The sequence below is a fragment of the Lactuca serriola genome, chromosome 8 (assembly GCF_051521515.1).
Source record: "Lactuca serriola cultivar US96UC23 chromosome 8, Lser_US96UC23_V15, whole genome shotgun sequence".
NCBI lineage: Eukaryota > Viridiplantae > Streptophyta > Magnoliopsida > Asterales > Asteraceae > Lactuca > Lactuca serriola.
In genome coordinates, this window is record NC_136415.1 from 306815388 (window position 1) to 306959566 (window position 144179).

Consider the following 144179-nt stretch of genomic DNA (forward strand, 5'->3'; position numbering starts at 1 on the left):
CACACTGCCATTGTGGGGCTGTTTGTGTATTATCTAGCCGGAAACCAAGGGAAAGCCGCTGCCACCACCTTAGGGTGGTGGCTGCTACCGTTTTCTGCCACCATTTCGCCACCACCAGCCACCGATTGGTGGTGGTTGTGTGTATAGGATATGGTGTGGGAATGTTTTAGTAGGAAATGGAACTAGTCAAAGCTTTTGGCGGAAAACCACCACCACCACCGCCGTGAGCCACCACCGACCATCGTTGCCCGAGGTGGCAGTGGGTGGTGCTTGACAGAGTAGAACCCTATCTGGCCCAATTGTTTGATATTGGACTGGGTTGGCTCGTGATTGGGCTAGAAACCCTAATTAGGGTTTAGAAAACCCTAATTGTAAATTTGTTGGTTTGGGCCTAGTGGGACCCTCGTTTGGACTAGTGGACTTTGGTTATGACTCATGCCAATCCTATTGTACGATAACCTAATGGAATAATGCATTTAATGGGTTAAGTCCTTAATGGGTTAAGTGAGAATACTTAACCCTAGTCATCATTTCATGTGAAACTTTAGTTTTGTTGGGTTTTGAGTTGGGCCTCTTGTTGGGCCTAGTTGTTATGGGCTATTGATGGACCATCCATGAACAAGTATGGACTTAAATATCGAATTGGGCTTCAGGATAAGGGCCACTGGAAAGGTTTGGGCCTAATTTGGAAAATTGGGCCAGAGTCGGGCCTTGGTTGATTATTTGACTTTTTGGGCTTTTAGGGTATGAGTTTGGGCCTTAATCTTGGACCAAACTAGGTTAGGGGTAAAATGGTCCTTTTACCTTAAGTATGGACTATAGAGTTATGCATTTGAAACCCAAATGGTTAATTAGGTTTTATATTGATGTTGACAGTCTAGGGATCTATCGGCTAGTAGCTAGAGATTTATTCACGAGGCTTCAACAGTGCGAGGTGAGTCCTCTTTTAGTATGAACGGGTCTAAGGCCAAAATTCTAACAAGTTTAGATGTTAGTAGTATCGGGCGGGGCCCAATGTCGTGGTTTAGCTTAATTGTTTTATGTTTTGTGTTCCGGACTTCGGTCCGATGCAGTGGGTGGGGCCCGATGTAGTGGTTTAGTGTACATGTCATATGGTATGTTTTCTGGACTTTGGTCCAATACCGAGGCAATCCCGAGAAGTAGTTATGTATGCTTGATGTTTTTATGATTCATGCATGTTTATGTTATGTGTTATAGGTTCCGGGCTTTGGTCCGATGTCGGGTAAGCCCGATGTAGTATATGTGATTATGTTATATGTTTATGTTTATGTTATGTTCAGTTATACCAGGCTTTATGTGATTATGTTATATGTTATGTTCTGATGCCGGGTGTGGCCCGATGCAGTGGGTGGGGCCCAATTTATGTCGGACTTCGGTCTGATGTCGGGCGGGGCCCGATGCAGTCGGCGGGGCCCAATTTATGCCGGACTTCGGTCCCTTGTTGGGGGGGGGGGCCGATGCAGTGGGCGGGGCCCAAGTTATGCCGGACTTCGGTCCGATGTCGAGCGGGGCCCGATATAGTGGGCTAGGCCCAATATGTGATTTTGTGTATGGTATGTGGTAGCTTGGGGAGAGTCACTAAGTTTCGTGCTTACAGTTTTCAGTTTTGGTTTCAGGTATTCAGTTTTCAAAAGAGAAGCTCCGGAAGATTGCAGTGCACACGCCATTTGTTAGCCTGGGTTGTTTATACTCTAATATGTTTGATCGATGTTATGATACTTTTGAGATACATTGTTTATTATTTTCCCATGATGTATGATGACTATGGTTTTTACTATTAAATTAAAACGAAATTTTTAGACCGTGTTATTGTGACGTTACAAGTTGGTATCAGAGCTTTGGTTTGAGGGATTCAAGCACACTTCCGAGTGTGACTGAACTCAAACTAAGGAAGTGGTATAAAGTTTTCAAAAGAAAAGAGTTTTAGAAAAAGGAAAAGAACATTTAGAAAGAAAAGAACTTTGAAAAGAGAAAAAGGGTGTGGTGCATGCAATCATCCGAGCTCAAGTAAGTACTCCCAAATTATCCATACATGTTCATTGTTATGATATGAGTATCAGCTTTATGAGAACTGCATGCTAGATTAGGACTAAGGATCTAGGAAGGATGCCTTATGTGCCTATTGTATGTGTATCAGCTTTATGAGAACAACATGCTAGTTTAGGGCTAAGGATCTACGAAGGTTGCCTTATGTGCCTGTCATATGTGTACCAGGTTATTGAGAACCGCATGTTAGTATAGATTAGTCAGTATGATGGCCAGAGTAGTATATGCTTGATTATGTATATTCAACACCCAAATGCTGCTTGCTTTGTGCTTTTAGGAGTTCTAGTTGTCTTTCACTAACTAGTAAACAAATATGTTAAGTTACGTATTGCAAGGACTAAATAGTTTTAGAAGGTTAGGTCTAGCTCTATTTCGCAGCTCTTGTTTGAGTCCAACCGTTGTAGGGTAGGATCTCTCATTCAAAGAATTATCTATTCTGAGTAATATGTGATAGTATTCGCGAGCTAGTTAGAGGAATAAAGCAAGGACTTCTTATGTAGCTAATGGCGGAGAGTGGGTTGGTGATTAGCCTAGGGCAAGCCTAGGATGAGATTAGCAAGAGATCAGCAGTAGTAGTAGAAGGGACTTGGTGGAGTCGAGTCAGTACTTAAGGAAAGTATGGATAGATGTGGAAGGTAGTATGGGCCCATACTACTGAAAGCAGAGGATTCGTACTCGAATCAAGGAAGGCTGAGATAAGACCAGGGAACTTGTAGTGTGTGAGATTCCTCGAGTTTTGATGAGTATTGTGATGTTAGTGATGGTATGTTGCCGATTATAGTGACGCTACGCGGTAGACCAAATGGTAGTTCTAGTGTCGATGAGGGATCAGGCTCGGACTCTGGAGCTGGGCAGATTTCGCGTAATATCATTGACCAGACTCTGTGGTCTTCAGTGTGATCAAGGAGGGCATTATAGAGATTTATGATGAGAGGCCGAATGCATTATGAACTGAGATAGCAGTCATGATAGAGAACCGTTCATTGATGTTTCAGGAATTCAGATTTTGTGAATCTTCAGATTGTCATGGGGATTAGGGACCCCATTGTTAGCAGCAGATGGTTGGCAGATGTCGCCAACACTTTTGTGCCAGACATTGTCTTGAAAGGAGACAAGATCCGACTTGCTTCCTGTCTCCTGAGGGACAGAGAACGATATTGATAGGAAGAGTTTGGTAGAAGGTTGAGTGATGTTGAGGTTCGATGTTATGTCATGGGATGACTTTAACACCAGATTTTGGGCAGAGTGTGCCCAGGAGATTGAGGCGCAAAAGTTGGTGCAAGAGTTGTTAGATCTCCACTAGACAACTGAGACTGTGGCAGAGCTCACTGCCAAGTCTCGGGAAAGAGCTCATATGGTACCACAGTATGAAACAAATGAGAAAATGAAGAAGGTAAGTTATCAAAACATACTATAGAGTGATAGCAGGGAGATCGTGAGTGTCTCGGGGTGCAAGACCCTGAATGATATGACTTCTAGAGCTGAGAACAGGTTATGGACTTGGGGCACATTGTGTCACACCCCCAAACCAGAATGGCGGAAACATTCGAGGGTGGATTACTTCACGTAGTATCCCAACAATTAAATATTGTAAAGAAAGTAACACAACCATCATATATATAATGAAAACGTATATTGTTGCGTTATACATATTAGCAAAAGAATATTACAATATGATGATATAAATGTTTAATAATAAACGTCCTTAGCGTTCCTTCTTCAAAAGCTGATGGTTACCTGTATTACTGGTTCCCTGAGAAATACAAGTGGTTTTGAAAAAGTGTCAACAATTAAGTTGGTGAGTTCATGAGTGTTTTATGTTGAAAAGTATATCCTTTTTGGTAGCAAATCGGTACATGAGGTTTTCAGAAAATCCAATATTTTCTATAAATGGTTCAAAAAGTTTCCAGAGTTGGAGTGCATTAGTATTTTCGTACTTTGAATGATAAAGATAACTTGGTATGAAAAGTAATGTAGAGAACTGTATGCATATATGAATCTCGTAAATCGAACTTGTTTTTATACTTTTTATGTGATTTTTATAACCATACTATTGACACTGACTGCCTGTAACAACATTCTTCAGGTGTTGTAGTGTTATGACATTTGTCACCCCAGACCTGCCGGTCTAACTATAGCTAATAGTTTAGGTGCGGGGTTGTCAATCCTATATAGATCTATACACAAGTATCACGCTCTTCCTCCAAGAGATTATGGTATATAATATAGGACTTGAAATGCATACATAAGAGTACGTTGAAGTTTGAATCTCTCACATTGCTTAGTATAAATAGATTTACAATAAGAATGACTTTACTTCTTTTGAAAGCATTTCGTTTTTCAAGATGTATATGTAAAAAAGTACGATTGACTTACTAACTATACCCATTATAGTTTTTCAGAAAGTATGTTCCATTTGTTGAGAATAAGTTGGTGATATAATAGCCCTTTATACATAAATATGTTCGTATCGATACTCAATAAGATAAATATTATATTTTTGTTTATAAAATGATACTTTGACTTGTAATGTACTTGTATTTCCCCCCTAAAACATGAAAAGAATTGAAAGGTAGGGGTATGAACTCACTCGTTTGGTTTGAAGAGAGAGAGGCTTGAGTTGAGCAGAACTTCGACCGCGGAAAGTTGCGCCTTCGGGCTCTTCGGGGATCTCGGTAGCGTAGATCTTTCGTCGGGGGCTCGGGTACGGAAACCGAGGGCTTCGGGATGGTCTCTGGAGCTCTAGGGTGTGTGAAAGTGAGAGAGGATATGAGAGATTTGTGTCAAAACCCGTAGCTCAAACCCTCTATTTATAGTGCTGGAGGATCGCGTACGCGGGGCGTACCACCGGAGTACGCTGGGCGTACTTCGGTTACACGGGGCGTAAAAATGCGTCACGGCTTACGACTCCGGTCTGGCTAGCGTAGAGCACTCGAGCCGATGGGACTTGACAATGGGTCTAGTACGCTGGGCATAATCTTGGATTACGTTGGGCGTAATCCAGTCTCCCATCTTCTAAATTCCGTAAGTTTCACGTACGGGCTCCATTTTTCGCGTTCTTTATATCCACACGTAGGTGAGATTATGCTCTACAACTTTCATTTAGACTCCGTCGGCTAGTTTTGACTTTATTTTTAATGATATATTTTTAATAGGCCGGGACTGCTAAAGTCCGTTATAAATTCATAGTTTCTTTATTCGACGTCGGTTTTCGTTTGTCTTTTTATCATTTTTCTCCTATTGTGGAGATCTTCAACTTTTGTTTAGGTGGCAATAGCTAACTAACACTCGATCTTCAATTCAAGTTTTTAGCCCTCTACTACTGTTACGAAACTTAGGAAAATCGTAACTTCTTCATACGAGGTCCAATTTGGGCGATCTTTTTATGTACGTTTACAGTTTAACGAACTCTACAACTTTTGTTTAGATCCTTAAGGCTAAAATGCATTTTATTGTAATTTCACTTTTTACGTTAAATAGTGTTTTAACTGTGTGTCGCAATCATTTGCATGGTATTAATTTCTTCAATATAACTCGGTTTCAAATGTACTTTATGTTTTTGGAAACCTTGGCACGATATCTAATATTTGATGCATCCCAACTTAGATATTTAAACACTTTTATTTTTGAGGTTAATTTCGTTGACTCTAAATAGTTTTCGTTGTATTTCACTTTTGAGCGTTACATTGCTATTGGAAAAATATAGGGTTGTTACACATTGGTGAAAGGGAACCAGATTAGTTGATTATATTGAAGGGTCCCTAGATTTTGGATTAGCTTTTGAGAGACCATCAGGGTTAGATTCGGTGTAGCACTTGCAGGAAACTAAACAAGGGAGCCTTTCATTCAAAGGGTTTGAGTAAGTGTGCCTCTGGGTTATCCTCTGTTTGTGTTTGAATTATACTTCCAAGAAATGGCATATGCCAATTTCATACCGAGAATTATTAGCGGATAGCAAAAGATCATTTCCCAAATTGTGGGATTGGGATAGTACAACATCATCTTGGTTTATTCCAAGACTGAGGAGCAGCACGAGAAGCACCTAGGGGAGGTGCTAGAAACTTTGAGGAGGGAGAGACCTTTTTGCAAGGTACTCCAAATGTAAGTTCTGGTTGCACGAGGTGCAATTTCTTGGGCACCTTGTCAATCAGAAGGGTATTCTAGTCGATCCGACCAAGATAGAGGCCGGGATACAGTGGGAGATTCCGATGTCTCCAATTGAGATTCGAAGCTTCCTGGGTCTAGCAGGTTATTACCAGAGATTTATTTGGGTTCTTGGACGTGGTGTAATCTTTTGGACTGATTAGTATTCAAACACTAGCTATGGTAAACGAGGTTTTCAGCAGATTGGGCATAGAATTGTAAGAAGGATTGAGAATCCTTCTAGTATCATGTGTCATAAGACGTTAGTTGAATCAAAGTGGGGGTGAATCATCCGAGGATTCAGAAGCAGAATCAGTTTGATACTGGGATAAGTTTCACATCCTTTTCATGAAGGAAGGTAGCCCAAGTGGTTCTTTGCTTTGAGAATAGTGTGAGTTGGAAGTTCGGAAAAAACTTGCCAACAATGAGATCGCGACCTCGGAATGTTGATAGCCGACCTTAGGGAATCAGGTTAGGTATTCCAGTCAGGACATGAGTTCAGTAGAGTATGAGATCAAGTGCGCGTTCGACCCAGATAGTGTTAGAGTGTTGTAAGTCAGCAGGTGTTGCCGTAGCATTCACTAGCAGCCAGATAGTACCAGAGTGTTGTAAATTTGTGGGTGTAGCCATAACATTCACTAGGTTGGTAGATAGCATTAGTGCGTTCCTAGGACGCGGAAAGAACAGTAGTACCACCAGTTCGGGTGTAGAAGTGAGGATATAAAAATCCACATATTGGATTTCGGAATTACGCAGACAGATTAGACCTGGTTAAGCCAGTGATAAGACTGTAGGAGCTCCACTACGGCTATGAGAGCAAGGTAGCAGTGGACTGTTTAGGGTCATTCATAACATAAGGCTACCAATGGTCATGTAGCAATCACTTTTAGCCTTGGGTTTGGTAACATCAAGATTTGACGCATGGAACCAATCAGTTAGATTAGAAGGACGTTAGGGCCACAATGACAAGATAATTAGTACCAACTAGTCTAGAGAAGGATTCCGTTCAGAACTCGCGAGAGGCGACTAAGTAGGGAGTCCTTTGGCTCCATAGTCGGGTTGGAACCCGGTATTTCAAATGATTGGCGAAAAATTGAGACTAGGTAAGGCTCGGTAGATGTTGGGAAGTATCCATGTGGCAGCATACAGTTTCAGGCAGTTCAGTGTTTTCAGGAAGATCAGTGTTTCAAACAGTTTTAGGTCTCCAGTAGTAATGGTATTTGAGGACCTCATGTAGGATAAGCAAAACAGATTGTTGAGTAGTGCTTAGTCACCCCCGCAGGGTTCAGCTATAATGATTCAGTATGAGTGGTCTGTCAGGGAACCAGACCATCTCAAGGCTAAAAATTTCAAAGTGAATAATGGGGTTGTAATGCAAGAAATTCGCTCATCTTAGGGTTCTTGAACCCTGTGTGGCATAACTTTGGTTGCCTAGGAAGGCCAGGGTGTGCCTAAGATGGTAACTATGATACTAGAATGGTTGAGCATGTAAGGATTGGAAAGAAATGATTTCAAGGACAAAATCTCATTTAAGTGGGGGAGAGTTGTAGCGCCCTATTTATTTAACTAAATTAATAATCGTAAGTCCCGGACTAATTTGTGAGGAATTTAGAAGTTGGAGGTTAAATGTGTAAAATCCGGATTTAATTTATAAGTATTATGGAAGGCAGGGACTAAATGGTAATTATTGGGACTTCATTGAAAATATTTTGCAGGCCTAGGGGCTGTTTGGTAAATCGGGTATCAAATTTGAAGGGAATTTCCGAAGCTGGGGTAGAAAAGGTAAATTAGGGGCCTTGGTTTGAAAAGAAATGGTAGGGAGGGATTAGAAGTGAATAATGGAGCATAAGTTGAAATGGAAACGACATTAAACCCGTTCTTCCCTCTCGCTGCCTCATGAATCCCTAACCCACGCATTACAGCCGCCATGCGTGAGTTTAGCCACCACCCCTCCTTCTTGTTCTTTTTCCGATCAGACGAAGCCGCCAGCGACCACCTTGCCACTGAAACGCCACCACAACCCTGCTGCCGGCCGAAGATGTCCTGGGCAGCTCGAAGAACCACTGTGGTCGAAGTTGGAACTAGTTCGTTATGCTTTCTTGCATCATGCGCGACTAGGAAGCCGTCGGTAAGGTTAGTTGTCTCTCTCTTCCCCTCTCCATCGCCCCTCTCGTTGTTTGATGTCGTGAGCGCCATTGCCGCCGTCGGTGGCTATTTGTTTGTTGTGGTTATCACTTCCCGCGATGCCAACCGTATAGGAAGTTGTCGGATGTATGTGTTCGAGTACTTACACACTGCAATTGTGGGGTTGTTTGTGTATTATCTAGCCAGAAACCAAGTGAAAGCCGCTGCCACCACCTCAAGGTGATCGCTGCCACCGTTTTCTGCCACCATTTCGTCACCACCAGCCGCCGCTTGGTGGTGGTTGTGCATGTAGGATGTGGTGTGGGAATGTTTTAGTAGGAAATGGAGCTAGTCATAGCTTTTGGCGGAAAACGACCACCACCACCGTGAGCCGCCACCTACCATCGTTGCCCGAAGTGGCAGTGGGTGGTGCCTGATAGAGTAGAACCCTATCTGGCCCAATTGTTTGATATTGGACTGGTTTGGTTCGTGATTGGGCTAGAAACCCTAATTAGGGTTTAGAAAACCCTAATTGTAAATTTGTTGGTATGGGACTAATGGGACCCACGTTTGGACTAGTGGACTATAGTTATGACTCATGCCAATCATATTGTATGATAACCTAATGGAATAATGGACTTAATGGGTTAAGTGAGAATACTTAACCCTAGTCATCATTTCATGTGAAAACCCTAATTTTGTTGTGTTTGGAGTAGGGCCTCTTGTTGTGCCTAGATGTTATGGGCTATTGATGCACCATCCGGGAACAAGCATGGACTAGAATATCGAATTGGGCTTCAGGATAAGGCCCAGTGGAAAGGTTTGGGCGTAATTTGGAAAATTGGGCCATAGTTGGGCCTTGGTTGATTATTTCACTTTTTGGGCTTTTAGGGTATGAGTTTGGGCCTCAGTCTTGGACCAAACTAGGTTAAGGGTAAAATGGTCCTTTTACCCTAAGTGTGGACTATAGAGTTATGCATTTGAAACCCAAATGGTTAATTGGGTTTTATATTGATGTTGACAGTCTAGGGATCTGTCAGCTAGCAGCTAGAGATTTATTCGCGGGGCTTCAGCAGTGCGAGGTGAGTCCTCTTCTAGTAGGAACGAGTCAAAGGCCACAATGCCGACATGTTTAGATGTTAGTAGTATCTGGCGGGCCCGATGTCGTGGTTTAGCTTAAATGTTATATGTTTTGTGTTCCGGACTTCGGTCCAATGCAGTGGTCGGGGCACGATGCAGTGGTTTAGTTTGCATGTTATATGGTATGTTTTCTGGACTTAGGTCCGATGTCGGGGCAATCCCAAGAACTAGTTATGTATGCTTGATGTCTTTGTGATTCATGCATGTTTATGTTATGTGTTATATGTTCCGGGCTTTGGTACTATGTCGGGTAAGCCCGATGCAGTATATGTGATTATGTCATATGTTTATATTTATGTTATGTTCAGTTATACCGGGCTTTGGTCCGATGCCGGGCGGGGCCCGTTGCAGTGGGCGGGGCCAATTTATGTCGGACGGGGCCCGATGTAGTGGGTGGGTCCCAAGTTATGCTAGACTGCGGTCCGTGGTCGGGCGGGGTCCGATACAGTGGGCTAGGCCCAATATGTGATTCTGTGTATGGTATGTGGTAGCTTGGGGAGACTCACTAAGCTTCGTGATTACCGTTTTTGGTTTTGGTTTCAAGTATTCAGTTTTCAAAAGAGGAGCTCGGGAAGATTCCAGTGCACACGCCATTTGTTAGCCTGGGATGTTTATACTCTAATATGTTTAATCGATATTATGATACTTTTGAGATACATTGTTTATGATTTTCCCATGACGTATGATGACTATTGGTTTTATTATTAAATTAAAACGAAATTTTTAGACCGTGTTATTGGGACGTTACACATATGGTTTTCAACCCAGCAGAATTAAGTTCTTTTAACTATGTAATTCATATCAATTAATTTACGCGATCACCCATGCTTGTTATTCTCACATACCGATCCTAAAATACAGGCCTCAAGGGACCTATCCTAAGGATCATCATCATCAATGGGTAGTCAATACTGCTTTGGGGATTCCTATAGCAATATGTGTTAATACTGCTTCAGGGATTCCTATAGAATAGTCTGTGGTGGTCATATATACTCTACTAGATGATTGGTTCATCAAAAGTCATGGCTTCTCATCATAATCTCATCATTTTCATCACCCTTCACTATCCAATATATTTTATATAAATATACGAAAATATGTATATGATTAAATCAAGTAAAATCATATAACTCGTTTAACAGAGATATCAAGTAATACAAATAATAGGCATACATAGCATTTAATCATCTAGATACTTTATATCTATGTGTAAGCTGAAAGTAACTATGGACTCACTTGATAATGTGGAATGACTGGAAATTTGGATAGCGGTTCGCTTCAACACTTGGCTTTCCATTTGATGTGACCTAGGTTGAATTGTCACTATGCCTTAGTTTACTATTTCTTATGATTAAGTAATAGTCTAGATTCCTCAAGAATCCCAATGTCTACATCAAGATTTATCAAGTAAGGAGCAACCAAATTACATCATATCGGAGGTAGGGTCCGTTTGGTATACAAAGTATACTGTTGGAAATCCCACTTTAAACACCTAACTAAATTTTGCCTTCCAATCACCCTCGTAACTAGATCAATCAATAACGACATGTACTTACTAATAAATATTATATATAAATTCATAACAACGACTATGGACATAAATCTAAGTTACACTTAAAATAATATAGAATGTAATTTAACTTACATAGATTCCTTAGAAAAAAAAGTCTGGAAATTGCACTGATAGAGCTCCTACTCGATGGCTACTACTTGTCGGGCACTCAAGAATCGCATGGCTTCACCTGAATACTAATTTTAAGGAAATTTTGGGTCAATGCTACTAGAAATTCGATTTTTGTGCTAACAAAGTTATGCTGAAATATTAAAAAAATCATAACTTCCGCTCATGAAGTCTTATTTAGACGTTCTCTATAAGCACGCTCTCGTTTTTATGATTAGTACGACTTTCGTTTAGATCACTTCGGCTAATAAGCGATCTATCTTTGGTTCACTATGTTTGGTCAATATTATGGTTTATACTTTTCTTTTCTGGGAAAATGTATTTTTATGTAATATTATATAGGTGTTTATGGCCGTAAACCCTGTTTACGGCCCAATGGGTGTTTATGGCCGTAAACCCATTTACGGCCCATGTTTCTCATGTATATATATAGGGGTGAGGGGTGTGAGGAATAGAATGATAAACACTAGAGGAGCTTAAGTGTGTGCATTTGAAGGTGTTCTAGAGAGAGAGAAAAGAGAGTGTGTGTTAGTGTGTGTGAATCTTGTATCCGGATCTTCATTCATATCAATACATACAAGATTCATCATCATCTTCTTCTCCTTCTCTTCTATTTGATCTGACATCATCCGTTTGATTGGGACTTACAAGCGGATTAGGGACTTACAAGTGGTATCAGAGCTTGGATTGTATCACTAATCTTTGTCAAATCTGGAGTCGATTTGATCTTATTTAGGAAAGATTCTTGCATTTTTGGATAGATCTCCGAAAATTAGCGGGGTTTGTTCTTCGCGTTTTTCATAAAACGAGTTTTTAATCGAGTTTTGGAGCAAAAATGGTGAAAAACGTCGCTTTTTTCGCGATCTGAAGTTGTGTTTACGGTTCTTGAAGAGTTTACGATCTTTGAAGATTTTACGGTCCGGAGTTTACGGACGGAAACGTGTTGCGGTCATCGGAGATTACGGCAGGAAACGTTTTAGCGGTCGCCAGAGTTTACGGCCGGAAACGTGTTCACGGTCGCCGGAGTTTGCGGCCTCGGCTCAGTCAGCAGCAGTTTCTGGTTCGGATGCCTTCTCGGTCCAGCATCGCATTGGCTCGCGCCTCGGATCCTCGGCCTCACTTCATCCTCACATAGGAGCTCAACTTCACATCAGCGATTCATTAAATATCCACGCGAATTGAGGTTGTCGGGGATCGAACCCGGGACCTCAAAGTGTTCAACCAAGCGCCTAACCATCTCAACTAGCCAAGCCCTTGTGCATTCCTTTTGAAAATTTAAACTTAACCTCTGCCCATCGCTTCCAAGTTTCACAATTTGACAAAATCAGCCCAAAAATTCAAAATTTTATTTTTTAAAATCCTTTTTCAACCCAAAAATTTTAGTTTTTATTTTTAACTTTTGACTTTTATTTTTGACTTTTTACTTAATTTTTGACTTTGACTTTTAAAATTTGACCTTTGACCTTAAGCTTTGACTTTCTCATTTAACTTTTAAATTTTCAAATTTAGCTTTTCGATTTGACTTTTAAGTTTGTTGACTTTTGAGTTTGACTTTTTAAATTTGACTTTTAAGGTAGACTTTTGAGGTTTATAGTGAAAGGACATTTTTAAATTTAATGTTTGACTTTTAAGTTTGATTTTGGCTTCCAGTTGTGTTTTTAAATGGTTTTTGAGGTCTACAAAGGAATTGAAGACATGAAAGAGAGTCGTCAGGATATGTTAAGACAAAATTTCGACATGTTCGATTATATTCCTGGAGAAACCCTGGAAGCTCAGTTGCAGCGATTTACCACACTCACTACTAATATGAATATAGCTGGGATCTTCTTGGCCAAATCTGAGATAAACAAAAAGCTGCTAAATGCACTTCCGAAATCATGGGATATGAGCGTGGCTGACATCAAGAAGACAAAATATCTCAATCGTCTTCGTCTTGCTGATATAATTGAAGAACTTGACGCTTTGAATTGTCGAAAAACAATGGCTGACATCAAGAAGACAAAATATCTCAATCGTCTTCGTCTTGCTGATATAATTGAAGAACTTGACGCTTTGAATTGTCGAAAAACAATGAGTTCCGCAAACATTCTGGTCATTGAAGTTTCATGTTCTCAATCATGTGAAGTTTCATGTTCTCAATCATGTGAATCTACAATTAAACTTCTTTGTGAACATAATGATTTATTAAAAAGGGAAGTTGAGGACCTGAGATATGAAGGATATCAACTCAGGAAAGGACAGAAACCCTTGAAGGCTGAATTAGAAACAAAAATAAAGGATTTTAGAAGAATTCAATTAGAATACAGTGAAAAATGTGAATTGTATGATTATGTTAAGAGACAAAATGATGAGTTAATTATGGAGCTTGATACATTAAAAAGACAATTTGAAACCGCAAATTTTGATTTTAGAAAATTTGATGGATCAAGGGAGGTATTTGCCAACATGATTGATCACTACATGCAGTTCAAACGAAATCAGTCAAAAGGTTTAGGATATGATAGTGTACCTCCTCCTTATAATCATACATATCAATATCAACCCCTATCCAAAGAGGAGATTGCCAACGAACCATTCATGGTTTATGGCAAGCCATCTGGTTTTGTTTCAGGATGATTTATTAATGTTGAAAGTATTAACGTTTCTACTTCCCCTGCAGATCAATCCTTAGATCAGTCAAAACACAAAGTTGAAGGATCTGTTTCTGATAACAAAACCGAGCCTGAACCTAATGCTTCTGTTTCCAATGAACAACCTTCTGTTTCTGATATTAAAGTTGACAATACGTCTTGTGATGCTTTTGATGCTTTTGCATCGGATCATGTTGAGTTAATTTTTTTTGACATATTTGATTATTTGTTTGAACATACTGATGTTCATGTTTCTAGCGCATCTACTTCATGTGTAGGTAAAGTAGCAGAGGATGAGAACAAGGAGAACACCTCTGAACAAACCAACATATCCTTGAGCTCTGAATCTGTTGCTTCGAACTCAGCTGCTTCTAATCAACATGCTGTTGAGAAATACAGGCCACCAATTCCAGTGAAACAGAGTGCCTGTTTTAACTGTGCGTGTGGGAAAAGCAAGAGAGGCAAAGAAACGCCACCAGGGGCAGGAAGAAGCAATTTCCCAGTGAAGAAAAAGACTTGTTTTCACAGTGGAACACCTGGACACATTGCCAGAAACTATCCAAATCGCATACGTTCCTTACTATGTACAAGGCTGGCTGAACGCGCCAAGAGGGAGATACTCCAAATGAAATCCCTCAAGGTCACGTTCATACCATGATCACTGGAACACGCAGAAGGCCAAGAATCAAATCCACAAGGTCAAGAATCCGAATCCCAAGGGCAAGAAGGGAATGCCGGCCAAGAAGCCCAATCCAAGAGATGCTCCAACGAAACCAAGACCGACTAGGTCAAAGTCATCTCGAAGATCGGCTTCAAGTTCCAAAGAAAGTGCTGAGCCACCTATCAGATCGAAAAAGAAATGGGTTAAACCCAACTACAAATGGGTTCCAAAGGCTCACTCTCCCAAATCTTCTAACGATTATAATATTTCTTCATCTTCTGTTTGTGATAAGCAGGATATGTCATGGGAGAGAGTACCGTGCAAGAATGAAAATGGTCAACCCAGTTTCAAAATGGACTGGGTTCCAAAGACTAACTAATCCCGCTCTGTGTCGGAGCAGCTATGGAGGCATATCGTCAGACTTCGGTTTGTTGGTAGTAGCTATGACATCCCCATTTTTCACGGCCAGAAAAGACCGGTTTTGTTTATTCTTTGTAAAATCAGAGTACTTCTTTTCATAAAAATGTTGCGAAATTTGTTCCTAGAAAAAAAAACACGATAAATACGTTATCAAAAAAATTTCGAAGAGACATATTTTATTCATTGTAAAACGTTTGGGATGTCATCGCCAATACAAAAACATAAGCATAAACGGAACTTACATTTATTTACACTAGTGATCTACATCTCTTTAATCTCTCAGTATAATGTGACTTCATATCAACACCTGTGATATAAATAACTGAGTGGATCAGGTTGGGAAACCTGGTGAGTACATAGGGTTTTCAAGGCACAATAATATAATTGTGTTTAATCTTCAAACATTTAATCAACCCAATTACCCATCCCCATTATCTTCTTTACTCTTAAGGATCTACCCTAAGAATCAGTTACTCCTCGTTCATCTATTCCTAAGGATTATCCTAAGGAATAGGTAAAAGTCCATCGTTATCAAGGTTTATAGATTACAACAGGTGAACACGTAGTCCAAAACATCTGGTAAACATTTTGTTCAAAAATACCTAGTGAACACACTAAGTTCAAATACCTAGTGAACACACTTAGTTCAAAAATATATAGTGAACACACTTAGTTCAAAAATACCTACTGAACACACTCAGTTCAAAAATACCTAATGAGCACCTAGTTCGAAAACACCTACAGATTACGAGCCTACTAGCATTCCACTGGACTGTCTAGTATCGTCCGTGGTCGTCATCTATACTCCAATAGATGACTGGATCACTATTAACATTGATGTCTTTCACCGTGTTATCACACAACAACTATTTCATCTACCCATGTTTTACCCAACACATTTTGTAGATATAAAATACATATACAGTTTAAATAATTTAAAACATGTATAAAAATATTTCACCCAACATAGACAGCAAGTATTCAGACAATATGCACACATAGCTCGTAATTTATATAAAATACTTCATATCTATGTTTAAGCTGAAACTAACTATGCACTCACTTGATTAGGTGGTGACTCGGCACTTGGATAACATTTCGTTACTCTTAAAATAATTTTCCTCGACAAAACCTACTATCAATATCACTAGGGTTTAGTCTAACGTTAACCGCGACTAATTAATAGTCTAACTATTGTTAATATTATATAAGCGTTAACCAATACTTATATAACCCATAATAATAGCCAAATGTTTATTATAAGTTCTTAATAACATTACTATGATTAAATAAAAGCTATATTAAAAATAGTGTATGCGTAGCTTATTTACAGCAGGTTTTTCTCAAAACCGGGCGCCGCTGGCGTAGCGCTCCCGAGCCGAAAGTCTCTTCTTCTCAGAGCGGTCGAGCACTCTGGGGCTTCCGCCTCGTGCTAAGGAGGTTCCCTAGGCTTTTCAGGGGGTTTCGGGGCTAGAGAGAAGTTCTGGAGAGAGAGGGAAGTGAGGGGAGGTGTGAGGAATGAATGGAGGCCTCACCACTTATTTATAGGGGCTGGAGGAAGGTTCATGTATGGAATTTTTAATATTCACGTCATGAGCCAGGCTGGCTACAGCCAGGCACAACCTGGTGCTGACACATGACATCGCACACAGGGTGGAAATCAGCCGATTTTCAAAAATTCATAACTTTCGCATACGAGCTCCGTTTTCGACGTTCTTTATATACACACGTAGGTAAAAACAAGACTACAACTTTCATTTAGACACCGTCGTAGAATTCTCGACCGCTCTTAAATTTAGCAGTACGAGGAGATTAGACTGCTAAATGACCGCGAAAAATTTGTAACTCTTTCATACTGACTCTGTTTTCGTCTGTCTTTTGACTGTTGAGTTCCTATTGATGAGATCTTCAACTCTCATTTAGGTCGCGTAAGCCAAAAACCGCTCGAACTAAAATTCGAGTTTCGGGCCATGCACTGCTATGCCAAATCATAGAAAAATCATAACTTCCTCATACGAATTTAGATTTGGGCGTTCTTTTTTTGTAGGTTATCGGTTTAACATATACTACAACTTTTGTTAAGATCACTAAGGCAAAAAAGTCCTCTATCTTATATTCACTATTTACGTCTCCCAGTGTCATGCCGGTTTTGCCAAAAAACATCGACGAGCCATAATTTCTTCGTTATAACTCGGATTTCGGCGTACTTTATATGTACGGAACCCTTGAGACATATTATACAACTTGGTTATGTTTATTTATTCTAAATAATATTTTGTCAAGATGTCGTTTTCGACCCCTATTATCTCTAAATTAACTAGCCCGGATCTGCGGGCGTTACAATTATCTCCCCCTTAGGATGATTACATCCCGGAATCAACAACGAAACAGGGCAGTATAATGACTCCATACATTATCTCTTCATCCGAGGTAATAACCCTAACTTCTATGTTTCTTTGAACGAGTATCTAACTCTAAGACTTCCTGACTGCATGCGGTGCTTGATCTTGCACCAGCTCCCTATCTCAGGTTGGACTCCAAATTATGACCTTCAAGTCACAATATTGATCCTTACTGGAGACTCCTTCTTCTTCTTAACAACTTAAGATAAGTTGTCTGATTTCCACAATAGACCGATGGATCATGTTCCAATGAATTCTCATCGTGTGTTGCAACGCTTAGACTCAGGTCTCTTAGAGTATAATTCCGGAATGGAATACACTTTCCTTCATGTTCTAATGTGATATAATCAGATTCTAGCATGTAGTATTTCTAGCTACAAGCTTCTTTAACAAATATCGTGATACTTCTATTGATCGCTTTGATTATCTTTTATTTCAATCTTCCAGCTTATGTCAGATGCTACATCGAAATTGGCTCTCTGAACCACGTAACATACTCATTGTAGTCGAACTCAATTTGATATGACCACTAGGGTCGGAATAAAAATCATCTTCTTAGTGTTTACCGAAACAATGGTAACAACATACTTGAATAAAATGAATTCAATCACTAGCTCTTTGGTAACCTTGTGACTTTCCTTGATCCAAGTGTGAGTCCTGTGCTTCCGGTAGTATAGGCCTCTACTACCATTCCCACCTACTCATACTCGTCCCAAGTATTGTCTCATAGTTTTCCAAATCACCATACAAGAAAATCACATAACAGTTTAACACGCCAGATAAAAAAGGAAGGTTTTATTATTTCTTGAAACTATTACATAGGTGTTGAAGTTCACCCTAGACTATGCCTCTAATAGGCTACATCATATGATTCTATCCCCTTGGCTACTTCATAATTCGATATTTGGGTATGAATTCCTTATCCTCGATTCGTTGCACTTTTTCTGCTTCGTCGAGGATCATGTGGAATGCCCTTGGCCTTTGTGGTGTGTTTGGCCTTGCTGTTTCATTTTTCTTTGGGCAATTCTTTGAAAGATGCCCTCCTTCTTTACATGCATAACACACCCTCTTGTTGGATGTACAACCATTGGCATAATGCCCAGACTTTCCACACTTGAAACACGTCACCTCCTCGCCGCATTTTCCAAAGTGTTTCTTCTTGCATTTATCACACCATCTTGCTTCACCTCCTCCTCTTCCAGACTTCGGGAATTTTCTCTCCTTGTTGGACCTAGAATAACCTTGATGCTTCCTTTTCTCGCCAACTTCAGCTCTCTCCAGACCCTTCTCTCTTATCTGGGTCTCAACATTCATGGCTTCTATAACGGCCATTTTCAAGGTAGTTGCCATTTTGACTGTTGGGCCAAAGTCTGTGGGCAGTCCGTTAGCAAACCTATCGATCTAGGAGAGTTCAGTAGGAACCAAGTAGGGGAATAGCTTCATCCTCTCGGTGAATGCGGTGGCATACTCATCCACACTCATCTTTCCTTTCTTTAGGTTCTGAAATTCGTTGTTTAGGTCTATCAGATCTATCTCTGAGCAGTACTGCATTTTTAGCTGCTCCACGAATGCTTCCCAAGACATTCGTATGGCTTCTCCTAGTGGCATTGTGTCTGCCAACAACTTCCACCAACTTAGCACTCCAGTCTTTAGTTGTCTGACTGCAAAGACAGTCTTTTTCCTATCGCTACAGTCACAGCTGTCAAACACCATCTCCATTTCTTAGATCCAGTCCATAATCTCAACTGGATTCTGGCGGGCTTCCGGAAAGGCTTGGTGGCTTGGCACCCAATAAGTTCTTATACATTCGACCATCCTTGTTGTTTCCCCTCTCCGGGCCATTCCTTCATTCTACTTGAGTCCCAACTTGACTTACAGGGCGGCTATAGTTCCCTTCCTCTGATTGCTCGGGAATCAGCTCAGGTTGCTCAATGGGCATGGTAGGTTCGTCCCTATTTTCATGCAACATACTCCTCATTTCTTCCTTTTGTTCACCTAACAAAGCCCGAATCATGTCTTGTACTCCAACCATGCTGATTGGTTCAGGTGCAGCTTCTACTACAACAGGTATTTGTTCAATCACTAGGGGCTGTTGATTCCTATTTCCATTTGTGTTCTCAACTCCACTTTGGGTTTTTGCCATTTCGATCTATACACCAATTCAGATGTTCGGTGTGTAATGACGAGAATTAAGATAGGAAAAGATTTTATTTACGATTGACGTGTAAATCTCCATATTACTCTGAAAAGTTACATGCCAATTCTAATACCGTAATTAAACGTTTAGAAATCTGAACACATAAAGTTTCTAGATCCGGTCGGCAATAGACCATAGATCCGATTATACATTCAGCATTATAAATCATTTTTCACATAAAAGCATGTTAGACATTTTCCCTATAAGCTAGTGTATGTCTCTATTTAGGTGTATTACCTAAGATATATTGGACACACTCCTCACGATCATCACTTAGTATTCTAAGTTTATGTATGGAAATAAATCCTTATTCCTAGTTCGCTTAAACTAATGCTCTGATACCAACTGTGACATCCCCATTTTTCACAGCCAGAAAAACTAGTTTTGTTTATGCTTTGTAAAAATCAGAGTACTTCTTTTCATAAAAATGTTGCGGAATTTGTTCCCAGAAAAAAAACCGATAAATACGTTATCAAAACATTTTCGAAGAAACGTATTTTATTCATTTTAAAACGTTTGAGATGTCATCGTCATTGCAAAAACATAAGCATAAACGGAACTTACATTTATTTACACTAGTGATCTACATCTCTATAATCTCTCAGTGTAATGTGACTTCATATCAACACTTGTGATATAAATAACTGAGTGGGTCAGATTGGGAAACCTGGTGAGTACATAGGGTTTTCAAGCCACAATAATATAATTATGTTTAATCGTCAAACAATTAATCAACCCAATTACCCATCCCCATTATCTTCTTTACTCTTAAGGATCTTCCCTAAGAATCAGTTACTCCTCGTTCATCTATTCCTAAGGATTATCCTAAGGAATAGGTACAAAGTACATCATTACCAAGGTTTATAGATTACAACAGGTGAACACGTAGTCCAAAACATCTGGTAAACATTTAGTTCAAAATTAACTAGTAAACAAACTTAGTTCAAAAATACCTAGTGAACACACTAAGTTCAAATACCTAGTGAACACACTTAGTTTAAAAATATATAGTGAACACACTTAGTTCAAAAATATCTACTGAACACACTCAGTTCAAAAATACCTAATGAGCACCTAGTTCGAAAACACCTACAGATTACGAGCCTACTAGCATTCCACTGGACTATCTAGTATCGTCCGTGGTCGTCATCTATACTCCACTAGATGACTGGATCACTGTCAACATTGATGTCTTTCATCGTGTTATCACACAACAATTATTTCATATACCCATGTTTTACCCAACACATTTTGTAGATATAAAATACATATACAGTTTAAATCATTTAGAACATGTATAAAAATATTTCACCCAACATAGACAGCAAGTATTCAGAAAATATGCACACATAGCATGTAATTTATATAAAATACTTCATATCTATGTTTAAGCTGAAACTAACTATGCACTCACTTGATTAGGTGGTGACTCGACACTTGGATAGCACTTCGTTACTCTTAAAATAATTTTCCTCGACAAAACCTAGTATCAATATCACTAGGGTTTAGTCTAACGTTAACCGCGACTAATTAATAGTCTAGCTATTATTAATATTAGATAAGAGTTAACCAATACTTATATAACCCATAATAATAGCCAAATGTTTATTATAAGTTCCTAATAACGTTACTATAAATAAATAAAAGCTATATTAAAAATAGCGTATGCGTAGCTTATTTACATCAGGTTTTTCTCAAAACCGGGCGCCGCTGGCGTAGCGCTCCCGAGCCGAAAGTCTCTTCTTCTCAGAGCAGTCGAGCACTCCGGGGCTTCCGCCTCGTGCTAGGGAGGTTCCCTAGGCTTTTCAGGGGGTCTCGGGGCTAGAGAGAAGTTCTAGAGAGAGAGGGAAGTGAGGGGAGGTGTGAGGAATGAATGGAGGCCTCACCAGTTATTTATAGGGGCTGGAGGAAGGTTCACGTATGGAATTTTTAATATTCACGTCATGAGCCAGGCTGGCTACAGCCAGGCACAACCTGGTGCTGACACGTGACATCGCACACAGGGTGGAAATCAGCCGATTTTCAAAAATTCATAACTTTCACATACGAGCTCTGATTTCGACATTATATATATCCACACGTAGGTAAAAACAAGATCTACAACTTTCATTTAGACGCCATCAGCAAATTCTTGACCGATCTTAAATTTAGCAGTACGAGGAGGTTAGACTGCTAAATGACCGCGAAAAATTCGTAACTCTTTCATACCGACTCCGTTTTCGTCTGTCTTTTTACCGTTGAGTTCCTATTGATGAGATCTTCAACTCTCATTTAGGTCGCGTAAGCTAAAAACCTCTCGAACTAAAATTTAAGTTTCGGGCCATTCACTGTTATGCCAAATCTTAGAAAAATCATAACTTCCTCATACGAAGTCAGATTTGGGCGTTCTTTTTTTGTATGTTATCTACTTAATGCATACTAAAAGTTTTGTTAAGATCACTAAGGCTAAAAAGTCATCTATCTTAAATTCACTATTTACGTCTCCCGGTGTCGTGTCGGTTTTGCCGAAAAACTTCGACGGGCCATAACTTCTTCATTATAATTCGGATTTCGGCGTTCTTTATATGTACGGAACCCTTGAGACATATTATACAACTTGGTTAAGATTATTTATTCTAAATAATCTTTTATCAAAATGTCGTTTTCGACCCCTATTATCTCTAAATTAACTAGCTCGAATCTGCAGGCATTACAATTATCTCACCCTTAGGATGATTACGTCCCGGAATCAACAACAAAACAGGGCAGTATAATGACTCCATACGTTATCTCATCATCCTAGGTAATAATCGTAACTTCTATGTTTCTTCGAACGAGTATCTAACTCTAAGACTTCCTGACTATAGGTGGTGCTTGATCTTGAACCTGCTCCCTATCTCAAGTTAGACTCCAAATTATGACCTTCAAGTCACAATATCGATCCTTACTGGAGACTCCTTCTTCTTCTTAACAACTTAAGATAAGTTGTTTGATTTCCACAATAGACCGATGGATCATGTTCCAATGACTTCTCATTGTGTGTCGCAATGCTTAGACTAAGGTCTCTTAGAGTAAAATTCCGGAATGGAATACACTTTCCTTCATGTTCTAATGTGAAATAATCAGATTATAGCATGTAGTATTTCTAGCTACAAGCTTCTTTAACAACTATCGCGATACTTCTACCGATCGCTTTGATTATCTTTTATTTCAATCATCCAGCTTATGTCAGATGCTACATCGAAATTGGCTCTCTGAACCACGTAACATACTCATTGTAGTCGGACTCAATTTGATATGACCACTAGGATCAGAATAACAATCATCTTCTTAGTCTTTACCGAAACAATGGTAACGACATACTTGAATAAAATGAATTCAATTACTAGCTCTTTGGTAACCTTGTGACTTTCCTTGATCCAAGTGTGAGTCCTGTGCTTCCGGTAGTATAGGCATCTACTACCATTCACACCTACTCATACTCGTCCCAAGTATTGTCTCATAGTTTTCCAAATCAACATACAAGAAAATCACATAACAGTTTAACACGCCAGATAAAAAAGGAAGGTTTTATTATTTCTTGAAACTATTACATATGTGTTCAGGGTCACCCTAGACTATGCCTCTAATAGGCTACATCATATGATTCTATCCCCTTGGCTACTTCATAACTCGATCTTTGGGTATGAATTCCTTATCCTCGATTCCTTGCGTTGTATTCTGCTTCGTCGAGGATCATGTAGAATGCCCTTGGCCTTGGTGGTGTGTTTGGCCTTGTTGTTTCATTATTCTTTGGGCAATTCTTTGAAAGATTCCCTCCTTCTTTACATGCATAACACACCCTCTTGTTGGATGTACACTCATTGGCGTAATGCCCAGACTTTCCACAGTTGAAACCTGCCACCTCCTCATCGCATTTTCCAAAGTGTTTCTTCTTGCATTTATCACACCATATTGCTTCACCTCCTCCTCTTCTAGACTTTGGGAATTTTCTCTCCTTGTTGGACCTAGAAGAACATTCATGCTTCCTTTTCTTGCCAACTTCAGCTCTCTCCAGACCCTTCTCTCTTATCTGGGTCTCAACATTCCTGGCTTTTCTAACGGCCATTTTCAAGGTAGTTGCCCTTTTGACTGTTGGGCCAAAGTTTGTGGGCAGTCCATTAGCAAACCTATCGATCTTGGAGACTTCAGTAGGCACCAAGTAGGGGAATAGCTTCATCCTCTCGGTGAATTCGGTGGCATACTCATCCACACTCATCTTTCCTTTCTTTAGGTTCTGAAATTCGTTGTTTAGGTCTATCAGATCTATCTCTGAGCAGTATTGCATTTTCAGATGCTCCATGAATGCTTCCCAAGACATTCGCATGGCTTCTCCTAGTGGCATTGTGTCTGCCAACAACTTCCACCAACTTAGCACTCCAGTCTTTAGTTTTCTGACTGCAAAGACGGTCTTTTTCCTGTCGCTACAGTCACAACTCTCAAACACCATCTCCATTTCGGAGATCCAGTCCATAATCTCAACCGGATTCAGATGGGCTTCCGGAAAGGCTTGGTGGCTTGGCACCCAATAAGTTCTTATACATTCGTCCATCCTTGTCATTTCACCTCTCCGGGCCATTCCTTCATTCTACTTGACTCCCAACTGGACTCACAGGACGGCTATAGTTCCCTTCCTCCGGTTGCTCGGGAATCAGCTCAGGTTGCTCAATGGGCATCATAGGTTCGTCCCTATTTCCATGCAACACACTCCATATTTCTTCCCTTTATTCAGCTAACATAGCCCGAATCATGGCTTGTACTCCAGCCATGGTGATTGGTTCTGGTGCAGCTTCTACTACAACAGGTATTTGTTCAATCACTAGGGGATGTTGATTTCTATTTCCATTTGCTTTCCGGACTCCACTTCAGGTTCTTGCCATTTCGATCTATACACCAATTCAGAAGTTCGGTGTGTAACGATGAGAATTTAGATAGGAAAATATTTTATTTACGATCGACATGAAAATCTCCTTATTACTCCGAAAAGTTACATGCCAACTCTAATACCGTAATTAAACGTTTAGAAATCTGAACACATAAAGCTACCAGATCCGATCGGCAACAGACCATAGATCCGATTATACATTTAGCATTATAAATCATTTTTCACATAAAAGCATGTTAGACATTCTTCCTAAATAAGCTAGTGTCTGTGTCTATTCAGGTGTATTACCTAAGATATATTGGATACACTCCTCACGATCATCACTGAGCATTCTAAGTTTAACTCTAGAAATAAATCCTTATTCCTAGTTCGCTTAAACTAATGCTCTGATACTAAGTGTGACATCCCCATTTTTCACGGCCAGAAAAGACCAGTTTTGTTTATGCTTTGTAAAAATCATAGTACTTCTTTTCATAAAAATGTTGCGGAATTTGTTCCCAGAAAAAAACACGATAAACACATTACCAAAAACATTTTCGAAGAACCGTATTTTATTCATTTTAAAACGTTTGGGATGTCATCGTCAATGCAGAAACATAAGCATAAACGGAACTTACATTTATTTACACTATTGATCTACATCTCTTTAATCTCTCAGTGTAATGTGACTTCATATCAACACCTGTGATATAAATAACTGAGTGGGCCAGGTTGGGAAACCTGGTGAGTACATAGGGTTTTCAACCCACGATAATCTAATTATCTTTAACCTTCAAACAACAAATCAACCCAATTCCCCATCCCTATTATCTTCATTACTCTTAAGGATCTACCCTAAGAATCAGCTATTCCTCGTTCATTTATTCCTAAGGATTATCCTAAGGAATAGGTACAAAGTCCATCGTTACCAAGGTTTATAGACTACAATATGTGAACACGTAGTCCAAAACATCTGGTAAACATTTAGTTCAAAATTAACTAGTGAACACACTTAGTTCAAAAATACCTAGTGAACACACTCAGTTCAAATACCTAGTGAACACACTTAGTTCAAAAATATATAGTGAACACACTTAGATCAAAAATACATAGTGAACACACTCAGTTCAAAAATACCTAATGAGCACCTAGTTCAAAAACACCGACAGATTACGAGCCTGCTAGCGTTCCACTGGACTGTCAAAGATCGTCTGTGGTCATCATCTATACTCCACTAGATGACTGGATCGTTGTCAACATGGATGTCTTTCATCGTGTTATTACACAACAACTATTTCATATACCCATGTTTTACCCAACACATTTTGTAGATATAAAATACATATACAGTTTAAATCATTTAAAACATGTATAAAAATATTTCACCCAACATAGACAGCAAGTATTCAGACAATATGCACACATAGCATGTAATTTATATAAAATACTTCATATCTATGTGTAAGCTAAAAGTAACTATACACTCACTTGATTAGGTGGTGACTCGGCACTTGGATAGCACTTCGTTACTCTTAAAATAATTTTCCTTAACAAAACTTACTATCAATATCACTAGGGTTTAGTCTAACGTTAACCGCGACTAATTAATAGCCTAGCTATTATTAATATTATATAAGCGTTAACCAATACTTATATAACCCATAATAATAGCCAAATATTTATTATAAGTTCCTAATAACGTTACAATAATTAAATAAAAGCTATATTAAAAATAGCGTATGCGTAGCTTACTTACAACGGGTTTTTCTCAAAACCGGGCGCCGCTGGAGTAGCGTTCCCGAGCCGAAAGGCTCTTCTTCTCGGAGCCGTCGGGCACTCTGGGGCTTCCGCCTCGTTCTAGGGAGGTTTGTAACAACGTAAAAATTAGAACAATTTTTAATTTTTCAAAACACATTTATTGACAAAATCTCATTGTATCATGTCTTTGTTTCATAAAATCCTTTCCCAAGATCAGTACATAAAAATCCCATGTGTGTGTACAAATCATGTTGGCGTCTTCCCGCGATTATCGTTGGTACCTGAAACACATAACACATAACACTATAAGCATAAAGCTTAGTGAGTTCCCCAAAATACCACTCTAACACATCTATTATCCACTCAAGGATATAGCTCTGGTGACCCTCAGGTCAGTGTGTCTTAGTGGGACCCACTAGTCCCAACTCTCTGTGGGCTCTCTAGCCCTAACTCTATGGACCCACTAGTCCTATCTCTGGAAACTCTGAATCGTGCATATCACATATCACAATAACACACATAAATAGCATACAATTACACTGGCACATAACTCAGTTGTATACTAGCACATAACTCTGTTACCACTCTAGGTAAGTATATTGAGAAAACTCACCTTAGATGTCTCGATAAATCTCTGACTCTGTAGCAATACGGTCTAGCCTCCGCCTAATCAAATACAGTAAATTCTCTTATAAATATAACTCTCGAGACTAGACTCAACCCTCTGTTGGCATCCTCAGACGGGTAGAAGACCATTATACCCTTCTCTAGACACAAAGACCCCATTGCTGACCAAACCCTCAAAGTCAACAGTCAAACTTTGACCCGACTCGCCGAGTGCACTTGGGTGACTCGGTGAGTCTACGCGTGTCCACTAACCCTCTAGACTCGCATGTCACGTCGATTCTTTCCCCCAGCTCGATGAGTTACACCTGACATGAATCGCTGGGCCACCCCTACTCAACTTGCCGAGTCCCATTATGAACTCAGTGAGTTCCGCCTTGAACTAAAGTCCTCTAATTCCCTATGAATCTCTGAGTCATTCTCCCAACTCGGCAAGCACTCACTAAGTGAACTATGGGGAAACCCTAACCCTACTCGCCGAGTCTGCTCTTGGTACTCGGTGAGTTCATGCCATGCTCGAGCTCAAATGAGCTCCTAAGGTCAGATCCATTCCTCAAACTCATAGATATGGCCTCCTAAAGCAATATAAACACGTAAAGTTTGGATCTTGATGCCCATGCAACGATCCAATGGCTCTATTTGAAGAAATGGCCTCAATATGCCACCCTAAGCTCATAACTTTCCATGACACCCATAAAGATCAAGAAGTCAAGGTCTTGGACCTCTTTGGATCCAGATTCGAAGCCTCAACACAAGAAGGGACCAATTGCTTCACAAATATTACTCAAAAAGGGCCTAAAAACCCTAACTCTCAAAATTTACACCAAAACTAAAAGGGGATCAAATATATACCTCAAGATGAAGTCCCTAAGCTTTGAAATCCACAGATTAGCACCCTCTTCAGATTCCTCTTGCCTTGGTCACCTTCTTCTTGCAAAATCACCCACATAAGGATCAAAAATGGCTTCCTTTCTCTCTCAAAACGCCCACACACTCTGGGGTCTCTCTCTATCAACTGGTAGCCGCAAATGAACGCCATAAGGGCCTTTAAATAGGTCTCAAACCCCGAAAATTAGGGTTTCATTAAACAGCATGGACTCTCCGAGTCCACTAGTCGACTCGTCGAGTCCGGTCATTACCCCGGATGGAAAATCACGACACTACTCGGCGAGTCTAAGCATCAACTCGCCGAGTCCCTCCCAAAATCTCCAAAAATGAATGAATAAATAATGTACCTAAAAATCCGGATGTTACAATTCTCTTGCACTAGAATCAGACTTCGCCCTCGAAGTCTCTTTCCACAAATAACTCTGGATGCTGCTCGCGCATCTCCAACTCCGGCACCCAGGTCATCTCGGAACCCTTCCGATGTTGCCACTGGACATGAACCAATGGCACCTCCTTGTTTCTCAAAGTCTTGATCCTTCTATCCCGAATCGCGATCGGCCTCTCAACATAGTTCAAGCTTGCATCCACCTGAATGTCCTCTAATGGAACCACTGCCGACTCATCAGCGATGCACTTTCTCAGCTGAGACATGTGGAAGGTATCGTGAATCTGACTCAACTCCGCAGGTAACTCCAAACGGTATGCTACCCTGCCCACCCTGGCGGTCACCCTGAAAGAACCAATATTCCGAGGCCCCAACTTGCGTCTCTTCTTGAGTTGGATCACTCCTTTCCAACGAGATACCTTCAGGAGTACGAAGTCACCAACTTGGAACTCGAGCTTCGAGCGACGGTTGTCTGCGTAGCTCTTCTGACGACTCTGAGCCGTTAGTAACCTTTGCCGGACCTGCTGAATCTGCTCAGTCGTCTGAAGTACTATCTCTGTACTACCCATCACACGCTGACCGACCTCACCCCAGCAAATGTTAGTCCGACACCTCCTCCCATACAACAACTCAAAGGGTGGCATACTAATGCTCGAATGATGGTTGTTGTTATAGGAAAACTCAGCCAAAGGCAAAAATGTGTCCCAACTCCCTCCGAAGTCCATTACACATGCTCGAAGCATGTCCTCGAGCGTCTGAATCGTCCGCTCGCTCTGCCCATCCGTCTGTGGGTGGTATGCGGTGCTAAAATGCAGCCTCGTACCCAAATCCTCATGAAATTTCTTCCAGAACCTGGAAGTGAAACGCACATCTCGATCTTTGACAATCGAGATCGGCACCCCATGCCGTGATACCGCCTCTTTCATGTACAAATTTGCTAACCTCTCAGCGGAAGAGCTCTCACTAATAGCAAGGATATGAGCGCTCTTCGTCAACCTGTCCATAATCACCCAAATTACATCGACGCCCCTAGCAGTCCTCGGCAATTTGGTGATAAAATCCATGGTAATTTGTTCCTACTTCCACTCGGGAACCTCCAACGGCTGCAACTTACCATGCGGTCTCTGGTGCTCGGCCTTAACCCTGCGACAGGTCAAACACTTCTCAACGAACCATGCAACATCCATCTTCATACAGGGCCACCAATACTCTTTCTTCAGGTCCAAATACATCTTAGTGGCCCCGGGATGGATCGAAAACTTCGATCTATGTGCCTCCACCATCAAGATGGTACGCGTTCCGCCCACAAACGGCACCCAAATCCGACCCTGAAAGGTCATAAGCCCTCGACTATCGGTGAGAAATTCTGATATCTGCCCGATAACCCGCTCCATCTTACGGTTCTCTGGTCTCACAGCCTCAGTCTGGGCCCCTCGAATGGCATCAAATACTGGGGTCATCACTGTCAGCCTCATACAAACATCTCGTATCGGGGCGTCGTCCGCCCTACGACTTAGGGCGTCGGCTACAACGTTAGCCTTGCCCGGGTGGTACAGGATCTCACAATTGTAATCCTTCACCACATCCAACCATCTCCTCTGTCGCATGTTCTGGTTGGGATGATCCATCAAATACTTCAGGCTCTTGTGGTCCGTATATATGGTATATCGAACCCCATACAAATAGTGACGCTAGATCTTGAGGGCGAATACCACTGCCCCCAACTCCAGATCGTGGGTGGGATACCTCATCTCATGACGTTTCAGCTGCCTCGATGCGTATGCTATCAAATGCCCCCTCTGCATAAGCACCGCTCCCAACCCTGATATCGACGCGTCACAATACACTACGAAGTCCTCCATCCTTCCGGAAGGGCTAACACCGGGGCTTCGCATAGTCTCTGGCAAAGTGTCTCGAAGGAGGCCTGCTGCTCTGGGCCCCATGTAAAAGCAACACCCTTCTGGGTCAACTTGGTGAGTGGCACGATGATCTTGGAGAAATCCCTGATGAATCTCCTATAATATCCAGCCAACCCTAGGAAACTCCTGATCTCGGTGGGGGACCTCGGCACCTCCCAACTCATCACAGCCTCAATATTGGCCGGATCGCCCAATATCCCATTCTAGTTAACGAGGTGTCCAAGGAACTGGACCTCCCGTAACTAGAAATCACACTTGGAGAATTTGGCGTAAAGCCTCTCCGATCTTAGAACTCCAGGGATCTCCCTCAAGTGCTCCTCATGATGCGCTCTAAATTTCGAATACACCAATATATCGTCGATGAACATGATCACCAAGCGGTCCAACATCAGCCTGCACACTCTATTCATGAGATCCATGAATGCCGCCGGTGCATTGGTGAGCCTGAAAGGCATCACCACAAACTCGTAATGCCCGTAACGAGTCCTGAATGTTGTCTTCTGGATATCCTCATCTCGCATCCTCATCTGATGATATCCAAGCCTCAAGTCAATCTTGGAGAACCAAGATGCTCCCTGCAATTGATCGAATAAATTGTCGATCCTCGGCAACGGGTAACGGTTCTTGACCATCAACTTCTTTAACTCCCGGTAATCAATGCACATCCGGTGTGAACCATCCTTTTTCTTGAAAAAGAGAATAGGTGCTACCCACGGCGAACTGCTCGGCTGAATAAACCCCTTCCCCAACAGCTCCTGAAGCTGCGAGGATAACTCTTGCATCTCTGGAGGTGCAAGGCGATAGGGCGCCTTGGCTATAGGTGCCACCCTCGAAACCAAATCGATACGAAACTCTACCTGTCTCTCAGGAGGCACACCTGGCAACTCCTCCGGGAAAACATCTGGGAACTCACGCACTATCGGAACCTCATCAACTGCCCTCGGCCTCCCTGAATCAACCCTCGTATCTAACACATACGCCACATACCCACTACAACCCTGCTGTAGACTCTGTCTTGCTCTAGCGGCCGAACAAAATGCTGACCTAGATCATGTACCCTCGTCGTACACTATAAGAACTCCCTCACTGGGGTCTCGTATAGTCACCAGCTGCCTCTCGCAGTCGATGAGCGCTCCAACTAAACTCAACCAGTCAATGCCCACGATGACATAGAAATCTCCCATCGCAATAGGAACTAAATCAATCGGAAACTCAACTCCGAAAATCTCGAGTACACACCCTCAAATCAGTTCTGTGGCATACACTGTCCTCTCGTCAGCTATGGAAACTCTCAAAGGTCGACTCAACGCCTCTCGGCTAATACTGATGTGCTGACTAAAAGCCAAATATACAAAAGACCGACTCGCACCCGAGTTAAATAACACCAAGGCAGGTACAGAACTCACAAGAAAAGTACCTACGCATAACATAAAATAAACACAATATCCCAAACATCAAAATAAATACAAGAAAGGATACATACCAGCCACGACATCGGGTGCTGCACGGACCTCTTCCGCAGTTAACTGAAAGGCTCTCCCTTGTGCCTTCGGTACCTCGGCCTTCACAGACCGGCTCTCAGTAGCTCTGATAGAAGCAGGGGCAGATCCCTGAGATGCTCCCTGAGCCGTCCCTCACAACTGTGGACACTCTGCCTTGCGGTGTCCAGTCTGGATGCAGTGAAAGAAAACTGTAAACCCCTTGGGGCAATCCTTGTCCATATGCCCCTCCTTGCCACATTTGTAGCAAGACCACGCTCTGCACATCCCATCGTGGCTCTTTCCGCACTTGCCATAAGTTCGGACCTTCTGACTCCCAGATCTCGAATCAGCGGGCTTGGCCCGCTTGGCTGCCGCTTGAGAATGCGCCGGTCGTCGATCCCTCCCCTAAGACTCAGCCTCCTCCCTAGCCTGGGTCTGCAGCTCTATCTTCCTCTTCCGGGCATTTGCCTGAAGCTCAGCAAATGTCCGGTACGTCGAGTTCGCCACGAACTCTCGTATATCCCTCCTCAAAATGCTCAGATATTGGCTCATACGTGCCTACTCGGAGGACACATGCTCTGGGCAGAACATTGCGTGCTCATGGAACATCCTCGTAATTACTTTGACAGACTGAGTACCCTGGTTGAGGTTAAGAAACTCCTGGGCCAAACGCTCCCTCTCCACCTGCGGAACATACTCATCTCAGAACATAGCAGTGAACCTCTCCCAAGTCCCTGCAACAAGCTCAGCAGGCAAATAATGCGCTGTTACAAACTTCCACCATTCCTTCGCTCCCAAGCGAAGCTGGTTCAACGCGAACCGGACTCTCAAATTCTCTGGAGATGAGCAGGTGAAGAAATGCCCCTCGATGTCTGAAATTGACCTCATCGCTGCAATCGGGTCCTGGGTCCCATCAAACTCCGGTGGTTTTGTGTTGCTGAACTCCCGGAACAGGAACGCATCACCACCCTGCGGTCTAGCCGCAGCTACAGCTGCAGTAGCCGCAGCAACAGTAGCATCAGAAAGAGCAGCGTATCTCTCATGAAATGTCTCTATTAGGGTAGTCTTGATAGACCCGAACATCTCTGGAATCTCAGCGCGGATGGCAGCAACCACCTCATCATGAATCATCTGGCGGAACTCCTCGTCGCTCACACCCCTCACTAGTCCCTGGCCTGTGGCGTGTCCCCACCATGATGTCTCTCTGAAATACAACACAGGATATCAGAGACTTGCTCAGGTGTACACACACTCGATATCCCAATCCTACTTGATCTCTGGTACCCTATGGATTCTTACTTGGGCTGCGCGCTGACTCGGTGCCTTCGGTAGTACGGGCCCAATACTACCGACCACACTCCCTAAGCATTCATCCCAAGTCCTCCTCCCAGAGTCCCAAATTTCAAGAACTCTACTCTCTTAAATCATATGCTACTCATTAGATGATCTCTCATAAGCTCCTCGCTGCTATCTAAAGACTCTCAAATATCCCCAGCAGCAAAACTCTTAGACTAAGGCATCATATATCAGGCCACTCTAGTCCTAATAAGGATACCTAGTCTACTCTAGCATGCATAATATAGCTCATCATATAACATAATATATCTTGTAACACTTATTACAAGGGTATTTTGGGAAATCACCATTCGGGCGCTAGCTGATCGTACACATGGCTCCGCTCTGTTTGTCTCAAAACTCCTTTTTACTCTTTAAAAATTGTTTTGTTAATAAAATTTTTCTCAATCCTCGGTTTGAGTTCAGATACACCCGAAGATGCATTTGAATCCCTCAAACCAAGGCTCTGATACCAACTTGTAACAGCGTAAAAAATAGAACAATTTTTAGTTTTTCAAAACACATTTTCCAAACACATTTATTAAGAAAATCTCATTGTATCATGTCTTTGTTTCACAAAATCATTTCCCAAGATCAGTACATAAAAATCCCATGTGTGCGCACGAAACATGTTGGTGCCTTCTCGCGATCATCACTGGTACCTGAAACACATAACACATAACACTATAAGCAAAAAGCTTAATGAGTCCCCCAAAATACCACTCTAACACATATATTAGCCACTCAAGGCAGTAGCTCTGTTGACCCTCAGGTGAGTGTGTCTCAGTGGGACCCACCAGTCCCAACTCTCCGTGGGCTCTCTAGGCCTAACTTTATGGACCCACTGGTCCTATATCTGGAAACTCTGAATCGTGCATATCACATATCACAATAACACACATAAATAGCATACAATTACACTGGCACATAACTCAGCTGTATACTAGCACATAACTCTGTTACCACTCTAGGTAAGTATATTGACAAAATTCACCTTAGATGTCTCGATAAATCTCTGACTCTGTAGCAATACGGTCTAGCCTCCGCCTAATCACATACAGTAAATACTCTTATAAATATAACTCTCGAGACTAGATTCAACCCTCTCTTGGCATCCTCAGAAGGGTAGAAGACCATTATACCCTTCTCTAGGCACAAAGACCCCATTGTTGACCAAACCCTCAAAGTCAACGGTCAAACTTTGACCCGACTCGCCAAGTGCACATGGGTGACTCGGCGAGTCTACTCGTGTCCACTAACCCTCTGGACTCGCATGACACGTCGAGTCTTTCTCCTGCTCGACGGGTTACACCTAGCATGAATCGCGGGGCCACCCCAACTCAACTCGCTGAGTCCCATTATGAACTCGGCGAGTTCCACCTTGAACTTTAGTCCTCTAATTCCCTCTGACTCACTGAGTCATTCCCCCAACTCGACAAGTACTCACTGAGTGAACTATGGGGAAACCCTAAGCCTACTCGCCGAGTCTTCTCTTGGTACTCGGCGAGTTCATGACATGCTCAAGCTCAAATGAGCTCCTGAGGTCAGATCCGTTCCTCTAACTCATAGATTTGGCCTCCTAAAGCAATATAAACATGTAAAGTTTGGATCTTGATGCCCATGCAACGATCCAATGGCTCTATTTGAAGAAATGGCCTCAATATGCCACCCTACCTCATAACTCTCCATGACACCCATAAAGATCAAGAAGTCAAGGTCTTTGGACCTCTTTGGATACATATTCGAAGCCTCAACACATGAAGGGACCAATTGCTTCACAAATCTTACTCAAAAAGGGGCTAAAAACCCTAATTCTCAAAATTTGCACCAAACCTGAAATGGGATCGAATATATACCTGAAGATGAAGTCCCTAAGCTCTAAAATCAACATATTAGCACCATCTTCAGATTCCTCTTGCCTTGGTCACCTTCTTCTTGCAAAATCACCCACACAAGGATCAAAAATGGCTTCCTTTCTCTGTCAAAACGCTCACACACTCTGGGGTCTCTCTCTATCAACTGGTAGCCGCAAATAAAGGCCATAAGGGCCTTTAAATAGGTCTCAAACCCCGAAAATTAGGGTTTCATTAAACAACGTGGACTCGCCGAGTCCACTAGTCGACTCGCCGAGTCCGGTCATTACCCCGGGTGGAAAATTCCGACACTATGGGCGAGTCTAAGCATCAACTTCCCGAGTCCCTCCCAAAATCTCCAAAAATAAATGAATAAATAATGTACCTGAAAATCCGGATGTTACAAGGTTCCCTAGGATTTTCGGGGGGTTTCGGGGCTAGAGAGAAGTTCTAGAGAGAGAGACGGAAGTGAGGGGAGCTGTGAGTAATGCATGGAGGCCTCACCACTTATTTATAGGCGTTGGAGGAAGGTTCACGTCGTGAATTTTTAATATTCACATCGTGAGCCAAGCTGGAAATCAGTCGATTTTCAAAAATTCATAACTTTTGCATACGAGCTTCGTTTTCAAAATTTTTTATATCCACATGTAGGTAAAAATGAGATCTACAACTTTCATTTAGATTCTGTCGGCTAATTCTCGACCGATCTTAAATTTAGCAGTACGAGGAGATTAGACTGCTAAATGACCGCGAAAATTTTGTAACTCCTTCATACTGACTCCGTTTTCGTCTGTCTTTTTACTGTTGAGTTCCTATTAATGAAATATTCAACTCTCATTTAGGTCGCGTAAGCCAAAAACCGCTCATACTAAAATTTGAGTTTCGGGTCGTGTATTGCTATGCCAAATCTTAGAAAAATCATAACTTCGTCATACGAAGTCAGATTTGGGCGTTCTTTTTTTTTGTATGTTATCGGTTTAAGGTATACTACAACTTTTGTTAAGATCACTAAGGCTAAAAAGTCTTATATCTTAAATTCACTATTTACGTCTCCCGGTGTCGTGTCGGTTTTGCCGAAAACTTCGACGGGCCATAACTTCTTTGTTATAACTCGGATTTCGGCGTTCTTTATAGGTATGAAACCCTTGAGACATATTGTACAACTTGGTTAAGTTTATTTATTCTAAATAATCTTTTGTTGAAAAGCGATTTTCGACCCCTATTATCTCTAAATTAACTAGCCCGGATCTGCGGGCGTTACAGTAGTTGTTCTAGGCACATGATAAGGGACATCTCTGTAGTGGATTGATTATGATGGCATGTGCGGAATTTGAAAGATCTAATGAAGCATCATGTAAAATCAAGAACACAAGGAGTAAATAAATTTGTGTAAGCTCATATTAGATCTAGAAAGAATATACAAATGGGTTTGTACACAAATTCTCTCTTTAGTCTAACTCTCCAAAAATGGTTCCTTACATAATGGGAGTCACTCACTTCCTATTTATAGGAAAGACTCAACCCATTTAAACATACAAGAGGGTAAGCCTAAAACACTACATCCAAGAGTGACATTGCACCTTAACATTCTCCCCTTAAAAGTTAGGATTGGATGTCCGACTTCAATCTCCAACGAGCTAGCGCGATCAAGACCAAACTCCCCCTCGAAGTAACACCGGTCTTCAATTCCGCAAATGAATATTCGACAAACCCGAGAAGCTTCGAATACCCATCATTCTCCCTACTTTTATAATCAAAAAATGATTATAAAACACATTAAGGGTGAGAAGCAACCGAGAAATAGTCTGAAATAGTCTTCACGATACTCCCCCTTGATGTGTACCAAAAATGAATCACCAAAAATCTTGCACGGAAAAACAATCACGAAAAAGCCACAAAAAATTTCCAATTTACGAAATTTTTTAACTTTTTGGGTGAAAGTTGCAAGATTTTTCAAAAACCGGGTAAAAATCGTCATTTTCTGAATTCTGCACGGACCCGTTGCGCCAAAAACAGCCAAATATGCGAAACTTTATTCCATTTGCAAAACTAGGCATAAAGCGTAAATTCGCACAAACTGCAGGGACCAGAACTGAAAATTTTGCAATTTCTCTGCTTTTATTACCATTTACGAAGTTGGGTATAAACTGCCAATATTACGAAACTGCAGGGACTCACTTCGAAAATTCTGTATTCTCATCAATTTTTGCTTCAAATTCGAAACTATACCAAGTTTGCCATTTCGTAAAAATATAAGGGGCCAAATTCGAAAGTTGAGTGTTTTCTTCCCCAATTCATTTGTTTCATAGTGAAATGCTTCGCACGTTCCAGTCAAATTCTTCGCACGTCGATATACCATTCTTCGCATACTAATCTTCGCACATCGACTATCTGTTCGTCAATCAACTACAGTGCTTTGTCCTCAAGCCATTAACCAACAAATCCAAGACTTCGCACATCAAAATTTTAAGACACTAAAATCGAATTCCCAAACATTTGCTTTTTCTATCACAAGTACCCCAAAAGCAAATACCCTGATTGGCTTTCAAAATTCATGGCTTCGCACCATCAACATCACTCTTCCCTATAGACACGAACGAACACACATACAACATACAAGCACAACATCGACTCCAAATCATTGTTTACACACAGATTTGAATCAATCCCTTAATTCCAAAATTGAAGATTATTTCGACCATAAGCACTTAATACAATTCCAAAAATCCATTACAGTCGAAACCTTCTTCTATTGTTCGCTTCATTTTCTAGTTCCAAAACAGAATCATTGATTCCAAACATTCTTTGATTTTCATTCCTTTCACAAGTAGCTAACTCAATCTTCGCATATAATCATTACCCGCCTGTCCATCCATTCATCAACAATCAATTCCAAAATCAATCCTTTGCATATGACCCCAAATCAAATTCGATTCCTAACTATCACCGTCGAAATCAAAACAAATTCATTCACCAATCGATTGTCGATCCTTCATTTTCTGATTCCAGTCCAGACATTCGAAATTAAAATCAATGAACTATAGATTTCAATCTTGTTATCTGCCATCAACATCGACTTCAACTTGCAACCAATAGATTCCAGAAACAAACTTCCAACCATTGATTTCAAGACTTTTCAAGTCTAATTACAAAATCGAATGTACAAACATCGATTTGCAGTTTAACTTCCCTTTCTAAGTCAGGTATGCGAACTCGATTCTCGCTTGCAATCATCGACTTAAATCTGACTCATCAATGATCGTATTGATCGACAATGATTGTAATGAACTAATGAAGAACTGAGTATAACTCGGACTTAATATAAATCAGTTCTTGGGCTAATATCTTTAATCGAATGAACGGTAACCAATTATCATTTTGGGCTCAACATGAATTATACTTGAACAATACCATAAATTAATTTTGATTGGGCTTTTGGACTAATCAATGAACAGTGAATTTCAAAATAAATGGAATGATGAATAGTGAATTTCGAAGTTCCGTTAAATGATTTTGATTTTTGAAATTTTGATCTAAACAAAAATAATTGGATCAACAATGGGGTTGAAACGGATTAGATCCAATAAGGCAAATTGATCAAAAATGAAAAATGTAAGGTACGAATCGAAATCATGGATGTTTTGGAATCCATTTGAGAATTTAAGATACCTTTTTGACGAATCGAGATCCATTAGCAACGAACGAATCAAATTTAGATGATCTTGGTTCTTTTGTCGGAACTAGAAAATCTCAAATTTGAACATTGTACCACCCACCATGCGAGATGTACAACTCGTTCTTTGTATTCTTTGTGTTCTTCAACGATCCAAGAACATCTTCAAAAGAACCACCAACACATTTAGGTTTTGACTTCAAATTCAATGCAACATTTGGAGGTTGTTGCTTTGGAACCCAAATTTGCTTCACGGATTTCGATTTCACAACAACATTTGAAGATTTTTGTGAGTAAGCCGCTTGTTCTTCCGATTCATCTTCTTCTACTCTTTCTTTCTCATCTTTTTGCATCTTGAAGAACTAACTTCATGAACAAACCCACTTTCCACAATATGAACATTTTGAGTTTGAATCAAATCCTTTCGAGTTTGATACTTGTGAATTTCTTGGATCATCGGCTTCCGATAAGGAATCATTCCTTCAAACGAATCACAAGAACACAAAATATCATCGGTTTGAACTCCAATTGAGCAAAAAACTTTTTCATCTTGAAAATCAACTTGAACTCCTTTTTCTTGAACATCAAGAACACCTTCCCGAGCTTCACAACAATCTGCATAATATTCAAGTTTATTGCTTCCATATTTCCATTCAGCACGAGAAATTCGTTTTATGACTTCTCCATCTCTTCTATTTCTTCGTCTCTTTTGATATGTTGTAACCAAACGATCAAACAAATGTTTGGTTTGAAAAATTGGACAACTAATTAATTCTCCAACTTCATTCTTTTCTCCATTTACAACAATATCACATTCACTTTTCAATCCAACAGTCAAGCTATAAAGAAGATATTCAAATGAGCATTCATTTTGAACATGTTGACTATGTATCATCCATTTCTCCATAATTGCTTCTTTTCTTTTCGAATCAAATGATATGAATTTGGTTTTTCTAGAGAGAGAAAGTGAAAATCAAGGAGATATCTAGAGAGAGAAAGTGAATATGAACCAAATTCTAGTGAGAGAAAATGGTACAAACAAGTATTCTAGACAGAGAAAAATAGAATTATGGATCAAATCAAGTAAAAATTCGATTTCTAGAACACAAAACACTCTCTAAACACGAAGATCAATAAGAACATGAAGAATCACCAAATGAAGATAGCCATCAAGGATCAATTCTTGATGAAATCAAGCACACCCGCTCTGATACCAATTGTAGTGGATTGATTATGATGGCATGTGCATAATTTGAAATATCTAGTGAATCATCATGTAAAATCAAGAACACAAGGAGTAAATAAATCTGTGTAAGCTCATATTAGATCTAGAAAGAATATATAAATGGGTTTGTACACAAATTCTCTCTCTAGTCTAACACTCCAAAAATGGTTCCTTACATAATGGGAGTCACTCACTTCCTATTTATTGGAAAGACTCAACCCATTTACACATACAAGAGGGTAAGCCTAAAACACTACATCCAAGAGTGACTTTGCACCCTAACAATCTCTTAACTTTACAACACTCAAAACATTGTTTGAGAGTATGTGCCCTTTGTGGGAAAGGAAGAAAGGAAGAGATCACTCATGGGGTTAGTGCTTAATGACATGATAAATTTTCGAATATGTTCTGAGATTACGCATGCTGTTCTCAGACCTTCTGGATGCAAATTCAATCGGTGACTTACGGTTTGAGTTTTCTTCTCTATACTCCTTAGTTTTTCTTAAGAGTCTTCGCTTTAAAGACTAATTATTGTTTTTGGATAGTTTAAATTTGCACATTTACTTTCGTTTCTCTCATATGTACAAATTTAGGGGGAGAAGTAAAAACAAAACAAAAATTAGAAAATTTTGAAAAATCCAAAAACATTAGAAAATCAGAAAATCAAAAAAATATGTTGGTTATGAAATGTGCTTGAGGGAGATGTTTTTCTTTTAGTTTTATTTTGTCTTGAAAAGTGAATTCAGGTGTAGATGAGACTCCCGGAGTTTGTGTCGAAAATTGTTGAGCCAAGGCTTCATCCGTGAGCATCGAAGAATTCGCATTCGAAAATTTCTAGAAGATTTGTTCTCTCCGATGTTCTTTCTAAAGATTCTCAAGCTGAAAGCGCTATCTTTCAAGAATCAGTATGTCAATCCTCCTCACCCAATGTGCGTTAAATGTAAAATTTTGAAGAAAAGCCTAATGTCGAAGCCAAGCTCTCGATGAAGATTGACAAGAAAAGCCAGCTACTTCTTAGGGGGAGCTTGTTGGGTCATTTAAGAAAAGAAAAGAAAGTTATAAACCAAGGGGGAGATTGTTAGGTCAATATTATGGCTTATACTTTTCTTTTCTAGGAAATTGTATTTTTATGTAATATCATATAGGTGTTTACGGTCGTAAACCCTTTTTACGGCCCAAAGGGTGTTTACGGTCGTAATCGCATTTACGGCCCATGTTTCTCATGTATATATAGGGTGAGGGGTGTGAGGAATAGAGTGATGAACACTAGAGGAGCTTAAGTGTGTGCATTTGAAGGTGTTCTAGAGAGAGAGAGAAAAGAGAGTGTGTGTTACTGTGTGTGAATCTTGTATTCGGATCTTCATTCATATCAATATTTACAAGATTAATCATCATCTTCTTCTCCTTTTCTTCTATTTGATCTGACATCATCCGTTTGATTGGGATTCTGCACCATCAAACGGATCTGATTGATACTCAAGCAGTTTGGGGACTTACACACTATTTACGACACTTGATGTCGTATTGGGTCGAACGCAAAACTTGATTGAATCGTAACATCCATATTCTAAGTCCTATTTAAGTGTTCCTTGTATCCCTGAAATCCTCATCATGACTACTTCGACTTTCATCATGGTTATTTGGCCTAATTATTATTCTATTTATGATGTGTATTTTATTTCATAATTTATTGTATCACTTTAAGCACGTATGCTACATATAATTACACATAGAACACATAATACTCAATAATTATCTTTACTTACTTCATATAAAGGTTACAATTGTTGAACATTAAAATTATATAATCATATTAATGCCTAGCGAGAAATGTAGGCATTACAATTCTCTCCCCCTAATGATGATTCATTCCTCGAAATCATGCATCAGCAAACATATATGGATAGCGACACATCATGTCGTACTTTGTCTCTTAGGTGAGGTTTGGCCCAGATGCATGTTTCCATCGCACAATAAATAACTTGAACATTTTCATCTTACGTCGTAACATGTTTTTCTTTCAGTCAACAATCGTTTCGTGCACTTCAATCAACCTCTTGTTCTCATTAATCCTCATCTCCAAAGTGGAATCACGTTGAGAACTTCTCATGTTAACTTCCTCAAATAACACGCATGAAAGGTGTTATGAATACCGTCCAGCTCTTCTAGAAATTTCATCTTGTAAGCTTGGTTTCTAATTCTCTGAAGAACTTTAAATGGTCCAATGCATGTTGGACTCAACTTTCCTCTCTTTCCAAATCTTATAAGTCCCTTCCATGGCGAGAATTTAAGCAACACTTGGTCTCCAATTTCAAAATTAATCGGTTGTCGCTTCTTATCTACATAGCTTTTCTGACGATTTTGTGCTACTAACATCCTTTCTCCCATCACTTTCAACTTCTCAGCAGTCTGATGGATGATCTCAGGACCCATAACTGCATCTCTCCAGCTTCATGACAACAAGACAACGTATGGAACTTCTGTCCATACAATGCTTGATAAGGTTCCATCTTAATGTTCAAGTGGTAACTATTGTTGTAAGAAAATTCCACCAATGGTAGATGCTCATCCAAATTACCCATAAACTCCAAGGTAAAAGCTCTCAACATATATTCTAGTGCTTGAATTGTTTTCTCACTTTGACTATTAGTCTCTGGATGATATGCAGTACTCAAACATAGTTTTGTACTCATCTGTTCGTGTAGACTCTTCCAAAATCGAGAAGTAAAATGACCCCCCCCTCGGTCTGTCATACTTGTCAAGGGAACACTATGGGATTTCACTATCACTTTTATGTGAAATTTTGTGAGCGTATCCATAGACCATCTCTCATTGGCTGATATGAAATGTGCACTCTTCATTAATCAGTCTATGAATACCCAAATCATGTCATGATCTTCTTTTATTATGGGAAATTTGGTCATAAAATCCATGGTGATGTCTTCCCATTTACTTATGGGTACTGGTAAAGGTTCCAAATTCCCATATGGTTTTTGATGTTGCACTTTGACTCTCATGTATGTCACTCACTCAACTACATACTTAGTGACATCGAGCTTCATTGTCGGCCACCGGTAATACGGTTTCAGATCCCTATACATCTTGGTGCTGTATTGATGAATTGAGTACATGGTCTTGTGAGCTTCCTACATAAGAAGATCTCTCATTCCTCTCATCTTGGTTACCCAAATTCTATTTTGCAACACCTTAAATCCTTGGTTGTTGTACCTTACACTAACGTTTTGCCTAAACGTTCCTACTTTCGGTTATCTCCCTCCAAAGCTTCATTTTGAGATTCTTGATACTTTCCGTAATTGTCAAGAAAAATTCAATTCTTAACACTTTTAACCTTTTCCTTTCTAGGTTTATTTTTCTACTCAGATCGCCTGCTTTGAGATTTGCTTTACTAGAGTGGTAAAGTATCTCACAGTCCTAATCCTTGAGTAATTCTAGCCAACATCTTTTTCTCATATTCAAATCTTTTTGATCAAAAATATACTGGAGACTCTTATGATCAGTTTAAAGTTTACACTTTGTGCCATAAAGATAATGTCTCCATATCTTTGGCACAAAACTATTGTTGTTATCACTTTTGTTCGTCTGTTCTCAGTTATCTGGATGCATATGCTATAACTTTTGAGAAAGCAAAAAACGATCTGCACAGACAAGGATTGAAAATTCAAACCTTGAATTAACTTAAGATCAATGTATGTTGCTAATGAAGATCCAGTCATGTCTGGAAAACCAGACTTGTCTCATAATAGAGATAGTCAACAAAGTATTCAAGAGATAAATGATTAATAAGTTTGAAGAATGTAAAATGATTTAAGAACAATTAGAATGTAAAAGAAAGTGATTTGAATGATTGATTCTTGGTATTGATGTGAAAGAGAATCATTTGTCAAACATAAAACTTGAGTTACAATCCCATAAATAGAGGAGGAATGAAAAATAAGACAAATTTGCTAAAGCTCATGAACTAAAAGACAACTAAAGATCAACAGATTGGCAAAGTCGCATCTGCTGATCTTGTCCCATGTACTATACAGTAAAACAACGACTAACGGACAAACTAGTACTAGAAACATTTAATGCACATTACAGACTCATAAAATAAGTAACAAAAGGGTGTATCTCAGACATATCTTCATCTCGCAATTGGCAACATTTCGGACCAATTCTCACTTCGAAGTTGGCTTAACTTTGGGTTGCTAATGATCACTTTTCATGTATTAAAAACTTTATCTCTCTGGGTCAGAACACAACCTAACAAAACTCCAGATGTATCACTAAACTAAAAAGTTTTCAAATCTATTAGTTAATGTAAGGATTGGTGCTAAAATGTGACAACCGTCAATTTCCGGTCAAGTCAAACTCAACTTAAGTCAACAAGTCAAACCGGTCGACTCAATTAACCCTTGGGTACTAGGGCTTACGTTAGGTAATTACTATACGACTCGCTATGCTAATGCGAAATCATCAATTGAAGAGTTTGTATATCTAGATTTCATTAACCTAAAACTGCGTTAAGTAATGAACCAAACCGATAAAACAAAGTTACATACACATCGGGAGTGTGTAAGATCCTTAAACATGGTTTAACAGGGTTTACGGACCTTGCGTTGCGAAGACGGAAACTCACAGTTGTCAAACACGAAACCTCTCTCAATCGTTTTCACTCTATCTCTCTCTATCTAGAATCTCTCCCAAATCTGTCCATGAATGTGAAATCTCTCCCAAATCTCTCTAAGAATGTGAAATCTCTCCCAAATCTCTATCTGTATGAGAAATCTCTCCAAGAATGTGAAATCTCTCCCAAATCTCTCTCTGTATGAGAAATCTCTCCAAGTATGGGAAATCGCTCCCAAATCTCTGTCAAAAGTTCCTAAAACTTTTTATAGTCTTTCGGGCCATCCCGACCCTTAACCGGGTTAAAACGGCTTGAAACGGGGTAAAAACGAGTAAAATGGGCTTAAGGAACCGGAATCCACTCTCTAGGGGCGAACCCTCTTAGAACCGAAGGTCCCTTTGAGAACCGAACTGCTGAGGAACCGAACCTTGCACCAGGGACCGAACCGAGCTCTAGCCTTCGGACTGAACCCTCCCTCTCGGGCTCGAACCTAGGACGAACTGAACCGGCCTTCGCTTCCTACCTTGGCTTTCGGGCTATTTCGCTCCTGACCAGCTTCGCTCCATTTCGCCTCCTGACTCACCGGCGCATTCGGTCCTAGCCTTCTAAGGACCGAACCAAGCCACCTTCAGCCCCCCATGCGAGAAGCCTCGCAGAAAGACCATTTCTTCACGGTTTTCGACTAGTTTTACGTTTTAAGCTCGTTTTTCAACGTTTTAACACGAGATTTTCACCCAAAACTTTATTTTAACAATTAAAACCCGTAAATCATTAATTCCCACATTTTTAATACAAATATTACCCAAGAAATCAGTGGTTGAAATACAAAAGGGTGGAGTGTTGACTTTTCTTTGGTTTATGACACAAGCAACCACCACACCCACTCCATGACAAACCCACACACCTCCCCACCATACCTTGTCACTTCCTTGTACTTTTTCCCTCTCTCACAAGTTATTCCCACGTTCTTAGAGCTGGACACTCATCCTCTCTCCTTATTCTCACTCACTTGCTCTCATTTCACCAAAGATCAAACTCAACTTTTCTCTCAAACTTTCTCCCTCAATTTCGGGATTCCAAGGCTGATCATCAAGCTTTGTTTACACTCTTAGTAAGTATAACCCATCCTCCTTGTGATAATTACACTTCATTATACTCCAATCATAGATTTCTTACACAAATTCCATCACTTTGGTGTTAGATTCTCGAAAATCTTCTAGGCATCTTCAAGTGTTCTTGAGTTGAACACTTCTCATCTCCAACATTCATCTACTGGAACCATTTAAGGTGAGTTCATACACCTATCTTTTCATGTTTTCTTAAGTTTTAAGGGGTGGGGGGGAATAAAAGTTAAAACACCAAGAACACAACTAAACTTTCCCAACAGCTTTCATCAAGAAAGTTTAACTCCATTCATGGACTATTTTGGTCAACTTAAACATTTTAGTTTTCAAAACTGTATTAGATGAAATAGTTCAGGTTTATAACATTAAAATGACTACTTGCACATCTCCATACAAGTTCTCTAAGATTTATGGTAATTTTTACAAAACAACCTATCATTTCAAGAAAAAATCCGGACCAGTCTGTGAATATGGATATTTTAACACAAGTTATAGACTTCCAAATATCACAATAAAAATTATGAATAACTAGACACATTTTATGAACTCGAAAAATTTACGGATTGAGTTTTTGACTCTGTATAATTTTTCTATAATTTTTCTAAAACAGTGCAGAAAGGTTAAAAACTAGTTAACAACTTATAACTTTCATAACACTTTGTATTATGTTGAGCAAAGTCTGTAACAATAAGTACTAAATATTGAATGTATTTTCTTGTTAGTTTATTATCATAAACTGAAATTTAGTCATTCAAGATAAGTTTCTTCATTCATTTAGAACACATATAATAAGCTATAATAAGCATAGTTTATGGATTGATAGAACTAATGCATTCTCATAAAAGAGTTCTTTTACCTTACAAAGATTTGGATAAACTATAATAGGTATAGTTTATGTATCATTTACTTTTCAAACTTATTTACCAAAGGTTTTCAGTTTAGCTCACGTAAATCTATTAATGAATAAATTTGTGAGTCATTCCCTTCGTGTTACCTTCATAGTAGCAAAATCAAAATTCCTGTAAATTATAACCAGAGTCTCTTGTAGGGAGAAAGTGATAGTTGTGTATAGATCTATATTGGGTCTGACAAACCCGCACCTAAGCTACTTGCAATAGCTAGACCAGCAGCTCTGAGGTGACAAGTGTCATTTAACGGCGATGCCTGAAGAACGTCATATTACGAGGCCATCTGAGTTTAGCATGGTTATAATAGTTCACATGTGGTATTAACAAATCATAAGATTTACGGGTTCTACTTTTAAATTAACGAGTTATGTCGATTTAACTCACAGGAATCACTTTGAGTATGGAAAAATACTTGTACACTTTCATATCAAAAAGGGTTTTATGTCGATTTAAAATCACTTTTATATCTTTAAGTATGGAAAATACTTGTTTACTTTCGGTCCTGGGATTTAGTACTACCTAACTCTTATAAGGAAAATATTGGATTTTCTTTGGAAACACATTTCTATTAAAACTACATTCATCTAGAATTGTTAGGTTTTAGCTATAATTGCTAAGTGTATATGCTAGGGTTATATAAGAATCTATTCACAATCGACTTAGAATTGGTGGGCCCGCCTTATCTCCTGTTCCTTGTTTGGTTGTGGACCTAGGGATGATTCATTATATTCAACGGTTTATTTAACTTAATTTTTATATAACTTATATATGCTGAGTGATTATAGAAGGAATCCATGGGTCTTTCTAGGGTTCATTATCGCATAACATAGAAGCATTCATTTCACACTTGATAAAGAAAATATTGGATTTTCTGGAAACATACTTTGTCACTTTTACAAAGAAAACAATTTCTTTCTCAAACAAAACTCTTATGAACTCAGCAACTTAATTGTTGACACTTTTCAAAACTACTTGTATTCTTAGGAATCCAGCGAAACAGGAAAACCAACAACATTTTGAGGATGGGACGTTAAATCGTCAAACAGTTCATTTTGTCATCATAATGTAATTGATTTGAAACATGTAAACATATACTTTTGTCTAACTTTTTCAATTATATTTATGATGGTTTTATTTACTTTGAGCACTATTATACTCGTTGTTGTGATACTATACATGAAGTCCTCCACCCCCGCACGTTTCCGCCATCGTTGGTTTGGGGGTGTGACAGATTGGTATCAGAGCATTGTTTATAGCGAACTAAGTATATCGAACCACATAAGATATACAAACTATAGATGCATTGGGAGTAAGGTCTCTGATTTAACATTTTCAAATAACTATACTTTTAGAAATAAATAGTTTCTTGTTAAAAGTATACATGCATGCATACATATTAAGTTTAACATAATTCTAGAACAAAACAAAAGTAATGATTGTTGAATGGCACAAGTAGGCTTGGGGATGTATTGTCAGGTCTGGGAATGACATAGCCTGATCAACTATGTCTGACACATAAGTGTTTAACATATGCCCGAGAATGGTTGTGGCCTTGCAACAAGTCTAAAAGCTTACCAATTCTCTCTACAAAGAAACATTGAAAACATAAGACAAACATTAAAATACTATAGTGACTGAGTGCATACACTAAGGTTATACATAATTGAAGATAGTATAGACTCAGAATGTATGACTATTGCTCTACTTCCTGTTCCTTGTTTGGTTGTGGACGTAGAGTAGAGTCATTTATTCGAAGCTCTATTCTATCTCAGATTATGTATAGCTGGTATGCACAATGCGATTTATAGGTGTGACTGATAAGGATCACCCCTATAAGTAATTAATTATAGGATTAGACGCCTATTATATTACCTCTCCCCCCTGTTCTCGCACGGACATGATGACAAGATCTTACATACCAGAAAACCCCTACTTTCCGAACCCGGAGAGTTAGTGAGTGATGAGGATAAGAGTCGGAGATAGAGCCAGAGGTCAACAAATCTCCTCACATAGCCTAGGCAACATTGATCGAGGGATGGAGTCGCCATTAGCAACAACAATTCGCCATTTGGGGACGTATTTGTTGGATTAGTGTCTAAGTCCATAACTATTTTGGTATGTACTTGACCCGATGGTGCATGGTCCTTTTGGGTTGCCTTCACCAAAGCAACTTGATAGGATGAATTATGGAGAGAAAGGATTAAATATGATTTATTAATATATTATGAGAATAATATATTAAAGGAGAAATCATATTGTTTAATTAATATTAGTCAATAATTAATTGGTAATTAGTTTTGTGACTAAAAGAGATTAATTAAAGTTAAGGGACGGGAATTGTAATTATAGGATAATTGCAATTTGGGCCATGGATTGCCTTGTATCAAGGGTTGGACGAATTCTTATGGGAAGCCCATAAGGAAATCGTCCAAGGGCTTGATTAAAGGAGTCTATGGGTTGCTTAGGGCTTAAGCAACCAAATTAGGGTTTCCTTGTTAGATAACCCTAATTGCCTCACTATATATAGATCCCTTAAGGACCAAAAACGTGGAAAAGCTTCTTGCTAGGGTTTCACACGTTTTTGGGCATCCTCTAACCTCTCTCCTCTTCATCCTCTTGCTTATGGTGTTTGTGAGCCATTAGAGGAGTGACACTTGTGACTCTATGCCTTCCAAAGTCAATTCAAGGAGGAATTGGGATTGTTATTGCTACATAACAATCAAGGTACTATCTTAAACCTAATTATATGTTAATATTGATTTCCATATGCTAGAATTAGGGTTTATAGTCTTGGATTCAAAGCATGTACAATAGAGAAACCTAGATCCAAGCATTAGGGTTTGTATGAGCACATAGGATGTCTTATGACCAAAACCCATCAGTGGTATCAGAGCCTAGCTTGGTTTCAATTGTATTGATGCATTGTATAACTGGAAAATTCGATTTTTTGGATTCTGGAGGCTGGACTCGCCGAGTCCATGCAGACTCGACGAGTCCAAGCCTGACTCGACGAGTCAACTCGTCAGATGGAGGGTATTTCGCGATTTCTTGCTGTTTTTGCTTATGGATAGTTACCTTATCATATTAGATCAATATAAATCCGATTTTTTGATATATATGACTATATTTTTGATCTAATTGAAGATATTTATCAATTAATAAGATAATTGTTTCCTTATAAGATAATTGATTAATTATTTTGAGTAAATTGATAAATTGTTTTGCAAGAAATCATTAAATAAATCAAATATAGATAATTATGTGATTAAATGTTAATTTGAATTATTTGTTATTTGATCCTTGTTGTTATGAAATGTTTCATATTTTCCCCTTTAGGTTTTATAGTTTAAATTTGAACCCAATAGTTTTGTTGTTTTGAAATTTAAATAGTTAAAACCCTAATGTTTTGAAAAAGGTTTCAAAACTTGCCCTAAAGTTTTGGAATTTGAATTTTGATTAATAGTTTAATTTTGATGTATATTTAAATTCTAAACCCTAATGTGTTGAAATGTTTCAAAACTTGCCCTCAAGTTTTGGAATTTAAAAGTTGATTAAAAGTTTAATTAGGAATGTTAAATTCTAAAACTCTAGTATAGTTTTGAAAAAGTTTAAATCACACCCTTATGGTTTTATTAATTAATTAAGGTGTATAATTAAAGGAGATTTAATAAATCCATAAAAGTTTAGGTTTACAATTTAATTGAATTAAAAGTATAATTGTTAAATTAGATCACCTAGTATTTTAAAAGTATAAAATACACCCTATACTATATATAACATTAAAAGTCTAACATTATATATATGTAGGAGTAAAAGTCAGTCTTACCGTTAGTAGGCCTCATTCACGAAGCTCGTCTATAAGGGGTGTTTAAGGAAATTGCCTATAAAATGGCGATTGAATGGGTATCCACTCTTACCCACTGCATTCTTGACTAGTGGAGGGTCGTTAGCCGAACGGGTAGGATAGGACGAAACCTTCCATTATAAGTATAATGAAGTATAAAAGTAACTAAATGTTTTCATAAAATTCCCAATCTTAATTACTTAGGCAAAAGTGAATTGATGCAATTCCATGGAATTACACTTTGTGCCCTTGCGAAGACGTTAGTGGAGCGTGTGTGGTTTACCGGCACACTAAATGGTTCTAAGCAAAGGTAGCAAAGGGTGACTCAATGTTTGTCATAGTTCGGTGGAGCGTGTGTGGTTTACCGACACATCCAATAGGTGACTGTAACATGTGAGGGCACCATGTAAGTCTGCATGGTTATTCACACCCGCTTTGTGATCCTCGGCATCACAGTCACAAACAAGAGGGGCATATCGAGATTTAAACATGCCATTGAAAGTTCAATGAATCTCAAAGGATCTAGGAGTTTTCATAGATTTAAAACTTAAATTTCTTTTTCGTTTTTCGTGGTGGAAATTAGTGAATCGTCATTCACTTACCTTCAAATATTCTGCAATTAGGGTTACGGCATCCCTCTCCCGAGTTGTAGAATATTGTGTTGGGTCCTAGCCTTAGTATCTCATTTGGGTGATTTACTAAGGAATCAATCTATCAACTAACTTGAATTCGTTTTTCTCCTGTATTATAGATGTCAAAGTTTGACAACTATGGTCTTGCCAAATCCCATGGAACAAGCATTCCACATGAAGATGATATTCCACAATTCGATCGAGGAACAAGAGATCATGCTTCACTTCCTCCTCCTCCTCCAATTATTCTCCCTAACCCACAAGTTCAAAGGCTTGAAAAGTTCAAGATCACTCAAGCCCTTTTGGCAAGTAAACATAAAGAAGGAAAGCCGGTGTGTGCACACGTCCTAGGGATGAAGTCACACATTGATAGGTTAAGAATATTGGGATCCGTTGTCTGTGAGGAAATGGCTGTTGATTGGGTTCTTCAGTCACTTCCTAACTCATATAGTGAGTTCATAAGAGAGTACTATATGATGAACTACGACGTGACCCTTATAGATCTCACCTATATGCTTATTGCTGCTGAATCAACAATGATTTGGCGCAATAGAAAAGCAAAGTTGATTGGTGAATCTGCCTTCGAGACCTCTATGGATATAGACAATGGCAACGAAAGACATGCTATGTTTGAAGTAGTTCCATGTCATGTTCCAAAAGAGTCAATTTGCTTTTATTGCCAAGAGAAAGGGCATTGGAGAGGAAGCTGCCCTATTTACCTAAGAGATCTAAGAGACGGGAGAGTCAAAACATATGGCTTTGCTTTAGGTAAAATCCATTGACTAACTCTTTTAAGCTTCTATTCTAGATTCTTAATACATAATGTGATAAGATTACAATTGATGTTTTGTAGGATCGAAGAAAAGAAAGGAAGCTTAAGGGAAGAAGTGAGAAAAATCTAACCGTGAAAGAATGGATTTCGATCACATTTCTCAAAGATTAGATTCTTGAGCTACTACTTAGAGTTAGAATTAGATTGCTAAGAAAGATGTATTTGCATAGTTTTTCAATGAATTGCATTGTAAGGACAAAATTTTTCCGCAATAAAATAAATTTTGATTTTTATATTATTTATTTATCCTTGCAATGGCGTATATGAAAAATTGATGTTTGAATGTTTCTATTAGCAATAATGGATTTGATTCTTATTGTGTTATTTATGGAAATGTCAAAGAATTTACTGAATAAGGAAAGTTTCTCATCGCCCAAGTTTCAATTGGACAGAAACTTGGAATCACGCAACTTGGTTGCACGATGAATGAGAAATTTCATATTTGGAAATTAGACAAATTCGTTGACAAAGTGTCAAGTGAAGGACTAGGAGATCGAGCACACAAAGTTGCGTGTTGATCAAGTTCACCATAAGAGTAACAAGATATTCTTCATGGTTTACTAAAAGTTTAGTAAATATGATTACACATATAAGATTAAGTGTAATTCGGAATTGATTAAAAAGGTTTAAATCAATAGTAGAACGAATAAGAAGAATCAAGTAGGCAGAAAGATAAAAGTTTCTCCATTCTAAGAAGAAGGGAGAGTACCTTTTATGCTTTATGACGGGTCTTAATGATTAAGAACCATATCTCAATTGATCCTCTAAGTGAGTCTTAGTACAATTGTATGTCTAAGAAGAGGAATCAAGAATTGAAGAAATGGTTAAATCAAGAAGTCAATCATACTTCATTCCAAAAACAAGTCTTAGAGTTAAGATAGTGAAATTGAGTGATAAGTATTAAGAAGGTTTATAACATTCATCAAATGTGGAAAGTTGTGATGTCTTAGATAAGACAAAGACCAACTAGGACCAATTTATGAAGTGTTTGATAAAAGCTACACTAACTCTTGAATATTTGTTTGTCAAGAAATGGTTGTTGACAAGAGAATCTTATATGTCAAGGAGTCAGTGGGAGTCTTATTGGTCTTGAAAGGTTTCAAGAACAAATCAAATAGACCTTATCGATCATCACTAGCACACGAGTTAAGGTTTACAACCTATCGTGTCGATATTATTTTGTTTCTGTGCCGTTCCTCTTGAGTTAATTATGCATATGAGTCCTATGAGTTCTCATTTGAATGCATAAAGGCAAGGACCTTGATCAATGGAAAGTACATTGATAAGAAAAGGTAAGCTGCTTAACTACTTGGAAGACATGGTGGGCAGCTATGCTACCATAAAGGCAAGAAATCGAGATCAAGAAAGTTCGATCCATATGAGTTTGAATATTGTCGTAAACTTTGGTTTTGACAAACTCACATGGATAGGAACAAATACACCGTTTAAATCTAAGTGTCATAAGATTTCCTCCTTCATGAAAATGATTGTGAGGAAATGATTTCACTAAGAAAGATTTAAGAAGATAGTGATTGTCAAATTGCATTCTCGAATTCGATTATGGTTACGGTATCCCTTTCCATAATTTGAATTGTGAGGTTTGGCAATTAGTCTTAATTGTTTAGACACGCATATGAACTATCTAAGGCAAAGGTGTATAAGTTTAAGAGGCCTTGATAAAAGATTATCAAAGCATTAAGTATTATAAACATGGACTTAAGAAATTCAATAGGTATTGTTTTTCTGAAAGTTAAGATGTTTATGAATACATGTCGAAGATAGTGGGAGCATAAGTGTTATGTTTTATAGTAATCATCATGATAGTGGGAGCATAACAGTTATGATTGTATGATTATTATGGAAAGTATTGCAAGTTGGCAATATTAATTATAGAAAACAAGAGTTATACCTTGCAAAGTCGCAAGGGTTGTAAAGTTGTTTTGCTATATTTAAGGGAGAGAATATTATGCTTCATTTCAAATCTAAAGGATTAGGTTGAGAAATGTTAATAAAATTTAGTCAAAGGTACATAGTGTGTTCTTAAAATTTCGATTATGATTACGGCATTCCTCTTCACAATTCGAATTTTGAGAATATAGCAAATAAAACATTGTGCGTCGTATCCCATATGCTTCGAGTATAGGATCGATTGCAAATGCTTTAATGTTTGACCATTCTAAAATTTTCTAAATGTCTAGCACATTTAGAGGGAAAAGGGACTAGAATTGGTTTTGACTAAAATAATTAAACAACTATCAAAGGACAATCCAATGTTTGACGAGGATTGGTCGCCTGTGAGTAGTTTGAAGTATAGTATTGGAAAATAAGGAAATGTTTCCATATTGGATGGACCATATCGACTTTATTATGAATAGAAAAGATTCTATTAAGAATGAGTTGTCATATGGAACATATGGAAGTGTGTCCATATTGGGAATTGAATATTGAAGAAATCTATGACTAGATTAGAAACTTTTATGCAAAAGGATGTTCAAAGGAATGTACTTTGAGTGAGAGACATCACGTCTATGGAATTGTCTTGTAACAATCTTCGATAGAGGACTTTGTAATATCATTGGCAATAGTCTTTCTGACTTTGGTGCAGTGAATTTACAAAAAGATAGTTGCATAGAATGTTAGAATCTAGCATATTCTATAAGTAGCAAGAATTTGATATTCTTTCACTTATGAAAAAGGATTTGGAGTTGTGAAATGAGAATGATTGAAAATGTGCTCAATTTGGTCTATTTCACAAAGTAAGAACCATAGGTAAAAATTGTGTGCATGCTAAGAGCATGGGACAAGTGTAATAATTCAAGTAAGAAGTTGATTACCCGAAATGACAAATAATGAGTAATCGATATGGTGATAAATAAAAGGTGTTTTATTTATACACAAAGGTTTGAGGCCATATGGGATTAGTATTATTCTTGTGTTTCACATTTGCATGTTTTGACTTCCAGAATAATTGAGTTTATTAAGAATAATCGAATTATTCGAACGGGCCATAGTCGTTCATATGTTGGAAGTAGGTATGAATGAAGACTGTCGTGAATTGGTGTGTGGATTGTCTAAAAGAGTATTAGACATAAGCAAATGTTTGCTGCAACGTTCATGAGTGCTTATGAATATGATTTGAGCATTGGATCAAACCCAAGCTCACTTGGATCACTCCATGGATTGTATCACGAGTGATTGGTGAGACGATAACATCTTATATTCTTGAAACCGAGATGTGTGAGTTGTATTTTGCAAATCGGTTGCACATTGATAATATGTAAACACACTAGTAACTTGGTGTTATAAAACATATTGTTGTGTGTGATTCGGTGAGTGAGTGCAAGCAAGCATTGTATCAAAGCTTATCCGTTCCTTTTATTCAAAGTAGGATAAAAGCGATATCTTTTGGCCCCTCGATGATTTAGTGATGACAAACGTAAATGCTCGGCCGGGCTAGGGCTAATTTGATTTGTTCAATTAGTCAGTCGTCATAAATCGGGAATCGAGATATAGTACAAAGAGAATGATTTGAAATCATATTTCATATGATATCTAGAATGGAGGAATATATGATCCCTTATCTAAGGACAAGCGTATCTGATAGGATCAGAGTTGACAGCGGCTTTTGAAAGCTACGATTGCAGATCAGGATCTGAAGTCATATGCAGAATAGTTGTTAGACTTATCCAAGTGGGAGACTATTGGATTAGTGTCTAAGTCCATAACTATTTTGGTATGTACTTGACCCGATGGTGCATGGTCCTTTTGGGTTGCCTTCAGCAAAGCAACTTGATAGGATGAATTATGGAGAGAAAGGATTAAATATGATTTATTAATATATTATGAGAATAATATATTAAAGGAGAAATCATATTGTTTAATTAATATTAGTCAATAATTAATTGGTAATTAGTTTTGTGACTAAAAGAGATTAATTAAACTTAAGGGACTGGAATTGTAATTATAGGATAATTGCAATTTGGGCCATGGATTGCCTTGTATCAAGGGTTGGACGAATTCTTATGGGAAGCCCATAAGGAAATCGTCCAAGGGCTTGATTAAAGGAGTCTATGGGTTGCTTAGGGCTTAAGCAACCAAATTAGGGTTTCCTTGTTAGATAACCCTAATTGCCTCACTATATATAGATCCCTTAAGGACCAAAAACGTGGACAAGCTTCTTGCTAGGGTTTCACACGTTTTTGGGCAGCCTCTAACCTCTCTCCTCTTCATCCTCTTGCTTATGGTGTTTGTGAGCCATTAGAGGAGTGACACTTGTGACTCTATGCCTTCCAAAGTCAATTCAAGGAGGAATTGGGATTGTTATTGCTACATAACAATCAAGGTACTATCTTAAACCTAACTATATGTTAATATTGATTTCCATATGCTAGAATTAGGGTTTATAGTCTTGGATTCAAAGCATGTACAATAGAGAAACCTAGATCCAAGCATTAGGGTTTGTATGAGTACATAGGATGTCTTATGACCAAAACCCATCAGTATTATCGTAAGCAAAGTTCATTTTACTCACAAGACCTTGTAGATTAGTTCTATAAGTATGCGTGGGTGTTACTCCCCTACTTGTGTAGGCACGACCCCACGAGTTAGTGATTACACTAGTCGAGAGATGTAGTTGCGGTCGAAACTTTTCTTGCAATGATGTGGTATGGACCTGCATCAGGCTGAAAACCTTCCTCTAAAAACTGAATATGCTAAAATCATACAAATAAAGGGAGCATGCGTATTATTTCTTTGGGAGCGATACTACTAAAATCTATAAGTTCATCATATATAGACTCTCATTATGAACTGTTTTCAGAACACCATAAACAACCGGAACACGATACACTCAGAACTATGAATAATAGCTCCCGACATATAAACCCTTATTCAAGAATCACTATCATCTCACATTTTTTAAGCCTCATAGTTAAAAGGTTCCCTTTTCGTAGACCTATGGGGGTGCCATCATACCAGCACTAATGCATCGGGTCCCATAAAAAACACCTCAGCCGGGTGTGTTTGGGACAAACATGATCCCAAGATGAGTAAAGCTTAAGTCCCATATGAAACCTACTACTACCCACTACCATAACTCCGCCTTAGGGACGTTAGCAGAAACACCGAGAGTAGTTCAGTAAAGTGAGAAATTTATATCTGTGTATATAAATGTTAAGGATATAACTAGAGATAATCATCCCTACTCACGACATCGTTTCTCATCATGCAACAGGACTATGTCTTCATAAGAAGGTAACCAGCCGACAAGCAAGGCAACAATCCTGCAGATAGATCCTGCTACTTTTCAAGCTGCAGTCATGACAGCCGTGACAGCCGTCATGGTGCAAGTCAATGCTAAGAATGCCTGCAGAGATGGAAGCGGTACCGACAATACATATTGTTTTAACAATCAGGAACACCAGCGGGTGTCTACTAACGACGGCGCCTCAGGCCACAAACATACAAACAAGTAGCGGAGGTTTTGGGACGAAATGAAGTGTAACCTACCTCAAAATATCGCTAGAAGAAAGCAATCTGTGGTTGCACCTGCCATTACAACAGCAGTCACGACACATGCCTCGACACTAGCCACAAGGTCTGTCACCCAAGCACCGGCCAGACCATATAAGGGATCACTCCCAAAGTGTAACAAGTGTGGCTTCCATCACAATGGGGTTTGCCGGGTGATGCACTGTAAAAACTGTGACAAGAATGGACATACTGCCCGCTTCTGCAGAAACCAAACCCAACACCTCCCTTCAATCACCAACACCAGGGTAGGCCCAGGATGCTATCTATGCGGTGAAAGGGGACACTTAAAGAGAGAATGTCCAACTGAGAAGAATGATGGGGGAGTAGGAGGAGTGTGATGAACAAACCAGTAGGAGCAACAAGGGAACCCTATTAGGACTTTTTGTAATGTTTCCAAAGACAAAAACGTTTAAGTACCATATGTTTGTAATGAATTTGGTATGCTTGCTAAAATTACCGTCTTTCTAAAAGTAGTTAAAATACTCTCTCGTTCAAATCAAACCAAAGGCACTCATATATGACCTTAGGATCATTACCTGCAAGTTATGATGACTTTGTACATACATTGGGGTTAATTATAATCAAAATACTAAAGAGTTGAAACAAATAATTCCATCCTGACTCCTGTTCCATGTCTAGTAGTAGTATTTGGGTGGAGCTACCCACTCGACGATTTCACCAATATCAAATTTCATACGACGTGCATATACCGCTCGATCATAGAGTGACCGGTCAGAAATCATGATAGCAAATATCATTGCTAGCTATCAGAACACACTCACTACTAGTGCTAGACGTTGTGGTATGAATCATCTGTAGTAATAATAACATCAAACAAAACTAAACACACTGAATAAAAACACGAGATACTCTCTCACTTTAAAGAGAATTTCTTACGAATACAACTTAACACATATCGTATCTAAAAAGATACTGTTGTCATCATTAGATTTCGATCGGTATAGTCCTCACCTTCCCAATTTAACGACTACGAAAAGACCCTTCACCTAACCCGCCGAATATCGAAACCTTCGTCTCCCATAAACACATCCAACACGAACCTCCGGGTCATCTCTCGCTGTGAAACCCCAAAACACTCACCAGAGGAGTTTTATACCTTCTGAAACCTTACCACAAGTATTTCCAGCAGACCCTTCAAGCAACAGATAAAGTTCAACCACAGAAGCTTTGGACAAATACGGTTAGTCTATCACTACTAAGTATATACGTGAGGATAATGTATAATTAAGATTCTACGGACGTTGGATGTGTGATTCTGCCCTATTTCCTGTGCCATGTCTGGTTGTGGACTTAGGGCAGAGTCACCCATCCAACTGTCTAGCCAACCTTAAGTACATACGACCTATATGCATAAGTTAATGATAGATGGACCAGGTACGAGTCCTGCCATGAACTTCGGGTCAAGGCTACCCAGGAGAGCGAGTGAACGTTCCATCATCCGAATAAGTTTAGTCGTGTAAACCGAACCCATATGTTCCCTACCGATCTAATCAAATGAGAAACACTAAAGCAGACCCGATGCAGCGCTCCGAGGAGAAATCACTTATGACCTAGTACAAATTCGAGAAAGGCTGAAAGCATCTCGAGAACACGGCAAAACCCAAATAAGTCTTATCGTCTATACAAAAACGCAGAGTTTTTACTAGAGAATCTATGATGGCTGGTGTAAACATTATGGTCATATATTAATAAGATTCTATGGACTTAGAATGTGTGATTCCGCCTCATTTCCAATTCCTTGTTTGGTTGTGGGCTTAAGGCGGGGTCACCCATCCGAATGCCCTTGCAATCTTAATGATATACGACTAGTTTACACCAAGCGATTATAAAAGAACTGGTAGGATGTATAATGCAAATTTCATCATAGTTGGTTGAAACATTCATAATACTAGTACTCACTAACTATAATATGAAATATTCATAGTGGTAATAACGAGAATGAAACGAAGAGTATAAAGGCATGTGTAGAATACACTATCATTTCAAAACAATGACTCCTTTAAATCGATTTAGCTCAAGTTACAATAAGAAATTCCAAGGTCGTCATTTAACATCAGGTGGATTGGTCCCCGCCATACCAATTTCTTGTACACCGAAAAGTACCCACATCTCTTCCCGAACTCTCGAATCCCCAATCAATATGCAAATTTCAGGATGAAATTCCCTCTAACGGGGGATGATGTGACAACCGTCAATTTCCGATCAAGTCAAAGTCAACTAAAGTCAACAAGTCAAACCGGTCCACTCAATTAACCCTTGGGCACTAGGGCTTATGTTAGGTAATTACTATACGAATCGCTATGCTAACAAGAAATCATCAATTGAAGAGTTCGTATATCTAGATTTTATTAACCTAAAATTGCGTTAAGTAATGAACCAAACTGATAAAACAATGTTGCATACTCATCGGGAGTGTGTAAGATCCTTAAACATGGCTTAACGGGGTTTACGGACCTTGCGTTGCGAAGTCGGACACTCACAATTGTCACACACGAAACCTCTCTCAATCGTTTTCACTTTATCTCTCTCTATTTAGAATCTCTCCCAAATTTGTCCAAGAATGTGAAATCTCTCCCAAATCTCTCCAAGATTGTGAAATCTCTCCCAAATCTCTCCAAGAATGTGAAATCTCTCCCAAATCTCTCTCTGTATGAGAAATCTCTCCAAGAATGTGAAATCTCTCCCAAATCTCTCTCTCTGTATGAGAAATCTCTCCAAGTATAAGAAATAGCTCCCAAATCTCTCTCAAAAGTTCCTTAAACTTTTCATAGTCATTCGGGCCATCCCGACCCTTAACCGGGTCGAAAATGGCTTGAAACGGGGTAAAAACGAGTAAAATGGGCTTAAGGACCCGAAATCCACTCTCTAGGGGCGAACCCTCTTAGAACCGCAGGTCCCTATGAGAACCTAACTGCTGAGGAACCGAATCATACACCAGGGACCGAACCGAACTCTAGCCTTCGGACGGAACCCTCCCTCTCGGGCCCGAACCTCGGACGAACATAACCGACCTTCGCTTCCTACCTTCGCCTTCGGGCTATTTCGCTCCTGACCAGCTTCGCTCCATTTCGCCTCCTGACTCACCGGCGCATTCGGTCCCAACCTTCTAAGGACCGAACCTAGCTACCTTCGGCCCCCCATGCGAGAAGCCTCGTTGAAAGACCATTTCTTCCCGGTTTTCGACTAGTTTTACGTTTTAAGCTCGTTTTTCATCATTTTAACGCGAGATTTTCACCCAAAACTTTATTTTAACAATTAAGATTCATAAATCGTTAATTCCCATGTTTTTAATACAAATATTACCCAAGAAATTAGTGGGTGAAGTACAAAAGGGTGGAGTGTTGACTTTTCTTTGGTTTATGACACAAACAACCACCACACCCACTCCATAACTAACCCACACACCTCCCCACCATACCTTGTCACTTACTTGTACTTTTTCCCTCTCTCACAAGTTATTCCCACCTTCTTAGAGCTAGACACTCATCCTCTCTCCTCATTCTCACTCACTTGCTCTCATTTCACTAAAGATCAAACTCAACTTTTCTCTCAAACTTTCTCCCTCAATTTCAGGATTCCAAGACTGATCATCACGCTTTCTTACACTCTTAGTAAGTATAACTGATCCTCCTTGTGATAATTACACTTCATTCTACTCCAATCATAGATTTCTTACACAAATTCCATCACTTTGGTGTTAGATTCTCGAAAATCTTCTAGGCATCTTCAAGTGTTCTTGAGTTGAACACTTCTCATCTCCAACACTCATCTACTGAAACCATTTAAGGTGAGTTCATACCCTTATCTTTTCATGTTTTCTTAAGTTTTAAGGGGGGGTGGGGGGGGGGGAATAAAAGTTAAAACACCAAGAACACAACTAAACTTTCCCAACAGCTTTCATAAGGAAAGTTTAACTCCATTCACGGACTATTTTGGTCAAATTAAACATTTTAGTTTTCAAAACTGTATTAGATGAAAATAGTTCAGGTTTATAACATTAAAACGACTACTTTCACATCTCGATACAATTTTCCTACGATTTATGGTGATTTTTACAAAACAACCTATCATTTCAAGAACAAATCCGGACCAATATGTGAATATGGATATTTTAACACAAGTTAAAGAATTCCAAAAATCATAATAAAAATTATGAATAAACTAGACACATTTTGTGAACTCTAAAAATTTACAGATTTAGTTTTCGACTCCGTATGATTTTTCTAAAACAGTGCAGAAAGGTTAAAAACTAGTTAACAACTTATAACTTTCATAACACTTTGTATTATGTTGAGCAAAGTGTATAACAATAAGTACTAAATATTGAATGTGTTTTCTTGTTAGTTTATCATCATAAACAGAAATTTAGTCATTCCTGATAAGTTTCTTCATTCATTTAGAACACATATAATAAGCTATAATAATCATAGTTTATGGATTCATAACACTAATGCATTTTCATAAAAGAGTTCTTTTACCTTACAAACGTTTGGATAAACTATAATAGGAATAGTTTATGTATCATTTACTTTTCAAACTTATTTACCAAAGGTTTTCAGTTTAGTTCACGTAAATTTGTTAATGAATAAATTTGTGACTCATTCCCTTCGTGTTACCTTCATGGTAGCAAAATCAAAAATCCTTTAAATTATAACCAGAGTCTCTTGTAGAGAGAGCGTGATAGTTGTGTATAGATCTATATTGGTTCTGACAAACCCGCACCTGAGCTGCGTGCAACAGCTAGACCGGCAGGTCTGCGGTGACAAGTGTCATTTAACGGCGACGCCTGAAGAACGTCGTATTACGAGGCCATCTGAGTTTAGCATGGTTATAATAGCTCACATGTGGTATTAACAAATCATAATATTTACGAGTTCTACTTTTAAATTAGCGAGTTATGTCGATTTAACTCACAATAATTACTTTAAGTATGGAAAAATACTTGTACACTTTCATATCAAAAAGGGTTTTATGCCGATTTAAAATCACTTTTATATCTTAAAGTATGGAAAATACTTGTTTACTTTCGGTCCTGGGATTTAGGACTACCTAACTCTTATAAGGAAAATATTGGATTTTCTGTGGAAACACATTTTTGTTAAAACTACATTCATCCAGAATTTTTAGGTTTCAGCTATAATTGCTAAGTGTATATGCTAGGGCTATATAAGAATCTATTCACAATCGACTTAGAATTGGTGGGCCCGCCTTATCTCCTATTCCTTGTTTGGTTGTGGACCTAGGGCAGACCCACTATATTCAACGGTTTATTTAACTTAATTTTTGTATAACTTATATACGCTGAGTGATTATTGAACGAATCTAGGGGCCTTTCTAGGGTTCATTATCGCATAACATAGAAGCATTCATTTCACACTTGATAAAGAAAATATTGGATTTTCTGGAAACATACTTTGTCACTTTTACAAATAAAATGATTTCTTTCTCAATCAAAACTCTTATGAACTCACCAACTTAATTGTTGACACTTTTCAAAACTACTGTATTCTCAGGAAACCAACGAAACAGGAAAACCAACATCATTTTGAGGATGGGACATTAAATCGTCAAACAGTTCATTTTGTCATCATAATATAATTGATTTGAAACATGTAAGCATATACTTTGGTGTAACTTTTTCAATTATATTTATGATGGTTGTATTTACTTTGAGCACTATTATACTCGTTGTTGTGATACTATACATGAAGTCCTCCACTCCCGAACGTTTCCGCCGTCCTTGGTTTGGTGGTGTGACATAAAAACAATCACTTATTTAGCTTTTCGAAAGCTTCTTCATGCTTCTCACTCGATATGTAGGTAGCTCCTTGTGGGTAAAAGCTATCAATGGAGCAACTTTTGACGAAAAGCCTTGGATTTCACCTTTTTAATATCCAGCTAATCCTAGAAAGCCGTGAATGTCAATAGGACTTTTTGGTCGTTCCCACTTCATCACAAATTCAATAATTGTTGGGCCGACCATTATATCTTCTTGGTTAACCACACGACCCAAAAATTGCAGCTTCCGGATCCAAAAATCACATTTGGAGAACTTTACATATAGCTTCTCCTTCTTCAGACTTGCAATACATCTCGCATGTGCTTTACATGCTCCTATTGGATTTTCAAGTAAATCAGAATGTCGTCAATGAACACTATTAAAGATCTATTGAAGAAAGGTTTACAAACCCTATTCATCAGATCCATAAATATTGTTGGAGCATTGGTTGTTCCAAATGACATAACCAAAAACTCGTAGTGTCCATATCTCGTTCTAAATGTTGTCTTCTCAATATCTTGCTCTCGAATCTTCAGATGATGGTACCCTTACCTGAGATCAATCTTCGAAAAGTAGCTTGCACCTACCAATTGATCGAACATGTCATCAATCATAGGAAAAGGGTATTTTTTCTTCATTGTTTCTTTATTTATATCTTTGTAGTATATGCACATTCTCATGCTTCCATCTTTGTTCTTCACAAATAACATCAGAGCTCCCCAAGGTGAAAAACTAGTTCTTATGAATCCTTTGTCCAACAACTTCTAAAGTTGCATCATAAGCTCATTCATCTCCGTCAGTGCTAATCGGTAAGGTGCTTTTGCTATTGGGTGTGGTTCTTGGTAACAAGTTTATCCAAAACTCTACTTATCTATCAAGGGGCAAGCTAGGAATATCTTCAGGACAGACTTATATAAATTCACACACCACTAGTATTTTTGTATCTCCTTCATCTCCTTCTTTGCATCAATGAAGAATGTGAGATATGAAGTACATCCTTTGGTCAAACACCTTTTGGCTTTCATCATCGAGATGATTTCATAGTTCACTCGATGTTTTCCTTGTACACCTTAAATGATTCTATTCCAGGAGGGTTCCCTCTCTTGATCTTCTTTCTGCATAGTACATCAGTGTCGTTCGCACTATGTCAATCCATTCCTAATACTATATCGAACCCATTTAACTCAATGGGTAATAAATCCTCGTGAAACTTATTCCCATTCAATTCAATGACGATATTCTTCATGTTGGATTAGGTGTCTAAGGCCATAACTATAATTGGTTTGTACTTGACCCAATAATAGCATGGTCCATTTGGGTTGCCTTCACCAGAGCAATTTGATAAAATGGACTTTTAAGATGAGGTTTTTTGTGATTTATTAATATATTATAATTTCTGATATATTAACATTAAATCATATTATTTAACTAGTATTGATCAATAATTAATTTGGAATTAATTTAGTGATCAAAAGAGACTAATTAAATATACGGGGACTGATTAAGTAAATCAATGATTCTTATAGTGTGGGCCAATGATCCATGGTTATTTAGGATGGGCCAAACCAATATGATAGTCCATGGATAGTCTGTGGAGGTTTAACCCATGGAGCCTAAGTAATATGAAGGGTCATGTAAATTAGGGTTTGCATGGATGTAACCCTAGACTTTGCCATACTATAAAAGGAACCCATAGTTACCAAAATCGGCCCCATGCATCTAAGAAGAGTGATAAATGATTTTGTGTGCTAAGTAGCCTGTAACATCCACATTTCCAGGTATAATATTTGATGTATTTTATATTGTGATAAGTGGAGAGACTCGATGAGTTGGTGCCTCAACTCGTCGAGTAGAGTCCCTTCTGGTGAGACAAATTAATGAGGGGACTCGACGAGTCCGTGAGACGACTCACTGAGTCAGCGCTGCTGAAGGAAACCCTAATTTCTCCGGCTTATGACCCATTTAAAGGCTCTTATGGCCTCCCTTTGTGGCCACCTTCCCCAGAGAAAAACCCTAACCTGCCTTTCGTTGTGTAGAGAGAGAGAGAGAGAGAGACAGACAGAGAGTCCTTTTGAGCAATCTTAGGCATTTTGGAGGAAAGATTTGAAGAGCTTGGTGGATCTAATCAAGAGGAGACTGTGGATCTTGCATTCTTCTATCATTAGCTTCTCTTCTGAGGTAAAAAGCTATTACCTTGGCCTCATATTTGTTAGATCTCATTTTGGGGAGTTTTCTACGGTTTTCTCCCAAATCATCTTGTGTTTTTGAGTTATTTGAACATGGTTGAGGTTAGAACCCTAGATCTGGACTAGAGAAGGTCTTTAGAGTCCAAATATTCGAGCATTATTGAGCTGGAGGAAAGCTCATGAGCATTTAACCCTTCTTGGCGCTTGTAATGGCGTTATGGGGCATATATGCCATGCATGAACGTAAAGATCGAAGCTTTACATGAAATTCAAGCCTAAGGAGTCTAAATCTAGTGTTTGGAGTAATAGATCTGCCCAAAAACTTCTGAATGGGAGTTTGGACTGGATGGACTTGCCGAGTCCATGTGCAGACTCAACGAGTCTATTAGGGTTTACTCGATAAAGTCTATGCGCTGTGACTTGACAAGTAGGCGGGACTACTCGGCGAGTAGATTTAGTTTTCATAAGGCCTCTGAGGGATCGAGGGGACTCGACGAGTCCTCCCGGTGCACTTGACGAGTTGAGTCAACATGGACTGTTGACTCAAGTTGACTTCCGTTGACTATTGGAGCTTAGACAAATTATGAGTAATGGAGACCATGGAGGGGTAGAATAGTCTTTTACCCTTACCAAGAGTTAGAGAGGGATTAGTAGAAGCGTAATAGATAAATGGTCTAATTAGAGATAATTACCATATGTATTAGGCGGAGGCTGATTTGGTGATTCGTGTATGAGGTGTACTAGCTTGCTTACTTTGAGGTAAGTCTTCTCACTATACTTTACCTAGAGCGGTAGCTATGTGTGACCAGAGGGTCTTATGTGCTTGCTTGAGTTATGCATGTTTGTGTGATATGTATTGTATGCTAGATTATTTGTTGCTTAGACCGGACCGGAGGGTCCAACGAACTATGAGGTCAGAGGGTTCTCAATCAGACCGGACCAGAGGGTCCAACGAGTTCTGGGACTAGAGGGTCCCACTGAGACACATGGACCAAGAGGGTCTTCCAGAGCTATAGTGTCGAGTGGCTAATTATTTATACGTGGTATTTTGGGGAACTCACTAAGCATTGTTGCTTACCATGTTATGTGTTTATGTGTTTTAGGTACTTCCGAGGATCGCAGAAAGGCACTGGCTTGATTGAACACATACCCAGCTAGCCGGAGTTATATGTTTTATGGATCCTGGATTGTGATAAATACTTTTGAAACTATATTGTTGATGGATAATTGGTGTTTTGAGAAATGTGATACGTGTTTTTATTATAATTAAAAAGGAAAATTTTATTTGAAAATTTACGTTGTTACATAGCCTCTCTCTCAAGTCTTCCTTTGTCCATGGTGTTTGTGAACCATTTGAGGCATCACATTTGAGGTTCTAAGTTCTTAAAGGCCAAAACTACAAGCTACAACAAAGAGGTAATATATAACTCTATTATATGTTGTTTATGTCAATTGTATGCTAGTTGTAGGCTTAATGCTTTGGAAACAATATTGCATGTATAGTTAGACAAAAACATAGATCCAAAGCATTTAAGGTTATATGTGCACCATAGGATGTTGTAGTATACTAAAACCCAATAGTAGTATCAGAGCCTAGGATTGTTTTTTGTTGTATTTGATGCATGGCTTATTTTTTCCAAAGCTGAAAAACTGTTCTGACAGCACCTTCTCGATGAGTACATGCTTGGACTCGACGAGTAGGATGAATTTTGCCTTGAACTCGATGAGTCCATAGTTGGGTTTGACGAGTTGTATGATCATATTGCAGTTTTTCAGGTTTTTTTGGCCTGAATTGGAGTAGGATCACTACAACAAACTGATTTATATCATAAAATATGTTTTTTTATGATATGGTAGTGATTATCCTTGTCTAATTAAAATATAATTGTCAAAATTTTAAAATTTGTATTAGTTAAAATGATAGGCTAATTTCTTTTAAATTGTTGATATAAGTTATTTTGACTTATGAGTTTAACTAGATCATAGATAAGTTAAACAGTAATTTGTACTTGTTAAAATATTGATCTAAATGTTCTTTAAAGTCCTCTATAACTTGTCCTCAAGTTATGGAACATGAAAAGTTTGTCCATAAAAACTACATTAAACTCATAAGGTATGGAAATCAAAGGTTTTTTTCAAAAGTTAAAAAACTTGCCCTCGAGTTTTGGTATTTGAAAAGTCTCAAATTAAGAAACTCTTGTAATTAAAAAAGTGTAACTCTTAGGTTTATAAATTAAAAAATTAATTATAAATAGTTTTAACTTTTAAATTTTTATATTTAGAACCTTGAAGTATTTAAGTAGTTCAATTTGCACCTTATGGAGTTTGTTAAATTAATTAAAGTGTTCAATTAAAAGAGATTTACTGATTCCATAATGACATCGTTTAAGTTTAATTAAATTAAAAGTATAATTTATTAATAGATTAAACCATATAGTATTTTAAAAGTTTAAAATACACCCTAATAGTATATAAAATTAAAACTTTAGTAATTATATATGTATAGGTTCAAGAGCCAGTCTTACCGTCACTAGGCCTCATTCACGAAGCCAGTCTATAAGGGGTGTATATGGTTACTACCTTTAAAATGGTGGCTTAATGGGTGTCCACTCTCACCCACCGCTTCCTTGACCGGTGGAGGGTCGTCAGCTGAACGGGTAGGATAGGACCCTAAACCCTCATTAAAAGTATAATGAATTATAAAGTAACTAAATATTATATAAATTCACAATCTTAGTTACTTTAGGAAAAATGTGAATTTGGTGCTAACCCATGAAATTGCACTTTGCACCTTGCCAAGTCGTTAGTGGAGCGTGTGTGGTTAACCGACAAACTTTCTTGGACTAACAAGGGTGGAAAAGGGTAGCTCGATGTTTGTCATAGATCAATGGAGCATGTGTGGTTAACCGGAAGATTGACTAGGTGGTATATGACATCGAGAGTACCAAACTAATTTGCATGGTTATTCACACCTTGTTTGTGATCCTCGGTATCCCAGTCACAAACTTGAAGGGCATAATTGAGATTAAACATGGAATTGAAAAGTTTAATGAATCTCAAAAGATCTAGGAATTTTAAATCACTTGAAACCTAAAATTCATTTTCGTTTTTCATAGTGGAAATTGGTAAATCGTCATTTACCTACCTTCAAATATTTTGCAATTGGATTACAACATCCCTCTTCCGAATTGTAAAATATTGTATTGGGTCCTAGCCTTAATATTTCATGTTGGGTGTTATATTAAGGACTTAAATCAACTAACTTGAAGTTCTCCTTTATAGAGGTCAAGTTCTGATAACTATGGTCTTCCTCATCCTTTTGGAAAAAGATTTCTTCATGGAGATGATATTCCACAAGACGATCAAGGTGAAAGATTAATCCCTTCTTCTTGTTGTAGTGGAACTTCACTTCCTCCACATCCTCCAATACCTCTCCCTAAACCACAAGTTCAAAGACTTGAAAAGTTCAAGATCACTCAACCCCTATTGGCTAGCAAACACCAAGATGGAAGATCTATGTGTCCACATGTCTTGGAGATGAAGTCACAAATTGAAAGGTTGGGAATGTTAGGAGTTGATGTCTCAAGGAAGTTGGCTGTTGACTTGATTCTTCAGTCACTCCTTGAGTTGTATAATGAGTTCATTAATGACCACTATATGACAGATCACGACATGTGTCACACCCCCAAACCAGAACGGCGAAAACGTTCGGGGGCGGACGACGTCATATTCAGTATCATAACAGTTCATAAAAAGGAAAGTACACACCACCATACATATATAAAGGTTTTAAAAATGTTTACATAATTGTATTCATTACATGTTCAAAAGATAAATACATAAACATCTTTAAAAAGAAGTAATTAACGCCAGCGCGTTAATCCCCAAAAGTTGATTTCCAAACCTGCTTAGCGGTTCCCTGAGAATACAAGTTATTTCAAAGAGAAAGTATCAACAATTAAGTTGGTGAGTTCATAAGTGGTTTAGAAAATTTGTATGCCATTCCAAATTGAGAGTATGTTTTCCAAGAAAATCCCTTATTTTCTTATAAAAGTATGAAATGCATGAGAATATTTGTATTGAATAATGTAGATAGTTGAATCAAGAAAATCCCTTATTTTCCTATTAGTTGTTTGTTTTGTATACAGGAAAATCCCATATTTTCCTAAAGTAATAGTTAGCCTAACGTCCCAGACTAAAAACCGAAAGCAAATGACATGCTTTAGAAGGTTGAAGCATAGATTTATATAATAAAACCTATTAGAAGATTTCAGTTTGCTAGATGAAGAATAGTTTTAATAGCTACTCATTCATCAATCAGAAGTACTATAATAATTGTATATCCGATGAGTTTTATAACCATACTAAACATAATATGCCTATAGCGACGTTCTTCAGGCGTCGTAGCGTTATGAAAAACTGTCACCCCAAAGGACGGACTGTAGCTAACAGTCAGGGCGCGGGATCATGACTTCCCGTATAGATCTATACACATTTGACACGTTCTCCGAACGGGAGACATTGGTTATAGACAGGACTTGTAGCGGTACCTTTTAGCAAAAAGGTATTATTTGAAGATGTACATGTCTCACGGATTCTCAAATAAGTCTGTATTAAAGTAGTAGTTTTGTATGCAAAGTTTATCTTTTTTCACAATGTTTGACAAAGCATAAATCATAAGTTCTTTGAATGCATAAAATGATTTATTAAAGAATGTTACCCTTGATATGATGTATTTGTATGTAAACGTATAAATAAAACATTATTTATATTTATCAAAACATATTGTATCCCAAGAGGGTAAAGTTGTGTTGTGAGGTGTTTTGCATGATGATGACTTCATAAGATAGTTAAAACAACAGTATGAAAAGTATAGCAAAAGATCGATGTTTCACACGATTTTAGTCGTATGTTTACTTGTATCCCCCCCCCCCTTAAAAGTGTTTAAAAAGCATTTAAAAAGCATTTAAAGTGTGGTTGTAGGGGTATGAACTCACCTGAAGGTTCGAAGAAAGCGAGATGGAAACCGGGCAGAATTTCGTCTCGGGAAACGGATTTCCTGGGGATTCTCGGGAATCTCGGGAGTAAAAACCACCTTCCAAACTTGGATATGAAAACCGGGCCCTTGGGATGACTCCGAGGGTTGAAACGCAGAGCTTCGGCGCGAGAAAGGAAGGAAATTAGCAAATATGGCTGGCACCCTCGCACCCTTTATATCGGGGCTGAAAGACCTCGGTACAAGGGGCGTACGCTTGTACGCGGGGCGTACGAGACGTCATCGCTTACGTACTTCGGATGGGAGGGCATAGAGGAGTAGGGGCGACGTGGCCGAACCGAGGCCTAGCACCCGGTTACGCTGGGTGTACGAGGGTACGCTGGGCGTAACTCGGATCAGGCCGGTGACTCCCCCTTCGGATAATACCGGAATTCATTTTAAATTTATATATTTATTATTTAGCAAACTTCTAAAATTCATATCTTCGTCATACGAACTCCGTTTTCGATGTTCTTTATATCCACACGAAGGTGAGACTACGATCCACAACTTTCGTTTAGACTCAGTCGGCAAATTTTGAATTTATTTTTAATATTATATTTTTAATACGTTGGGATAGGAAAAGTCCATTAAAGTTCCATAACTTTTTCATCCGACGTCCGTTTCCGTCAGACTTGTTACCGTTGTGTTTCTATTGTTGAGACCTTCGATTCTCATTTAGTTTGTGTCGGCTAAAAGTCTCTCGATCTCTATTTCGAGTTTTTAGCTGTCTACTACTATATCCGTAACTTAGAAAAATCATAACTTCCTCATACGAAGTCAGATTTGGATGTTCTTTTGATGTACGTTTACAGTTTAATGATATCTAAAACTTTCATTTAGATACCTAAGGCTAAACATTACTGTATTGAAACTTCGCGTTTTACGTCTATCAGTGTTGCCGGTTTTGCCGAGAATCTTCGGTTGATCATAACTTCTTCGTTATAACTCGGATTTTAGGGTTCTTTATATGTACGAAAACCTTGATATGATTCCCACTACTTTATTTAACCCAAATAAGATTTTAGGAAAGTAAAATTTTGATATAATATTGACTTGTGTTCCATCATATTGTCTCGAAATATCGGGTTGTCACATCATCCCCCCGTTAGAGGGAATTTCGTCCCGAAATTAGAGTTCATGCTACAGATAGAAGTTTTATTTGCTCCTCATGTTCTTAATTGAACTCGGTTCCTCGCTTGGCATTCCAGCGAACCTTTCACTATTGGGATACGACTTTGCTTCTTTCGTTTGACTTCACTGGCATGATAACTCTTCTTTGTCGAACGCATGTTGAATGTTTTTGTGGACTGTGAGAGTTGTACATCTTGTACCCTACAAGTAGTGTCTCCAGATATTCAAAGTAATTTCCGCTGCTCCTGACTCAAGATCATGTGTTGTATAGTTAACTTCCTGTGTCTTAACCTGTCTTGAGGTATAGGCAGTGACCTTTCCTCTTGCATAAGAACACAACCAATTCATATTGATTTTGATGTCAAAATATTGGAAGTGGATTAGATGTCATGAAGATCTAAAAGAAAGTATGATTACTCCCAAATTAAGGAAAAAAAAAGATAGGTATTTTTGTTCTATCTGTCTCTCTTGTACCAATCCACAGAAAGGGCATGTGTTGGGCTTCTAAGTTTATTCGTATGGCAGCACGATCACTCGTAGTCTTAGGCAGTCTCCGTCCTGAAGTTCATATTAGAATTCATACATGGTTCAACAATCATAATCTTGTGTATACGAGTCGTATATAATTAAGATTGAAAAGGTAGTCGAATAACTGATTCTTCTTTAAGCTCACATCCCATAAAGGAAAAAGAAGTTAAAGTGGAATCGTGAATTCTAAACCTGTAGAACCTTGATTATATATCACCCCTATGTATACATTCATCAGTGACAGATCAACCGTATAGATCTTTGGATTTGAACTTGACGTACTGTACGAGTGTTACTTTAGGGATTTCTTCGGAAAGGAAAAGAACTATGAGGTACTCCATTCATGAGTAATTGGTGTTCTGATATGACGGCTTCGCTGGAAAGGTGATTTCGAAGAAAGAGATGTACGTATGAAGCTGTTTTTGTGAGAATCAAATTGAATCAAGTCGTATGATAATGTCGGAATCATAAGGAAACTTAAAGACATTAGATTTGAACATAAGATGTTTACAGACAAAACACAACCGTGCAACCATCAACAGAGTTTCAGTACTTTAGACTACTACAAGACTATTGCTGCGAATAAGGTATACTACAAAAGGCAAGTATACGCAGCATGAGCATCCCTATACCGACGGGATACCGCAAAAGACAAGGCTCTGGTTGCACTAGTTTTGGATGGTTTATAAGTCTGTTACAACGAAACGCCTAAATTACATTAATGTGGGTTCGGAGTAGGTTCTCCTGCAACTGTGATCCTGAGAATCCTACCGTCTATGCCAGAGTTCTTTGTTATAGGGCAATCCTTCTTGAGGTGCGCTATCTCCCCGCATTGGTCGCATGACTAGCTAGTGCTAGCCTTGGTGGCGGGAGTGAGGTGTTTAGCCAGTGTTAAGTGGACACGAGTGTCTTCCTCGTTACACCACCTTGGAAATTGCTTCCTAAAGCGTTCTGCAGTAGTTGCCACTTCTTGTTGTGGCATGGCAAGTCTTTGGGATCTCTTGCGCTCCTTTGACGATATCGTCTCTTCCTTTCGGTCTTATGACTTCGCAAGTCTATGACTGTTGCCATTTGTTGGTTTCCCGGTTTGGTACTACCATCGGAACTCTCGACTCCTTTGTCGTTACTTCTCATTGTAAGACGCTTGTTAGTGGGATAGTGAATTATATGTATGTGTTTTTAGTGCTTTTTAGTCTATCTCTATTATTACTACTATGAAAGTTTTGTTGAATGATTGGGGTGTTTGTTCGAGTAGATTTTTAAACTTGTGACTCACGGAACTCCTCTGCGTCCCTACTTATCAAATGGAATGTATGCAAATAAATTATCGAGGAGAAATGTATCCAGAATAACCGTGGGGTCTGCAATAGCCTCCTCTTGGCCCATTGCGAATACTCGGCCTCCTCCACCAGCATTCATGATGTTTGACTCCGGGCAGTCCCTTCGGAAGTGTCCCGTTACTCCGCACTCATAACAAGCACGGTCTACTCCCACATTTGTGGCTAGAGCAGTTGGTTGGGCTAGTTCTCTGCAGTAGCCGACGGTGTGTCCCTTTTATTGCACCTAACGCAATGCATTTCACGGTAGGGTCCGTGATGATGAAAGTTGCATCGGTTGCACTTAGGCTGGTTGCCGTTGTACGACCTTGTGGGTGTAGGTGTATGGTTTGCTGATTGCTTTTTGGCGTTTCTTTGAGTTGGTTTACCTCCCTTCTCGTTCCAGGGTTTTCGTTTCATGTTCTTGTGTTCGCACCTTGCGGTATTCTTATAGGTAGCTACTGGTAGGTAGCTTCGATTGTTTCTTTGATTAGGATTTTTGATATCGTTTCCTTCCCTGCTTGAGTTGACCGAGTTATTGTATGCTATAATGGCCGCCACTGTGGCTATAACTGTAGCTTGCAAAGTGGCGGTGTCCAATTGTAGGAATGGGGTTGCGTTGGTAAGTTGATTATTTCCGGCCCTTGCTGCGCCGCTAAAGTTTGCTTGAGACAGTGCAGCTGTTACTGCCGCAGTGATAGCAGATTGCACTATGTTGGGGTCATATTGGGAAGGTGGTGGTGGGGTTGTGTTTCTACGTGCTGATCTACGAGGAGACATTGTTTTGATAAGGAAATAACAAAAAAAACTATAAGTTTTAATGATTCGAAAGTCGCGCATTAGTGATTTGTAAGAAGTTTGGTTTACCCTTGAATAGGGTTCTGAGTTCGACTCATAAGGAGAGTAAATAAACTCATGAATTTGAGGGGTATGCAAATGGTTTAATAAAGGAAATACATCATATATATTATAAAACATGGTGCGTTACATTTTGTAGTTAGGAAAATTTGACCTATATAAAGGTCTCCGATTACAAGGTTAAGAAAAGTAAGGACTTTATCCGAGGTCTTATGCTATGACAAAATTTTGGAAGTCAGACATGTATTATTTGTTACGCGAGCTGGCTACATGGGCCTTAGATTCCGCCAACTGACGCTCCATCTCGAGCATACGTAGTTCATGTCTTGCCTGGCGTGCCCGGAGTCCTATCACTTCAGTTTGATTTGTCGTTAGCTCTCTTTGCAACGCTTCATTTTGATTTACGATTCTCCCGTGAGCTAATCCTAACCGTCGGATGCGAACTGTGTTGACTCCAGTGTTCGCATCATTCTCCTCAGTTCGATGGATGGTCGTCCGTCCTTGTTCGCCAATGCGAGAAATCCGACGAACCAATATAGGAAGGGCTCTGTCTACTGAGCCTCCCTCGCTTAGATTGTAGAAGCTTCGGTCTCCGTTGAATGGAAGGGGTTGATCTTGTTCGCGGCTCCACCTATTTAGGTTAGTTGCCCAAAGGGGCGTCGAGCCATGAAATTCCGGTCGAGGATTAGGATTTTGAATTGGAGCCGTTAAGGGTAGGTTATTGTCCTTGGGATCTGAGTCTGATTCTTCTTGCACTCCTTCATCATGATCATTCTCTATCCTTTCTCCATTACCTTGGTTGGGGTAGTAGGGGTCACCGGGGTGATGGAATCCAGCCATTTGATTCTATACGAGAATAGGGTTAAGAATTGACTATAAGCTAAAGCACATGGAATTTACTCTTAAGTTTAATGGTTGAAGGCACTCGAATACTCCCTCAGTATTCTTTAACGATATGCTTTTGGTAAGTTTTAAATTTGTTGTCCATTGCAGACACTCCTTGGCATACGTTAGTCGGCTCTTGGACAAATATAGTTGATCAGGCTATATTCTTCCTAGTTCTGATTACATGTCCCAAGGCATACCTGCACTGCACAACTTATTTATAATACTTCTAAAAATGATCCGATATGAAACTGTTATTAGTATGAAATGAGTGCATGCTTACTTTACAAAAACTAAATAAATTTAATTTCAAAAGTTTGACTCTTCTCAGAGTGTTTTTGCCCAGTTGTGTTTATAGTTGTATACCAAAAATGGTTTTGATATACTTAATTCACTATAAACGATGATCTGATACCAATCTGTCACACCCCCAAACCAGAACGGCGGAAATGTTCGGGGGCGGAGGACGTCATATTCAGTATCATAACAGTTCATAGAAAGGAAAGTACACACCACCATACATATATAAAGGTTTTAACAATGTTTACATAATTGTATTCATTACATGTTCAAAAGATAAATACATAAACATCTTTAAAAAGAAGTAATTAACGCCAGCGCGTTAATCCCCAAAAGTTGATTTCCAAACCTGCTTAGCGGTTCCCTGAGAATTCAAGTTATTTCAAAGAGAAAGTGTCAACAATTAAGTTGGTGAGTTCATAAGTGGTTTAGAAAATTTGTATGCCATTCCAAATTGAGAGTATGTTTTCCAATAAAATCCCTTATTTTCTTATAAAAGTGTGAAATGCATGAGAATATTTGTATTGAATAAAGTAGATAGTTGAATCAAGAACATCCCTTATTTTCCTATTAGTTGTTTGTTTTGTATAAAGGAAAATCCCATATTTTCCTAAAGTAATAGTTAGCCTAACGTCCCAGACTAAAAACCGAAAGCAAATGACATGCTTTAGAAGGTTGAAGCATAGATTTATATAATAAAACCTATTAGAAGATTTCAGTTTGCTAGATGAAGAATATTTTTAATAGCTACTCATTCATCAATCAGAAGTACTATAATAATTGTATATCCGATGAGTTTTATAACCATACTAAACATAATATGCCTATAGCGACGTTCTTCAGGCGTCGTAGCGTTATGACAAACTGTCACCCCAAAGGACGGACTGTAGCTAACAGTCAGGGCGTGGGATCATGACTTCCCGTATAGATCTATACACATTTGACACGTTCTCTGAACGGGAGACTCTGGTTATAGACAAGACTTGTAGCGGTACCTTTTAGCAAAAAGGTATTATTTGAAGATGTACACGTCTCACGGATTCTCAACTAAGTCTGTATTAAAGTAGTAGTTTTGTATGCAAAGTTTATCCTTTTTCACAATGTTTGACAAAGCATAAATCATAAGTTCTTTGAATGCATAAAATGATTTATTAAGGAATGTTACCCTTGATATGATGTATTTGTATGTAAACGTATAAATAAAACATTATTTCTATTTATCAAAACATATTGTATCCCAAGAGGGTAAAGTTGTGTTGTGAGGTGTTTTGCATGATGATGGCTTCATAAGATAATTAAAACAACAGTATGAAAGGTATAGCAAAAGATCGATGTTTCACACGATTTTAGTCGTATGTTTACTTGTATCCCCCCCCCCTTAAAAGTGTTTAAAAAGCATTTAAAAAGCATTTAAAGTGTGGTTGTAGGGGTATGAACTCACTTGAAGGTTTGAAGAAAGCGAGATGGAAACCGGGCAGAATTTCGTCTCGGGAAACGGATTTCCTCGGGATTCTCGGGAATCTCGGGAGTAAAAACCACCTTCCAAACTTGGATATGAAAACCGGGCCCTTGGGATGACTCCGAGGGTTGAAACGCAGAGTTTCGGCGCGAGAAAGGAAGGAAATTAGCAAATATGGCCGGCACCCTCGCACCCTTTATATAGGGGCTGAAAGACTTCGATACGCGGGGCGTACGAGACGTCATCGCTTACGTACTTCGGATGGGAGGGCATAGAGGAGTAGGGGGGACGTGGCTGAACCGAGGCCTAGCACCCGGTTACACTGGGCGTAACTCGGATCAGGCCGGTGACTCCCCCTTCGGATAATACCGGAATTCATTTTAAATTTATATATTTATTATTTAGCAAACTTCTAAAATTCATATCTTCGTCATATGAACTCCGTTTTCGATGTTCTTTATATCCACGCGAAGGTGAGACTATGATCTACAACTTTCGTTCAGACTCAGTCGGCAAATTTTGAATTTATTTTTAATATTATATTTTTAATACGTTGGGATAGGAAAAGTCCGTTAAAGTTCCATAACTTTTTCATCCGACGTCCGTTTCCGTCAGACTTTTTACCGTTGCGCTTCTATTGTTGAGACCTTCGATTCTCATTTAGTTTGTGTCGGCTAAAAGTCTCTCGACCTCTATTTCGAGTTTTTAGCTGTCTACTGCTATATCCGTAACTTAGAAAAATCATAACTTCCTCATACGAAGTCAGATTTGGATGTTCTTTTGATGTGCGTTTACAATTTAATGATATCTAAAACTTTCATTTAGATACCTAAGGCTAAACATTACTGATTTGAAACTTCGCGTTTTATGTCTATCAGTGTTGCCGGTTTTGCCGAGAATCTTCGGTTGGTCATAACTTCTTCGTTATAACTCGGATTTTAGGGTTCTTTATATGTACGAAAACCTTGATACGATTCCCACTACTTTATTTAACCCAAATAAGATTTTAGGAAAGTAAAATTTTGATATAAATTTGACTTGTGTTCCATCATATTGTCTCGAAATATCGGGTTGTCACAACATGACCCTTATCGATCTTACATATTTGCTTGTTGCTACTGAATCATCAATGATTTGGCGCATTGATAAAAAAAATTTGATTGGAAGATCTACTCCCCAAACTTCCATGGACATTGCCAATGGTAACATTGGATGTCCAAAAAAGCTTTCTCTTCCTAACGGAAAGGGATCGGCTATGGTGAAGTCATTTGACCAAATGGTAAAGACAAATGCTAAGTCTGAGATAGTCCCGTGTACCATTCCAAAAGAGTCTGTTTGTTTCTATTGCCAAGAGAAGGGGCATTGGTTGTGAAGCTGCCATATTTACCTAAAAGATTGCAAGGATGGTAAAGTCAAAAAGTTTGACTCTCCTTCAGGTAAGTCAATTATCTAACTCTATTGAGTTCCTATTTTCTAGATTCTTAATATGTGATGTAATGTAATTACATTTTGATGTTTCATAGAATCGAATAAATGAAAGGAAGCTTAAAGGAAGAGTAAGATAATTCTGATCGTGAAGAGATGGATTTCGATCGCATGGTTCAAGGATCAAAATTTTGAGCTGTTGCTTAAGAGTTATGATAGATTACTTAAGAATAGATAACAACATAGTTTTCATTTGTATTTGCATTTGAAGGAAAAGTTTTTTCGTAGATTTATAAATAACGAAAAAAAAATTGATTTGATTTTATTTTAAGTTTCCTTACAATGGAATTTGTGAAAATTGTTGCTTATATGTTTCCATTGATAGCAGTATTGAAAAATGTATTTGATTATTTCATTTGTGGTAGTGTCACAATTTACCAAATAAGGAAAGATTCTCATCAACCAAGTTTTAGTTGGATAGAAACTTGGGAATCATGCAACTTGTATTGTCTGATGAATGAGAACTTCATCTTTGGGAAATTAAGAATAATTCCTTGTTCACATGTATATATATGAGTCAAGTGAAGTACTAGTGGATCGAGTACACTTAGGTGTACGCTGATCAGGTCCACCACAGAGAACGATTAGACTATTCGTTATGATTTACTAAAGTTTAGTAAATTTGGTTATGCTTAAAAGATTAAGTGTAATTCTTAATCATCGAAAAGGTTTTAATGTATGGCTGAACGAATAATAAGAATCAAATTAGGTAGAAAGATAAAAGTTTCTCGAATCTGAAAAGATGGGAGAGTACTTGAGTATCGTGTTTTATGATTATCTTAGTGATTATGAAACCATATCACAATTGATCCTCTAAGGACATCTTAATGCATTTGCATGGTTAAGAAGAGGAATCATGAATTGTTGAAATGGTTAAATCATGAAGATAAATCATACATCATTCCAAAATCAAGTCTAAGAGTCATACTCCAAGATTGTAACTTGAGTGATATAATCTTAAGAAAGGTTTATAAAACTTATCAAATGTAGAGTAAAATGTTTTGTACTCTTGTACATTTGAAATTGGTAAGTTGTGATGTTTTGTATAAAACGAAGACCAACTAAGGCCAATTGTGTGAACTATTTTTCTTGATAAGAAACCACACTAACTCTTGAATATTTGTTTATCATGTAATGTTCCTTGAAAAATAGAATCTTATATGTCGAGAGAAAAGTGGGAGTCTTAATGATCTTGAAGAGTTTCAACAACTAATCAAGAGTAAACCAATTGTTAACCACTAGCACACAACTTGAGGTTGGTAACCTATCGTGTTGATATATTCTTTTTTATGTGGCCATTCCAGTTAAAGTTGACTATGCATGTGAGTTATATGAGTGCTTAATTTTTTGCAAAACAACATGGAAGCAATGGTAGGCCCTTGAGTTGCCAGGTGGGAAGAAATTAAGATTGAACAAGTTCAGTCCATATAAGTTTGGATTTGTCACTAACCTTGTCTTGTAATTATACTTATGAAAAATTCACATGGATAGGAACACATACAACATAAAAATCTATGTGTCATACGGTTTCTCTCCAATTTATGAAAATGATTGTGAGGAAACGCATTCACTAAGTAGATTTTATGGAGATAGCAATTGTGTTATTTGCATTCTCAAATTTGATTATGATTACGCATCCCTCTTCATAGTTCGAATTGTGAGAAATGGCAAAAGGTCTAAACATTTCAGACTTACGGTTGTACGTTCTAAAATTGTTTGGTCACACATGTGATCTATCTAAGGAAAGGTGTATGAATTTGAGAAGCTTAGATAAAGTCTTATCGAAGCATCTCATATCAGAAATCTGAACTTTGGTAAGAAAGTCAATAAGTATTGATTTCTAGAAGTTTAGCTGATTTTTGGGTACATGTCAAAGCTAGTGGGAGCATAAGTGTTATGCTAATAAGAATGTAATTATTATGCTAGTGGGAGCATAATTATTACGTTAAGTGTTGCGAGTTAGTAATGTTAATTATAGAAACCAAAAATTCAATTCTCAAAGTTGCAAGGTTTGAAAAGTTGTTTTGCTATAATTAAGGGAGAGGAATTCATACTTCATTTCAAAGATAAAATCTTAGATTGAGATTCTAATCAAACTTAGTCAAAGATATATATGAATGTTATGTTAAAAAGATTTGACATCAGGAAATTCTATATATGAAATTGTTATAGCGAAAGACTGGTAAAGTATCATGTTTTTGTGTGAGACATTATGAATCGTATTCCATATGCTTCGGATATAGGATCGATTACATATGCTATAACATTAATATGTTCTAATTTTCCAAATGCCTAGGGCATTAAGAGGGAAAAGGGACTAGAACGAGATATGTCTAAAATGGTTAAGCAATTATCGAGGACAATACAAGGTTTACCAAAGATTGGTTGCTTATGGACAGTCGGAAGTATATTCTGAATTTTGGAAGGACCATGTTGACATACTCTAAGAAGAGCTAACTCTTGTTCATAAGTGATAGTCAATATGGAAATATGGAAATGTTTCCATAAGTGGAAGTTATTCTTTACATTTGTATAAGATTAAAAAACTTAATACAAGAAGGATGTTCAAGGGAATGTAATTTGAATGTGAGACTTCGTTTCCATGGAATTGATCTCCATTGGAATACTTTGTAATGTCTGTTGCCAAGTCTCTGTGACTTTTGTACATAGTTATTACAAGAGGATCATTTCATATATGTATAACATCTAACATATTATACCGAATGGCAAAAATTTGGTATTCTTACATTTCCGATACATTTATGATAAGGATTTGAAATTGTGAAATGATTGCCATTGAAATGCTTTCAACTGATCTATTTCACAAAGAAAGGACCATAGACAAACATAGTGCCCATGCTTGGACCATAGCATAATTGTTGTTTTAATTCAAGTATTAAGTTGATTAATCGAAAGATTATACAATGAATAGTGTATAATCAATATGGTGATTAAATAAAAAGTGTTTTATTTATATTCATAAGTTCTGAGACCATATTGGATTCGATTATTCTTGTGTTTCACTTTTCACGTTTTCACTTCCGAATAACTAGGTTACTCAAACTATCCACAGTCGATCATACTTTGGAAGTAGGTATTGAGGCAAGACTGTCATAAATCTGACTGTAGATTGTCTCCGTGTTTTAGACATAACACAAGTTTGTTGCACTGTTCATGAGTACTCATGGAATAAGATTCGAGTAATGGATTGAACCCACGCTCATCTGGATCACTTCATGGATTTTATCACGAGTGATTGGAGACGATAATATCTTATATTCTTAAAACAAAGACATGTGAGTTGTAATTTACAAGTTGGTTGCACATAGACATATGTAAACACACCAGTAACTTGATCTTATAAAACATATTTTTGTGTGTGATTTGATGAGTAAGTACAAGCAAGCATTTGAGTCAAAGTTTATCCATTCCTTTTTCTCTTAGAGGGATAAAAGCGATATATGTGGGCCCCTCAATGATTTAGTGATGACAACCTAAGCGCTTGGCTAAGCCTGGACTGATTTGATTTGTTCAATTAGTCAGTTGTCATAAATCTGAAATCAGGAAACAATAGATGGACTGAGAGAATGATTATAATCCATGTCTCAGTCCATATAGTATCTTGTAGAGTGGAGGAATATATGATTGCTTATCTAATTGACACGTCATTGACTAGGTCAGAGTTCGACAGTGGTTTTTAAGAGCTAGAATTGCTAGTCGGGTTGTGGAGTCGTACTTGCAATAATACTTATCAGACTTATCCAAGTGGGAGACTATTGGATTAGGTGTGTATTCCCATAACTATAATTGGTATGTACTTGACTCGAGAGTAGCATGGTCCATATGGGTTGTCTTCACCAGAGCAATTTGATAGGATGGACTTTTGAGAAGAGGTTATTTGTGATTTATTAATATATTATAAGTTCTAATATATTAACATGAAATCATATTATTTAATCAGTACTGATCAAGAATTAATTTGAAACTAATTTAGCGATCAAAAGAGACTAATTAAATATACATGGAGTGATTAAGTAAATCAATGATTCTTATAGTGTGGGCCAATGATCCATGGTTTTTAGGAGGGGCTAAACCAATATGATAGTCCATGGATAGCCCATGGAGGTTTAACCCATGGAGCCTAAGTAATATGAAGGGTCATGTGAATTAGGGTTTGCATGGATGTAACCCTAGACTTTGCCACACTATCAAAGGAACCCATAGTCACCAAAATCGGCCCATGCATTGTAAGAAGAATGATAAACAATTTTGTGTGCTAAGTAGCCTCTTTCTCAAGTCCTCCTTTGTTCATGGTGTTTGTGAACCATTTGAGGCCTCACATTTGAGGTGCAAAGTTCTTAATGGCCAAAACTACAAGCTACAACAAAGAGGTAATTACATAACTCAATTCTATGTTGTTTATGTCAATTGTATGCTAGTTATAGGCTTAATGCGTTGGAAACAATATTGAATGTATAATTTGAGAAAACATAGATCCAAAGCATTTAGGGTATTATGTGCACCATAGGATGTTCTAGTATACTAAAACCCAAGACTTCATACATTCGCTAAAAGGTAAAAATTTGCCACTAGCTACCTCAACTATTAGAGCCATATCTAGTCTATCTACAGGCAATGCTAGTCTTCTACCAAATACGTGCGAAATAAAGGAGTAATTAACTCGAGAATCAAAGAAAGTATTGGTAGGAAAATCATTTATGTGGAATGTACCTGAAGCGACATATGCTTCCTCCTTGTCTACTTCCAGAGTCATCTAGAATGCTCTCGCCTTTGTCTTCCGCGTCACATTAGGTTTCGCAACCTCCTTCTTCTTTGGGCAATCCTTCTGAGCATACCCTTCCTCTCCACATCCAGAACACACCCTCTTTCTAAACGAACATTCATTGGAATAATGATTTGTCATTCTGCAATTGTAACAGGTCACTTCCTCGCTACATCTTGAAGAATGCTTCTATTTGCACTTCCCGCATCATTTCGCTTCATCACTTCCCCCGAACTTCTTATTCTTAGGGCCAATATTTTAAAATATGATCTTCTTGTTGGATCTAGAAAATCCTTCAAACTTTCTCTTCTTTCCTATCTCTTCTCTCTGCATACCCTTCTCCCTTAATTGGGTCTCACCAATCTTGATTGCCCAGATGTCGGCCTTCAAAGTACTTGCTTGCTTGACCATCGAACCGAAATCCACTGGTAATCCATTTTGAAACATGTTGACTTTGAAGAGTTCAGTACAAACCAAGTAAGGATCAAGCTTCATTTTATCCGTAAAACTTGTAGCGTACTCGCTGACGCTTATCTTTCCCTTCTTCAGATTCTGGAATTCATTGTTAATCTCTAGAAGATCCTGATCAGAGCAGTACTGCATTTTCAGTTACACCAGAAATTCTTCCCAAGACATCTTACAAGTTTCTCCATTGGGCATGGTATCAACCAGTAATTTCCACGAGCATAATACCCCAGTCTTCAACAGTCTGACTATTGAAACAAGAAAGTGACCCTCTTCAGCTAAAAGGACGCTAAGACCTTTTGCCATGATGAACTCAGAGAGAAGAACTACACGGAGAAAACTTTTCTCATTACTTTAACCCACAGACACAAAGATGACCCACAGAGATGAATCATGCATGAAGATTGTTAAGTAACTTTTACTAACTTTGCTCGTAAGTATTGTAACATATGGTGTACCATTAAAGGTCACCGTAGTTAGTCTCTTTATGTTATTTTATGTTTTCCCTATAACTTTTGGGACTCTAAAAATAAAGCCTCACACGTCATGTATTTCTTACAAATTATCAATCGATCACTGAAAGTTTATCTATATTATATCGTGATGGATTTTGAGCAACACATGAATCCTATGGTGCACATGCAAACCCTAATAGTTTTGGATCTAGTTTTTCTAATGAACATGCAATTGATAATCCAAAGCCATAAACCCTAGATCTAATAAACTAAAACATAAATTAGATCTTACCTTTGATTGTTATATAGCAATAACAATCAATCCTTTGCTTCAGAAAGCATAGTGCCTCAAGTGTTGCACCTCTAATGGAGTCATAAACACCACTAAGAAACTTGGATTAGGAGGGAGGAGAGAGGAGGCACCAAAAACGGCTGGAAACCCTAAAGGAAGTATTCACCATTACCCTGGACGCCAACTTGCATACGGATATAACTATATCTCCCATTTTTGCTTCAAGGTTGGAGATACTAGTCCTTATCTCTTTTTGGAATTGTTGGGTACTAGTGGCTAGGGATTTGACATTGTCTTCGAGAGACATTCTGGAGCTACTTGGTTGGGATTGAGGAGGTTGTCGATGATGATGTGGAGGGTACGGTTTGAATTGATAGTGTGGTTGTGGATGTTGGTAATGAGGTTGTGGTGGTGGATAGGAGGGTCTAACCAATGCATTTTGAGGAAATGGTCTTGGGTTGTAGCTCATGTTGGGATTTGGCTTCCAACTTGAATCGTAAGCATTTTTGTAATCGGATGGCTTGTTGTGGTAATTTTGGAACTCTCCCGTGGAATTTACATATTCCGCATCTTCTTGAAGAATGGGACACACATCCGTAGGATGTCCCATTGTTGCACATATCCCACAAACCATCACTTGTGGAGTTTGTCCCATGGCCAGCTTTTGGACAACGGAGGTTAAATCTTTCAATTCCGAACATCCTTCCAAAACTGGGTAATTGATACCGGTTGGAGTTTGTGTAACATCGGTTTCCATCATTTGCCTCAAAGTTCTATCGGGAACTTCTCCTCCGTTTTCCATTGCAATTGGTTCAATAATGGGTGGATTTTGTTGTAGGGGTGGTGCTTAGGAAATTCCTTGGCAAGGGTTAGGACTAGAATCGGGTTCCGTATCACTTGATGAAGCGGGTTCAACCTCCGGATCCCCGTGAGGATTAGAAGTTCGACCACGTTCAATTCGCTTTTCCTTCGCCAAACACCTTGCTTCTTTTTCAATTTTCTGGGTTGTAAATCAAGTCACCTATATTCTGAGATGTGGGCATAGAGAAACAAATTGATTAAAAATAAACAAATCCCTGGCAATGGCGCCAAAATTTGGTGGTTGTTATAACGTCCGTAGATCCGGACTAGTCAATTTAGAGGCAATAAGTGTCGAAAATGACTTGTCGGCAAAAGATTATTTATAATAAATAATCTTAACCAAATTGTAGAATATGTCTCAAGGTTTCCGTACATATAAAGAACGCCGGATCCGAGTTATAACGAAGAAGTTATGGCCCGTCGAAGTTTTACAGCAAAACCGGCATGACACCGGGAGACGTAAAAAGTGAATTTACGATGGATGACTTTTTAGCCTTAGTGATCTAAACCAAAGTTGTAGTGTATGTTAAACCGAGAACATACAAAAAAAGAACGCCCAAATCTGACTTTGTATGAGGAAGTTATGATTTTTCTAAGATTTGGCATAGTAGTGCACGGCTCGAAACTCGAATTTTAGGTCGAGCGGTTTTTGGCTTACGCAACCTTAATGACAGTTGAATATCTCATTAATAGTAACTCAACGATAAAAAGATAGACGAAAACGGATTCCGTATGAAGGAGTTACGAATTCTCATTAGCCGACGACGTCTAAATGAAAGTTGTAGATCTTGTTTTTACCTACGCGTGGAGATAAAGAACGTCGAAAACGGATTTCGTATGCGAAAGTTATGAATTTTTGAAAATCAGTTGATTTCCACCCTATGTGCGATGCCACGTGTCAGCACCAGGCTGCGCCTGGCTGTAGCCAGCCTGGCTCATGACGTGAACCTTCCTCCAACCCCTATAAATAAGTGCTCAGGCCTCCATTCATTCCTCACACCTCCCATAACTTCCCTCTCTCTAGAACTTCTCTCTAGCCCCTGAAACCCCTCGAAAAGCCTAGGAAACCTCCCTAGCACGAGGTGGAAGCCCTAGAGCGCCCGACGGCTCCAAGAAGAAGATCCTTTCAGTTCGGGAACGCTGCTCCAGCGGAGCCCGGTTTCCAAGGAAACCCGTTGTAAGTGAGTTGTACCTAACGTATCTTTAGTATAGCTTATGTTTTAATACAGTAACATTATTAGGACCTTAAAATAATTATTTGGGCTATTATTATGACTTATATAGAGTGTTGTTTAACGCTTATATAATAATAATAATAGCTAGACTATTAGTTAGTCACGGTTATGATACTAGGTTTTATCGAGGGATAAGTGTTTTGAGATAACGAAGCGTTGTTCGAAGGCAGAATCACCACCTTTTCAAGTGAGTGCATAGTCCCTTTCATCTTACACATAGATATGAAGTATTTTAATATAAATTTCGTGCTATGTGTGCATGTTGTCTGATTACTTGTTGTCTATGCTGGGTGAAAGATTTTTTTATACATGTTTTAATTGATTTAAACTGTATATGTATTTTATATCTACAAAATGTGTTAGGTAAAACATGGGTAGATGAAATAGTTGTTGTGTGATAACACGATGAAAGACATCAATGTAGATAGTGATCCAGTCATTTAGTGGAGTATAGATGACGACCATGGACGATACTAGACAGTCCAGTGGGACGCTAGCAGGCTCGTAACCTGTAGGTGTTTTTGAAATAGCTGCTCATTAGGTATTTTTGAACTGAGTGTGTTCACTAGGTATTTGAAGAGAATTGTTATCGGGATTTAGAAAGCAATCATGGCTGTATGAATGAAAAGTAAGAACATAGAAAGTAAATATTAATCAGATCTTATATTAATGAAGAACTGATTACAAACTAAGCAGAGAGAAGTTGCAAATGATTAATGAATCACTCGTGCATTCGATTTCTTTACTTCTAACCTCAATCCCTATTTATAGGAAACCTGAGTGTACAAAAAATATACTAAGTCCTGAACTATACGCTTCGCACAAATGAAGACTTAGTAAAATAACTAACATGCGAAACTAAAGAAACAAACATTTCGACTTTTACAACATCTAGTCTCTTTTCAATCTCCCCCTTTGTAAAAAGTTGAAACTATTCAGTTTGTGAGATGCTGAATAGCTGAGTGCATTGTTCTTTGAATTTCTGAATATCAAGTGATTATCTTTTTAAGCTCTTTCTTGTCTCCTTCATTATTCTTCGTGCAATTATTCATACGAACAATGAAATTCGTATATTGCGAAGTGGTGTATCTTTATATCTCTGAGACTTTAAACAAAAACTTCTTAGGCTTCCCCTTCGTATATTTTCCTGCGAAAACCATGCCAAAAGGTTTAAGACATATTTCTCCATCCGCATACTTCTTTAACTCCATTTGAGGCAAGGTTGATTCCCAAGAAACTGTAACTTTTCTTCCAAGACCTAATGCAAGTTCTTCATCAGTCAATGCCAAGCAATCATAGTAGTTATCTATGAATATCTTGATATGTGCGAAACCGAATCTGAACACATCAGTATCATATCCTTTCAGCTTGTTTTCTTCCATGTCTTTAAGAATAGATGCCACTTGAATGAGATCATTTAGATTCATCAAGGGAAAATCAGCTATGGTAAAATCAAATGGCTTGTTGTCTGTACGAACCACGAAATATCGAATGTTTTGAAGCATGTTCTCGAACATAACATCCTTCTTGATTGTCAGAACTTTCTTGATTTTCATTAAAGACGAAACTTCCTCTTGATCCTTCGCAAGTACAGCATGAAATCTGATCTTCAAATAAGTGTATTCATCAGCATTTTCAAAAATTTCACTTATCTTGTACTGCGTCGTAATAAACATCATTTCGTTTATTGGAAAATCAAGTTGGCTTCTGTCTGAGTTTGCAACATCATAATTCCTTCTAGAATTTTTCTCAAACTCGTACAAATGACTCCCCAAAACTTTAGATTCAATGGTTTCATATGAGTACAACTTCGCAGGATCACCCTTGTTCATTGTTGGTGGGTCGTTCGCTCTTTGCCTCATAATACTCCGTACTTGTCTTAATCTTTCCATTTCAGCTTCTGCCTCTACTTTCTTTTCTTCTTTTCATTTTTCATAGGCTACCCGTTTTCCTTTTCCAATATCCTCAGTTTGAGGTTTCGCACTTAAACTTCCTCCTTCTTTTGAATCAATTGTAATTCCTTTGGTAATTGGTTTTGTTGTAGTTACTGTTGAAGAAACTGGCTTTGTGAGCACTAGCAAAGATGTTTTAAGTTGGGTAGAAATAAGCTTTCCTACTGTTTTCGCATCTTCTTCTTTACTTCCTTTTCTTTCTCCCCCTTTCACCCCTGTGAAAGCAGGTGGGCATTCTTCGGTAATATGGAAGTAAAGCTCATGATGGGAGCCAATGCCTTCTGAATAGCTTGCTCCAAAGTGTTGACTTTAAGAGTTAAGAATTCAGGAGTAAGGATGGATTGGTGAGAAGATTGTGAAACAAAAGTTTTTAATTCAGTCACCAACTAAATTAGTTTATCAAACTGCTCCTTAGTTTCCTTATGTTTGGCTTCGATAATTTGAGCAGATGGTTGATAATCAGTGACAATTTTGTTAAGAGCTTCAGCAACCACATCAACCCTCTTTTGCACCTCCCAATTTTGAGAATTAAGATCTTTAAGCTCTTTTGCAATCTCCTGCTTTAACTCTTCAACTTTAAAATTAACATCTTCTCGAACCTTTTTGACATCCTATACAAAAAGAACATGACGTTCGTTTGTAACATTTTTCAATTCATTAACAACACCATCAAACGATTTTCCTTGAGCTTGAATGCGAAGCTCATTGTTCTTGTTAGAATGATCAACTTTGTTAGTGATTCGTTTCTCAGCAGCTTTAATCATTGACTCAACCTCTAAACTCGAAATGGAAGACTTAGTGCCCGAATCGGCTTGTGATTGAATAATAGCATTTAACTTTGGATTCAGGATTTTGAATTGCTTTCCTGACATAAGCATATGATCAGGTATCTCCTCCTCCTCTGAATCAAAATGTAAAGCCTCAAATGTCCCTCCAAAACTGCCTCCTTCAGTTTCGTCATTAGACATAGCTTGCGAAGGTTGTGGAGTTTCGGGTAATTGTGATGGAAATAATGTGGTAAATGAATGTTTTAAAGGATGATCAAAAATGGATGATGTGGTTGTGCTTGTATTAGGAAGAGAAAATGGTGGTAATGAAACATATAAAGTTTGCGATGAGATGGGTAATGATGCAGATAAAATGATTGGCATTGTAGTGTCGACACTCGTGATAGGTGCCCCCGTATCAGATACGTTGACAACCATATCCAAAGTAGGTACCTCCTCAGAAACTAATTTGGTAGTGACTACTTCGAGTGGAATGGTGGTTGAAGTGGAAATTTGCGAATAATCATCTGATGAAACAGGTGGAGTCTCTGAAACAACTTCATCATCTGATGATTCAATGAGAATAATCATCTTCCGTTTCTTGCAGAGCTTGTGAGTAATATGCTTCGCAACCTCTTGAGCTCTTCTTCGCTTTGAGCCAGGAGATACAGGAGCCAGAACATTTCTAAACACAACCCCCTTACTACTCACCTCAGTTTTGCGAATAGTAGGAGAAGTACTCGTCGTCTGTGATGATTAGCAAAACTTCCTTAATACCCCTGACTTTTTGGGTATAATCTCCTTCTTAGTTTTGGGAGAAAGCTCTTCTTTCTCAACCCCTTCAGCGTTTGACACTTTGGAAGTTTCATGTTTTTCTTCCTTTTTAGTTTTCTTCTTCTTCTTTGAGGACTCTCCACTAACTTCAAAAAGTATTCCAGTTCGCACATTAGGATCAAAAGTCTTCATGTAGCGAACTAACACTTTGTGGGTAGAAGACACCTTGCGAAGCATTGCATCAGGAATTCTTGCAATACTTGTTAAGATATTTTCATCATCTTCAACAACTTTTGTAAACTAATACAAAGAAAATTTTGCAACTTCTCCTTCTTCTGGAACTTGAATGCCTTCTTTTGCATATACTTTTTCAAAAATCAAACTCCAGTACCTTGCACAAAAAATCCCCTTATCAGCATTAGTGTTTTCTAAGCTTTTGATGAACTCCTTCCAAAGTTGAGTTCGATAATCAACACTAAGATCATAGTAAAGACCCATAACCATTGCATAAACCTCCATCCGTCCCCTATCTAGACCAACAGTCCTTCCTGTTAAACAACGTAGAAAGATTCCAAACAGGAAGTTCCACATGCAAGGTAAACCTGATTTCCTGAAATCACTTATCTTTTCAAGAGAGGGTTGATGTCCCATCTCATTGAACATGAAAATAATCTGTGAATTGATGGGTTTAAAGAACGGTGGGTTATTGGGAATGTTTAGGAAGTCAATGAACATTTTCTTGGTAAGACGAACCCTCTTGTTATTCACCAGATTGAAAGTGATGACATCAGTTGAATCGTTGTATGACGCAATTGATGCCGCCATTGACAACCAAGTCATAGGAACAGGAAATGAACTGAACATAGCAGTTGATAATGGTGACCTTTTCAGTGCAACAATCAGCATCTTCAATTCTTCTGGGTAGGATGAGACATTAGGATCAACTTGGTAGTTTGTGCTTTGAATCTTCATAAGAGACTGTGAAACAACTTCGTCAGTGTTGGATTGAGTAGCAGCGATTGTTAGGGTTTAAAGAAGATGAAGAATAGAGAATTTGTGAATTTTTGAGTTTGATCGCGTAACCGTAAAACACACTCTTGAACCCCCTTTTATATGTAACCCTGACTGATTTGAATTTGAAGCGGGATGCATTTAATGTTATCCGACGTGGCACCTTGAAAATCGGACCATTACTGCGAAAAGTTAGCCATGTTTCAAAAAGCAGCTGTCACATCGCCTAGAAAACCGGGTAGAGTACCATACCTCACGTATACACAGCCTGTCAATATTCCCTTTATTGAATTGTAACCGTTAGAACCCTTCGCATGGAGGCATGGCTCTTTCACTTTTGGGATGAAAAGCGAAGTCATATGCCAGATGTTTGAAATCATCAGCCTGAGTTGGTATTACTCAGAACCTCAAGGATTTCGTGAGTGCAGTGTTCCAAAGAAATAAGATAAGAAGCAAGTTAAAAAAAAATTTGGAATTCTGTGATGTCAAAAATGCAATTTGACACGAAAGCAGTTAAACCCTGAGCAAAGGTTGCTTCGTTAATCATCAAGAGAGATGATCAACAGCTTGTGCATGTTCCCATGAATTACAATCGAATACTTTTTGATAAGTATCAAAGGGCTTCTTTTAAAAGTGATTCTTGGGTTGGTTTAAAATTTCGTTACATGTCAACCTAAACATAAGGTGATAAATTCTAACAGAAATTACTTGTATGACCAGTGTAGTCAGTGACAAGTCAGCTTTGAAAATATTTATCATGACTAGGACATTCAAATGAAACTCACACGGAAATCATATTCATGAAAAAAATTTATGTACTGGATCTTGTTGGGTAACAAACATCATGGGTTGCGAATGTTTGATCAAGACCACTCATGCGAATTCAATATGATTTGGAGTTTTGAATTTTGGTACTGAAACAAAAGTTTTGTCAATATCTAGAACAATGTTCCCCGTCAATTCCTTAAGTTGTAAGATGTTTGGGTTTCACCTTCATCACATACTCATGATGTCAGCTCATTAACACAGAAGTTTTGTATATCTAGGTCTCGATGGGTTTGATCAGAGACCTCTCGGACATACGTCTTTGTGTGTGATTTGTCTTAAGAATTTTGTGATGAAAAATATTGGTTATAAGATCGAATGTACCTCTGTTATGATTTTGACCAAACAGTAAACTCTTTACTTATATGAGAAGAGTAAGGTAGCTCTTTTGACTAATGCAAATATAAGCCTAATTGGGAAGAAATTTTCATGAGATAATTTCATTAAGGCTTTCGTTTCTCACACATATAGTTATATGAGGCTTGGGTCAACATGCTGCGACATGCTTCTAGGGACATCCTAACTAGTACAAAGTTGAAAGAAATGATACCTTCCCATAGAAACATCTAAGTATGACCTCTTTGGATTTTGCTCTTGACTAAAACTAAAAAACACACAAAACTTAAAGAACAAAGTTAAAAAAAATATTTTTGTGGTTTTTGAAGTTTTTCGAAAATAAAAACATAACAAAATAAAATACTTTTGGATTTTTGGATTTTCGAAAATAAGAACAAAACAAAAGAAAATATTTTTGATTTTTCAAGTTTTTCGCAAATCAAAAAAAATAAATTGAACCTTATTTACAAGATGTGTGAATGCGAAGCAATGCGAAGCCTCTTAACGCACAATAACTTCTGAATGATTTTGACTCATAGCTGTTGAATGGACCTTTCATTCTTGAGTTATTGATTTTGAAACTGAATTCACATCGATCATCCCCAAACCTGCTAAAATTCTTACAAATGATTTTTCATCAAGAGGTTTAGTAAAAATATCAGCAAGTTGTTCAGTGGTTTTAACAAAATGTATTTCAATATTCCCATCTTCCACATGATCTTTGATAAAATGATATCGAAGAGCTATGTGTTTTGTGTTTCAGTGTTGTATTGGATTATGAAAAATGCGAATTGCACTTTGAGAATCACAATACAAGGGAATCTTTTTCATATTTATTGCATAATCACGAAGTTGACTCTGAATCCAAATGATTTGCGAAGTGCAAGCAGCCGCTGAAATGTATTCAGCCTCAGCAGTTGATATAGCTACACAAGTTTGCTTCTTCGACTGCCAACTCACCAATTTTCCATCCAATAGTTGACACCCACCACTTGTACTTTTTCTTTCCAAAGTACATCCTCCTAGATCAGAATCTGAAAAAGCTTGAATGAAGAATCCTGATTTTGAAGGATACCAAAGTCCTAACGAAATTGTCCCCTTAAGATAGCAAAAAATATTTTTCACTGCAGTTAAATGAGGTTCTCTGGGATTAGCTTGATACCTAGCACAATTACATACCAAAAACATAATATTAGGTCTCCTTGCACTTAAATACAACAAAGACCCTATCATGTTTCAATAAAGAGTAAAATCAACAGCAAGAGTATCTAATGAAGGAGTTAGTCTTGTTCCCACTGCCATAGGTACTCTCAGCTTCGTGCTATTGGTCATTCCAAACTTTTCAAGCAGGTTCTTTGTGTATTTTTCTTGATTGATTAAAATTTCATCCCTGTTCTGTCTTATATTTAAACCAAGAAAATTATTAATTTTTCCCATCATACTCATTTCAAATTGACTCTTCATTAGATTTTCAAATTCAATTGACAATGCTGGGTCAGTTGAGCCAAAAATAATATCATCAACATAAATTTGAACAAGCATGAGATGATTCCCAACTTTCTTGCGAAACAATGTGGGGTCAACTGATCCTTGTTTAAATTTAGATTGTTTCAAAAAATTTGTAAGTGTTGCGTACCAGGCTCTTGGTGCTTGTTTTAACCCATAAACTGGTTTGTCTAGTATGTAGACATGATCAGGATGTTCCTCATTTATGAATCCTGTTGGTTGTTCAACATAAACTATTTTTTCTAGTTCTCCATTTAAGAATGCACACTTAACATCCATTTGAAAAACATCAAATTCTTTGTGAGCTGCATAAGCTAAAAATATGCGAACTGCTTCGAGTCTTGCACCATCAGCAAACGTTTCTTCATAGTCTATTCCTTCTTGTTGCGAATAGCCTTTAACAACTAGTCTAGCTTTATTACGAATAATATTGCCATCTTTGTCGGTTTTATTTATAAAAATCCATTTTAATCCGACAATTAAAACATCAGAAGGTTTGGGAATTAATCTCCAAACCTTATTTCCTTCAAATTCAGCCAGTTCAGATTGCATAGCAACAACCCAATCTGAGTGTTCCATAGCATCCTTTACTGTCTTTGGCTATATTTTCGAAATAAAAACATTAAACATACACAATTCTTGGTTCGCATTCAGTACCTCATTTTTCGCACGAATTTGAGCTCTAGTCAACACACCATCTTGTGGATTCCTAATCACCTGTTCTTTGGGATGATTCCTTGTCCATTTCTCAAGTGGTGGAAAATCAGGATTAAATTGCAATGGTGCATCTTCGTACATTTCTTCATTTTTAGATCCTGCAACAGAAAAATTATCATTTAATTCATGAAATTCATCATTTTCATCAAGATTAATTGCCTCTGTTGCATCATGCTCCTCCTCAACATGATGTTCATCTTGATGCTCCCCCTCAAAATGATGTTCCTGTTAAAATTGTGAATGCTCCCCCTCAACTTGATGATTCATATTTTCATTCTCCCCCTCGAAAGTTTGCTCTCTCTGTACATTGGTGATCGTATGCTCCCCCTCCATACAAACTTTAGGCACACTTTCGCAAGATATAGACATTGTAGTTATTGTTGAATCATCGGTATGTTTTGAGGACTCTGATGTTTGATTATCAGGAGCATGAACTTCTACATCAATTGCCCTGTCAAGAATTCCAAAAATTAAGTCATAATCAAAATCATTTATTTCGGAATTTTCAATTTGAGTATCTGAATCAACAAGAATTGATTTATGTTCAAATTTACTATCCGTTTGTTTAAGATAGTAATCATCAAAGGTTAAGTTGAAAGTTTCTTCAACTTTTCTTGTTCGCTTGTTTAACACCCTGTATGCAACTGGATTTTTCAAATATCCTAAGAATATGCCTTCATCAGCTTTAGCTTGGAACTTGGTCAAATTATCTTTTAGATTCATTATAAAACACCGGCAACCAAAAACATGGAAAAATTTTACATTAGGTTTTCAATTGTTGTGTATTTCATATGGAGTGACATTGAATCTTCGATGAATGAATGACCGATTCTGAGTAAAACATGCAGTCGATACTGCTTCAGCCCAAAGATATTGAGGTAAGTTCGCATATGTTAACATGGTTCTGGCTGCTTCGCATAAAGACCTATTTCTTCTTTCAACAATACAATTTTGTTGTGGGGTATATGGTGATGAGAAATTATGCGAAATGACTTTGCCTGTAAGAAAGAAATCCAGTGTTTAATTTTTAAACTCAGAACCATTTTCACTTTTAATTCTGCGAACACTCTTTTTAAGACTCGTCTCAATCTTTTTGATAAAATCAATCATCACCTGAGCAACTTCAGATTTTAACCTGAGAAAAAATACCCATGTAAATCGAGAAAAATCATCAACAATGACTAAAGTGTACCGCTTTTTATTGATTGTAGCAACAGTCGACGGTCCACATAAGTCAATGTGAAGAAGTTCCAATGGTCCCACGATCTTTGAATCAATCACAATTGGATGACCTTTTCTATGTTGTTTTCCTTGTTCGCAAGCTGCACACAAAGTATTATTGTCAAAATTTAGTATAGTTAAACCTCGAACCAAATCTTCAGTGAAAATTTTGTTAATATTGCGAAAATTCAACTGCGACAATCTTCTATGCCAGAGTCAGCTAACATCATTAGAGGCCTTCGAGAGTAAACACACTGCATGTTTTCCGACAATTGTTTTGATGTCTAGTGTAAACATGTCACCATATCTTTTGGATTTGAGAAGTACTTCATTTGTCTTTGTGTTTGAAATGATACTTCCTTCATCGTTAAACACAACCTGATTTCCAGTACCCACAACAAGTTACGTAACACTAATCAAGTTATGTTGAAGACCTTCAACATAAGCAACCCTGTTAACTGTGAATTGTCCATTTGTGACTTTTCCATATCCTTTCACTTGACACTTGTGATTATTTCCAAATTTGACTACTCCAGCATTCTCCAAGCTTCTATAATCTCGCAAGGTTTCCTTTCTCCCAATCATGTGACAAGAGCAACCACTATCAATATACCATTTCGCATCATATTGCTCGTCACATATCACCTGCATTTATTGAAATTTTTTAGGAACCCAAGACTTATTGGGTCCTTCATTAGTAGTTTTGAACAAATTCTTTGAATTTAAAAACCATGTTTTCACTTTGTCTGAGACACTATCCATTAAATCAACATCATCAGATCTAGATATTGAAATATAGTTGTTCAATAGTTTTGGATTTCCATTGACTTTCATCTCATCCTTCACAACATTCGCAACTTTCATAACTGGTTTCCATTTTTGTACCGGGACATGCAAATCATGAGATGATGAACTACCAGTGGTAGACTTATTCACGAACTTGTCAAATGTAGTTTTTATTTGTTGCTCTGAAAACTTCCTATTTTGATATTGTTTTCCTTTCCCTTCATGCCAATTGTTGATCGTATATAGATCAGATTTTCCTTTTGTATACGAAACTTTGGTCAGTTTTGAGATCGAAGGATTTGGAAAATTTGGTTGTTTAGGTGAAAATTTTGGTTTTGCTTGAGTTCTGACATTCAAAGTTGATGAACTATTCGTTAATTTGCCAACATTGTGAAACTTATGATCATTCACAAATTTTTGCGAAGTCTCAAATTTTCTAATGTTGTCATATTTCCGAACAAATTTATCATTATTTTTCATTGGAATTTTGTCAACAGAATATATTGGTTTGTGAAAACTTGTATCCTTTTGAAATTTTGAGGATTTTTTCTTTGAAATTTGTGATTTTTCAACTTTTGGTTTATCATTAGACACAACTTGCCAAAAGATTGCTTTTCTTGCTTTTCTTTTTGAAATATTATTTTCTGTTGAATACTTTCCAATCATAAAATTGAATTCATGAGAATTTAGTTTCACATCCATCTTTGGTTTTTCATCTCTTTCAAAAACTTTGTTTGCTTTTTCACGTTTAACCACCCATTTTTGTGATGATTTTTGACCTTGAAAAACATAAGAATTTTGAGTCAAATTGTTTTCTACTGTATTTTGAGTTGCAAAGAAACTTTCAGTAGTTGACCTTTGATTATCATTTTCAACCATTTTGTTGAATTCAGGTTTAATTTTCTCAACATTTCCAATTGTGACAAAAACTTGATTTAGAAAGATTGTGTTATATGTACATGTAAAATTTGGATAAACCACAGTGTTAGTTTCCAAATAATGTGCACTTTTGTCATTAACAATTTTGTCGAATTCTTTTGTATCACCAAACACTTGATTCACAACAACTCGTTAAGGTGTTTCATGTGAATCCTTCACTTCTTCTTTGTTTTCATCAGTGTCATCAGTCTTCCAGCTTTCAACTTCCACATTATCAAAGTCACAATGTTGCGAAGTAGAGGGTTTATCATTTTCATCCTTTACTATCGAATCAACTATAATTTCTTTACCTTTGACCTTAGATGTGATATTAATGATTGAAAATTTAGAACAATCAACATCTTCTTCCTATTCGATCTCACTGATCTCATTGACGATACTAACCAACTCATCAACATTCAAGAATTCATCAATTTTGACAATACCATATGCGAATCTATCATCAGGTATTTTGCCAAAATGAGCAATTGTGTTTTCGCAGTCATAAGAAACAACATCAACTTTTTCACGTTCATATTCAAGAAAAGGTAAAATTTTCCTATGTTGTTCTTTGCTTATTTCAGATGAATGATGTAAAGCTGTTAACTTCGCATACAAACGTTTAGCAGAATTACAATAAATGTTTCTTTGTGCTAGTAACAACCTAACTTCTTTATCTAGATTGTTCCAATCACAATTTACATTTTCGATTTGTAGTTCAAGTTTATCTACTCTACTTCGTTTTATTTCTAATTCTCTTCTTGTCTCAACTAATTGCAATTTCAGATTTTGTGCTTCTTTACTAGCAGACACAATAACAGAATCAAAATAAGCAATAGTATCATCAAATGAAGTTATTTCAGCATTATAAGAAGATAAAGGAATATTAAATGATTCAAGAATAACACGTACCTTGGTGGTCATTGGAGATTTATCAGTGGATTTGGACACAAAACATCGTCCAGACACATTCTCTTCGCAATTATCTTCATAGCTTGCGAACATTGCACCATGACTTGGGTGCCTCGTTTCTTCATCATCAGATCCTGAAGACCAGATCTGATAAGTTCCACTTTCTTCTTCATCAGACTCTCATTTCGCAACTAATGACAAGCCTTTTGCCTTCGCACGCACCTCCTCAAGCTTTTCTGAGTAGTAGGGCTTCATCTTTGATTTTGCTTTTCTTCTCCTCTTTCTTTTTCAGCATACAATCAGCTGCGAAGTGATTCGCTCCATTACAGTAATGACAATAAATTCCAGAATCACCTTTTAGTTTCTTCTCTTCCTTCGCATCTTTCTGCTTTTCTTCAACCTTTTCCAATTTCTTCTTTTCCTCACTCCAGCTTTTATGAAACCACTCTTTGCATCATTTGGCTTTCCTTTTGGATTGAAAGGCTTTTTGAAAAATTTCTTAACTTTGTTGTTTGAATAGAATGCAACTGCGTCATCATCAGAGTTCATTAAGAAACCTTCATTGTCTGATCCTTCTGTTTCACCAGTATCAATTTCTGAAATTTTTGAAACCAAAGCCAAAGGACCTCCTGGACTCTATTTTGATTCTTCAAACATTTCTGTAACTTCACTTTCGTGTGTTTTCAGCTGGTTGTAGAGATCATTCAAGCTTGTTGTATCAAAACTCTGTTGGTTCTTTATCATCATACTCACACTACGCCATTCTTTGCGAAGACCCATGATGAATGTTAGATTGAATTCCATGAGAGACCTTGTGATTCCATACCTACTGCAACGATAAACAAGCTCATTCAGACGATCATAGTAGTTTTCAATATTTTCAGCATCCTTTTGTCTGAATTCCTTAAGTTCAACAAGACATTGCTTAACAGAATTGATCTTTGTCTTTTCGCTACCTTGATACATCTCTTTTAGTGTGATCCAAATGTCCTTGGCTGTTTTACAACTACGAATGTAATTGTAAACCACAGGAGGCAAAGCACCTCTTAGTTCTCTCATACACCTTTTCTCTTTTTACTTCATGCGATTCTCTTGATTAGCAACTTCATCTGAAGAAGCAGATTGTCCAATTGGTTGAACATTATCAGGAAGTTGACCTTTTCCACTGATACAATTCTAGACCTCTTCATCGATTCCATTTAAGTAATCCTCCATCCTATCAGCCCACTGATCATAGTATTCAGGGATTAACATTGGAATTTTGGTTGAAGAACCAAGTAAGTGAGAGAAAGAAGTCATGGTGTTCATGTTGAAGTTCGCCATTGATGAACACAAGAATCTTTTAGAAAGCTTGAAAAACTTGATATATTTGTGAATTGATCAAACGAATTGATCACTGATTGCTAATCGATCACTCGACTAAACAATTCAAATGCAGAATCGATTAAAATTTGAAGATCAAGAGAGATTTTCAGAACAAAAATGCGCGGAAAATTTTGAGTAAAGTTACAACTCAAAAAGCAAATGATTCTAAAATGAAAATCAGATCAATGTCGTTTGAATCCTGCTCTGATACCAATTGAAGAGAATTGTTATTGAGATTTAGAAAGCAATCATGATTGTATGAATGAAAAGTAAGAACACAGAAAGTAAATATTAATCAAATCTTATATTGATGAAGAACTGATTACAAAGTAAGAAAAGAGAAATTGCGAATGATTAATGAATCACTCATGCATTCGATTTCTCTACTTCTAACCTCAGTCCCTATTTATAGGAAATCTGAGTGTACAAAAAATATACTAAGTCCTGAACTATACACTTCGCACAAATGAAGACTTTGTAAAATAACTAACATGCAAAACTAAAGAAACAAACATTTCGACTTTTACAACATCTAGTCTCTATAGTATTTTTGAACTAAGTGTGTTCACTAGGTATTTTGAACTAAGTGTTTACCAGATGTTTTGTACTATGTGTCCACCAGTTATAATCTATAAGCCTTGGTAACGATGGACTTCGTGCCGCTTCCTTAGGATGATCCTTGGGAATAAATAAACGAGGAATAGATGATTCTTAGGGTAGATCGTTAAGACTAAAGAAGATAATGGGGATGGGTAATTGGGTTGATTGTTTGATTGTTTAAACATAATAATTATATTATTGTGGGTTGGAAACCCTATGTACTCACCAGGTTTCCCAACCTGACCCACTCAGTTTATTTATATCACAGGTGTTGATATGAAGTCACATTACACTGAGAGATTAAAGAGATGTAGATCACTAGTGTAAATAAATTTAAGTTCCGTTTATGCTTATGTTTCTGTATTGACGATGACATTCCAAACGTTTTAAAATGAATAAAATACGTTTCTTCGAAAATGTTTTGATAACTTATTTATCGTGTTTTTTTCTGGGAAAAAATTCCGCAACATTTTTATGATAAGAAGTACTCTGATTTTTACAAAGCATAAACAAAACCGGTCTTTTCTGGCCGTGAAAAATGGGGATGTAATAGTTGGTATCAGACCATTAGTTTAAGCGAACTAGGAATTTGTAGGAAAATTCTACACCTAAACTTTGAATGCTAAGCGATGATTGTGATATGAGTGTCTGCTATATTTTAGACACAAGCACTAGTTTATTTTAGGAAAGATGCCTAAAATGTTTTATTTGCTAAATGTTTTATATTATAGCTATAAAGATTCCTTATATGCTATTATTTATTCGGATCTATGGTCTGTTGCCAACCGGATCTGGAAATTTTATATGTTCAGATTTCTAAACGTTTGATTACGGTATTAGAACTGGCATATAACTTTTCGGTGTGACAAGGAGATCTATACGTCTGTCGTAAGTAACATCTTTCCTATCTTAAAATTCTCACCTCGGTACACCGAATGTCTTCTTGGGTGTACAAAACGTCATGGTGAAGACAGACTAGGAAATATCCGAGGAAGATGACAACCTGAGCCTAAGACTGTGATGGGTCATGCATCGGTCGTTGCGCCTGCACCCGAACCTATCACAATGGCAGAAGTTTAGGAAGTGATGCAAACCTTGATAGACTGAGAAAATAGAGGAAATGAGATTGCTTATGATAGTGAATGATACCTATCGTAAGATATCATAAGAGAGGTATCTTGTCTTTAGAATACGTCTAATAAACTAGCAGTACGTCTATAGAAGTATGATACATCTGAATGTACAAATTTGATTGGCGGGATGATAGAACGATTGGTGTAGTTCCTAAAGTTTTCCTATCATCTGGAATTTCCATCACCAACCGAGTTGAAGCAGAATTGACGATTAAAGATACGCATGGAAGAAGTCTTAGTAGAGTCTAGGGAAATTTTTATGATTAGTTAGACACGCTCGTATGTGTTAAACTGTTTTGTTATTTTAGGACTTGGGGATTGCGAGACAATACTTGGGACATGTATGAGTAGATGCATATACTACCGGAAGCACATGACTCACGCTTGGATCAGGGAAAGTCACAAGGTTAACAAGAAACTAGTAATTGATTTCATTTTATTCAAGTGTGTTGTTACCATCGTGTCGGTAATGACTAAAAAGATTGTTGATACTCCGAACCTAGTGGTCATATCGAATTGATTCCGACTACACTGAGTATGCCACGTGGTTCAGAGAACCAAGTTCGATGTAGCACCGACTTAAGCCGGAAGAATTAATCAAAGCGATCAGTAGAGGTATCATGAAAAGTTTCTTGTAGCTAAAAATGCTACATTTTAAAATGTGATTATATCACATTAGAACATGAATGAAGGCATAGTTTGTTCTGGAATTTGGCTCTAAAAGACCTGAGTCCAAGCGATGTATCATATGATGAGAGGTCATTAGAACATGACACATCGGTCTATTATGATAATCGAAGGAAGAAACTTATCTCAAGTTTTTTAAAGAAGGAGTCTCTGATAAGATCAAGATCATGACATAAAGATCATGACTGAAAGTCTAACATGAAATAGAGAGCTGGTCCAAGATCGGGCACCGCTTGAAGTCGGGAAGTCTTAGATTTAGATAATTGTTCGAAGAAACATCAGAGTTACGGTTATTACTTAGGATGAAGAGATAACGTGTGGAGTCATCATGTGATCCCTGTTTCGTTGATGATTCCGGGACGTAATCATCCTAAGGAGGAGATAATTGTAACGCTCGTAGATCCAGGCTAGTCAATTTAGAGGCAATAAGTGTCGAAAACGAATTTTGGCAAAATATTATTTATATTGAATAGTGTTAACCAAGTTGTAGAATATGTATCAAGGTTTCCGTACATATAAAGAACGCCAAAATCCGAGTTATAACGAAGAAGTTATGGCCCGTTGAAGTTTTACGGCAAAACCGGCACGGCACTGGGAGACGTAAATAGTGAATTTACGATGGAAGACTTTTTAGCCTTAGTGATCTAAACCAAAGTTGTAGTATATATTAAACGGAGAACATACAAAAAAAGAATGCCCAAATCTGACTTCGTATGAGGAAGTTATAATTTTTTTAAGATTTGGCATAGCAGTGCACGGCCCGAAACTCGAATTTTAGTTCGAGCGGTTTTTGGCTTATGCAACCTTAATGAGAGTTGAAAATCTCATTAATAGGAACTCAACGGTAAAAAGATAGACGAAAGTGGATTATGTATAAAGGAGTTACGAATTCTTCGCGGTTATTTAGCAATCTAATATCCTCCTACTGTTAAATTTAAGATCGGTCGAGAATTAGCCAACGGCGTCTAAATGAAAGTTGTAGATATTGTTTTTACCTACGCGTGGATATAAAGAACGTCGTCAGATTTGGTCGAGAATTAGCCCCTGAAACCCCCCGAAAAGCCTAGGGAACCTCCCTAGCACGAGGCGGAAGCCCCGGAGCGCCCGACGGCTCCAAGAAGAAGATCCTTTCGGCTCGAGAACGCTGCTCCAGCGGAGCCCTGTTTCCAAGGAAACCCGTTGTAAGTGAGTTGTACCTAACCTATCTTTAGTATAACTTATGTTTTAATATAGTAACATTATTAGGACCTTAAAAATTTATTTGGGCTATTATTATGAGTTATATAGAGTGTTGTTTAACGCTTATATAATAATAATAATAATAATAGCTAGACTGTTAATTAGTCACGGTTAATGTTAGACCAAACCTTAGTGATAATGATACTAGGTTTTATCGAGGGATAATTGTTTTGAGATAACGAAGCGTTGTTCGATGGCAGAATCACCACCTTTTCAGGTGAGTGCATAGTCCCATTCATCTTACACATAGATATGAAGTATTTTAATATAAATTACGTGCTATATGTGCATATTGTCTGAATACTTGTTGTCTATGTTGGGTGAAAGATTTTTATACATGTTTTAAATGATTTAAACTTTATATGTATTTTATATCTACAAAATGTGTTGGGTAAAACATGGGTAGATGAAATAGTTGTTGTGTGATAACACGATGAAAGACATCAATGTTGATAGTGATCCAGTCATCTAGTGGAATATCGATGACGACCATGGACGATACTAGACAGTCCAGTGGAATGCTAGCAGGCTCGTAACCTGTAGGTGTTTTTGAACTAGGTGCTCATTAGGTATTTTTGAACTGAGTGTGTTCACTAGGTATTTTTGAACTGAGTGTGTTCACTAGGTATTTTGAACTAAGTGTGTTCACTAGTTACTTTTGAACTAAGTGTTTACCGGATGTTTTGGACTACATTTCCACCAGTTATAATCTATAAGCCTTGGTAACGATGGACTTCGTGCCGATTCCTTAGGATGATCCTTAGGAATAAATAAACGAGGAATAGCTGATTCTTAGGGTAGATCGTTAAGACTAAAGAAGATAATAGGGATAAATAAACGAGGAATAGCTGATTCCTTAGGATGATCCTTGTGGGTTGAAAACCCTATGTACTCACCAGGTTTCCCAACCTGACCCACTCAGTTTATTTATATCATAGGTGTTGATATGAAGTCACATTACACTGAGAGAATAAAGAGATTTAGATCACTAGTGTAAATAAATGTAAGTTTTGTTTATGCTTATGTTTCTGTATTGACGATGACATCCCAAACGTTTTAAAATGAATAAAATACGTTTCTTCGAAAATGTTTTGATAAAGTATTTATCGTGTTTTTTTCTGGGAACAAATTCCGCAACATTTTTATGAAAAGAAGTACTCTAATTTTTACAAAGCATAAACAAAACCGGTCTTTTCTGGCCGTGAAAAACGGGGATGTCATAGTTGTCGAGGCCAATTAAATAAATAACCTAAATATTTCACACTAAAATAGTGTATGGTGGTAAAGGGATCGTATCCACGGAGATTGGTTCAATTTAAATCTTTATTTAAATCACCTGTTCAAGTACGTGTAAAACAAAAGTAAAAGTAAAATGGGGGGGGGGTGTAGTTCTTTTTGATTGGTTGACAAAATTAAAACTAGCTAGAATATAAATATGACAAGTAAACAAGTAAAAAATTTGATTAAATTCAATGAAATGAAATTGGTTGATTTTGGGTACACCACATGGTTGACTTATAATTAGACTAAATAGAACAACACTTGTGAATTAATTTAACTTGGCTATAGCAATCCATAAGAACAAATTACCTCAACCCTTCATTGTTATTAAAATTTCTAGAGGAGCCCCTAACACATTTCCTTAATTAAAGTAACAAAATCAATGAAGCATATAATCTTGTGAAAATCAATTAGCTTTAAGTTCTAAGAGTTACCAAGTCCAAAAGATAATCAAATGCTTACATTATCATTATTGAGGAAACATTTCCATGGTCTAAATGAAATGAAAACAAACATATAAACCGTTTGTTGCTTACTAATTTGAGGGTCCATTACTTAACCAAGAAATTAGTCAACAAAAATAAGCATTCATTCGTCCAAGCTCATGATAAAAGATAAATAAACACAACAAGATCTTTAACTAGAAAACATTTCCATAAACTTCAAACACAAGATGATAATAAGTCTTCAAAGCAACTAATCATCCATGGTTTAAAGCCTAATCAACCAAATGAAAGCTCAGCCAAGCATGGCCAAAGTAAAAGAAAGCCAATATAGTTTAGTGGTACCAAACATTGTTCTAGTTGCAAGATGGAAATAAATTACACTAGTCTTCAAAAATCTTCAAATCTTCCAAAGCCTTCTTGAGAGAAAATTGTGTGTGTTCTTCAAATCTTCCCCAGCAAAAAGGGGCTCATTTCCGGATTAAAAAAAGTGCCAAAAGGCACCCACCAACCTTCCACAAATAGAGTCAACAAGTCAAAACTCGGGATCAATTCAACACAATTCAAGCGGACCGTGTATGGGTCCACGTGGACCGTGTGGGTCACGCTGAATGCATGCTTTAGCCCATTACAAATACCATCCAGCCCAATCTTCTATTTTATGCTCTAGCCCATTTGTGCAAGTCTTGACAGCCCAATTGTGTTACTCCACAGCCTCCAATAATGATCCAACGCTCTTTCAATCTACCGTAGCTCGAATTCTTGTCCAAAGATTAAGTCCAATGCGCTTCTTGCTTATATTGACACCGGGCCCAATTTTACTACCTCAAGTTCACGAACAAATTACACACCTCCAAAATTCCCGCACTCCTTCCTAAACCTTCAATGACAAATAGTCTTCGATAAATCCTACAAATAAGCTCAAAAGACTGGAAAGCACCCTATAATGGACAAAAATAACAAAAAGATAAAATATGCATGGAGATTAACTAAAATGAGATGGAATGTGCTAAAATAAACTATAAAAAGAAGTAAATAAAATGAAACTATCAATACTGCTTGGAAATTGCTGGAAGATTCGACAGGTATTCATGATGTGTTTCATGTAAGTTATCTGTGTAAATCTTTAAGCATATATGATGAAATGGTCCCGTTATCTGAGGTAAGATTTGATAATAAATTAAGATATGCAGAAGGGCCTGAAGAGATCGTAAACGAAAGAACGACTGAATTACGTAATAAAGTAGTGGAATTGGTGCTTGTCAAGTGGGAACACCATCGAGGCCCAAATAATACTTGGGAAAATAAGAATGAGATAAAAAAGAAATTTCCCCATTTGTTTAAATCGTTGTGATTTTGGGGACGAAATCCTCAAATGGAGGAGGTATTTTTAAAATACACGTTTAGTTATCTTGTTTTGTAGTTTAAAAAAAATAAATAATACTGTGAAATATTATATGATATTGAGCATTGAGTTCTAACAGATAGTTTTTACTAGAAGTGAAGTAAAACTATGTTTAGAATCACTCGGAAAATATTGGAAGTCTTATGAGATTCCAATCAAATGTCAAATATTGAAATTTAATGAAAATATAAAATTTACAATAAGTAAATTTTTTTTATTGAAACTTTTAAAGAATCTTGTTAGAAACATTTAGGCGAAAACCTCAACGAAATCCGAGTTATAACGAAGAAATTATGACTAATCGAAGATCTGCGACAAAACCGGCAAATACTATTTACCGTAAAAAGTGATTTTTCGATAAACTGGATTCTAGCTTTAGTATATAAAAGAAAGTCGTAGTATTCGTTAAACCGAGAATTTTCATAAAAAGAACGTGCAAATCTGACTTCGTATGAGGAAGTTATGATTTTTCTAAGTTTTGGAATAGCAGTAGACAGCTAAAAACTCGAAATAAAGATCGTGTGATTTTTAGACGATACGACCTAAACTAGAATCGAAGGACTTGTCAATAGTAGTACAATGGTAAAAAGACAGACGAAAATAGACGTCGGATGAAGAGTTATGAATTTTTAACGGATTTTCCTATCACGATCTGTTAAAAATAATAATATTAAAAATAAATTCAAAATTAGCCGACAAAGTCTAAACGAAAGTTGTAGATTATAATCTCGCCTACATGTGAATATAAAGAACGTTGAAAACAGAGCTTGTATGCGAAAGTTATAAATTTTTGAAGATAGGGGCACAAAAACTGAGAAATCTCATATGGATAAGGTCAAAATTCGGACACGTCACCCGGATCCTCGCAGCTTGCCCCGTGTCTGATCCGCGTGTCGCAACCCCTCACATCCGATGGTGCGGCCCAGTCGAGACCGACACGTGTTACGTTCGAGCTCCGACGCCTGGCACCCTCGCATGCGAGCCACGTGCCCCCTCCTCGGTCTGAAGTTATCCTGTAAATAGGAGGGTGCGAACTCTCCCGACTAATGTAAGAAATTCTCACATTTTTCACCCCTAAACCTTTATTTTTGCAATTCCAACTTCCCCAAAGCCCTGGGATCATACCCAACACCCGAAAAACGTTCTGAAGTGCCTGACGACCCTGAAAAATTTTTCTTTTCAGTTTTGAAGTTCAACCCTCGTAAGGCCCGGTTTTGAATAAAGCTCCTCGCTTTCATCGAAGAAACTTATTTATTAGAACGAAGTGCTGCCCAAATTACTATTTTAACCTCCGGTAATTTCACTGTGAGTTCAATATATAGGAACAATTGAATGTTATGTGTTATATATACTATGTGCTTTTCCAGTTTATTTTCCCGTGTTATTATTTCGTGCTATTTTGATAGCAAAGTTGTACCTTTGGCCATGTGATTAGTGAAAGGACATAGATTCATAGTGGTATTGGTATGTAACCTCTGGCCGTGTAGATCATGTCACGTAAGAGAATGACTTTTACCACTATGGCATTGGCAGAAGGTTAGATAGGGTTAAAAGCCTGAAATCTACCAAAATGTTAATCAGAAATTGTATGTCTTTTGTGCCAGTTGGGCTGAAACTTTATTGATGTATATCAAGTATTGAAATTGTTATGTCTCATTGAATGTATATCTTTGAATCAAATCATCGATTGATATGGAAAGCTTGTCACATGATTCACATATGCATTGTTTGTTCCTTGTTCCTTTTTGCTTCTGCCAAATTGATGTATATATATGGCATAATGTTATATTGTATCTATTATTGAACTCACTAAGCGTCACCGCTTATCCTCTCAGTGTTTAAATTATTGCAGGTGATAGGCATCCAGTATAGACATATAATGTTAGAAGATTTTGATTAGATAATACTATTACTTTTGAAATTAGTGCCCATGTATGTATAAAACTATAATATCTTGGGTAGTTATGTAATAAATATAATACTTTGTAATAGTCTTAATAGTCGGTTTGTATCCAGTCTTTTGTACTTAAACTATCAATGTAAAATATTGTTTATAAATATTTATGTAGCATGTTTTGGAGTAACTTGGAGTAATAATGTTAAATTATGAAAGGGGTCCTTTCATTTAAATATCATCAATATTACAACGAAGCCACTAAACTGAAGATCAAGTTTCTTCCTACACACCCAATGGTTGGCGCATTCAATTCATTCACTGAAGCAGTTCCATTGGCAGTTCTCTACAAGTGTGCTTTCTCGGCATTTAGACTTAGCCACAATCCTCATGAAATTCATCTGAATCTAGTCGATGATTCTTTGGTGGTTCTGACTAAAGAAAAGTTTCTTTCTACAATCAATCTAAGGATTCTTCCTTCAACAAAATCCTATACTCCAAGTTCAACTGATGTACTCTCTGCTCTCTATCAGATGGGGTATCCGCAAAACTCAAAGGTGCAACAGAGTTTAAGAAAAGCAAGTTGCCCTCAGTTTGGCAATTTGTTTGCCACTTTATGATACGGTGTCTCTCAAAGGATGATAATATGGGCAAACAACTCCTTGACATTTTGTGGAGTATCTATAATGGAAATTCCATTGATTACGGGAAAATCATCTGGGTTGATATTCTACAATACATCTCCAAAGACGAAAGACGCACCAAAAGAAGGCTTGACAAAAGTGACATTTGCAAGGTTCTGGTCACTATGTCTTACTGATCTCCACAAGGATGCTAAACTTAACATAGGCAACGTAACTGACTTGTTCTCAGCTCACGATCTAAATTGGTACAACCCTTCCAAAGATCAAACTATTTTTGGTCTCGTCCATAGATTACCCATGTACATTTTTGAGTCCATTGGACTCACTACCGTAGAGGTAGCTGACCATATAATGGCTACGGATGATATTGCCCCATATCACTCTTCCCCACAAAGACCCAGTCAACTAACCGTAGTCTAGGACCCACAACCAAAACCTTCAACAACCAGTGAATTTATTGCAGCACATGACCAGCCTCCAAAATCCAAAAGGGTTAAATCCTTTATTGTCTTAAGGAAAACACTTGTGAATATTGTTAAAAGGGGAGTTGTTCCCTCGAGGAAGAGAAAGGCTAAGACCACACAGCCTACTCTCTCAGTCCCAACTTCTTCCCAAGCTCATGAAATTCCTGTGAATGTCATTGATGAACCACAAGATGAGCATTTAGAATCTCAAGATGATTTTAGCAGAAAGAAATTAAAGATCATCTGTAGTTCTGGACAAATGTGATCCAAGGCACATGCAGGAGTCTCTCAAAAGACTCTCGTAGCCATTTAAGTCATCGCAGACTCAACCAAAAGAGCCCCAACTCACCACTCAGATACAGAAAGTCTATATGTTTCGTCTCATGATGGAGACATATCCCCAACTGGAACCCAAGTGGATCCAGTTGTTACTACCCACCCTAAGGTCTCTAGGGCTTCACGATTGTACATCTTTGAACCCGAGGACTTGCACTCCATTTTACTTTGAGTCACACATACACTAGATACACATGTTGCACCGTAGGGCACTTCTTTCTCAGCCCTTTCTAGAACAGAGCAGAGGCCAAACTTGACTTTAGGTCAAGGAGACCAAGGCAGCTCTGGAAACCCTGTACTGCCTACATTATAGTTAAGTGGTTTAGGCATGGTGAGCAAAAATGTGCAGGGATCCATGAACCCAAGGGACACCTCGGTGCACAAAGGACTTGACGGTTATGATTCGGATGACTCTTGGACTCGATGTCGTCCAACAACAGAGTCAGGGTTATGTAAATTTGAAGTTTTAAAAGAGCATTGAAAGCAAGAAAGTCCCAATAGGTATAGCAGCAACATCAAAAAGAATAATCTCTCCAACTTGTAACAAGATACTGGGCTACGATGTTTAATAATTCCAAAAAAATTCACAATATTTTGGCAACTCAACAATGGATGTCCAGAATGGAGCTTATTGTTCAAGAAGCTCAAAACATGGAGCATGTAGTTGGCCCTTCTAATCCTCATCAAAATAATGAAGCTCATGATTCAAATGATGATGGTACTGCAATCGAGATCAATTCAACACGCATGTTTGGCTTGATGATGACAACCTCAACGATATTCAACAACCTCTTCCCTCAAATGATTTTATCATGGTAATTGACGATATATAATCAAGTGGATCTCAACATTCCACTTCAAAGCCCAAGCCCAAGAAGAAAAAGAAGATACTAGTTTCATGGAAAGAATTCCTCAATCTTCAAGGCAAAGTAGATCTAATCTTGGCCGCAGCCACTACCAAAGAACTGTAGAGCGCTGATGTTCCTACACCATAGTCACTCATTGAACGAGTTGAAAGATTAGAAAAAAAGGAAACGTTGCACGCAAAGCGGATGATTCTAAGAGTTGAAATGGGTATAAGGGAACTTGTTAATCGAATAACCGCAATGGTGTTCGGATGTTTAAATCTCTTGCATGCCAAGCATGGGTCCAAATTCGAGCTTATCTGGTCCAATGATAGACCACATGGGGTGAAGAATTACAAAACTAGAAAATTCATGAAAAGTGAATTTCTTTAATACACCCTGACCAGAAGAAATAGTGAGTATGTTAGAACCCAACCGTATTTTGTGAATATGAACCCCGAAGAGATATTTTTGATTGCTCGGGTGTTACCGCTTAAGGCTGAAAAATATCTCAAAATGAAGACTACCTACGAAAGGGCTTGTGAATTCCTTATGGTTCTGGTTTATGACTTCGGAAAAATTGATGTTGAAATACATCCAGTCCTTTTGAAAAAATTCAACCTTCCTCCATTCGAGCCTATACCAAACTACACTGAAGGATTCCAAGAAATGTCCATTGAAGCAACAACTTACCCGAAGCTAGGGATTGTTTACAAGAAAGCTATGGAAGGTCACAAGTACTTCATTCCTGCATCCGTAATCCATCGACTAACGACGAAGCAATTAGATATCACTTTGGCTTCAGTGCAAATATCGAAACACACAACTGATGAAATCAAGTTTGAAATTTCAAGAAGAATCAGTGGTTGTTTGAAGTGAGAAAATTTTGGTGGATTATCATAAGGTTCCTTAAAATGCATAGATGAAGGAATTAGCTGAGAGGTCACTTTGGAGGAAATTTTTTAAACAAAAAGTGACCCTCTTCAGCTAAGGAACCACAGACTTGAAGAATCGGCAGTACCGTAGAGAAGATTGGAACCGGAGATGTTTTTGTCTTGTGTCAACCGCATACCTAAAGACCAACCGCAGAGATGGACGATGCATGAAGACTTTTTTTTACTTTAACTAACATTTCTTGTTTACTTTGTATTATCCGGTGAACCTTTCATGGTCAATGTAGTCAGTAGTTTAGTATTAGTTTAATCCTCAATGTAACTTTCGGGACTCTATAAATAGAGCATCCATCTTCATGTACTTAACATCATTACCTGAACTTTTTTTGAAATACAAAGATTGTTCTTCTCTATCTCTGTTATATTTTGATATACTGAGTCCCACTTTAATTTAAGTTGATTGCACTTTTTAACTTGTGTTTGCATGAAAACCTCGTTATGAATCAACTTGGTGTCTACTTCATATAACTTGTTGCTATTTATTTCCTTTATGTTTTTGCAATCTAACCCTTCTAACTTATTATTGTTGAGCTAATAAGATCCTTCGAGATTAACTTATTATTCCGCATTATATTATCTTATGACTAACGCTTGTTCTAGTTTTTCTCTCAACACCTAGAAATATCCTTATACTACATGATGCGCCTTGTTTCGTACAACATTACCTTATTTGTCTATCTTACTGTGAAAGACCCACTTCAAACCTATGACATAAGCATTTTGAGGTGTTGGAATTAATCTCCAAACCTATTTTCTTTCAAATTGACTAAATTCTTCTTGCTTTGCTTCAACCCAATCTGAATTATCAAGTGTAGCTTTCACGATTTTTTTTATTTTTGAGATGAAAGAACTAATCATACAAAATTCATGATTATCATTCACCAACACCAATTTATCCCTTTAGTGAGATCGAGTAAGAACACCAATTAATGGTTTGCCAACTAATTACGATCTATGATGATCTTTTGTCGAATTTCTTAATGGAGGATAATTCGAATCATATCCATGAATAAATCCAGAATAAACTTCTTTAGTTTCTAAATAATCACTTCGTTCTCTAGTTTTTTTATTCTCCCATTAGACATGAGCAGCAGGTAAAGGATCATCCCCCTACACTGTAGTATCAAAAATTTAATTTTCACATGAAGTGGACTCTGTTTCCCATGTATATGAAATCAGAATTTCCATACTCTCCCCCTCAACTGATGCACTTGAACCGTTAGTTGTGATAGATGGCTCCCCTTCTACACTAACTTCAATATTATTTATTACATCATCTACTAGCTTTAACAACTTATTTTCATGATTATCAAATTCTTTTCCTTTAGAAGAAGTAGCCCTGACAGGTTCATCAAAGAAAGAAAAGAAATCATCAACAAAATTGGTTGATGGAATTTTTTGGAACAAGATGAAGGAACAATTTCTTCACATTGTTTCACATCTTCTTATACGATTTCATGTATTTCTCATCAAAAGTAACATAGTAGCTTTCTTTACATTTCTTGATTTCTTATTGAGAACTCGACAAGGTTTTGAAGTAAGAGAATATCCCAATAGAATATCCTCATCTACTTTTGCCTCAAATGCATTGCGATTTTCTTTTGAGTTGTAAAGGAAGCACCTGGAACCAAAAACATGAAAAAAATCGTATTAGGTTTGCGATCATTTCATATCTCATATGGAGTAATCAAAAATCGCTTATTAATGTAAGATCTATATTGTGTAAAACATGTTGTTCCAATAGCATCTTCCTAGAAATAAAGTCAAATATTTGCGAATGAAAGTACTGTTCTCATAGCTTCACATAATGAAAAATTTTTCCTTTCAACGACACCATTTTGTTGTGGTTTGTAAAGAGATGAGAAATTATGACAAATGCCTTTGTTGGTAAAAAAAATTCCCCAAATACATGATTCTTCCTTACGGGATTTTGTAGTTGTAACTCAACATTCTTCACAAAATCTATCATCTTATGTGAGGTTTTATATTTTTTTTTAAGAAAGAAAACCCATGTGTATCGAGAAAAATCATCAACAATAACAAGTATATGCTTATTACCACGGATGCTCTCTAAATGGTGCTCACAAGTCAATGTTAAGTAATTCGAGTTGTTCAACTTTCTTGGTATTCATAATAGATGAATGACTTTTGCGAATTTTCTTTCCCATTTCACATGTGGAACATAAATGATCCTTTTCGTATCTGAGCGGTGGAAGTCCTTGCACAATATCACCCAAAACAGGTTTGTTAATATCCTTGAATTTAAGATGTGAAATCCTCCTGTGACATAACCAACTCTCATCAGAAGTAGCTTTCGCAAGTAAACATACACATGGTTTTCCTTTAATGGGCTTCATATCAAAAGATACATCTCTCCTTTTCTTTTGGAATTTAGAAGGGCATTCTTTGTCTCTTTATGTTCAATTATAGATCCTTCTTCATCAAATGAAACTTTTAATGCAATACCTACAACATAAGCTACTTTACGAATCATGAATTCTCTATTTGTTATCATGCCATATCCTTTAATTTCTACCATCATATTATTATCATAGTTGACTCTTCCAGCATACTTTTAACTTCTCTATTCTTCCATGTTTTTTATTTCCTTCCAAGCGTAAAACAAGAACAACCACTATCAATGTACCATTCTGAATTGTACTGCTCGTCGCGAATCACCTACATAACTAAGTCAATTTAGGAGCCCAAACCATCATGGGCCCTTGTTAGATTTTGAATTTGGAATTAACAACCATAAAAATCTTGGTCTTATCACCCAAAATGATTTCACAACCAAAACATTATTCACATTTTTCATAGTTTTGTGAACTTGGGCTCTTTTATCACAAAGATTTATTTCAACAATGGTGTTTTTCTTTGAATGAAATTTTTCGCTTTTGGAATTACGCTTCTCAAAAATTTCTTTTCTTATTGCTTTTGCTTTGACAAGTTGTTCTTTAACACAACAACTTGATTTGAAACAACTTGTTTTTGAACGAATGATTGTTTTGAACCATTTTTCTTTGAAAAAGTACTTGGTTTTTCAATAATTTTGTTTGGTTTTTCACTTTTTGAATAGAAAGAATTTTGACCAAAATAATATTTTGTTTTTGCATCCTTTTGTGAATAACTTTTCTGATTAAGAGACCTTAATGGACTGTTAGACTTTTTAGATTTTGGACATGAGATGATGAACCTGGACAAGAACAATTAACATCTTGAAAGTTAATAGAACTCATTCTTTTATTCTTTTGTTCAAAAAAAATATTTCATTCAAGATCCTTTTCAATCTTTCTTTTCCCTATTTTGTTTCATCAACTTGTTCTGTAGAAATTACATTCAAAGGTTCCAGAATGTATCTACTCTTTATTTCCATGATGTTTTCTTAAAAATTCCTACTGTTTCATCACCATTATTTATATGTTCAGACTAATGATTCTCACAAGAAGCATCATTATCAGTTTTCACTATAAAATCAAGTCATTAGTGTCAGATTTGTCAAGTCCTTTTGTAAAGAATACTTGATTTGGTGCACTTTTTAATTTTAGAAAAACAACATCCTTTTCTTTCATATTTTAAGACTTCTATTTTCAACTAGTTGTTCAAATTCAATCGAGTCTTCAAAAATCAAATTCCTTTTGGTTCAACATCAGGTATCACAAAAGAAGAACAATCAACTTCATCTTCAACTGTTATTTCAGTCAATTTGCTTTCATCAAAATCAAAATCAATCACACAATTGCGATTTTCTTCTTCTTTCAATTTATGACATGAAGAGTTATATTTATCAATTGAATTCTTTTTATTTTGTTGCCTATCTTCCTCTGTTAACACATTTTTCATCATGGATTTGATTTCTTTTGAATTTAAAAAATTCTTCAGCTTTTTCCAATCCATCCCTACAAGAATCACTCAAGGATTCATCATAAAAAATCAAATATTCACATCTATAACATGGAGCATCAATCTCTTTCTCGTTAAATTCTAAGAAAGGAAACATCTTCTTATGTATTTCTTTAGCTAAATCACAATTCAAATAGAGTTAAGAAATGTTGTTATACAGATGCCTATCTATTTGACAAAAAATACTCATATGTGTCATAACCAATCTATTACCATTTTTCAACACTATAACATCATCCCTAACTCTAGAGTAATCCACCTAAAGTTCCTCTACTTTTATTCTCCTTTCCTCACATCTAAAGGTACTCCTGCTGAAATCATCATCAAAATTAGAAACTCTTATACGATCCCATTTTAAACTTTCACAAAATTTACAAATAGTATTTCATAAATCAGTTAATTCAAAATCATAATGAGAAACATGAATATCTAAATATTTGAGAATAGAATGTACTTTGTTGATTACCTTCTCGCTTGCAGCTACATGTTCTTTTATTGACTTTGTTGACAAACAAACATATAAACTCCCTCCTTGATCATAAAAGTACTCCCGACTTCATGAACTTGAGCTTTTGAAAATAAAACACTTTACACCTTTCACATCTTTAATCATGTTCACAACAAAGTAAGCCCTATGCGTTGACTTCCAAACTTTTTCATCTTCATAATCCGTTGACCAAACTTCGATATTGCCACTATATTTGTCATCCGCTCCTACCATCAATGCCTTCCCACTAAGTTTCAACTTGTATAGATCTTCTATACTTTAAACGTAATCTGCCTCATACATCTACTTCTCTTTCTTTTCATTATGTTTTCTTAGCATGCACTCTTTCGCTAAATGACTTTTGTTGTTACAATAGTTACAATCAAATCAAGAGTCTCCAACTAGTTTCTTTTCGTTTTTCTCATCTTTACATTGATAGCCTTTGAATCCATCACTCTTAATATTCTTAGAACTTTAATTGCCTCCCTTGATTCCATTTCCAACATTATCACTTCCCATATATTTCTTACTTCTAAACCTCGAAAAATTATTCTTGACAAACATCTTTGGCTTACTAACCATTAAGGTTGTCTGCAACATCTGAGTCAGAATCATCAGCAATCACCTTAGACTTTTTTTCCTTTTCCTCTCTCTTCTTTTGCAGAAAATGCTAGAGGACATGCATTGGGAATTGAATTCGCATCTTCCATGAGTTCAGTTTCATGAGACACCAGGATACCAACCAATCGTGCTAGACTATAATTTTTGAATTGCTCATGTACCTTCACTGTGTATACAATTAGTTTCCATTCTAATCATAAAGCATTCAGGAAATTCACTTTCTGCTCAGTATTTGATCATTCCAATTCATATTTTAACATTTGATGTGTTTATGTCTATGCACTAATAGTTTTAGATTAATAACCTAAATAATTTAACCAACTAAAACACAAATAGGCAGTGTACTTAGTCATGTAATAGTATAATAAAAGTACTTAGGGTATCGAACTGAGGGAATGGATAATTTTAAACCAGAAAATAAATGCTACTAATTAAAATAAATAAAGACGATAAATTGGGGGGTTTTTTATCTGATTTTTCAAGTTTAGAAAAACTTAAGTTATCAACTAACCTTTAACGAATATTACTTAAACTAAGCAAACAAAACATAAAAAAAATTTAATTCAAGATTTAAGAGTACTTTCGTTTAGCTTCAAATCACGTTTTTCCTATGGTTGATTTCTAGTACAGTGGATTTTTTAGTTGGTAACCAAATTAATAAGTTACTAGTTGCCATGTTCTGACTTCCTAGTGTTTAATCAATTCATGAACTATTATTACAATGATCATGCAACAAGTTCGACAATAAATTAATTTTAAGAATATTTTGCAGACAGTAACTTTGTGTATGCTCCAAGTCTCTAAGAACATCAACGGGGAAGGTTCCATGCTAGGCACGTCACCACATTTTGGCATGTATGTGACCACGACGTGTCATCTTCGTTTATGCACAATTTTCTTCTCGTTAATGTTATCTTTAACTTATTTATGTCCAACTATTTTTGCTATTTTTTCTTTTAGAATGTTATTTTGGCTGCAAAATCGATTTTACACGTAATAACTACCAAATATCTTAATAAATAACCAAAATATATCTAAATGTACTAAATTATTGCTTAGAATATATACCTAATTTTAGCAATATCAGCATTCTAATCAGTAAATGATTGAATCTATTAGCAACTTAATCAATAGTTTCATCTGACTTATGTTTTAATGATACAAACTCTAAAATAAGATTTGTTTGAACTGAATGTATTTGATCTGCATCTCTTGAGTAAAGTTCCTTTAGTCTTTTCTAAATTTCATGTACATTTTTTAAGGAACTTACGAGTCTAGAAGTATCTAGAGAAAGAGAAAAACGAAGATCTCTTTTAGCTCTCAAGTTGTTTTTAAGTCTTTGTTTCTCATCTGTGATTAAATCTTTCTTATCATCCATTATGTAACAACGTAAATTTTCAAGACAATTTTTCATTTTTAAATCATATTTTCAATCATCAAAACAATAACAAACAATTTGTATCTAATGTCATCATAACAAAAAAATCCCAGAATCTCAAAAGATCTCCAATACATAAATCCTCTCAGTGTTTACAGATCATGCCGGCGCCTTCCCACGGTCCTCGCTAGTACCTGAAACACATAACACAACAACTGTAAGCATAAATGCTTAGTGAATTCCTCAAAATACCACATACAACACATACACCTTTCCAGGCCATAACTTTGTGGGACCTTCCGGTCCAAGTGTCTTAGGGGACTTCCGTCCCGAATCCTGGTAGACCTTCTGGTCCTACCCTTGTCGACCTTCTGGTTCGTAACTTCCTGGCCTTCCGGTCCATGTCCTCTTGACCTTCCGGTCCATATCATCTTGACCTTCCGGTCCTTATCATACATAGCATACATAACGCATACATATTACATATAAACATATAACACATACATCTCATAGCATATAAGACCTTTCGGTCACACATAGGTACACTTCGAGGTATAGTATATTGAGAAGACTCACCTCGGGTGTCTTGGATAATCTCGCGCACGAGAACACTGATCTAGCCCCTACCTAATCACATCAACAATATTAATGAATAATGGCTCTCAAAGGCTAGATTAAATCCATTCCTACAATCCCACAGAAGGGTAAAAGACCTTTTTACCCCTCCTTGACCCAAAAGTCCAAATGTTGACCAAAACCCTAAAAGTCAACAAAAGTCAACCCTCAAGGTTATGCTGTGCGTACCAAATCTGTACACTGGGCGTACCCGGCGACTTCACAGAATCGGGGAACGCGACCCCTTACGCTGCGCGTACTGGGATTACGCCCAACGTAACTCCCTGCTTCATACTCCTTTTGATTTTGGGTCTTAAACGGTTAAGACACACGTTCAACTTTCAGATCTGACTGTCGCTAAGCCTCTTAATCCATAAAGTCGATCACTTTAAGCCTTTGCATGGCTGTAAAAGTCACCAACACCCATATCATTCCATTTCCAACACTTAGGAGCCCATAACTCAAGCATGACTCCATAATGACGACCAAGTTGGGATTTTATGGATCTACAACACATATATCACTGAAATGGGACAGATCTAGGTCCATGGAGTCCCTTATGTTCATAAAGTCTCCACCTTTTGGGACTTTCACCCTAAAAATGGACCATACAACACTAAACCAAAATAAAGAGGAAAGTTCTGAGCTTTTTACCTCTAAGTGAAGCTCCTCCCTCTAAAGAACTTAGATCAGGGCTTAAACTCCAAACCCTTGCCTCCATAAGCACCTCCCCTTCTTCTTCATTAAAATACAAAGGCACTTTTAGATCAAAACACTGACACACAAGCTTTAGGACGAAGGAAATGCTCTCTTAGGGTTTCACTCTCTGATATGGTGGCTGAGGATAAGGCCTTAGTATTCCTTTTATGGTGCACAAGCCATAATTTAGGGTTTGCATCTGGGCCCGTGTGACAACCCGAAGTTCGTTCCATTATTGTAACCCTTTTTGTTAATACATTCGTCATTTTCAAGTTCGTTTCCGTTTGCGTTATTAAATTAAGTCATAAATGTGGGACTTCTATTATGACTTAATGGGTGTCCTAACGCATTTAAAACTCATATTAACACCCCATTTTAGAAATCGGATTATTTTTAGAGTCGACCATATCGGGTTACGGCAACTTAATCGGGTGCGACCAAAAGTCACGTCTAACGTCGGTATCGGGTAGAATTCCACCGTGTCCAGAACTTAGAACATATTTGAAGCTCAAAAGACTTCATTTTGAAGTTTTACACTCTCTCACTACTCTCTCTCTAATCTTTCTCCTCAAACCAAAGATTTAGGTCCAAAAATCATCCAAAACAAGCTTCAAATCATCAAGGTAACTCTCCTAGCTCCTTGTATAACACCTTTGGCCTTCAAATTCGTGATTTATATAAGAAATAGGACCATAAACATGTGTTTACGTCCCTGGGACATCCTTAGGCCGTGAACACATGTAAAAGGGGTTTTTGAGCCATAAAACCCTTCCAAACCTCATTTGGGGCTTAGATATGACTTAGGGGCTTATCAAATCGGACTTAGAACACCTTGGACATTCTTGGGCCATAAACTCCTTATCATGGAGAGTAAACTCAATTTCAAGTGTTTAAATGCCACTTAAACACACCCATAGCCTTGGATTAAATTCTAGAACCAACCACAATCAATTTAAGGGCCTTAAACATGCTAGAAGAACCCCCATAGGAGCTTACGGCCGTAAACCCCACAAGAATGGTTTCTTAGGCCGTAAACTCCTAAAACATGGTCAAAAGGTGCCTTAAACTCATTCCTACACTGCAGTCACTCATTGAACGAGTTGAATGATTAGAGAAAAAAGGAAACGTTGGACGCAAAGCGGATGATTCTAAGAGTTGAAATGGGTATAAGGGAACTTGTTAATCGAATAACCGCAATGGTGTTCAAATGTTTAAATCTCTTGCATGCCAAGCATGGGTCCAAATTCGAGCTTATCTGGTCCAATGATAGACCACATGGGGTGAAGAATAACAAAACTAGAAAATTCATGAAAAGTGAATTTCTTCAATACACCCTGACCAGAAGAAATAGTGAGTATGTTAGAACCCAACCGTATTTCGTGAATATGAACCTCGAAGAGATATTTTTGATTGCTCGGGTGTTACAGCTTAAGGCTGAAAAATATCTCAAAATGAAGACTGCCTACGAAAGGGCTTGTAAATTCCTTATGGTTCTGGTTTATGACTTCGGAAAAATTGATGTTGAAATACATCCAGTCCTTTTGAAGAAATTCAACCTTCCTCCATTCGAGCCTATACCAGACTACACTGAAGGATTCCAAGAAATGTCCATTGAAGCAAAAACTTACCCGAAGCTAGGGATTGTTTACAAGAAAGCTATGGAAGGTCACAAGTACTTCATTCCATCATCCGTAATCCATCGACTAACGACGATGCAAGTAGATATCACTTTGGCTTCAGTGCAAATATCGAAACACACAATTGATGAAATCAAGTTTGAAATTTCAAGAAGAATCAGTGGTTGTTTGAAGTGAGAAAATTTTGGTGGATTATCATAAGGTTCCTTAAAATGCATAGATGAAGGAATTAGCTGAGAGGTCACTTTGGAAGAAATTTTTTAAACAAAAAGTGACCCTCTTTAGCTAAGGAACCATAGACTTGAAGAATCGGCAGTACCGTAGAGAAGATTGGAACCGGAGATGTTTTTGTCTTGTGTCAACCGCAGACCTAAAGACCAACCGCACAGATGGACGATGCATGAAGACTTTTTTTACTTTAACTAACATTTCTTGTTTACTTTGTATTATCCGGTGAACCTTTCATAGTCAACGTAGTCAGTAGTTTAGTGTTAGTTTAATCCTCAATGTAACTTTCGGGACTCTATAAATAGAGAATCCATCTTCATGTACTTAACATCATTACCTGAACTTTTTTTTGAAATACAAAGATTTTTCTTCTCTATCTCTATTATATTTTGATATACTGAGTCCCTCTTTAATTTAACTTGATTGCACTTACAAACTTGTGTTTCCATGAAAACCTCGTTATGAATCAACTTGGTGTCTACTTCATATAACTTGTTGCTATTTATTTCCTTTATGTTTCTGCAATCTAACTCTTCTAACTTATTATTTTTGAGCTAATAAGATCCTTCGAGATTAACTTATTATTCCGCATTATATTATCTTATGACTAACGCTTGTTCTAGTTTTTCTCTCAACACCTAGAAATATCCTTATACTACATGAAGCGCCTTGTTTCGTACAACATTACCTTATTTGTCTATCTTACTGCGAAAGACCCACTTCAAACCTATGACATAAGCATTTTGAGGTGTTGGAATTAATCTCCAAACCTATTTTATTTCAAATTGACTAAATTCTTCTTGCTTTGCTTCAACCCAATCTGAATTATCAAGTGTAGCTTTCACGATTTTTTTTATTTTTGAGATGAAAGAACTAATCATACAAAATTCATGATTATCATTCACCAACACCAATTTATCCCTTTAGTGAGATCGAGTAAGAACACCAATTAATGATTTGCCAACTACTTACGATCTATGATGATCTTTTGTCGAATTTCTTAATGGAGGATAATTCGAATCATATCCATGAATAAATCCAGAATAAACTTCTTTAGTTTCTAAATAATCACTTCGTTCTCTAGTTTTTTTATTCTCCCATTAGACATGAGCAGCAGGTAAAGGATCATCCCCCTACACTGTAGTATCAAAAATTTAATTTTCACATGAAGTGGACTCTGTTTCCCATGTATATGAAATCAGAATTTCCATACTCTCCCCCTCAACTGATGCACTTGAACCGTTAGTTGTGATAGATGGCTCCCCTTCTACACTAACTTCAATATTATTTATTACATCATCTACTAGCTTTAACAACTTGTTTTCATGATTATCAGATTATTTTCCTTTAGAAGAAGTAGCCCTGACAGGTTCATCAAAGAAAGAAAAGAAATCATCAACAAAATTGGTTGATGGAATTTTTTGGAACAAGATGAAGGAACAATTTCTTCACATTGTTTCACATCTTCTTATACGATTTCATGTATTTCTCATCAAAAGTAACATAGTAGCTTTCTTTAAATTTCTTGATTTCTTATTAAGAACTCGACAAGGTTTTGAAGTAAGAGAATATCCCAATAGAATATCCTCATCTGCTTTTGCCTCAAATTCATTGCGATTTTCTTTTGAGTTGTAAAGGAAGCACCTGGAACCAAAAACATGAAAAAAATCGTATTAGGTTTGCGATCATTTCATATCTCATATGGAGTAATCAAAAATCGCTTATTAATGTAAGATCTATATTGTGTAAAACATGTTGTTCCAATAGCATCTTCCTAGAAATAAAGTCAAATATTTGCGAATGAAAGTACTGTTCTCATAGCTTCACATAATGAAAAATTTTTCCTTTCAACGACACCATTTTGTTGTGGTTTGTAAAGAGATGAGAAATTATGACAAATGCCTTTGTTGGTAAAAAAAATTCCCCAAATACATGATTCTTCCTTACGGGATTTTGTAGTTGTAACTCAACATTCTTCACAAAATCTATCATCTTATGTGAGGTTTTATATTTTTTTTTAAGAAAGAAAACCCATGTGTATCGAGAAAAATCATCAACAATAACAAGTATATGCTTATTACCACGGATGCTCTCTAAATGGTGCTCACAAGTCAATGTTAAGTAATTCGAGTTGTTCAACTTTCTTGGTATTCATAATAGATGAATGAATTTTGCGAATTTTCTTTCCCATTTCACATGTGGAACATAAATGATCGTTTTCGTATCTGAGCGGTGGAAGTCCTTGCACAATATCACCCAAAACAGGTTTGTTAATATCCTTGAATTTAAGATGTGAACTCCTCCTGTGCCATAACCAACTCTCATCAGAAGCTGCTTTCGCAAGTAAACATACACATGGTTTTCCTTTAATGGGCTTCATATCAAAAGATACATCTCTCATTTTCTTTTGGAATTTAGAAGGGCAATCTTTGTCTCTTTATGTTCAATTATAGATCCTTCTTCATCAAATGAAACTTTTAATGCAATACCTACAACATAAGCTACTTTACGAATCATGAATTCTCTATTTGTTATCATGCCATATCCTTTAATTTCTACCATCATATTATTATCATAGTTGACTCTTCCAGCATACTTTTAACTTCTCTATTCTTCCATGTTTTTTATTTCCTTCCAAGCGTAAAACAAGAACAACCACTATTAATGTACCATTATGAATTGTACTGCTCGTCGCGAATCACCTACATAACTAAGTCAATTTAGGAGCCCAAACCATCATGGGCCCTTGTTAGATTTTCAATTTGGAATTAACAACCAGAAAAATCTTGGTCTTATCACCCAAAATGATTTCACAACCAAAACATTATTCACATTTTTCATAGTTTTGTGTACTTGGGCTCTTTTATCACAAAGATTTATTTCAACAATGGTGTTTTTCTTTGAATGAAATTTTTCACTTTTGGAATTACGCTTCTCAAAAATTTCTTTTCTTATTGCTTTTGCTTTGACAAGTTGTTCTTTAACACAACAACTTGATTTGAAACAACTTGTTTTTGAACGAATGATTGTTTTGAACCATTTTTCTTTGAAAAAGTACTTGGTTTTTCAATAATTTTGTTTGGTTTTTCACTTTTTGAATAGAAAGAATTTTGACCAAAATAATATTTTGTTTTTGCATCCTTTTGTGAATAACTTTTCTGATTAAGAGACCTTAATGGACTGTTAGACTTTTTAGATTTTGGACATGAGATGATGAACCTGGACAAGAACAATTAACATCTTGAAAGTTAATAGAACTCATTCTTTTATTCTTTTGTTCAAAAAAAATATTTCATTCAAGATCCTTTTCAATCTTTCTTTTCCCTATTTTGTTTCATCAACTTGTTCTGTAGAAATTACATTCAAAGGTTCCAAAATGTATCTACTCTTTATTTCCATGATGTTTTCTCAAAAAGTCCTACTGTTTCATCACCATTATTTATATGTTCAGACTAATGATTCTCACAAGAAGCATCATTATCAGTTTTCACTATAAAATCAAGTCATTAGTGTCAAATTTGTCAAGTCCTTTTGTATAGAATACTTGATTTGGTGTACTTTTTAATTTTAGAAAAACAACATCCTTTTCTTTCATATTTTAAGACTTCTATTTTAAACAAGTTGTTCAAATTCAATCGAGTCTTCAAAAATCAAATTCCTTTTGCCTCAACATCGGGTATCGCAAAAGAAGAACAATCAACTTCATCTTCAGCTGATATTTCAGTCAATTTGCTTTCATCAAAATCAAAATCAATCACACAATTACGATTTTCTTCTTCTTTCAATTTATGACATGAAGAGTTATATTTATCAATTGAATTCTTTTTATTTTGTTGCCTATCTTCATCTGTTAACACATTTTTCATCATGGATTTGATTTCTTTTGAATTTAAAAAGTTCTTCAGCTTTTTCCAATCCATCCCTACAAGAATCACTCAAGGATTCATCATAAAAAATCAAATAATCACATCTATAACATGGAGCATCAATCTCTTTCTCGTTAAATTCTAAGAAAGGAAACATCTTCTTATGTATTTCTTTAGCTAAATCACAATTCAAATAGAGTTAAGAAATGTTGTTATACAGATGCCTATCTATTTGACAAAAAAATACTCATATGTGTCACAACCAATCTATTATCATTTTTCAACACTATAACATCATCCCTAACTCTAGAGTAATCCACCTAAAGTTCCTCTACTTTTATTCTCCTTTCCTCACATCTAAAGGTACTCCTACTGAAATCATCATCAAGATTAGAAACTCTTATACGATCCCATTTTAAACTTTCACAAAATTTACAAATAGTATTTCATAAATCAGTTAATTCAAAATCATAATGAGAAACAGGAATATCTAAAGATTTGAGAATAGAATGTACCTTGTTGATTACCTTCTCGCTTGCAGCTACATGTTGTTTGATTGACTTTGTTGACAAACAAACATATAAACTCCCTCCTTCATCATAAAAGTACTCCTGGCTTCATGAACTTGAGCTTTTGAAAATAAAACACTTTCCAACTTTCGCATCTTTAATCATGTTCACAGCAAAGTAAGCCCTATGCGTTAACTTGCAAACTTTTTCATCTTCATAATCCGTTGACCAAACTTCGATATTGCCACTATATTTGTCATCCGCTCCTACCATCAATGCCTTCCCACTAAGTTTCAACTTGTATAGATCTTCTATACTTTAAACGTAATCTGCCTCATACATCTACTTCTCTTTCTTTTCATTATGTTTTCTTAGCATGCACTCTTTCGCTAAATGACTTTTGTTGTTACAATAGTTACAATCAAATCAAGAGTCTCTAACTAGTTGCTTTTCCTTTTTCTCATCTTTACGTTGATAGCCTTTGAATCCATCACTCTTAATATTCTTAGAACTTTAATTGCCTCCCTTGATTCCATTTCCAACATTATCACTTCCCATATATTTCTTACTTCTAAACCTCGAAAAATTATTCTTGACAAACATCTTTGGCTTACTAACCATTAAGGTTGTCTGCAACATCTGAGTCAGAATCATCAGCAATCACCTTAGACTTTTTTTCCTTTTCCTCTCTCTTCTTTTGCAGAAAATGCTAGAGGACATGCATTGGGAATTGAATTCGCATCTTCCATGAGTTCAGTTTCATGAGACACCAGGATACCAACCAATCGTGCTAGACTATAATTTTTGAATTGCTCATGTACCTTCACTGTGTATACAATTAGTTTCCATTCTAATCGTAAAGCATTCAGGAAATTCACTTTCTTCTCAATATTTGATCATTCCAATTCATATTTTAACATTTGATGTGTTTATGTTTATGCACTAACAGTTTTAGATTAATAACCTAAATAATTTAACCAACTAAAACACAAATAGGCAGTGTACTTAGTCACGTAATAGTATAATAAAAGTACTTAGGGTATCGAACTGAAGGAATGGATAATTTTAAACCATAAAATAAATGCTACTAATTAAAATAAATAAAGACAATAAATTGGGGGGTTTTTATCTGATTTTTCAAGTTTTGAAAAACTTAAGTTATCAACTAACCTTTAACGAAAATTACTTAAACTAAGCAAACAAAACAAAAAACAATTTTAATTCAAGATTTAAGAGTACTTTCGTTTAGCTTCAAATCATGTTTTTCCTATGGTTGATTTCTAGTACAGTGGATTGTTTAGTTGGTTACCAAATTAATAAGTTACTAGTTGCCTTGTTCTGACTTCCTAGTGTTTAATCAATTCATGAACTATTATTACAATGATCATGCAACAAGCTCGACAATAAATTAATTTTAAGAATATTTGGCAGACAGTTACTTTGTGTATGCTCCAAGTCTCTAAGAACATCAACGGGGAAGGTTCCATGCTAGGCACGTCACCACGTTTTGGCATGTATGTGACCACGACGTGGCATCTTCGTTTATGCACAATTTTCTTCTCGTTAATGTTATCTTTAACTTATTTATGTCCAACTATTTTTGCTCCTTTTTCTTTTAGAATGTCATTTTGGCTGCGAAATCGATTTTACACGTAATAACTACCAAATATCTTAATAAATAACCAAAATATATCTAAATGTACTAAATTATTGCTTAGAATATATACCTAATTTTAGCAATATCAACATTCTAATCAGTAAATGATTGAATCTATTAGCAACTTAATCAATAGTTTCATCTGACTTATGTTTGAATGATACAAACTCTAAAATAAGATTTGTTTGAACAGAATGTATTTGATCTGAATCTCTTGAGTAAAGTTGCTTTAGTCTTTTCTAAATTTCATGTACATTTTTTAAGGAACTTACGAGTCTAGAAGTATCTAGAGAATGAGAAAAATAAAGATCTCTTTTATCTCTCAAGTTGTTTTTAAGTCTTTGTTTCTCATCTGTGATTAAATCTTTCTTATCATCCATTATGTAACAACGTAAATTTTCAAGACAACTTTTCGTTTTTAAATCATATTTTCAATCATCAAAACAATATCAAACAAATTGTATCCAATGTCATCATAACAAACAAATCCCAGAATCTCAAAAGATCTCCAATACATAAATCCTCTCAGTGTGTACGGATCATGCCGGCGCCTTCCCACGGTCCTCGCTAATACCTGAAACACACAACACAACAACTATAAGCATAAATGCTTAGTGAGTTCCCCAAAATACCACATACAACACATACACCTTTCCAGGCCATAACTTTGTGGGACCTTCCGGTCCAAGTTTCTCAGGGGACTTCCGTCCCGAATCCTGGTAGACCTTCCGGTCCTACCCTTGTCGACCTTCTGGTTCGTAACTTCCTGGCCTTCGGGTCCATGTCCTCTTGACCTTCCGATCCATATCATCTTAACCTTCCGGTCCTTATCATACATAGCATACATAACGCATACATATTACATATAAACATATAACACATACATCTCATAACATATAAGACCTTCTGGTCACACATAGGTACACTTCGAGGTATAGTATAGTGAGAAGACTCACCTCGGGTGTCTCGGATAATCTTGCACACGAGAACACTGATCTAGCCCCCGCCTAATCACATCAACAATATTAATGAATAATGGCTCTCAAAGGCTAGATTAAATCCATTCCTACAATCCCACAGAAGGGTAAAAGACCTTTTTACCCCTCCTTGACCCAAAAGTCCAAATGTTGACCAAAACCCTAAAAGCCAATGAAAGTCAACCCTCCAGGTTATGTTGTGCGTACCAAATCTGTACATTGGGCGTACCCGACGACTTCACAGAATCGGGGAACGCGACCCCTTACGTTGCGCGTACTGGGATTACGCCCCGCGTAACTCCCTGTTTCATACTCCTTTTGCTTTTGGGTCTTAAACGGTTAAGACACACGTTCAACTTTCAGATCTGACTGTCCCTAACCCTCTTAATCCATAAAGTCGGTCACTTTAAGCCTTTGCATGGCTGTAAAAGTCACCAACACCCATGTCATTCCATTTCCAACAGTTAAGAACCCATAACTCAAGCATGACTCCATAATGACGACCAAGTTGGTATTTTATGGATCTACAACACATATATCACTGAAATGGGACAGATCTAGGTCCATGGAGTCCCTTATGTTCATAAAGTCTCCACCTTTTGGGACTTTAACCCTAAAAATGGACCATACAACACTAAACCAAAATAAAGAGGAAAGTTCTGAGCTTTTTACCTCTAAGTGAAGCTCCTTCCTCTAAAGAACTTAGATCAGGGCTTGAACTCCAAACCCTAGCCTCCATAAGCACCTCCCCTTCTTCTTCATTAAAACACAAAGGCACTTTTAGATCAAAACACTCACACACAAGCTTTAGGATGAAGGAAATGCTCTCTTAGGGTTTCACTATCTGATATGGTGGCTGAGGATAAGGCCTTAGTATTCCTTTTATGGTGCACAAGCCATAATTTTGGGTTTGCATCTAGGCCCGTGTGACAACCCGAAGTTCGTTCCATTATTGTAACCCTTTTCGTTAATACATTCGTCATTTTCAAGTTCGTTTCCGTTTACGTTATTAAATGAAGTCATAAATGTGGGACTTCTATTACGACTTAATGGGTGTCCTAACGCATTTAGAACTCATAGTAACACCCCATTTTAGAAATCGGAATATTTTTAGAATCGACCATATCGGGTTATGGCAACTTAATCGGGTGCGACCAAAAGCCACGTCTAACATCGGTATCGGGTAGAATTCCACAGTGTCCCGAACTTAGATCATATTTAAAGCTCAAAAGACTTCATTTTGAAGTTTTACACTCTCTCACTAATCTCTCTCTAACCTCTCTCCTCAAACCAAAGATTTAGGTCCAAAAATCATCCAAAACAAGCTTCAAATCATCAAGGTAACTCTCCTAGCTCCTAGTATAACACCTTTGGCCTTCAAATTCGTGAATTATATAAGAAATAGGACCATAAACATGTGTTTACGGCCCTGGAACATCCTTAGGCCGTGAACACATGTAAAAGGGGTTTTTGAGCCATAAAACCCTTCCAAACCTCATTTGGGGCTTAGATATGACTTAGGGGCTTATCAAATCGGACTTAGAACACCTTGGACATCATTTTTGAGGATTAAACATGAGTTTACTGCCCAAGAACATTCTTGGGCCATAAACTCATTATCATGGAGAATAAACTCAATTTCAAGTGTTTAAATGCCACTTAAACACACCCAAAGCCTTGGATTAAATTATAGAACCAACCACAATCGATTTAAGAGCCTTAAACATGCTAGAACAACCCCCATAGGAGCTTATGGCCGTAAACCCCATAAGAATGGGTTCTTAGGCCGTAAACTCCTAAAACATTGTCAAAAGGTGCCTTAAACTCATTCCATGGCCTGTAGAATTAACTAGAAACTCTTGTAAAGACCTAGGACCACCAAAGCATCAAAGGAATGTGTGTGGGGGATTTTACGGCAGTAAAATCCTAGTTTACTGCCGTAAACTCCAATATATGGTCCATATGTGAGTTAAATCCATTCCAATGCCCAAGATTTGATCCTAGCTAATTTTCCCGAGAGATATTTGACCATTTAGCACCTTAAAACCCATCAACCAAGAGTTCACGGTCGTGAACTCATGTGGTTATAGTCATTAGGGCCATAAACCCTCTTGTGAGTTTACTCTTGGGGAGTAAACTCCATATCCAAGCCTTATACGTCCGTAGATGTCACCCGGGTCACTCCAAACACTTAATTTGAAGTGTTTTCGCGTCTTGGAGTGTAAAATCATATATAATTAGTGATTCAAAGTCTAATTAGATACATTTGTATATCATTTCATATTACATAGGAACCTCACGCGTTATCAAGCCCCGAACCGACACTTAGCATCCAATCTGTCGCGTTTTCTCGCCTGGTGAGTTCATACCCCTACCCTTTTTCCGTGTTTTTCAATGTTTTTAGGGGGGAATACAAGCAAACTATAAATGTTTTCAAAACCTAAAACTGATATATTTCTATAAATATCTGGCTAACCTTTAGATATCTTTACCCCTTATGTATTGTGCTGAGCATAAGGGATGTTTTATCGATTATAACTACATGGATTTCAGTAAAGGAAACAATTAAATCAATCAAATTATTATGGGAATAATTTGGGTTCTTTAGTTCTTATTCGATGAGTTCAGATTTATGTAAAGTATTATGATAAACTATGTCTGATTCAGTTTATCTCTGTTTATTGTAAAGTATTATGCCAGATAGTTTCTTTGTATTAAATTGTTTTTACCGTATTATGTTCCAAAGTGATTAGTATGTTTTGATATCATCCGAGAACACCGTTAATAATTTAGTACTAGCTTGTGAGATTCGTCATTACCCTTTGGGTTATTAGTAAATCCTCCCCGGAAGTGTAACCAGAGTCTCCTGGAGGGAGAGCGTGGAATTTGTGAATAGATCTATTCGAGACTGACAATCCAACACCTTAACTTCTAGCTACAGTTAGGCGGGCACGCCTGGGGTGACAAATTATGGATATCCTCCGACGTCTGACGAACGTCAAGGAGGTCTCGGTGTCGCATCAGCATGGTTACCCGACTCACAATACGTATTAATATAAGTTTATTCACGGATTTGATTTTATATCTATTTTCAAACTATAGTATCTATATCTAGTGTGGGATGTTAGTCCCATGGTTTTCAATCTATATTTAGTGCGGGATGTATTTCCCATGAATTTTAATCTATAGTTTTGGTGTATTAAAACTATGTTATATCTAGTGTGGGATATTAATCCCATGGTTTTGAAATCTATATCTAGTGCGGGATCTTAATCCCATGGTTTTGAATCTATATCTAGTGTGGGATATTAATCCCATGGTTTTGAAATCTATATCTAGTGCGGGATATTAATCCCATGGTTTGAAATCTATATCTAGTGCGGGATCTTAATCCCATGGTTTTGGATTTATATCTAGTACGGGATAGTATTCCCATGGTTTTCAATCAATATTTTTATGTATTAAAATATCTACTGTTATACTGGATGATAATTCCCAGTCGTTTTTCAATATACAGTTTTATGTATTAAACTATAAAGTGTGGTATTTAACTAAACTTTACTTTTAGGAAAATAAGGGTTTTTCCTGGGATAACAAATTGTACATAACCGGATCCTATAAAAATCAGATAACTAAACTATACTTATAAGAAAATATGGGATTTTCTTGGATAACAAACTTTTCGGAAAACCAAAGGAAACTTGTACATTTTCAGAAAACAAACCTCTTATGAACTCACCAGCTTTATGCTGATTTTCAAACTGCTTGTATTCTCAGGTCCACGTTAGACAGGTACCCCACAATCCTTTTAGCGAAGACGGAGTGCATAGAAGACACATCTTTACTTTTGTTCATATGATATGTATATGTATACACATGTAACTATTGTCTTAAAACAAATGTAAATGAATTTATGTAATGTAAAGTTTTGTGTTTACTATGCTTACTATGTGCATTGGATTTGATACTCAACGTGGAGTCCGCCCAGAAATGTTTCCGCCTTCAGTTTTCGGTGTGTGACAGCCCGCTACGCCCAGTATAACCCTGGGTACGCCCAACGTTCCTAGGCAAGTCCGCGTCCAACTTAAGTGCATGAGTACGCGCAACGCACTCTCCAGTACGCCCAGCGTACTCATTTGCAACATTTTCCACTCAAGGGCTAATTTTGAAAACTTGACAAAAGAGAAGGGTTAAATAGTTGTACCTGAATTTCAGGATGTTACACATTTATGTTACACGTTAAATCATCCATATTAGCCTGATTTGTAATTTCATCTTTTCGACTTTGTACATTGATCAGGACCTCTGATGATATCTTTCCATACGCTAGAACCATGAGTTTCAATTCTAGTAATATAATGTTCAAAGTGCATAACCCAAACCTCATAATTTTCTGGAAACAAAATTGGAATTCTATAAGTACATCCAATGCTACTAGATATCCAGGTTGAAAGAAATGGAGTGAGAATCATCTTTCGACATGATTTCAGCAAGATTGAGTAAGAATCAAATCAATGAGCTAAAACATATTTCAAATCGAAACAAGTAATTTGAATAAAGAATTTCAGATTTCAAATCCACGTGATCGCTTCTAGAACTATGACATGTGTCCCCTTATTGTGGATCCATGTGTCACAACCATGTGGTACCACGTCACCATGTCTCTTGGAGGAGATGGGCCACCGACCATGCCATATGGCACCACCTGGTTAAAAGAAATGGTGGCCACTTTATCAGCCCAGGCGGTTTCTCGCTAATCTTCGGATGACCATAACTTTCGCATACGAGCTCCGTTTTCGACGGTCTTTATATCCCCGGAATCCACTCGACGATCTCTAGAACTTTCATTAAGGTGTCTTCAGTTGATTCCAATTCTAAATAAAATTCTTATTTAGATTGGTTTAGACTGCCAAATTCCGTGCGAAATTCATAGCTCCATTATACGAACTCCGGTCTCAACTGTCTTTATATCGACAAATTCATATTTACGAGATCTCCAATTTTCATTTAGATTGTTTTGGCTAACAATCAACTAATTTGAATTTCAATTTCTGGGCCTGCACTGTTGTGCTGAAACTTTAAAAAATCATAACTTCCTCTCAAGAAGTCAGATTTGGACGTTCTTTATATGCATGCTCTTGGTTTTATGACTACCAGGACTTTCATTTAGATCACTTAGGCTAATAATTAATCTATCAAAAATTCACTTTTCATGATATGTAGAGTCATGTTGGTTTAATCACGAAACTTCGAGGAAGCATAAGTTCTTCATATGAAGTCGGATTTAAGTGCTCTATATATCTATGGAAACCGTATCGATGTTTTATGATGATAACTTTGTCTAAAGAGTATTATATCTCTACTTTGAATTTTATAAACAACGGTTTATATTGAATCCTACTGAAAAATAAAAATGGGGTGTTACAATTCTGATGGTTCGTTCATCTATATTTGGTGAATCTGACGACGTCAAATAGTGGTTCCTTTATTGATCTGGTCTTTGTTTCTTCCAATCTCCATTTAATTTCTTTCTATAGCAACCATGACTCCCGATCTGAATGTAATGATTTTCTGAAATCGATCTGTAGGTGTTTATGTTTAATAAAGATGACATATGAAACAAACCCAAATAACCAAAAATGGTTTTATGTTAGGCAAACCCTCGATTGAAGATCTTGAATAAAACATAGACCCTGAAGGTGCTCATGTTAAACACATGAATCTGTTCTTGAGGAACATATTGAGGTTCTTGAAGACACAAAAACTTTAAATATTCGTTCTTGCTGTTTTTTTTTCTCAACATTTTTTGTGAGGTTCTCGTAGGGTATGAATGACACATACAATGTCGAAAGGTGAAGGACACCAATGAGGTTGAAGGAGGCGCCGACATTGTAGTATTCATGTTTCATAGTTTGTGTTTCACTATTAACAAATATTACCACCTTTAATGTTCTTAAAATGGAGATTTGGAAAATAAACAAAGAGAGAAATGGTTTCATCGGGTGTTTATATTTAGTTTCAACAGAATTATAATTATAGTAATTGTAAAATGAAAGGAAATATAAAAAAGGTTAAAAAATAAATAAATAAATAAAAATGTATAACAGTCATTTCGAGTTAAAATAAAAGTTAGGGACTAAATACATCAGTCACCCCAAACCATAGGGTCCATTCGTGTTATTCAACCATTAATTAATAAAATCTCATTAGTTACTAATTTTTTTCCCTAATTATGCATTTTCTATGGATATATATATATATATATATATATATATATATATATATATATATATATATAGAGAGAGAGAGAGAGAGAGAATTATGTTCAAATGAGAACATTTATGGGTTTGAAAACATTCGAGAACAAAAATAGGCAATAGGAAAACAAACACATTACTTTTAATGAAGCAAGTGTGTATATGTAATTTTCATAAAGCTATTACATTCCCGTAACAAGCCATACAAAGGAGATAAGAAAATAACACACCGATGCAATTATGCATCAAATTGAAGATGTCGATCTTCACCAATTCTCCGATCGCCGACCTTTCTACTATTTCCGATGCTACTTGGATTTCACGAAATTCCAATACATATATTCATCTGCCACTGGTTAAGTCTCCGATTCTGCGAACCTATTGAACAAAAACTCTTCGTATCGAGCTTGGTGGAGATGAAGTCGGAGTTGTTGCTTCATTTTTTCATTTAATTGGAGAACGTCAATGAAGGAGTCAATCGAGGCATTTTTCCTTGATTAATTGGTATGCTTCCTTATCCTTATCCTATGTAATTCCATTTCCAATTTATTTTTATTTTTTATCAGGTTAATGATTTTGAAACATAGTTATATAATATATTCATTAAGAAACATTTCATTTTATAATTTAGTTTGACCAATTTGGTATATCTATTTTAAATTGCATTTGTAGAGGAATTTGTTGGAGGTCAATAACCAATTTTTTTTCCCTTTCCATCTGCCATGGTAACTTAGTTATTTTCTATTGCTATGTAAGTTCGTATTTTGGAAACTATTATCTTCTCTTTCTTCAAGTTGGGAGCCTAATATTGGCTTTGGAATCAAGAAATCATCAAGTAGAAGTGGATTCTCTTAGGTTGCTTCTTGATTAATTTGTTTCATATGATAAATGAAAATAGTAAGCTCTAAGGGTTGGATTGGTGTCTATTAGACAGTTGATGATCACTATAGGGTTTAATGCACACAAGGTGTTTGTCATATTATCTGAAGGAACCTAATAAGTGTTAAAGAAACATTTTATGTGTAAATCGTTAAATGTGAACCCTCATTAAGCCAAACATTAAGTCCCTAAGTTTAAATCGAACTTCACATCTCAATAGCCTAATAATTAACCAAAAATCATGTTAAAAGTGAGAAATTTAAGGCATAACCATTAAGTCCTTAATAGAACACCAAAAATGATTTGAAAGCTATTATGATCAATTTCCCAAATCTATCCTCCAACTTCTAAAATTCATGCAAATCAATAACAACACCTAAAAATCGTGAGACTTAGTTTTCTAGAAATCTAAGTTTGTCTAGTTTCTTCAAGCTTTGAATCACAATTCGAAATTCCAAATCCTTGAGGGGTAAAATTGGCAATTTTCTCAAGAAAGTCCATGCTGTTACAAATTTCATACATTGTTTTCAAAAAATCATAATAAATTAATCAGAACTCCAAATGTGAAAATTCAAAAACCTATGGTTATACATGGATGTATAGTTTCCCACATATAAAGTTACTGCTGTAATTCTTAATATATTGGTATGGTTTACTCCAAGAGTGTGGAGTGGTCCAGAACGTGACAACCTAAAGTTACTACCTTGTAAATTTAATATAAAATCAACCAACAATCATTATAAAGAGATCTTTATGTTTTTTGAAATGATAAAAGGGGGAACTTTACTAATATTATTTTATCTAAATTTAATAATTTGTTGAAAGGTAAGAAAACAGATCCCAAACAAAGAACTACAATCAAAGAGACAAATAAGGAAATATATACATAAGTTTTATTACAGTAGTAAACAAAGCACAAGCTAAATAATGTTATAACCATTGTGTAGGTTCTCGGAAAGGAAAGGATCCATCTAGCTCACTCTGCTTATTTTCAAGTTTAAGGAGGTGAGTTACACTAACTCTCCTATTATGTACACATTAATTGTATGTGGTTAAATACATAAAATGACATATGATTAAATACATGATAACAACTACATTTAATACATGATAACAACTATTGAACTGAGAACAAGAATTTGAATCTTATTCACATACATCATATGTGATTAAATACGTATAATCACATGTGATTAAATACATGATAACAACTGGTGAATTCAGAACACAAAAGTGAATATTGTCCAAATAAATCATATGTGATTAGATACAAATGTAGATAAGATTCATTTTCATGTTCTCGATTCAATAATTGTTTTTTTCCACTTTAATCGTATGTGATTAAATCTATTTAATAAAATGTGATTATATGTTTCTAATCACATATGATTTTATTTGGAAAAAACGAATATTGTCTATATAAATCATATGTGATTAGATAAATATAATCAAACGTGATTAGATACATATAATTAAATGTGATTATATACACGATAACAAATATTGAATCAAGACTACAAAAAAAAATCTTTATTCACATCAATCATATTGATTAAATACATCTAATCACATGTGATTATATGAATCTAATCATATATCATTTATCTGGACACAATTCATTTTTTCTTTGTCAAATCAATAATTGTTCACATGTATTTTATCACATGTGATTATATGTATAATTACATATGAATTATACGTACAAAATTGAATATTTTCCATATAAATCCAATGTGATCAAATATATGTGTGTGTGTGTGTATATATATATATATATATATATAATTTGTAATTATATATATGATAACAACTATTGAATCAACATATTAAAACAAATTTGTGTCCACACTAATCATATGTGATTAAATACTTATAATCACATGTGATTAAATATATAAGAAAATATATTAAAACGAAAACTCAAAAATGAAAATTGTTCATATAAATCATATGTGATTGGATACATATAATCACATATGATTATATGTATCTAATCACATATGATTAAAGTTGAAAAAAAACAAGGGATAATGACTTGAAAGGGTAATGTACTTTCGACTTTGTTCACATTTAGTCATTAAACTTTTTTTTCATTATCTATTTGTCATTGAACTATTGAAACTGTTCACATTTTACCCTTATAACCAGTAACAACCGGTTATAAGGGTAAAATATGAACAATTTCAATAGTTCAGTGGCGATCAAATAACGAAAAAAAAAGTTTAGTGGCTAAATGTGAATAAAATTGAAAGTTTGTTTCCCTCTAAAAAAGTTGAACGACTAAATGTGAACATAACCGAAAGTTTGTTTCCCTCTAAAAAAGTTCAACGACTAAATGTGAACAAGCTTCCTATTGTATTATATTTTAGCAAATTATTTATTTTGTTAAATTGTAGCAACATTTGTATTTTTCCAAAATAAAAAATCACAATTTTCCAATCTGATGTTGGTTTTACAAAAATTCAACTTTCGGATTTCCATATCTAAATCTCTCCCCCTTTTTATATTCGAAAAATGATTATAAAACCAAAAGGGAGTGAGAAAGCGCTCAATTCGGAATTTTTCTATCTAAAACTCCCCCTTGTGACATGAGAGATAGAGAGATAGACATGTAAACACCTCTATATAAGGTGGGTTCATACCACATGTAGAGGTGTGCTTGAGAGATGTAACATTGAGAGTGTTAGTGTGTGTTAATTATGTAAATCTAGATCTATATCGTTTTTGTAAACACCTTTCATAATCGAATGCATCTCTTAAACAACCAAATCACTGCGTTCTTTGTGTGTTTATTAATCCCACATGCCAAATCAATGGTCATAATTCACATCAGTGAGAATGGTTCATTTTTCGTAAAACCAAAATCAGATTGGAAATTTTGATTTTTTATTTTGAAGAATGCATAACGATTGCTTTTTTATTTCAGTTTCGGTTTTTTCGTTTTTTTTTAAATATTTTCCGTGTTTTGTTTTTGTTTTTTTTTTATTTCATAGATTTTTTTCATCAACAAATGTTGCTAGAATTTAACAAAAATAAATACTTTGCTAAAATATAATACAATAGGAAGTTTGTTCACATTTAGTCATTCAACTTTTTTAGATGGAAACGAACTTTCAATTTTATTCACATTTAGTCAGTAAACTTTTTTTCATTATGTATTTGCCACTAAACTGTTGAAACTATTCATATTTTACCCTTATGACCGGTAACAACCGGTCATAAGGGTAAAATGTGAACAGTTTCAATTGTTCAGTGGCAAATAGATAACGAAAAAAAGTTTAGTGACTAAATATGAACAAAGTCAAAAGTTTATTACACTTTCAAGTCATTATCCCAAAAAACAATTATCAATTCGAGAACGCGATAATGACATATGTGATTAAATATATATAATCACATGTGATTAAATATATCTAATCACATGTGATTAATATATCTAATCACATGTGATTATATGTATCTAATCACATATGCTTTATATGGATAAAAAAGAATATTATCAATATAAATCATATGTGAATAGATACACATAATCACATATGATTATATAGACATAATCATGTGGTGGTGGTGATGGGTGGTGGTAGTGTGTAGCGATGTTTGGTAGTGATAGGTGGTAGGTGGTGGTGGTGAAGGTTGGTAGGCGAGGCATGTGGGGTGGTGGGTGGTGGTATGGGTGGTGATTATAGTGAGTGATGGGTGATGGTGATGGGTGGTGGAGACGGTTGGTGTTGATAGTTGTTGGTGGTGGATGGTGGTAGGGGTGGTGGTGACGTGTGGTGGTAGGGGTGGTGGTGACGGGTGATGGTGGTGTATTGTGGTGGCGGGTGGTAGTGATCGATGGTGGAAGTGAGTAGTGGTGATGGGTGGTGATCGGTGGTAGGTGGTGATGATGGTAAGTTGTGGTGATCTTGGTGGGTGGTGGTGGGGTTGTTGTAACCAGTGAAAGTAATGTATGGTGGTGATGGGTGGTAATTTTTGGTGGGTGGGGGTGTGTGGGTGGTGGAGGCTGGTGGTAGTCATTGGTTGTGGAGGTGGGTGGGCTGTGGTTATGGTGGGTACTGGGGGGTAGAGGTGATGGTGGTTTTTGTGGGTGGTAGGTGTAGGTGATGGTGGCGGTGGTGGTAATAGGTGGTGGTTGTTACACCCTAAAACCGAAACGGCGGAAACGTTTAGGGGTAGAGGACGTCATATTTAGTATCACAAGACATGCATCATAGTAATCATAGAAATGAACAACCATTTCATTAGAAAGAAAGTGTTTACAATGTGTGTGTTCACAAAACATAGAATACATAAGCAAATAACAAAACAAAACTTGAAGCTATTATGCTCCAACCCCTTAATTCCTAGCGCGAGTACCTGTCTATTAGTCTCATGAGAATACAAGTTTTTTTAAAAGAGTTGATCAGCAATTAAGCTGGTGAGTTCATAAGATTTTAGTGATGTAAGTATGGTGTAGAAAGTTGTAGTAAGATGTAGTAAGTTGGTAAGTTCTGTTTAGAGAGTTCGCCTGTTCCTCCAGAAAATCCTATTAATGAAAGATAAATAAAAATGACTCTACAATCCTTTCCATGAGTACTAAATGGATACAAGTTATATAAAACTCAGAGTAAACAAATAATCGATTGTGTGTATCTGCCCTTGTTGGAACCTGAAAGTGAACCTCTAGCAATCCTTGATACTAATTCCGAAGTGTGTTTCGTTCCGAAGAGGTAGATGCTTCGGAAGCTGTCCGGAGCTGAAGAAAACAAACAATGGAGAAAGGAGAAAAGAAACCTATTCTGGAGTGTCTCTCACGTTCGGAATGCTTGCAGACCCGAATGATGCTATTTTGTGTCTTGTCATTTATTATATTTGTATTGATGTAACGTTTCATAGGACTTAGCTTTTTGTACTCATAGACAATCAGAATGTCAGAAATAGTTCTTTTGCCCGGTCCTATGTAAGTTACTAGGTTAATTAACTATAATATTTTCACATTTTAAAAACATACTTTCATTCATAATAGTTATAAAAATATCATTGTATCACATAACAACCCATAACATTACATACCAAGATCATAACATGTAAAACTCCTCGTGTGTGTATTGATCATGCTGGCGCCTTCCCGCGGTCATCACCAGTACCTGAAACACATCACACAACACTGTAATCATAAATGCTTAGCGAGTTCCCCACAATACCACATACCACACATACGCCTTTCCAGGCCATAACTCTATGGGATCTTCTGATCTGAGTGTCTCAAGGGACTTCCATCCCGAACTCCAGTAGACCTTCAAGTCCTACCCATATCGACCTTCCGGTCCGTACCCTCTTGACCTTCCGGTCCATATCATCTTGACCTTCCGGTCCATACCATACATAACATACATAGCACATACATATCACATAACATATAACACATACATCTCATAGCATACAAGACCTTCCGGTCGCACATATGTACCCTTCCACGTACAGTATAGTGAGAAGACTCACCTCGGTATCTCGGATAGTCTCGTACTCGATCACACCGGTCTAGCCCCCGCCTAAACACATAAAAATACTCTCAAATAAATAATGGCTCTCAAAGGATAGATTAAATCCACTCTATAATTTCCACAGAAGGGTAAAAGACCATTTTACCCCTCCCTGACCCAAAAGACCAAAGGTTGACCAAAACCCTAAAAGTCAACGAAAGTCAACAGAAAGCAGTACGCGGGGCGTACGCCAGCGAACCACAATCGGGGCTTCAACCCTTACGTTGCGCGTAATGCGAGTTGTGCCCAGCGTAAGTCCCAGTTCAGCCATTTCTTATATTTTGGTCTTAAACGATTAAGACACTCCTTCAACTTCCAGATCTGACTCTCTTGCAGCCTCTTAATCCATAAAGTCGGAACATTTAAGCGTTTGCATGGCTGTAAAGCTCCCTACACCCTCAAACCTCTTTCCTTTTTCCCTCCAAAGGTCTAGATCTCATGCATGGCTCCATCTTAACATCCAAGTTTGCATTTTTATGAACATACAACACTTATAGACCAGAAATATGATAGATCTAGGCCAATGGAGACAATTTGCTCATAAAGTCTCCATCTTGGGACCAAAAACCATAGAAATTGGTCCAAGAAGCACATATATCAAATAACAAGGCAAGGTTTGAGCTTTTTACCTCAGGAAGAACCTCCAACCTTTGAAAAGCTCATATCTACTCTTTCCCTCAAGCTTTTAGCCTCCAAAATGACCTCTTCTTTCCTTCCACCACCTTGAAATGACACTAGAAGCGTAGAAAACCAACACACTTGCTAAAAACGAAGGGACTCTCTCTATTAGGGTTTTTCTCTCTGGAATGGAGGCTGAGGTTGCAGCCATAGCATTCCTATTATAGTGCTCAAGCCCCAAATTAGGGTTTACATCTGGACACATTACGCCCGGCGTAACCTGGGTACGCCCAGCGTACCCAGGCGAGTCCGTGTCCAAAATAAGCGTGTGAATATGGACATTGTACTCCTCAGTACGCCCAGCGTACTCACAAGCCTAACACATACTTAAAGGACTTAACTTGACAAGTTGGAAAAGGATAAGGATTAAATAGCTTTACCTAAATTTCGGGATGTTACAATTCTCCCTAACTAGAACCAGAATTTTCCCTCGAAGTCTCATGCCGAAAATAACTCTGGATGCTGCTCCCGCATCTCCGACTCCGGCTCCCAAGTTAGCTTGGACCCCTTCTGATGTTGCCACTGGGCCTGAACCAGGGGCACTTCCTTGTTCCTCAGAACCTTGATCTTCCAATCCAGGATCGCAATCGGCCTCTCAATATAATTCAGACTCACGTCCACCTGGATATCCTCCAACGGTACCACTGCCGACTCATCGGCTATACACTTCCTCAGTTGAGGCACGTGGAAGGTATCATGAATATGGCTCAACTCCGTAGGTAGCTCCAAACGATATGCTACCCTGCCCACCCTCGCAATCACCCTAAATGGCCTAATATATCGGGGCCCCAGCTTGCCCCTCTTCCTGAAATGAATCACTCCTTTTCTAGGGGATACTTTCAGAAGAACAAAATCCCCAACCTAAGACTCGAGCTTTGATCAACGCCTGTCCACATAACTCTTATGACGACTCTGGGCCGTCAGCAATCTTTTTCTAATCTGTTGTATCTACTCTGTCATCTGAAGCACTATCTCAGTGATGCATATTACTCTCTGACCTACCTCTCCCCAACAAATGAGAGTCTGACACCTCCTCCTATACAACAGCTCAAAGGAGGCATACCAATTCTCGAATGGTGGTTGTTTTTAAAGGAAAACTCAGCCAAAGGCAGATATATGTCCCAACTCCCTCCGAAGTCCAACACACATGCCCGAAGCATGTCTTCGAGCGTCTGAATCGTCCACTCACTCTGTCCGTCCGTCTTGATGGGTTTTGAGCATTCTAACACTTCCTAAGTGTACATGCAACCCTAATAACCTTGGATCTATGTTTGTCTAGTTATCATGCAAAGTTGACTTCCAAGGTTATATTCCTATCTAGCATACACGGGGAACAATTTTTAACTTGAATGAAAGATAGAATAACTTACCTTGTTGTTGCTTATGTTCCTTGAAACCTTGTGAGCCTAGCACCCCAAGTGTGATGCCTCAAATGCTTCAAACAACACCAAATGCTCTTGGAAAGACTTTTGACAGAATACACACTTCTTGAAATCGTCCTAGCCCTCTTGTTTCATATGTGCGTTCGATTTTGGTGGAGAATGGGATTCTTATATAGTGTTGACACATCTAGGGTTACACCATGTAAACCATAATGTGTCATGACTCTTCATTTCCATGACCCATGGGTTTGTAACTCCCATGGAGCATCCATGGAGCATCCTATGGGTGGAACCCAACTTGATAATCCATGGAGCCTCTTAGCCCACTATACAAGATATGAATGATTTACATAATCAACCCATATATTTAATTAGTTATCTTTTGATCACTTAATTAATTCTAAATTAATTCTTTGATCAAACTAATCGAATAATATTATTAATTTATTAGAACTTATAATATATTAATAATCTCCAAGTGTTATTTCTCTCATTTAGTCTATCCAATTGCATGGTGCCATGCAACCCTAATGGACCATGCCGGGTCGGGTCAAGTACTGACCAGAAATAGTTATGGACTTAGACACCTTATCCAACAGTCTGCCACTTGGATAATTCTAATAATTATAACTCCAGTACTTTAGGAACCGACCGACAATCGTAGCTCTTTCAAGGTCTCTCGGAACAGAGAAGATGTTGATACGCCATTTAAGATAAGTGATCATATAATCCTCTGTTCTAGATATCATCCGGACAAATACATGGAACAATTTCTTACTTATTGTCCAGCAGCTTGTTTCCCGATTTCCGATTTGTTTGACAAAGAACTTAATTGAACACATTAACTTAGTTCTGACCGGGCCCGGTACATAGGTCAAAACAAAATCATCGAGGGGCCCAGATATCATCTTCTAATCCAAGAAGGAACAGATAAACTTCGACTCATATGTTTGTTCTACCACTCATTGAATTATACACAAAAGCACGTTTTATAACATCAAGTTACCAATGCGTTTTCGTACAATCAATGCATAACCAACTTGTAAGTAACAAATCATATCTCTAGGTTTGAAGACTTATATGATATTAACGTCTCACGATCATTCGAGATAAATTCCATGAAGTGATTCCAGTGAGCGTGGGTTGAGTCCAATGCTCAGAACTTATGAGCACTCATGATTGTTGTAGCCTTGTCCAACACCGTAGACCTCTGCAACCAATCATTACAGTCTTGATTCATACCTACTTCTGACATATGACCGACTGTGGAGGTTTGAATAATATGTTATACCAAACAAAATTATTCTGGAAGTCAAAACATGCAAAAGAAATATAGTAAACGATCAACAAGAGATAGCAACACTTTACTCATAAATGAAACACCTTTTATTCATCATCTAATGTCAATTACACTTTACAAATTTCTAGGTTATCTAACTACTAAATCTAATATCATCCTTCATCCCTATGCTCCGAGCATGCTGGAGATGCTTAACCCGAGTCAGTCCCTTCGTGAGGGGATCTGCTGGGTTCTCATTCGATGATACCCTCTTTGCCATGAGGAGTCCTTCTTCTATCCGATGTCTGATAAAATGGTATTTTCTGTCGATGTGTCTGGATCTCCCGTGATCCCTTGGTTCCTTGGCTAAGGCAACAACGCTTTCATTATCACAAAAAATTTCCATTGGCTCTTTAATAGCTGGTACAACTCCAAGGTCTCCAATGAAGTTCTTTAGCCACATCGCCTCCTTTGCCGCCTCACTAGCTGCAATATACTATGATTCACAAGTTGAATCA